At 39.5% G+C, this 123,114-nt stretch overlaps 2 protein-coding genes and 1 non-coding gene across 6 annotated transcripts; 2 read left to right on the forward strand and 1 right to left on the reverse strand.

Annotated features, from left to right (window-relative positions):
* Positions 1-10,195: 10,195 nt before the first annotated feature.
* LOC113179442 (U6 spliceosomal RNA) lies at positions 10,196-10,298 on the forward strand. The gene has a single exon (XR_003300345.1). It is a non-coding gene; the product is annotated as a U6 spliceosomal RNA (small nuclear RNA).
* A 20,546-nt stretch (positions 10,299-30,844) lies between these two features.
* Positions 30,845-46,984, forward strand: Cdv3 (CDV3 homolog). Of its 3 annotated transcripts, none has more exons than XM_026383863.2 (5): positions 30,845-31,489; positions 32,200-32,276; positions 41,202-41,344; positions 44,245-44,404; positions 45,528-46,984. In XM_026383863.2, exons 1-5 carry the CDS (start codon positions 31,223-31,225, stop codon positions 45,676-45,678), a joined length of 798 nt encoding a protein of 265 aa, XP_026239648.1. In that variant the 5' UTR covers positions 30,845-31,222; the 3' UTR covers positions 45,679-46,984. The 3 variants fall into 3 exon arrangements, with proteins under 3 accessions (XP_026239648.1, XP_026239650.1, XP_026239649.1); XM_026383865.2 differs by having other exon boundaries at positions 45,983-46,984; XM_026383864.2 differs by lacking the exon at positions 45,528-46,984 and adding an exon at positions 44,815-45,510.
* Positions 46,985-57,829: 10,845 nt separating this feature from the next.
* Topbp1 (DNA topoisomerase II binding protein 1) lies at positions 57,830-113,425 on the reverse strand. 2 transcript variants are annotated; one of them, XM_077793605.1, is made up of 28 exons: positions 113,237-113,425; positions 112,546-112,636; positions 110,567-110,701; positions 108,813-108,956; positions 107,804-107,985; positions 106,073-106,269; positions 103,902-104,081; positions 103,002-103,171; positions 100,589-100,752; positions 100,048-100,298; positions 91,842-92,200; positions 91,102-91,274; positions 86,576-86,787; positions 85,564-85,850; positions 78,306-78,479; positions 78,106-78,215; positions 74,388-74,511; positions 72,471-72,617; positions 72,255-72,357; positions 69,896-70,088; positions 67,784-68,004; positions 66,646-66,812; positions 66,306-66,414; positions 64,876-65,039; positions 63,289-63,426; positions 62,258-62,347; positions 61,922-62,083; positions 57,830-58,585 (listed from the first exon to the last, which is right to left on the reverse strand). In XM_077793605.1, the coding sequence occupies exons 2-28, from the start codon at positions 112,627-112,629 to the stop codon at positions 58,442-58,444; spliced, it is 4,584 nt and encodes a 1,527-aa protein (XP_077649731.1). In that variant the 5' UTR covers positions 112,630-112,636; positions 113,237-113,425; the 3' UTR covers positions 57,830-58,441. The 2 variants fall into 2 exon arrangements, with proteins under 2 accessions (XP_077649731.1, XP_077649734.1); XM_077793608.1 differs by lacking the exons at positions 112,546-112,636; positions 113,237-113,425 and adding an exon at positions 109,923-110,001 and having other exon boundaries at positions 110,567-110,618.
* Between the last annotated feature and the right edge of the window lie 9,689 nt (positions 113,426-123,114).

Raw genomic sequence — 123,114 nt, forward strand, 5'->3', positions numbered from 1 at the left:
CAGTCCAAAAGCCATAGTTTTCCCCACTATTTCAAACTATCCCTGGACACTTCCTGGAGAAGTGGACCTAGAATATTATGTGAGCTGTTAGATAATGTTATTGTTAGCCTCTCCAGGCCTGGGAGTAGACAAGCATGGTACAACCACTCAGGGCCTCATGCTACTGAAATAATAGGATGGTTAATAATAGGATGGTTTGGAAGGGATCCAGAATGTAGGAGTCAATGACCCTGACCAGAATGTTCTGATTCCTGAAGCTAACCAAAAATGCAAACAAAAGGGGGGAAAAAAAATAAAAACACATGTAAACACCACTTCTGCTTTCTCTTTTCATAATGATAGAGACATGTTACAAATCAGACTTTCATCTGACTGTATCCCTTCACCTTTCCATGTGCCTCCTGCTACATTAACTCAGTATAAGAAACAGTTCTATAAAGACGTGTACAAGCAAAGCCTTCATGCTGGGCATGGTGGCGAATGCTTGTGATTCCAGCGACTCCAGAGGCTGAGGCAGGAGCATCACAGTTTTGAGGCCAACCTCAGCAATTTTGTGAGGCCCTGTCTCAAAAGAAAATACAGAAAGCATGCTGGGAATGTAACTCAGTGGTATAGTGCCTCTGGATTCAATCCCTGGTACTGAAAAAAATAAAAAATAAAAAAAGCATATCCCCAGCCCTTTTGTTATTTTATTTTATTTTTATTTTTTCAGTTTTGAGACAGGATTTTGCTAAATTGCTTAGGGCCTTGCTAAATTGCTGAGGCTGGTTTTGAACTCACTATTCTCCTGCCTCAGCCTCCGGAGTTGCTGGGATTACAGGCATGCGTCACTGTGCCCAGCCGCATGCGTCACTGTGCCCAGCAGCCAAGGCTTTTTAAGTAAATTTTCTTCTTATTATTATTTATTGGTTGGTTGGTTTGTTTGTTTACTTTTTGGTACTGGAGATTGAACCCAGGGGTGCTTAATCACTGAACCACATTCCCAAGCCACTGGGGTTACAGATGTGCACCACCACGCCTGGTTAAAGTAGATTTTCTTATGTGAACAAAGGAATCTTATCTTTCTTTTGTCATCTAAAAGACATTAACTTAGACATAAATTACCATATAAGAAATGAGAAAAGAGATACCACTATCGATTCTACAAAGATTAATAAAAGGATAATAAGGAAAAATCCATGAGCAACTTTATGCCAATATATTCTATAACTCAGATGAAAATAAAAATGTCCTGGGAACACACAAACTACCATAGCTTTTCCTGGGAACATGCAAAGTACCATAATAGCTCACTAAAGAACAAACAGAAACTGGGTGAGGGGGTGCACACACATAATTCTAGTGAATCAGGAGGGTCACAAGTTCAAGGTCAGCCTGGGTAACTGAGCAAGTTCTTGTCTCAAAATAAAAAATAAAAAGCTCTGGGGACGTAGCTTAGTGATAGAGCACCCCTGGGTTCAATTCCAAGTGTCAAAAAAAGAAGAAGAATGAAACTGAAGCCTTTGTAGAAAGCAATAAAATGACTTGGTGTGGCTTAGGGACATTGGTGGATGTGATTAAGTCATCAGGCTCAGAATCAAAGAGGAGGGTTTTTTTTGCCAATTTTGTTTTTAATAATTTCCAGTGTTGATAACATGCAAGGAAATGGGCATTTTCAAATAGTGTGTTCCCAGGAAATTTGTGAGAGCCTGAGATGACCCAAGATTCATAACCACAACTTTGAAAGTCTGCTTACCCTTTGACCTAGAAATCCTACTGCCAGAAGTTTACTCCAGGAATGTGCAGAGAGACTTATGTAAGATTGTTCACTATAAGGTATGTAATAATAGAACACTGGAAACAGGCAAAGGGTTTCTACTGCAGGGGAGTAGCTAAACACAGTACACTCCATTGATGCTAACCTCAAAGGGCTTGGCTCCTAACGAATCTGTGAGGACACAGAAAGATGTCCAGAACATACTGTTGAGTGAAGGAAAGCAAGTCCGAAATCTCATTTTTAATTTTCTTTATTTTATTTCATTTTCTATCTTGAAAGGGGAATGTATGCACACAATTATATGCATGAAAAGAAGGTCACAATGGATATCCAAAATATTAACAGAGGTTGTTGTCGCCTTGTAAAATTAAGGATAATTTTTAGTTCTTTATTTTGTCTGTCTAGCTTTCCAAATTTTTATATAAGGAATCTTTTTTGTTTGGGTTTTTTTTGTTTGTTTGTTTGTTTTGTAGTGCAATGATGAAACCTGGGGTCTTGCCCATGCTAGGGAAGAATTCAACTACAACTACAATAATTCAATTCAACTACAATGATCCCAATGATTCCCCACTTTTTTTTTTTTTTTTGATCCTAGGGCTTGAACTCGGATCATCACACATGCTGTATTATTTTTTTAAATATATTTTTTAATTGTAGGTGAACACAATACCTTTATTTATTTATTTTTATGTGGTGCTGAGGATCGAACCCAGTGTCTCACACATGCAAGGCAAGTGCTCTGCCACTGAGCCACAATCCCAACCCGCCATATTATTTTTTAAGGAAAAAAAAATTCTAACATCTAGTTAGGGTTATCATATAAAATACACCATTGTCAAATAAATACATACTTATTGTAAAACTTATTCATTTTTATCTGAAATTCAAATGTAACTGGGCATCTGATATTTTTATTTGCTAAATCACACAAACCCACTGATTTGTTTTGTTTTGTTTTGTTTTGTTGTACCAGGGATTGAGCCAAATTTACCACTGAGCCATATCCTCAGCCCAATTTATATTTTATTTAGAGACAGGGTCTCACTGAGTGGCTTAGGACCTTACTGAGTTGCTGAAGCTGGCCTTGAACTCACGATCTTCTTGCCTCAACCTCCAGAAACGTAGGATTATAGGCTTGCCCAATCTCACCTGGCACAAATCCCTTTTTTTTTTTTTAGTTGTAGATGAACACCTTTATTTAATTTATTTATTTTTATGTGGTGCTGAGGATTGAACCCAGTGCCTCACACATGCTAGGCAAGCACTCTACCACTGAGCCACAATCCCAGCCCAACAAACCTATTTTAATGTAAAGTAATAAAGAAAAGTTTAGGGTGCTAGATCCTGAAGGACTGTCCCCAGCAAGGGCAGGTGAGGAATTGATTATTCCAAGTCTTTTAAACTAGGTAATTAGGATTTAGGTAGAATAAGAAAGGAAGATCCGCTTGCCTGAAGCCTACTTCCAGCACAGCCACCACCACCTCTGCCGCCATCCTCCCGTCCCACCCCCTTCCCCACACTCCCAATCTGGATGTCTTAGAGGAAATTACTTGTCTCCCCCAAATCTCAGTAATGTTGCCTGTCTTGCAAGGATCAAACGAGAACATATGTGCAAAGCCACTTTGTAAATCGCAAACAGCACATTATTATCATGTGAGTAAATTATACACACAAGGACACGTTACACGGGAACAAAACATCTGCTACAGAGCATTGCAGAATTCGTTCCATTGCAGCAGATTTTTGATGGCTCTCTGAGGTCAAAACAACTCAAGGTTTAGTCACTTCAGGACCAAACCCATTTATTAACATCTATCCAAATTGTTCTATGAACCTATTCATAGGCACACTGATCATTAAGCGTTGTGGGAACAGTTTGCTGCAAGCCGGTTGTTAAATTGCTAGGCCAGTTGTGTGCATCGCGTGGCTCAAAGGAAGCTTGCGTGGTTTACGAGTTCGGCAGCTCGTAATTTCGGGGCCTCACCTTATCCTCACACACTAGCCGTGGTCACCTTGGAAACTGCCCTATTCTAGATGCAGAGCACAGAGCACCCTGAAGGACACAGAATTAATCAGCAGCCGCCTTCCTGACTGGTCTCTGTGACAGAGAAAAAGTCAGTACCCCTCAAGTCACCTTAAGGAGGACTCATGGTGAAGTTTTAAGGATCTTCCAGGTGAGAATTAATAGAAGACGGTGGGGTTTAGGACAAAATGGAAAAGTGAGAGAGAATGTGGAGAAGAGTGGTGCACATCTGTAATCCCAGCAACTCGGGAGGATGAGGTAGGAGAATTGCAGGTTCCAGGCCAGCCTAGGCAACTTAGCAAGACCCTAGCTCAAAATAAAATGAAAAAGTCTTGGTGGAGTATCTCAGTGGTAGAGTTCTCTTAGCAAGCCCAAAGTCCTGGGTTCAAATCCTCAGTACTAAAAACGAGAGAGAGAAAGAAGAAAAGCAAAGAAGGGAAGAGGAAAGAAGGAAAAAGAAAGAGCAGGATAAAAAGATTCAGAGGGAGAAAATTAGAAGATTATTATTCTAATGAGGAATAGAATAATAATGATGAACAGATGAGGAAACCAAAACCCAGTGTCCCAAGATTACTTAACAGCATCAGAGATGTGTTCCAAGTCCAAGAGAAATAAAATCCCATCAGGAGAAAAAAAAAATCCCCCAAGAAGATTGAATTTTCCAAATGTCCACAGATGTAAGAATCACCTGTGTCCATGTCCTTGACCCAGATGAAGTCTATGGAAAGGTATGAAGAAATAGCTAGCACTGGATGGACACTTCTAAAGTGAAAATACTCAAAGTCAGCAAAATGTGTCACTGAAACGGGTAAGCTGGGGACATTGCTAGTGACCTTGGAAAACAATTCGCAATCATATCAAGAGTCAAGAAAATATTATTGAAATTATGGCATTTGCCAGTAAATGGATGGAAGGGGAGACTATCATGCTAAGTGAATTAAGCCAATCCGAAAAAAACAAAGGCTGAATGTTCTCTCTGATTTGTGGATGCTAACCCACAATAAGCGGTGGGGGTGGGGGATAGATGTTCATTGGATTAGAAAAGGAGGAATAAAAGGAAGGGAGGAGGGTTGGAAATAGGAAAGCCAGTAGAATGAATCAGACATAAGTTTCCTATGTTCATATATGAATACACAACCAGTGTAACTTCACATAGTGTACAACCACAAGAATGGGATTCTGATTAAAATGTTATACTCCATTTATGTATAATATGTCAAAATATACTCTACTGTCATGTATACATAAAAGAAAAATATTATAAGATACAGTATTATATACCTGCAATCCTAGCTATTCTAGAGGCTGAGGCAGGAAAATTCCAAATTCGAGGTCAGCCTGGGAAGCCTAGTGAGAACCTATCTCAAAAAAAAAAAAAAAAAAAAAATATATATATATATATATATATATATATATATATATAAAATATTTAAATATATATATTATATATATTTTTTAAGAGGAGGCCTGGGGGCATAGCTCAGTGGTAGAACATTTGCCTAGCATGTGCAAAGCCCTGGGTATAATCCCTCCCACCCCCTGGCCAGTACTTTTAAAAAATTATGTTTATTCCAGTTATTATTGCATAATAAATTACCTCAAAGGCTAGTAGCTTGAAACAACAATTTTATGATGTTCCTGAATTATGTCAGGAATTGAGACAAGGTGCAGTGGGGTGGCTCCTTTCTCTCTCTCTCTCTCCCTCTCTCTCTCTCTCTCTCTTTTAATACAAATATAATTTTTCAGGCCAAGGCCTCTCATCCGCTATAACAGGAGATACTTTCTAAGCTGGGTGAGATTTTAGAGGTCAAGAGGAACTCTCTGTACATTCTTCTTCCTTTTTTAAAAAAAATATTTTTAGTTGTAGATGGACACAACACCTTTATTTTATTTATTTATTTTTATGGGGGGCTGAGGATCAAACTCAGTGCCTCACACATGCTAAGCAAGCGCTGTTCCACTGCGCCACAGCCACAGCCCCTCCTTCCTGTTTCTCAATAACTAGGGAAGGTTTTAGCTGAAAGACTTTATGGCTAGGGAGTCTCCATGGCTGGCTTTGGGACAACCTGAAGGTTCAACTGTGGCTGGGAGAATAGCTCGTGTAGCTCACCTGCCTAGCATGCATGAGGTTCTGGGTTCCATCAACTGGGGGGGGGGGAGTATGGGAGAAATTAACTCTCTCTGGGCAGCAAGTCCATGATAGTCCACTGATATGCCAACCAGTGGTGGTGGCTGATGGTTGGGAGTTCGACTGGGCTAATGCTGTATAACAAATCTCCCCAAATTCAACGATCATTCCCAACTTTAAGCTCACTTGTGTGGGTCAGACTGTGACCCGTCTATGCTGAGCTCATTTGCGCCTGCGTGAGTTGGTGCTCTAGGCTGAGCTTGTCTGGAGCGCTGGATGGGTGCAACTGTGTCCCTCATCCTCTGCCTGGGACTAGTGGGCCGAGAGGGGCCACATTCTTTTCATATTGATGGCAGATGTGTAAAAAGGAAAGCGGAAATGTTTGAGACTTGAGCTCAGAGCTTTCATATTTTCACTGCTGCATTATTGACACAACCAAACCCAAAGTAGAGAGGTTGTTCTTGTTCACAGAGGGTTAAAAGCACTGTGAAGTCACATGACAAAGGATGTGGCTACAGGGGGGGGGGAGTGATAGGAAGGGATCAAAAACATAATCTTTCACAGGGAGGGACAAGAAAATGAAGAAGTAGGTTGAGAAGCAGCTCCGGGGAGGGGGTTCAAGGGCACACTGGATAACAGCTACAGATACTGTCTTGGCCCAACCCCCACCCCCACCCCATATAGAAGCATCTGGTCAACTACCCAATATCCCAAGGTCCCAATATCCATTGCCTTCCTCCTTTACAAGAAAAAAAAAAAAAATGACCCAATCCCAGCCAGAGGGGACTCTGTCCTGAATGGTGTAAGCCAATGAGAAGCAGGAAGATATCTGGACACAGGGAGAAGGGGTTGGGTCTTAGAAGACAAACCAAAAGAGGCGGCTCTGCTCTGATTATCCTGTGAGATCTGGATCTGCCGCCCCTCTCCTGCTTGGCCAGGTGCAGAAAAAAAGCCTCAGATTCTGTGATATGGAGAGCATCTGCCGGGCTGCCCTGCCTCTGAGCTTTCTTGACATCCAAGATGAACTTTATTTTCTACAGTCTTACCTGCCCCAGACTTCAGATACTTGTAACTGTCTGTTTGGCTTCTGAGTTCAGATGTCTCACTTAAGTGCACATCAGCTCCTCGTGGGATTTGGTGAGATTCTCCAAGAACAGAACGGGAATTGGACACGATGCCATAAAAATGCAGCGTATTAGCGAAAGGGTGTGATACAGAGAAGAGAATACCAGGGTGGTGTGTCACGACCAGAATCTCAGTTCGATCGAACCCTGATGTGAGAGACCTCCTTTTTCTACCTCTCTGGGTCTCAATTTCTTTATTTGCAAAATGGGGATAATAAGATGGGGGAGAATTACAAAGAGGGCATAGGAAAACTAGTGCTAGTGCACACCTGTAATCCCAGCTACTCGGGAGGCTGAGGCAGGAAGATCACAAGCTCAAGGGCAGCTTCAGCAATTTAATGAGACTCTGTCCAAAATAAAATAAAAAGGACTGGGACATAGCTTAATGGTAGAAGGTCTCTGGATTCAATCCCCAGTACCACACACACACACACAAAAAAAAAAAAAAAAAAAAAAGAGAGAGAGAGAGAGAGAGAGAGAGAATGAAAAACTCCTAGCACAGGAAGATTAGCAAATGCCATGACAGGTATAATAAACATATTCTACTTTCTGGATGATTGTAGCAGGGTTTCATATTACGTGAACTGCCCAAATGACTCATCATGGTTTACTGTAGGGGGCAGTGGGCAGAACCAACACCCCCTGGACATTAGGGTGGCATGTCCCAAGTGAATTCTTAAACATATGATTGAGTGTTATGAAAGGGAAAAGGAATTCTGAGGTCAAGTAACTTTGGGAAGTCCTGTATTAAATAATTCCAAAGGAGGTTTCTTTTCTGCAAGACTTCTCTTGAGCATAGTGGTGCATTTCGAAATCTCCAATGAGGGGTGTGTCTGCAGCATTTCCTAAACCTCCTTATCTTGGGAGAGCTTTCCCAGTTGAGCAAGGAAGCCTCAGGAAATGAGGCCTCTGTCCATACGTTGGTGAAACCGCATGCAGCCCACCAGGTTCAGCCTAAAGCTTGAGTTCTAAGTCTTCACCCCCAATCCCTGCTCTGTAGAAATCCTCTCCTGCTTTATCCCAAATGGGAACTTTTTTCGGTCCTGCAGTCCCCATTCATCCCTGCTGTGTGAAGCCAGTCTCCAGAGTTGAGATGTTAGAAAATTTTTTGAGGCTGAGACAAGTGGGTGACCTTGTCAGGAATTTGCTTTCTTTCTCTCCTAAAGCAAGAAACCCTGAACATAAGGGCCGGGCTGCCTTTCCCTTCTCAACTGATCTCTCAGTTGCTGAATTCAGTAAGTTTCCAGAGAACTGGCTTTCCAGGGTTTTACAATTGCCCTGTTGTATGTTAATGAACTTCCAAAAAAAAGCCTCTAATAAGTTTTGAGACTATAGGAGATGTAAGAACAGGTCCGAATCTGGGACCTTAGCAAAATCTTGAGATGCTGGGGAAAGGGTATAGCTCCCCCAGAAAATGCAAACATAAATGAGCTATTTGCTTCTGTTACCACTTCCCAGAATGGTGAATGATTCTACTTTGGAAATCGACCAGACGAGGTGACTCTCATTTCTCATTTCTGGAGCACTGAGAAAACTGGAGGCTTTCCCTAAACTCTTTAGGGTGAGGAAGACTTTCCCAGGATGATCCTCAAGGCAGGAACCCTTGGCACCAATGAATCTTTATTAAGCACCTGCTATGCGACAGGTGCATGTGGTCTCACAGCCGGAGAGACAAGAACCAACTGTGCACAAATAGCACACGGTTGGGATTCATCCTGGCCAAACCACCGGCAGCACCTCCAGGCTGTCTGCCCAGTTGCAGTTTGGGAAACTCAATAATGTCTGCAATGTAAGGAATCCCATCCACCTAGTCCTTATCAGCCGCTCAGGCAGCTGCAGCTGCCATTGAAGCCCTTGGGAAGATTTACTTAAGTATGAAGTTAAAAGCGGGTTTATCTTTCATTCATCATACTTGAAGGGAGCAGATTCTGGCGATAGCAGAAGAGAGTCTAGTGGAGTGTGGGTGGGCAAGGCAGGCATGCAGCTCTGGCCTTTGCATGCCCCTGAAACTTTGCTTTTGGGGCAGGAGATGGTGGGTAGAGGGGATTTGAGGAAGAGAGCCTGCTGTGGTGGACTGGAGATCAGTGGTCCTGGTCTTACTTTTGACAAAGCTGGGCCATCTCAACTTCCTTGTGGGTAAAAAGTAAAATGGCTGTTCTAGTTCTGTCTATTGGGAATCATTTTAACTGTGGTCATATACAATTAAATGTATCATTACCAATATTTAGTGTATCACAATGTTGTACAACCATTATCACTGTTTAGTCCCAGGAAATTTCATCAAACCAAAAGGAAATAGTAATGACTTAATCACCATGCTAGTTGGGCATGGTGATCCATGCCTGAAATTCCAACTACTTGGGAAGCTGAGGCAGGAGGATTGCAAATTTGAGAGCAGCCTCAACAACTTAGTGAGACCCTGTCTCAATATAAAATAAAAAGGGATGGGGATGTAGCTCAGTGGTTAAGCACCCTTGGGTTCAATCCCTAGTACCAAAGAAAGAGAAAAAGAAATCCCATATCTATTAAGGGTCACTCCTTATTACTCCCTCCCGCAACCTCTGGCAACAACTAGTTGGCCTTCTGTCTCTGAATTTGCCTGTTTGGGAAATCTCATATAAATGGACAATATGTGGTCTTTCGTATCTGACTTCTTTCAATGTTTTCAGTATTCAATATTTCAAAATTAGGGGGGGAAAAGACCATCAGTTGTGATTCCAAGAGATGAACTCAACTGGTAAGAAAATATTTGTTTTCTGGTTTTCAGAAATAATTAAAAATACCATATTGTAAAAATTGTCAAAAAAAAAAATCAACCACATCCCAGTACAGTGGCCCCAGGCCACTGGGAGGCTGAGGCAGGAGAATCCAAGTTCAAAGCCAGCCTCAGCAAAAGCGAGGTGCTAAACAACTCAGTGAGACCCTGTCTCTAAATAAAATTCAAAATAGGGCTGGGGATGTGGCTCAGTGGTCCAGTACCCCTAAATTCAATCCCTAGTACCTCCCCTAAAAGATTCAACATCTTATGTGTGTGGTTCTGGGGATTAGACCTTAGCCTCTTGCCTGCTAGGCAAGTGATCTACCGCCGAGCTAGGCCTCCAGCCTGTACATCTCTGCTTCTAATAAAATCTTTCTTAGAAATCCACTACAATAAAATGGAGCGTTTGCTGCAGCAGCACACATACTAAAATTGGAACCATACCGAGAAGATTAGCATGGCCCCTGCACAAAGATGACTGGAAAATTTGTGAAGCATTTCATTTACAATAAAATAATAAAGTAAAGCCAATTAAAAGAAACTGCTGAGATGGTAGTGATGGAACTTCTGAAGACCCCTTTGGGGCTAAAAACCCCGTGCTCCAAATGCCTTTGTTAGATCCTTCGCTGCTTAGAATCTGCAGGCCTCAACTCCCTCCAAGGTTTTCCCCATCCTGATTTCTTGCTTTTAGGGATTAATTGAGGTTACAGTGCATCTCAAGCTATGCACCTGGCTTTCAAGATGTGCTATAAAGGGATCACCTGGTTCTTATTAAAATGAGAATTCTGGGGCACACCCTAGACTTGTACAACGGGAATCTTCTTGGGAGAACCCTGGAATTTGCGTTTTTAAAACGTACTTCCAGGTGATAGTGATATTTTAAAATTTGAGAACCACTGAACCGGAAAACACTGGGAGGTGAAAGTGGGAGTAAATGACTGGGGCTGGCGAATGTTGAAAAACCATCATCTTCCAAAGCCATTGTGAGCATCCTTCTTGGTTAACTGAGTGGAAGGGAGGAGGCGGATTTTCCCTGGGGATCCAGATGCCAACTGGGACTGCCTCAAGGTCATCTTGGAACCACTCCCTGTCCACGGGACTACAAAGACCAGTCCCCAAGGACAAGGGCCTTCTTATGCCCTGGGAACTGTGCACAACAGTGTTTAGGCTTCTCCAAGTGTGTTGCTTTTTTTTTTTTTTTTTAATGATGCTTATAATGGTTACTTTTCTGAAATTGGAAAATTTCAAAAATAGGAAGTCAGTCATGAAGCAAAGACTGTTTATGTGAGTTTAAGAAGCATTAGGCAATGCCTCTTTTGTGCTGAAAAAAAATCAACATTATTTACTTTGGGAATCTTGCCCGGATTTTTGTTAATTCGCTCATACAGTTTCTCCTCTCAGTTTATGACTCAGAGAAGTTTTTCCCAGCCTGGGCAGGGAACAAGAAAAGCCATCATATTATACAGACCCCACTGCGTGCACTGAACTCATTAGATATGATTGAAGGTCCCCACTCCAGCCACATCCTAGAATAGAAATCCCCTCTTCAGACTCTACTGGGGCTCATCTAAGAATGAGGCTGCCTGGTTTGGGTTACTCATTGCTGTGTGACAATCTTGCCAAAACATAATGACTTAACCACCATTTCCCCTTCTTTTGAGTTAGGGTTTTGCTAAATTGCCCAGGATGGGAGCTCATACTTCTGCTTCAGGCTCCTGAGTAAATGGGATTGCAGGCTTATGCCACTGTGCCCTACATAGACTTTTTTTTTTTTCCTTTTCTCCCTGTGGAGTTGGGATTGAACACCAGGGCCTTGCACGTGCTCAGCAAACACTACACTGAGCTTCATCCCCAGCCTTTAACCACACACCATTTTATTAGCTCTCTGGATTGATGGCTCAGCTTGAGCCAACTGTTCCATGTGATCTCAGTTGGGGCTGTAACCATCTGGGGACTTAACTAGGCTGAAAAGCCCAAGGTGGCTCATTCACATGGCTAGTAATTGATGCTGGCTGTCAGCTGGGAGCTCAACTAGTGATAAAAACATCCACACCTGGCCTCCTCCTGGGTCTTGGGTTTCCCATGATGTAGCAGCTGGGATTGAGAGGAGGGTATCCTATGAGAGCAAGTGTTCCAAAGGGGAGGAAGTGCTTCAAAGCACTGGTTTAGGATTCAATTAATTAATCTGTTGGAGGCTCAGTCTCCCCATTCATCAGATTGATATGAAAATTGAATGAGGAGTTGGGCACAGTGGCTCATCCCAGAGGTTCTGGAGGCTGAGGCAGGAGGATCGCAAGTTTGAGGCCAGCCTCAGGAACTTAGTGAGGCCCTAAGCAACTTTGCAAGACCTTGTCTCTAAATAAAAAATAAAAAGGGCTGGGGATGTGGCTCAGTGGTTAAGGGCCCCTGAGCTCAATCCCTGGTACCAAAAACTATAAATAAATATATTGATCAAAATATGCTATGTACATATAAGTTTATATTATAGTGAATTTCACCTTTATGATACCTATAAAGTACTAATGTAAAACTATAAATAAATAGAAGGAAGACCAATACAGTAGAGGAAGGGGAATATGAGAAGAAGGGAGGAAAAGAGGAAGTACTGGGGACTGAAGTGGAACAAATTATATTTCATGCATGTATGATGATGTTAAAATGAATCCCCATATAATTTATAACTCTGATGCACTTAGTAAAATGAAAAAATGGGAAATAGGTGGTAAAGTGCTTGCTTAGTATATTCAAAACCCTGGGTTCAATCCCCAGTACCCAAAACAAAACAAAAAGAATGTCAGAAATTAATTGAGATAATATATGTGAAGCTCTTCACACAGTGCACCATAAACAGGAATGGATTATGATTGTGGAGACACATAATTTTAAGAGTTCTTGGTACCCCTGAGCCTCTGTGGAATTTTTACATTTACCAGTAAAAGACCAGAAAGCATGATCTTTAAGGAGTATGATAATCCCATATAATTCTAATTCCTCCTCCTCCTCCCCCCCCTCCTCCTCCTCCTCCTCCTCCTCCTCCTCCTTCTTCTTCTTCTTCTTCTTCTCTCTCTCTCTCTCTCTCTCTCTCTCTCTCTCTCTCTATATATATATATATATATATATACACACACACACACACACACACACACACACACATACATATATATGATATAGAGATAGATATAGAAATAGAAAACGATATAGATAGATAGATTCTCACATCATAATACTTCTCTCTCCTCGCCTAAATCTGGCCCGGCTTATACTTGCTTTGGTAACAGAATGCATCATAAGATGTTCAAGGACTTCTGATATTAGTTCTTTTTTATTTTTGATTTTGAGACAGGGTCTCACTAAATTGCTGAGTGCCTTGCTAAGTGGCTGAAGCTGGCCTCCAACTTGTGATCCTCCTGCCCCAACCTCCCAAATCATGGGGATTACAGGTGGGTGCCACTGCACCTGGCTATAAAAGACCTTAAGACTACTGTTTTGGTCACTATCTCAGTTCACTCTTCATGTTGTGAGCAGCCCCCAGGAGAGGTACACAGGAGAGGTAACTCGTCCCAGAGTTACCTAGGACGATGTTGGCTTTAGCACAAAAAGTCTTGCACTCTGTGAAACCCCCTCAGTCTTGGACACACCAGGACGAATGGTCACCATAGGCCCATGTGGCAAGAAACCGAGGCATCTGTACAGCAATGATTGAGAAACTGAGGCCTCCCAACAAGAGCCATGAGGGGAAGCCATCTTGGAAGCAAGTCCTCCAGCCCAAATCTTGGGTTGATTGAACCTCCTCTGAAACTTCACAGCATCCTGTGTGAGACCCTAAGCCAGAACCACTCTCTAAGCTGATCCCAGAAACCCAACCCTCACAAAATGTGGGACAACAAATATCTGTTGTTTTAAGCCACTAAATTGGGGGTCATTTGTTAAATGACATTAGATATTTTATATAGACGACCCAACACAATAGAAATAGAGGACAGATCCCCTCTATTTGGGCATGTCCCCCACCCTGTTTTAAGCAGCTGGGATGATCTTTTCACTTGGGGGCCTTCTTTTGCTTTCCTAAAAACCACCTTGAGGGGATTTGACTCCTTGCGTTCCTAGAGAGCAGTGCCAAGCAGGCCCTGGCTGCAGCTGAGTGAGCTCACTGCAGTGTAATTGTTTTCTAAACTTTTAGCATAAATCCCAAGGGCTCCTGAGGCTCGGTTTCCAGACTGGCTCTGAGCGGTCCAATTTCCCTGGAGGCCTCAGGTGCCTACCTGGGCGGCTTAAACAGCCAGGAAATCTCCCTGACGTGCAGCAGGACAGGTGGCTGCGTGCAGACAAATAACAATCAGCACCATGGAGGCCCCATAGGGCATGCAGGTGGTTTGACAGGGCCTGGGCGGGCCCCTCCTTGACCTCAAATTTCTTCCAACCAGGTACCTTGGCCTCTGAAATTTTACCTTTCCACGGTGAGACATTCACTCGGGTATTTGTTCATGTATTCGCCCACATGTTCTTCTGAATGAGTTATTTGAAGACCTCCCCTGCCCCAGGTCACATGAAAGCAATAGAAGGGAGCACAGAAGATAGGAGGGACCCCAAAAGGCTGATCTTGGCTCCAACCCATAGTGTCAGGTTAGACCATAGTATCAGGTTAGACCAATCCTGTCTATTGCATTGCGCTGCAGTCATGTAGAGCATCCCAGAAAGCTCAGGGTAGGGACCCAGAGACCCAGAGAGTAGGTCAAGATACAATTAACATGTGCTGAGCATATTTGTTTCCTAGCACAGTGTCACAAGCTGGGTGGTTTAAAACAACAGAAATGTATTCTGCCGGCAGGTGTCAGAATGGTTGGTTCAACTGAGGCTATGAGAGAATCTGTTGGAGGCCTCTCTCAGCTTTAGGGATTTGCTGGCCATCTTTGGTTTTTCCTGGTCTGTTGATGCATCAGCCCAAATCCTTCCTGCACCTCCATGTGACATTCTCCTCGTGGGCACATCTGTCTCCAAATCCAAATTTCCCACTCTGGTGACTTCATCCTTACTTAATCATCTCCAGAAACCTCATTTCCAAATAAGGTCGCATTCACAGGCGAGGGCGCTTAGAATTTCAACATCTTCAGGGGGACATAAACCCATGACACAGAGCATTCAGTTAATATCCATGAAATGCCAGGCACTGCTATGATAATTATTTTATATACATTTATTTTCCTAATCCTCACAAAGATTTCTACCTTATAGCTGTAGGTGCCAAGCATTAGAAAGATTATGGGACTGATCCTAGATTACATGGTTAGAAAGTGTGGGCTCTGGAATCAGATAGGCCGGGCTTCCTTACCTGGGAAACCACACAGAAGCTATCTGAACTCTCAATGCCTCCGTTTCTCTGTTTGGAATATGTGGATAATAATAATCATACCTTCACCCATGCTGAGTTGGTGTAAGGATTTTTAAAAGACAATGCACAGAGCTGGAACACAGTAATCACTGAACTTGTGGTGGCTGTTTTTATAAGTAGCAGAATCCAATCTTTTTGTTTTGTTTTGTAATGCTGAGGTTCAAACCCAGGGCCTTCACATGCTAGGCGAGTGCTCTACCACTGAGCTACATTTCTCCAACCTGTGATCAAAATTCAAGTCCACATTTCCTTAGCTCCAATGCCTTCCTTACTTCCTCTCTAATCCAACACATATTATATATATATATATTACATAATATACATATATATGTGTGTACATATATAGCCCTTAGAAAATGACTTTTGGAAGCCAGCCTCAGCAACAGAGAGATGCTAAGCAGCTCAGTGAGACCCTGTCTCTAGATAAAATACAAAAGAAGAACTGGGATGTGGCTCAGAAGTTGAGTGTCTCTGAGTTCAATCCCTGGTAACCCTTCTTCCCCGCAAAAAAAAAAAAAAAAAAAAAAGGTTTTTGGAGACAGAAAACCTTGGGTTCGAATCCTGGCTCCAACAGGGAGCAGTGAAGCATGCCTGTAATCCCAGCAACTCGAGAGGCTGAGACAGGAGGACTGCACATTCAAGGCCAGCCTCAGCAATTTAGCAAGGCCCTCAGCAACTTAGTGAGACCCTGTCTCAAATAAATAAATAAATAAACAAACAAACAAATAAATAAAAGATAGATAGATAGATAGATAGATAGATAGATAGATAGATAAAAAGTAAAAAGAACTATGGATACGACTCAATGGTAAAGCACCCCTGGGTTGAATTTCCAGTACTAAGGGCAAAAAAAAAAAAAAAAAAAAAAAATCCCAGCTCCACCATTTACAAGGTGCTTGATTGTAAGTGAATTAATTGTCTGAGTCTCATTTGCTTCCATATATAAATGGCTATGCTCATGATAAAATCTATAACAAAGGGTTCTCGTGAAGATGAGTTGCAACACAGCTAAATTATCAGTAAAGGTTGCCAAGTGCTTCTCTCTATCTCTGCATTGGCACTACTTTTGTATAATTATTTGTGGGAATCTGTTTCCCAACCAGTCTGTGGGCTTCAGGGTAAGGACTATGTCTTGTTTATCTTTCAAGTCCTCAATAAATAAGAAATGAATGAACAAACCAACCCATAAATGACGTATATGTTGGTTACACGACCTTTCCTCCAGGATTCATTCCATAAGGTTGTCAGTTGTTTTTTTGATGGGGGTGAACACAGTACACAGGGGTGCTCTACCACTGAGCTACATCTCTGGCCTTTTTTTTTTTTTTTTAAATTTTATTTTTTTAGTTTGAGACAGAATCTTGCTAAATTGTGGAGACTGGCCTCAAATTTATAATCCTCCTGCCTCAGCCTCCCCAATTGCTGGGATTACAGCAGTGGGCCACTGTGTTGGTTAATTGGAGTTATCTTTTCATGATATAATTTCCATGTTCCTGCAAGGCCCAGCACAGAATCGATATCCCCTTGTCTAATCCAACTTTCCAAACATGGCTGCCAATAATTCCTCATGTCCCTACATGTACTCGCCGCTCCTCTTAACTAGCAGTGGAATTTATTTGTCCTACCCTTGAATCTGGACTTGCCCCAGGACATTGCCAACGGAATGCAGCCTAAGTCTGGGTTTGATCCCCATCACCTCAACAAAACAAAGAACACCATCTAAATAATACTGTGCCATTTCCAGGCCTGGGCCACAAGAGGCCTCCAGTTTCACTGTTGCCTCTTGAGATCCAGTTGTCTCCTTAGAATACACGGCTCACCCTGCTCAATGAGGAGAAACCACATGGAGACAGAGGGAGCTAGCCATCTAGCTATTCCTAGCCCCCCACTGAAGTCTCCAAACATTCTAGAACATTCTCTGCTGGACATTCTCTCCCTGGCCAGACTCTCACCTGAATGTGGTCACTTGAGTGACCCCAGCCAACACCATACAGACCAGAAGAACCACCCTGCTGAGCACAACTAACTCACAGAATCGTGAGAAATAGTAAATAACTATTGTTGAGTGGCTAACCTTTAGGGTAGTTTGTTACCTAACAATAGACAATCAAATTCCCAGCCCCAAGTCCTCTCCCAGCTTTACCCTCCAGGTTATCAATGTAATCTCTACAGGGGACCCAGGTAAGAAGAGAACTGTGAAGAAGAAGTTTATTTGCCTCCGATGGCACAGTTGGCCTAGCAACAGCAGCCTTGACAACCAGATTCATGATATAATTTCCAAGATTCGGAGACCCTTGAGAGGTGATTCCAGGCTTGGGAGATGGTCACAGTGGCAAAGAGATAGCTTCTCGGTGGGATTCAGGAGATGGAATGGCCCGGCTGACCTTGTCTCCTACCTCAGCCACCCTCCTCTATCTTAGAATGGTGAGAACAGAGACTGGGCTTAAAGGCTTTAGCCAGCTTCCCTCAGTCACTGGTGGCCATCTGTTCCTTCCACATTTGGTGCGGACCAGGATTAGAGCCCCACACCATTGTCTTTTACCAAACCAGGCTCTCTTTTCCATCATGGAGGTGACAAGCTCTGCAAAAGGGATTGTTCATGTGGCTACCAAGCATGTGGAAATGGGAGAATTGGTCTCAAATCCACCTCCCCAGGCATAGAGTTTAGGGGCATTTGTGGGTGATCTAAGACATGAGGAAAGGTGGTAAGGAAAAGGGAAGTAATCAGTGGTCAGAGCATGTGTGGTCAAGCTTCTTGGTTCTTCCTAGGACTCGTGTTGAGAAAATGGCATGTTGGCATGAGCTGCAGGTAGAGTTTTTGGTCCCCTGATGTCAAAGGGTCACCCATTGGACACTTGCACAGACCCAGGTGAAGGATCAGTGGGTGATTGCAACTGGTTTGAGCTAGGCCACGTCTGAAAAACAACCTGAACAACGGTTATCATGGTGACCGTATGTCACGGGTCTTATCTGTAGCAAAGGTAGTAGGGATCTATGATTACTTTATTGTTTAGCTAAGCTAAAAGCAAGTGAAGCTGGATGGCTTATTTTGGTTTTTCCCTCAGTTTCATGTTCAGAAATAAGGAACCAGAATAGTTCTATATATATCAAACTGAATTTGTAGTTTAAAATTCCAGGCCCTAATGGTATCTCTGGTGAATTCAACCAAAATGGTGGGAGGATCTAGGTTATATATTGAAAATCACTAAAGATTGAAATAAAATCTGGGCATGGTGGCACATACCTGTAATCCCAACCACTTGGGAGGTTAAGAAAAGAGGATCACAAGTTCAAGGCCAACCTGGGCAACTTAGACTCTGTCTCAAAAAAAAAAAAAAATTAAAAGGGCTGGGGATGTAGTTCAGTAGTAGAGTGCTCCTGGGTTCTATCCCCAATACTGCAAAACAAAAGATAATAAAATTCGCCCTCACATTAGCTAAGAGGCACAGGTCTGAGCTATTGGCCTGGTCTTCTTCTAATTTGACAAGTGACTCTCAGTAAATCTCTTTATTTTTCTGTCCTCAGGATTTTTAGCAGGAAAATGTTAAGATTCTGAAAGTGCTTTCCTATTTATCATTCATAGGGAAAACAAATGCCTGCCTGATGCCTAATATTTAATGAACTTCTTTATTTTCCCTTTCCACTTTTTTTTTTTTTTTTTTTTTGGTACCAGGGATTGAGCTCAGGGGCACTCTACCACTGAGCCAATGCCCTCAGCCCCTTTTTGTATTTTATTTAGAGACAGGGTCTCACTGAGTTGCTTAGTACCTCACAGTTGCTGAGGCTGACTTTGAACTTGAGATCCTCCTGTCCCAGCCTCCCAAGCCACTGGGATTACAGGCGTGTGCCACCGCACCTGTCTCTTTCCACATCTTTTACTGGTGCATTATAGTTGTACATAATGATGGGATTTGTTGTTACATACTTGTACATGCACATAATGTAACAATATAATTTGGCCAATATGGCTCGCCAGCACTTTCCCCCTTCTTCCAATCCTTTCCTCTACTGATCTCCCTTTGATTTTCCTAAGATCTGCCCCCACCTTTCTTTTCCCTTTTCCTCTCTAGCTTCCACATATGAGAAGAAACATATGACCCTTGACCTTCTGAACTTGGCTTATTTCACTTAACATAATGATCTCATGTTTCAGCCATTTTCCCACAAATGACGTGATTTCATTTTCCTTTCTAGCTGAATACAACTCCATTGTATATATATACCACATTTTCTTTATCCATTCATCCATTAATGGACACCTAGGCTGGTTCCTTAGTTTGGCTATTGTGAATCGTGCTGCTATATGTGGGTATGCATGGGTAACTGTAGTATGATGATTTTATTCCTTTTTTATATATTTATTTTTTGTTTTAAGTGGACACAATATCTTTATTTATTTTTATATGGTGCTGAGGATCGAACCCAGTGCCTCTCGCATGCCAGGCCAGTGCACTAACACTTGAGCCACATCCCCAGCCCCGATTTTATTCTTTAGAATAAATACTAAGGAGAGGTATGGCTGGGTCTACGGTGGTTCCATGCCTAGTCTTTTGAGGACCCTCCATACTGATTTCCATAGTGGTTATAGTCATTTACAATTCCAACCAGAGTAGATGTGTTCCTTTTTCTCCTCACCCTCTCTGACATTTATTATTGTTTGTATTCTTAATGACTGCCATTCTGACTGGTGTAAGATAAAATCTCAATGTAGTTAGTTTTTTTAATATATTTTTAAACTTTATTGTTATTTATTTATTTACTTTTTGTTGGTGCTGGGAATTGAACCCAAGGCCTCACACATGCCAGGCAAGTGCTCTGCTATTGAGCCACATCCCCAGCCCTCAATGTAGTTTTGATTTGCATTTCCCTCATTGCTAATGATGTTAAATATTTTTTCATATTGCCTATTTGTATTTCTTCTTTTGAAAAGTTCCAGTTTAATTTATTTGCCCATTTATTAACTGGGTTACTTGGTCTTTTAAATCCATTGTATATATTCTATATATTGATCCTGTCTGAAGACAACTAGTAAAGATTTTCTCCCATTCTGTAGGTTTTCTGATGGGAAGACATCCCTAATTATTTCCTTTGCTGTGAAGAAACTTTTAAATTTGATACTGTCCCATTTATTAACTCTTGGCATTATTGCCTAAGCTTTAGGGTCCTGTTAAGAAAGTTGTTGCTTATGCCTACATGCTTATTTATTGAACTTCTAATTTGGTTTCTGCTTGGCATTTTTACATGCATTATCTTATAATACTCAACACAATCCAGCTCAGATTATTATCCACATTGTAACAAGGAAAAAAACAAAACCCATAGAAGTTAAGGAACTTGCAGATGGTCACCCAGCTTGTGAGTTGGGAATGGATACTGAAGTCCCAGTCTGGTCTATGCAGCTGGAAAAGTCAAGTTTATTTGCCATCACACACCCTTCCTGCATCTGTGCAGGATCCCAAGGTGATGGTAGTTTACAGTCACTGAATATGGAATCATATGTGCTTTTTAATTTTATTACAAAGACTTTAAACTTCTTCCTTTAATTGGTTGCCTATTATTCTAACTACAGTTTACATCTATTCCCCCATTGAGTATTGACATTCCTCCCAAATGTTTTGCCATTAAAAAGAATTTTGAAATGAACAAGTTGTGTTATGTCAATACAAAGCAGAAATTCTAGATGGAGGGGAGGCCCATTCTTTGGCATTATCAGGAATCTCATCTACATCACTTCCCCCCACACACATCTGCTCCTTCTCCGCCCCCACTGCCTTAATGCACCTGGGTCCCCCATCACCCAAGGAGTGTCCTGACCTCAAGTTGCAGGGTGGAGAAAGGAAGGCGGAGAGAACAGTTCTTTTGGAATTCACACACCATTCAGACCCAATGAATTAATCACCTTTTAACAATTTAGCGCTGACCTCGTCAATCTTAAATAGTTTTGACAGCCAGAAAAATTAAGATTGTCTCAGGATGCTTACTGGTTTTGAAAAAATTATAAATCCTCTTATCTCAAAAGGACCAGGTGAAGGATTTGAAAATCCCATTAAGAATTTGAGCCTTTATCCTAAGGGCAATGGGTAGCCACTGAATGATTTTAAACAGAGGAGTAATGGCCTGATCAGATTTTTTTGATCTAGAAAGAATACCGTGCTTGGAGGGAGGTTGTAGGATTTAGTGATTAATAGGATAGAGGTGGAGGAAGTTGGGGAGACAGCAGGACCCCAGGACTCTGCCCAGGACAGCTGAATGGGAAGCGGGGAGGAGAGGGAAGGGAATGACAGCAAAGTAGCTCCCTCTGGGCCAGATGAGTTGAGGTCCCCAGGGGAGGCCACTAATAAACATGATGCATGCTTCCAGGAGCTCCCTACCCAAGGCTCTGTGAGCTGCCTGCTTGGTCACATAGACCCAGGCCACAGGCCAGTCCAGCCCAGGGAACTGAGGCTTTGGGGAAGCCACAGCTGGCCCAGCCAAAGTGGGACATCAGGTAGATTCTAACACCCTGAAGGTGATAAATCAGGAAGACTGCTAATCTTTTCCCAGTAGGGAATCTGAGCTACCCCATTTAGGGGCTGAGTTTTAGGTTTTCAAGTCCCTGGAGCTTTTCAATTCAAGGATTCGGAGAGATTCTTTTCTTTTTCAGTGCTGGCTGAGCTAAATCCCCAGTCCTATTTTCCCCCCAGTACTGGAAATAGAACCCAGGTGTACTCTTCCACTGAGCTACATCACCAGCCCTTTTTATTTTGAGACACAGAGTCTCACTAAATTGTCCAAACTGCCCTTGAATTTGTGATCCTCCTGCCTTGGTCTCCCCAGTTGCTGGGATTACAGGCTCACACCTCTGCCCCTGGTTCTAGCCCTATTTTAAAATTTTTTATTTGTTTTTCTTAAATTCTTTATACTTGAGCAAAACACCCCCCCCCAACCAGTACAGTCTACTGCTAGCAGGAGGCAGGTGTCCACGTGAAAACATGGAGCAGATCTGGGTCAGTGCTTTACAAGAAGTGCAGAGAGAAGGGAACGGTGGCACACACCTGTAATCCCAGGCACTCACCTGTAATCCTTGAGGCAAGAGGATCACAAGTTCAAGGCCACCCTTGGGTAACCTAGTGAGACCTTCAGCAATTGAGAGAATCTTGTCTCAAAATAAAACCTAAAAGGGGCTAGGGGTGTAGCTCAGTGGTAGAGCACTCCTGGGTTCAATGCCTAGTACCTCAAAAAAAAAAAAAAAGAAAAGAAAAAGAGTGTGTGTGGTTAAGGCCTAGGCAAGCCTGGGAGACCTAGAGTTTAATCTGGAAAGTTGTGGAAGGCTTCCTCTAGCCCTTAAAGATCCAGCTTCCTCAGATGGACAGGAGGAGAGCGGGACATTCTTGGAAGAGGGAATACCTAAGGATCCAGAGATAGAAGAATATAAGGCAAATCGGAGCCCAAGGAGCTTTGAAAGGCACTAGATGTAAGGAGATAGAATTGTTTGTATTGCCCAGATTTGCAAGATTGTGAGGATCTGGCACAATAGTCTAGCTTTATCTCTGAAGACAATATCATATTCAGTGGCAAGATAGAAATTCCTAGTGACATCATCTAGGGAAAATGCTAGGAAGCTCAGTCCCTAATTTGCCCTGTCCCCACCCCCCAAGAAGCCAGTTTCCAGAACATAAAGACATGCAATTTTTTGTAGTCACCTCATGTCTTTTTGCACCTTTCATTTCCTTCCTATATTTTTCCATTTGTCTTCTATCTAAGCCTTTAGAGGAGGAGATAAGTACATAAATAACCCTATATAACATTAGATGTATTATATTATCAGCCTAAGCACTGCGGCACATGCCTGTAATTCCAGTATTTTAGGAAGCTGAGTCAGGAAGATTGCAAATTTGAGGTCAGCCTCAGTAATTTAGTAAGACCCTTTCTCAAAATTAAAAAAAAAAAAAAAAGGAATGTATCTCAGTGTTAAAGTGCCCCTGGGTTCAATCCACAGTACCTAAGAAAAGTATCACATTATCTTTCAAAACAAATCTAGTATCCACCAAATTTTCAGAGACACCAAGGGCATCCCATGATCTCATGGATGAAAACAGATGGGACAGAACAGGCAGGGTCCAGCAGAGAGCCTAATAGGTAAGTCCACAACTCTAACTGAAATGCAGGACAGAGGAAGCCTGGGCAAGCCTGTGACTCTGAGGACAGTGTTTCCAGTGAATTGAATAGAGCACAGAAAGTCCTTGGGGACCTCAGCAGGTTAAAATCTCCTTGCACTCATTGAGGGTTGTCTTCTACTGAGGCTGGTCAGGTAAGACCAGATGCAAGGTAATTTTCAACCAGATACTATAGTCAACAGTAAGAGAGGAGATTTTTAGGTTTCACATTTTCTACACTCAGAAAATGGAGCTCCAGACACCCTGGGAAATATGAGGGCCTGGGATTGGGTTAGGATACAGTGATACCCAGTCCTGCAGCAATTGCAGGTTTGCTATAGTCAGGCAGTGAGGGGAAGGGGAGGTTGAGATCTGTGCTGCTCTGCCATGGACATGAGGGTAGAGGGCAGGGAGAGACACCACCATGCAGAACCTTTGATTGACATGGTCATTTTACGGAGACTTACAAGTTGAGCTATTCTTCATTGACCTGTGTTTGGAAGCAGGTTCAATATGGAATATCATTCTATCCTATTGATTTATATAAACTCACAATGGTTTACAAGAACAAAGCATGTACTTTGTTCCTCTGGGGCCTAGAACGGCAGATGCCCATAAGAATGAGATTTCACCAGTGACAAGAGAGAAAGCCCCCGAAATTCTGCAAAAAACCCAAAATGTCCAATTTCTATCCTTTTTTTGCATTCCCTTGTCTGGGCTTCCCATCAGACAGGAGAAGCCTGTCTGAGACCAGGCATGGATTTAGGGGCAGAGTCCAGACCCTACCATCTATGACTGAATTCATGCAGGGCATTTGGGCCACAATCATCAAAATGCTATGTAATCATTGGACAGGAGGATCATCAATGATTACCTGAGGCTGTCTCACCCTCTCTCTCAAACCATGACTTGGGAGCAGACCAGTAAACCCAGGTCTATTGAGGCTGAGAGGTAGAGTGACTCCCAAGTCTCAGAAAGGGTGAGTGAGAAAGCAGGTGCAGTGTGGTACTAAGAAGGAGCCACAGTGTCACAGACACACAGAGAACTTTGCACAGGTCATCACCCCATGGTCAAGTGCATGCTTTCTGGAATCAGACCTAGGTTTAAATTAGCTCTGTCTCTTCCTAACACTTGATCTTGCTGCATCTCAGGTGTTTTCATATGTAAATTGGGGATGATAAACATCTTCCTTGTGAGATGTGAGGATTAAATGAGAGGAAGAGGGCTGGGGATATGGCTCAAGCGGTAGCGCGCTCGCCTAGCATGCTTGAGGCCCGGGTTCGATCCTCAGCACCACATACCAACAAAGATGTGTCCGCCGAGAACTAAAAAATAAATATTAAAAAATAATTCTCTCTCTCTCTCTCTCTCTCTCTCTCCCCTCTCCCACTCTCTCTAAAAAAAAAAAAAATGAGAGGAAGAATTTATGAACTCTCAGCTTGACAAATGGGAAATCCAATGAATGTTAGTTACACCTAATGGTGGGGAGGGTTATGACGGTGATGATGGTGTGTGTTCTTATTTATGTGAGGGGTTTTGATGAGCATCCTTTTATCTGTCCTCTTTCTGATCCTCATTCATCACTGGATCCTCAGTACCTGCTGAGTAACTGTCACATGGTGGGCCATCCATAAACACTGGTTGACAATTAAGGAAAAAACAAAACCAAGAAATAATTAAAAATTCATGCTCTGTATTTGCAATTACTAAATATGAAATCGCTTATTATTCGGGGCTCTTAAATGTTCTGACTATATATAGTTTATTAGCCTTCATACAAAAACTGACTATGACCTCAAAAATGGCTGAATCTAAATGGTCCAAGGGAACCACTCAGACATGGTGGCACATGCCTGTAATTTTAGCTATTCAGGAGGCTGAGGCAGGAGGATAGCAATTTGAGGCCAGCTTCAGCAATTTGATGATACCCTGTCTAGAATTAAAAAAAAAAAAAAAAAGCAGGGGAGGAGCAGGGTTGCTGAAGATGATGTTCAGTGGTAAAGTGCCCCTGGGTTCAATTCCCAGTACAAAAAAAGACAACAACAAAAGAATGCCAAAAAGCCAGGTATGGTGGTGCACGCCTATAGGAGGCTGAGGCAGGAGGACTGCGAGTTCAAAGCCAGCCTCAGCAAAAAAGCAAGGCACTAAGCAACTCAGTGAGACCCTGTCTCTACATAAAATACAAAATAGGGTGGGGGATGTAGCTCAGTGGTCCAGGGTCCCTGAGTTCAATCCCCAGTGTCTCGAGCCATCCATGGGCTGTGTGTGTGAGCTATGTGCATTGGAACTATATGAGGGGACAATGCTGGCATTGCACACTGAATGGGCGTGTGATGCAAGTGTGCTTTCCTCTTGCTCCATCTGTGATCCTACACTGCACCTGAGATGGGTGTGACTTGCCAAGATGTCAATCAATCAGCTGACCACAAGACATCACAAAGTAAGACTCCACCTTTGAAGCATCATCGCCTCCCTTATTTGGTGAAGAACATTCCATCGAATCTCCCTTGTAGGTCCCCCTTATAAAATAGATTTCTGGTGCATGCTTTCTTTCCCAGGTCACAGAGCAGTCCCACCCTCAACCTTAGAAACTCATGTCCGCGTGTTGTGCGATTTCTTCGCCGTTTTCATAGTTTAATGTTGCAGCCAGCTCTTTTGAACCCAGCTCATCTCGTCAGGGTGGGCAGCTGCTAAGACCCTGGTACCCACCCACCCCCCAAAAAGCCAAAATGACAAAATGGACCTAGGGAAATTAAAGAAATTGCCTTCAACTGGGTATAGGGAGATGTCCCCGCACTCTGCCCTCCTGTCCTCTCTGCTCTTCTTCCCAAGAGGATGACAAGATCATTGGCCTACTGACCTGGTAACCAGGACTTGGGGAGCTGAGTCAGAAGCAGAAAATGCTAGAAAATTTTCACACCTACTTGTTGGGTCATGAAGTAGGATCAGGAATGGAGTTGGGGTCAGGGACAGGATAATCGTGCCTTGCCAACATAATTATATCCCTTGCACTCTATGATCAAAGTGCTTGAGTCAGAAGATCTTGCTGTGCCAGAATCATTTGACTGGCTTCCAAAGAGGCCACTCAGGGTAGCTTTTCCTCAGTGAATTTACAGCACAGTTAAACTTGATTCATGGCCAAATCATCATCTTGGTGGAGGGTAGGGGCTCATCTACCTGCAGAAGCCTGACTCCCAGCTATCCAAATCAGAGAAGCCTGAAGTTATAGCCACACACCAATGTTTTCATTGACAATGGGTGTTACGCCTTCAGTAACTGGAATTCTCTTGTTGGCTGGGTTACCCTTTTCCCAACATTAGCAATCCCAGAGAGCTAAATGAGTCATCAGTGGGCTGGATGGTGAGTATATCCCAAGAGTTTAGGGAGGCAGACATTTTGAGGGCTGTTTTATCCAAGTCGGGGTGGGGCCGGGTGACTCATCTCCACCTCACAGCACGCCACATCTGTGTGAGCACATCTGTTGCTCTTTCCTGGAGAGAGGTGGGAAGTGCCAATTTCCATCTTCTTTGCTTTCATCATCTTCTTTTTCCTTCCTCTCTATTCTCCAGCCTCATTCCTCAACCTTCAGTTCACCCTCTCCATATCATAAAGGCAAGTAGGCTGCTCTTCCTTCAGTTGTCAGATTCCAGCCCCACCTCCCCTCTCTCCAGACACAGAGACAGACACCCCGTGGCTTAGTTGTTCCCCAGCTCTTCATTCGTTTACGGAACATTTTAGTTTACTTGCCAATGTATTAGCTTGAACTTTACAAAATGTTTTGGTCAAAAATGGTCCAACAGCTGGGCGTGCCTCTAGTCCCAGCTACTCTGGCTGAGGCGGGAGGATTGCTTGAACCCAGGAGTTCAAGGCCGGCCTGGGCAACATGGTGAGATCCTGTTAAAACAAACAAACAAACAACAACAACAACAAAAACAATCGAGTAAGTACAACTTCATGTGGCTCAACTAAGGGTAAACCAGACCCCTTTGGAGTGGATTTACTGTGCTGGACTCCCTTTCCCAAGCTTTGCTGGTAGGAGTGGATGTGTCTGTATGGGGGTGGGGCATGCATGCCTTGTTCTTCTGCTCCCCTGCCTACTTTGACCAGGGACTTAGTGCCAGGGAGGAGCTTAGGAGGGACAGGAGGTTGAGGGAGAAGGTTGAATTCTTTGTTGTATGTGAGAGCATGTGTTCAGAAGCCAACAAGGGAACCTGTCAGATAGCCCATGATTTGCACATTTCTCTGTTAATATAGAAAACTGGGGATTAATGGAGATATCTTTCATTTTACAAACATCAGTCAAAAGCTTGTGTGATGTGAGCTGTATGCCCAATACTATTCCTACCTTCAAGAGTTTTAATGTGTTATAATTATATGTATACTGTGTATCTGCTTCTACTTACCAGCTTATTGTAGAATAAACTGAAAGGATACAGCCTGTATTCTTATTCTTTTTTCTTTTTTCTTTTTTCTTTTTTTGTACTGGGGATTGTACCTAGGGCCTTACAAATGCAAGCAAGTACCTACTTCTGAGCTATACCCCCAACCCAACCTACTGATTCTTAACTCATAAGGCCTGGTAACATAGTAGGTGCTCATTAAACAAAGATTTTATGTGAATGAATAAGTGAATGAATGAAAGTGACTGAACAATAAACAAACCAGGGGAATACCAGGAAGGCATCAAATATATCAAACGAAAGAGCTCTGGGCCTCTAAAGTTCAGGAAACCACAACACTGACAGAAAAGTCAGGAGAGAGAGGTCCCGCCCCCAGGAGGTGATCTGTAAGTAGTTGCTGGCCAGTTGGAAAATAAAAGAATAGCTCAGGCAGCAGCACAGTCTGTCTCACAGATGTTAGAGAGGAAGCCACAAATGAAAAGGCGGATTCTGGCCATCACTTCTTAGTGTGCTCTCTGGACAGCATGGGCTGCATTCCTTTGAGCTGAGAGAGAGTGGGATTTCTAGCCTAGGTAGCAGAATGGAACTTGGAACATACAGCTCAGCAGAAAAGAACCCAGGGACAATGGGATTGGGCCCAGCTGCCCTTTACCAGCTCTTGAGTTCACAGAATATTGAGCTCAGCAAGACTTTTCAAGGGAGATAACTTTTGTCCACTGAATTTTACCACTTCAGAGGACCCACAGAGAAATCCCCATGTTAGGACAGCATTAAGAACCCCCAAAGACATGCTGAAGTGTCTGGGAATGGTTGAGGTCCTTGTCAGGGTTCAACTTTTTCACCTAGCAAGGACAAGTGAAGGCCTGTTTGCTTTAAGGATGGGAAGGTCCAAACCCTTTGGAAGGTAGAAGGGAAGACATCTTCATCAGGAGAAAGCTGGAGGATGCTTTGGACATTGGGGCCAGGTGGTGAAAACAGGTTTCAGAGCCCAGTGTAACCAATCAAGAGGAGTGTGGGCAGGGGAGACTTCTGAACAACCAATAGGAATAGATAGATGTTGTTGGTTTCAGGGCAGGAGAGTCAACGTGGAAGGGACCAGCTACACAGAGGACAGAATAACTACAGACAATGACCCTACCACAAATACACTGGTCTCTCTGCTGGCCTGACCTGAACTTCTTACACATGATCAAGTTCTGCAAGCATACCATGAATCATGCTGAAAAAATGTGGGAAAGTTTGCTGTAAGCCCTTGACTGCTCTTCCTTCTTCACATTTTCTCATTAATTCCTTCAAGACAATGATGTATTTTTTATTAGTTTGTACTGAGGATTGAACCCAGGGGCACTTTACCACTGAAATACATCCCAACCCTTTCTACTTTTAATTTTGAGAAAAGATTTCCCTAAGTTGCTTGAGGTTTTACTAAATTGCCGAGGCTGGCCTTGAACATGCAATCCCCCTGCCTTAGCCTCCAGAGTCCCTGGGATTACAGGTTTGTGCCCTCATGTTAGGTTTGGTAATGATGTGTTATTGATGGGACTTAAGAAAGGGACTGCATGCCAGTTATTGGTATCTATCTCTTCTAGATTTTAAGGGAATTGAAGGCAGGAATCACAAATTATTCAACTTTAAATAAGATGCTGTCTTAAATATAGGTAAATAAAGGCTTCATAGACAAAGAAGGGGGAGGGAGACAGAAGGAGGAAGGCAAGAGACACAGAAGGAAGGGAGGAAGAAAGGAAAAAAGGAAGAAAGAAAATTAATCTGATTAGAGATGTTCAGGGAGGGTGGTGGTAATGGGCAGTACTGAATTTGGCCAGCATCATAGGAAGATATGTGGTGTCACAGAGGAAGTGACCTAAGGACCTATCCTGGTGGTTGGGGCAGTTTATATTTGAGGAATGATATGAAGCTTCTAGGCTAAGGCTAGGCCCTTAATTTACTTCATGGACATATTCAGAATTTAGATCTTCAATAGCAGGTGGTGGTGGAGGGTAGGAAAAATACCTTCAGTGAAAAAAATTGTAAAGGAAAAGACAAGTCGCTCCATTTTCTGGCTGGATTCTATCGGTCCCATAGGGTCCTAAGATACATCTGAGTCATTTCCTCAGTGGTTGTAACAGTTCTGTCCTCTGCTCTTGGAAGGAGGAAGTAGACAGTTTAGTTGAACGGACCACCTTTTTCATAAACAAGGACATATGTCGTTCTCAAGGCCCCAAGAGTCCTTAATCTGGTAAAGCCAGGTATAGCATGGGAATTTGGTTCCCACCCCTATGATATGCCATTCCCCTCCATTTAGCAGGGATAGGAGCAGAGGATGAACTGAGATCATTATCTAGACTGAGATCATTATCCAGGGCAGGAGGCACTCTAACTGTATTTTTAGACTCACTTATTTCGCCTCCAATGCATGTTAAGCACTAAGAGGTACTCCCCCCATAAGTTGCAAGAGGTAGTGACCTTGATCAACATATCTAGTAGTGGATGGAGTTCAGTCATTTTCCTTTCATATGCCTACTGGCTTATTTTAAGAGTAAACTGGACTTAAAAGAAAATATTATTATCTCAAGTTGATAATAATCATCCAGATCAAAAGTAATGGTTACCAGCCCAGAGAAGGTGAAAGTACACAGGTGAGCAGAGGGGGAGGAGCAAGCTCTAACGCAGCTGGCTTAACACAGCGCCTCTCCATGTCGTGAAAGTTCAAAAGACTGACTACAAGGCCACAGTTCGCTCTCACCGAGCAGACACACGTGTATCCCACGCATGCGCCCAGTCGAGACATACCGCCCCTCCCGCGGGTCCCCTTTAGCCATGTCACCAACCAGCCCTCTAAATACCCGCCCTCAAGGCCAAACCCTCGGCCAATCCGGAGAGAGTCGATAGCCGCGTCAGTTAATTTGCATATCCCCGCCCTCACGCCGGCACCGCCCCATCGGAAGCACGGATTGTCACCTAAGTGCTTCGTCCTGGCCTCTGATTGGCTCTTTGTCCCGCCCTGCCTCCGTCTCCTCCCGCCGCCGGCCCCTCGGCTTGCCCACAACGGCGGGCGGAGCTAAGTACGCAGGCGCGGGCGCTGCCTCTCTCGGCTGGAGGCCCGCCCTCCCTCCTCCCCCCCCTTCCCCTCCCCGTCCCCTCCCCTCCTCTCCGGGCCTGCGCGCGCGTCTTCCTCCAGCACGCGCCGCCGCTAGCTTAGCACTCTTGCTGGAGCCTCTGGCCCGCGCGTTCCTTTTCCCCCCGGCTGTGGAGCAGGCGGGATCTTGCACCGCCGTCGGGGCAGCCAGGGCTAGTTAAGGCAGCGGCACGCGAGCCCCAGGGCGGAGCGTACCACCGCTCGACAGCACGCGGGGGGAGCCGCCCGCCCCGCCTCACACGCCTCGGCGACCCCGCGGGGCTGAGGCGTCTGCGCGCCCGGCAGCGTGAGCGCAGAGCCGGCCTCGACCCCGAGCTCCGAGCGGCCGCGCCCGCCGCCGGCCCCACCCATCCGGGCCGAGGAGGCCGCGGCCATGGCCGAGACGGAGGAACGGAGCCTGGACAACTTCTTTGCCAAGAGGGATAAGAAGAAGAAGAAGGAGCGGAGCAGTCGGGCGGCGAGCGCCGCAGGCGCGGCGGGCAACGCGGGCGGGAGCAGCGGAACGGCGGGCGGCGGGCCGGGCGCGGGGACCAGGCCGGGCGACGGCGGGACGGCAGGCACAGGGTCCCGGCCGGGCGATGGAGGGACCGCAGGCACGGGGGCCACGGGCCCCGGGGCCGCCACCAAGGCCGTGACCAAGGTGAGGGGCCGGGAGGCGGGCACTGGGGCGCGGGCCGCGCGCTCGGCCCCATGTGCTCGCCCCCGGCTGCCCGGGGAGGCGTCCGGGAGGGGCCGCGGGGCCCCGCGCAGGCGGGCGGGCGGGCGGACGGGCGCGGAGCCGGCCACGTGACGTGGGCTTCCCACGTCGGGCAGGGCTCGCCAGAACCCGGACCCCCCAGGTGCCGCGCCGCGTCGCCCTGACCCAGGTCGCGGCACTCTCCTGGGGCACTTGGTTTGGGACCGCAGTGCCCAGCACGGCAGCATTTATCGAGTGACGTCTGCTCTGAGTAATTTGGTGTCTGACTTCAGCCCAGTAGTTGTGGCTGAATTTTGTCTTTTAACGTGTTAAGCCGTATTTGTAGCAGCTCTGTTGGCATGAATTGGTCCCTAAGCTGGTTAAAAAAAAAAAAAAAGCTACGGCAACATTGAGTTAAAATTTAGTTGTGGAATTACTATTGATTTTTTTTTTCTCCCCCTGCTCGGCTTTCCCTGGTTACTCTAATAGTTCCTGCAGAACCCTGCAGCAGTTAGTATGTTAGGCGACTAGGCATATCACGGAATCTAGCAAGGACTTGGGCCATAAAATGAGTCCATAATTACTTGGGGTTCCAGCGCTTTTCGAGGTCTGATATTTGCATAGTTGTATATTTCCAAAGAGCTTTAATTGATCTGATGTTATTTCTTTCACAGGATGAAGATGAATGGAAAGAATTTGAGCAGAAAGAGGTTGATTACAGCGGACTCAGAGTTCAGGCAATGCAGATAAGGTACGGTGTGATTACAAATGGGTTTAGATAACCTTATTTAGGATAGGAATTGGACACAGGTTTGGTTTTTCTTTAGCCCCAAAGCCACATCATAGTTTGTGCTTTGGGTGTGCTGATTAGAACTGTAATGTATTATGTCTGTTCTTCCTCTCTGAAGGCAGTCCTGTCTATATGTTCATCAAATTAGTTGCCAGTTCTAAAATCCTGTGAGAGTTTGGTTTCTCCAGTTCTGGTTAGGTCTTTTTAATTTGAGGCAACCAGAATGAATTTTGTCCTTTCAAAATTCCAACTTTTAATATTAGTGATTGAACTTCGTTTTTCTTTCTGTTTCAAAAATAACGTTGGTGTTTTTCAGTTCCTCTTACTTAGTAAGCAAGTTGAAATATAGGATACTTAGAGAAAGTACAGATTTTGTATTCACACAGTGAATATATTGGCCTCAAGGACAAGAAATTGAACAAAGTGTACTTTTTTGGAGGGTGGGTACCAGGGGTGCTTAACCACTGAGCAATATCCCCAGTCCTTTCTTTGAAACAGGGTCTATGTTGCTTAGGGCCTTGCTAAGTTGCTGAGACATCTTTGAACTTGTGATCCTCCTACCTCAGCTTTCAGAACTACAGGGGTTTGCCACCTGTCCAATAGGTGTGCTATTTTTAAAGTTCAAGAAAACAGTAATTTATAAAATTGGTTGGTTGAAGGATTTGAAATTAATAACATTTTATCAAGTTTGGTCTCTGGTAGTTAGTTTTGGATTTATATTAAATAAATGTCATGGGGTTGGGGTTGTGGCTCAGTGGTAGTGCACTTGCCTAGCATGTGTGAAGCACTGGGTTCTATCAGCACCACATAAAAAATAAATAAAAGGTATTGTGTCCATTTAAAAAAAGTTAAAAAGATAAATAAATGTCATATTTTGAGGGATTTGTAAAGTAGGGGGAAAGGTGAATATGTGGTTCTATAGCTTCTCTCCCACTTGGTTATGGGGATTGAACATAGGCGCTTTGCCACTGAGGTATACCTTACCTTTATTTTTTTCCTTTTTTTGGAAACAGAGTTTCACTAAGTTGCTGAAGCTGATCTTGAACTGTGATCCTCCTGCCTCAGCTTCCCTTGATTAACTTTTTTTTTTTTTTAAAGCTAGAGCTAAATTTTTTTGTTGTTGTTGTTTTAATAGCTGCCACAGCCACACTTTAATTTCCTTGGGTGTTATTCCATCATTTTGTGAGATTAACCAAAGCAAAACCTGATTGATAGAAATTTTGAGGAAATATGTCTTTTCCACTCTTTGAGATTGTTGTGAGCAGTGATAAGCAGAAATGATTCGACTGGAGTTTTTATTCCCATTTTTTTCATGTTTTTGAAGAGGTATGATTTGGAAATTATCCCTGTTCCATTTTTCTTTCTCCTGGGGCTTGACCTTTAGAAAATGGGGGAAAGGGTTGTGAGGCTCCTATCCTTTAAGGTTGTGGAACTGCCTGCCTCTGTGTGGCTCCTGTTCTATAGTAAAGTTATCTCTTGTTGGTCTGCTTTTCCTGACTGCAGGTTCTGAAAGACTTGTATGACGAGAAGGATAGCATTTGGTATGTTGACTTACCGGGCAGGAGTAGCACTCTGAAGGGCAAAGTTTCAGGTTCACGAAATAATTAGAAACTGATTTTGTTAAAGTAAGGAGAATATTTAAACTGAACCGAAGTTTGTCACTGAATAAAGTTCCAAATCTTCTATTTTGGCTACTTTTTGTGTGTGTGTATGTGTGTGGTGGTGGTGTGCTGCTTTTAGATTAAACCCAGGACCTTGCACATGCTAGGACAATGCTCTACTACTGAGCTTCACCCCAACCCTACTTTTAACTTTTTCTTTTACGATAGAGCCTTGCTATGTTGCCTAGGCTGAACCCTTAACTCCTGGCTTCAAGTGATTCTCCTATGTCTATTTGTCTGTGTGTGTATCTGTATGTATGTATATCTGTCTTTCTCTCTCTCTCTCTCTCACCAGGGATTGAATTCAGGTCACTCAACCACTGAGCCATGTCCCCAGCCCTATTTTGTATTTTATTTAGAGACAGGGTCTCACTGAATTGCTTAATGCCTCACTTTTGCTGAGGCTAGCTTTGAACTTGGTATCCTCCTGTGTCAGCCTCCCAAGCTGCTGAGATTACAGGCATGTGCTACCATGGTCCAGCCTCTTGACTATTCTTGATGGTAAAATATTAAATATTTCTTAGGCATACATAGGTCTCAGCTAGTGTGAGTGTTTTGAGTTCTGTTTGACCTGAAGTAGACATTTTTATATTTTTGTTTTTGTTTTTCATTCTCCTTAGCATCTAATCATTGCCTAGTGTCCCAAACTTCTGTTAATCTAACATTGAAAAATCACTCCGTTTTCAGGGTGTTGCTTTTGAGTCCTTAGAAACTGAAGTTTGGGGTCTGTTTATTTCCATTCCCCTCATAAATCTTGCAATAAAGTGGAATATAATGGCTTCCAGAAAAAGTTTGAGGGTGAAAATCATCTGAGGTTTAATGATAATGACTAAAATGTGTGCCTTATATACATATAGAGTATTCCTGTAAACTTTGTAATAAATATTCTTGATAGTTGGATTAGGGTGTAGCTCAGCGGTGGAGTGCTTGCCTATTATGTGCGTGGCCCTGGGTTCAATATAGTGGGGATTCTAATGAAAGAAACATTGGCTCATAGGTAAGTGGGAAGTAGGTTACTCCCAAAAAGGATGGAGATGATTATGAGGGAAAAAAGGACTTTTTGGCCTGAGATTTAATACTTGTATGATCTTGGTCACATTTTTTTATTTTCGTTTTACAGTACTGAGTATTGAACCCAGGGGTACAAGCTACATCCCCAGTTCTTCTTTTTTTTTTTTTTTAATGTTTCACATTGAGACAGGATCCCACTAAGTTGCTGAGGGTCTTGCTAAATTGCTAAGGTTGACCTTAAGTTTGGGATCCTCCTGCTTCAGCTGCCTCCTGCCTCAGCTTCCTGAGTACCTGTGGTTACAGGCATGTGACACTACACTCATCTCATACTTTTTGGTGTTGGTCCTTATCTGCAAAGCTGAGACTGCTAGTACTATTAGGATTTCATTAACAGGACATTTATAAAATAACCTGACACTAGTAGATTAGTATGCTTTCCTTTATTTAAGATAAGTATATATTTTAAAGGAAAATTTTCAGTATCAGCAAACAGGTTTACCTACCAGCTTAAGATTTAAGTACCAAGAATATTTAATATATCAAAATTAGTCCTATTTAAGGTCAAGTCATTTAGACAAGTTCTTAGGTGAGAAGCCATTGGATGGTTATGAAAGTGACCTCATTGAGATGGAATGATTGGTTGATTGTAGACTTCTAAAAATAGATTTGGGGGATAAAGAAAGATCTCATTAATTCTCAAGGTTACAAAAATATTGCCCATTTGTCAAGTGTCAATACAGAGTTGAGTCCTGGAGTGGTTCTCTAGGAACCTTCTTGAGAAATCAACATTTTTAAACCTATTGGTTAAAATGGTCAAGTTGTACTTTGAAGAGAAGAAATTGTTCCTGAATCCATGTTCGAGTCATTGTAGCAAATATGTGTGTGACTGGCTTCACACATACATACATGTATGGCCAGGCATACAAAGTGTTAGCTTTGTTTGGGGGTTATAAAAATGTACTCTAATAGACACCGGTAGGTAATTTCAAAGAGATATGCCACCAAGTAAAATTTTAGAAAAGCGGTTGGGGCTGTAGCTTATGGTGTGACATTTGCTTAGCATGCATGAGCCCCTGAGTTCAATCCCCAGTATTTAAAAAAAAAAAAAGGCTTCAAAGAGATGTGAGATGTGCAAGGTGCTGTGGGGCATAGAGGAGAGACACTTTGTGTACCAGGAAGGAGTCAGGCAAAAAATCTTTGGATGAAGTACAGTGATATTTCAAGGCTCAAGGCCAGGAATCAATCATGAGGCATTTTTAGCCTCCCCATTTTTACTGTGTAACAGTGAAGACAAGCCTATGGAGATGCCCAGTTTTCCAGCAGCTTGGTCAGGTCTTTGTTTCAGCTGCTTCCCCCTAGTGTTTGGGAATGGGACTTGGATTGAATTGTATGTTATCTCCTGTGAATTGGAGGTAAAATGTTCTGTCCTGGTCATCCATACTAAGGAAATAGAATTTCTCAAATCTCAAAATAAAGAAAATTTCTGTGTTGTAACTTAAGAGATGTGAAGGTGAAAGAATGGGCTCTGGAGTCCTTTTGAGGTCTGCTGCTTTGTAGCCCAGGAGAAGGTACTTACTGAGTGTCAGCTTCTGGGTTTGGCCACTGTCTGGGTGTCACTGTGAAGCTGGTAGAATTCTGCCTGCACAGGATCTGGTCAATAGTGTTTCTTTTCTAGCATGGTTATTCCCTTTAGCTCACCAACTGACATGTATTTAACAGGATCATGAAGTTGAATTTACACTTCAGTGTTTAAAAACAAAACATGGCTAATGAGAAACTATCTTGATTTGGGTCAAAAACTGCATTTTAGTCTAATTATTTTCTGTGGAAAAAATGCAACTTGTTCCTTGTTCTGACTTTGGCATTCGGAGAGTTGACTGACACTTTCTGAAATATGCAAATAGGAAAATGTAATAGGCTATGTAAATTACTTCTACTTTGCCTTTAGTACAATGGCATTTAGAACAGTCTTTTAGACTTTTGGGCATTAGTTTCTTCATCTGATAGATAGAGGATCCTTTTGGTGAGGAGGGATTGGTTATTAAACCAAGGGGTGTTTTACCACTGAGTGACATCTCTAGTCCTGTTTTGTTTTATTTGGTTGTTTGTGTGTGTGTGTGTGTATGTGTGTTTTACTGGGGATTGAACTCAAGGATACTCTACCACTGAGCCACATCCCCAGCCCTATTTTGTATTTTTATTTAGAGACAGGGTCTCACAGAGTTGCTTGCGCCTCACTTTTGCTGAGGCTAGCTTTGAACTTGGGATTCTCCTGTATCAGCCTACCCAGCCGCCGGGATTACAGGCGTGCACCACCATGCCTGGTTAGTCCTGTATTTTTATTTTGATAGAGATTCTTACTAACATCCTGAGGCTGTTTCAAACTTGTGATCCTCCTGCCTCAGCCTCCCCAGTTGCTGGTAAGCATGTGCTACATGCTAGCTCAAAATAAAGGTTCTTGATTAGACTATTTCCAGTTTTAGTTTAGCTAATATCTCATAATCTTAAAAATATTATTTTATCTGTAGGTGCCTTTTATTAAAGATAGACTTACCCAGTAATTAAACAGATCGTACTTTTTATTTACTAATAGTTTGTAACCTAGATGTGTTTTTAAATTTATGATTATTTTATTCATTTCTTTGCTTCTGAGGGCAAGGAGGTGGTAGAAAGGATAGCACTGAGTAAACAACTTTTACTTGAAATGCTATTCATCTGTCAAACAAATTTTTTCTTTAACATTTTAATTAGAAAAATAATATACTTATTTTTAGACCATTTGAGAAAATATAAAAGCATAGAGAAATGTATAAGAGTTATTCATGGGGCTGGGGTTGTGGCTCAAGTGGTAGAGTGCTTGCCTAGCACCTGTGAGGCACTGGGTTTGATCCTCAGCACCACATAAAAATAAAGATATTGTATCCACCTAAAACTAAAAAATAAACGTTAAAAAAAAGAATTATTCATAATCTCTTCTCAAAGACAAATCATTGTTAAAAGTTTTTGCTTTTCAGTTGAAGGTTTATTGCAAACTAATAATTTTAATAATAGTTACCAAATATTAAAGGGGAAGCATAATTTAGAATAACATGTATACATACATTTGAATAATGGCAATTTAGTGCATTGGTAAGTTAACTGCCGTTTCAAGATTTAAATGAGCAACTGAAAGCTGTGACAGCTCAGGTATAGAAAAGTTGTCATGAACATCTGTGGATTCTTCACCAGTCTCTGATTTGGTTGTTAGGACATTGTTATTATTATTAGTTGTTTATAGCTAGATGAATAGCAGCTATACTTTTACCCTTTAAATGAAGCAAATGAAATTACTCAAAAATGATTTAAAAAAATCCTTTCGGGATAATTTTGATGTTTGGATGCCACTAGTTAGACTCCTGGATAAATCATTACCTTCTTGTCCTTACTTGGTGTCATTCATCAGATTTAATAAGCTACCTTTAGAAAATGGGACATGCTGTCTGGCATTTGATTTTTAAAATCCTTTTTAAAAGTATACATGTTCAGCTGTGCATGATGGCACATGCCTATACTTGGCTACTTAGGAGGCTGAGGCAACAGTATCACAAGTTTGAGGCCAGGCTGGGCAACTTAGCAAGATGCTGTCTCAAAATTAGGCTCAAAATGTTTTTTATTTATGTTAGGTATATAGATGATGATTTAGTAAATTACTGGTTTATATGACATGAAGATTACTCCCACGTAAGTTTAGGCCTAGCATCATTTTAAGTGGCTGCATATGATTCCATTGTGCGTTAATAAACAAGAGAAAACTGAAGAGTGGCTTGGCTATACCATCGTCTTCCTCAGAAACAGTCTTTTAAGTAAATGTAGGCTTGAAGATAGAGCTGTTTCTCTCTACCTTCTTAATTGCCAGCCTTGGCTTCTAAATACTGGCGTCACCTCTGGTTGTTAGGTACTTCACTTGATGCTCCCACTATCTTTGAAGTTTTATTCAAAGTATCTTTAAAGGGGCCTGTTAAGCTGGTCAAGAAATTTGTTTTATAGCCAGATGTATCTCATTTTAATAGAAGTAGAGGGAATGTATTCTAAATATCCTTAGGTAGAAGCCAGGAATGATTGTCATGTTCTCAAATTCACACAGAGGGTCAGGGTGGAGGTCACCTCTACCATGTTATGGCCATAATAATTGTGGATTAGATATTAGATACCAGAAGGAGAAAATGTCTAAGGAATAGATAGCCTCAGGGAACAGCTGAAGTTTTTCATCGGAGGGGAGAAAGATAGGATGGCAAATGAGACTGAGGAGCTGAGGACCTGAGAAGGACCACCAATGTCATGATCAGGAAAGTCTAGTACTCTGCCAGGTATATTATTCACAAGGTCAGAATTGCAGTAGGAAGATTGTTCTGTTTTGTTTCTGAGATAGGGGGTGACTAAGTTGCTCAGGCTGACCACGAATTCAGGATCCTCCTGCCTTGGCCTCCCAATTAGCTAAGATTACAGGCATGCATTGCCTCCCCTGGCCTGCAAAAGGAAGTTTGAACAGTTACTGTACTGAGTATTGTTGCTGTCTAGCCACTGTAGGGAGACAAGATATGTGTACTTGATAATTTAGAACATTCAGCTTTACATAAAATGACAGTAATTCAGCAAAAGGAAAGATAAGGGTACCTTGAAAAAATGGTAGATTCTGATTCAAGTCAGTTCAAGAATAAAGTAATAAAAATTGACATTAAAAAAACATTGTAGGGCTGGGTTGGGGCTCATCGGTAGAGGGCTCGCCTAGCACGTGCGAGGCCCTGGGTTTGATCCTCAGCCCCACATAAAAATAAATAAAGGTATTGTATCCATCTACAACTAAAAAATATTTTAAAACAACAACAACAACAACAAGACATTGTAATCAGGAGCCCTGACACAGGTGCCTTTTATTCCAACGTTCAGGGGGCTGAGGCAGGAGGGGGAGGATCCTTTGAGTCCAGGAGTTTATGGCCGTCATGGGCAACACATTGAGACCCAGTCACCAAAAATGAACATTATAGACAGTCTTAAGATGATTAGATAACACTGAGGATATCCTTATAATATAACTGAAGAACCAAAGATGTAGTTTTTATATTTTCCTTCTATAACAGTGACAGATACATGTTTGATGTTAGGGGACTAATTCTATTGGATTCTTTGTGTCCGACTTTGAGGCTGGTACTAAGGAGATACTTTAACTCTGATATGAACCATGGACGTAGTCTTGCTTTCCTCTGTGGGAATGAAAATTTTCATTTTGAGAGCATTTTTGTAGTGTGCTAAAGAATTAGCAAATAAGCCGGGCATGTGGTCCCTGCCTGTAATCCCAGTGGCTTGGAAGGCGGAGGCAGGAGGATCACAAGTTCAGAGCCAGCCTCAGTAACTTAATAAAATCCTGTCTCAACATTTAAAAAAATACAAGGACTGGGGATGTGGCTCCATGGTCAAGTGCTCCTGGGTTCAGTCCCTGGTACCAAGATAAACAATAAGCAAAATCACATTTTCCAAAATCCTTTATTTGCTTACCAAAGGTACACTTGGCATAAATGCTAATTTGTATACTTTGGTCCCAGAAAAATCTTAATTGTGCATTCAGCCCTTCAGGTCACCCTTTTCTCTGCATTTCAGGTTATGTCAGCTTCTCTTCCTCTTGTCAGTTGAGGTTCTGCACTAGAGGCTGAACACCTACAAATAATCTTGCTGTTGTCACATAGCCTACCAGTGTATTAGATTTTTTTGAATTTTCTTTTTGATGTCCTGAGGATTGAATCCAGGGCCTTGTGCTTGCTAAGCAAGAGCTTTACCACTGAGCTCCATCCCAACCCTTTAGTTGACTAATTAATTATTTAAGGTACTGGGATTTAACTTGGGTTTGTTTGTTTAAAATACCACTGAGCTGTACCCCCATTCCTTAAATTTTTCATTTTGAGGTGGTGTCTTGCCACGTTATCGGTAGTCTTGAACTTCAACGTTTTAAGGAATGAAATCCTTTTTTCACATGAAGTCAAGTAGTAGTATTTATCTATAAAACAGATAAAAATCTTCTAATCTCTTCACACGCCTTTCTTTAAACATTGAGCATTTCTTTAAGCATTGAGGCTTCAAAGAAGTTAAGTGACATAGATAAGCATTGTTACAACTAAGGATTTGGACTGATATTTTTCTTGGTAGTTCTTTAATTGAATTCACTTGTCTGCTTTTCCAATAGTGAAAAAGAAGAAGATGACAATGAAAAGAGAGAAGATCCAGGTGATAACTGGGAAGAAGGAGGAGGTGGTGGAGGTATAGAAAAATCTTCAGGTCCCTGGAATAAAACAGCTCCCGTACAAGCGCCTCCTGCTCCAGTAGTTGGTAATCTTCCTGTTTCTGTTTTAGGAGATGTCTTATTTGTGTATAATTTTACATGTGGTCTCTGCTCAACTAAATATATGTGAGATAGGGTTAACAGCAGTGGTGTTTCTTTTCCTGGCAGAGGGGATTTGTACATGTGTCTTAAAGATTTTTAAATCCTTAACAGAAGAATTTGGAAATTAAGAGGCATTTCTGTGGACTGCTAAATTTTATTTATTTTGCTTATTTTTGTGTTTTCACAATGAACCTAGAGCCTTGTACATGCTTAGCAGATGCTCTGCAGTGAGCTGCACACTTAACCCTATCATCATTTTTTTATGTGGATTACTGAAGTAGCACTTCTTGTCTGCTTGCTTCTCCCTGCAATCCTCCCACGCCCATGTACACACACACAGACTCCCAGCACAGCATCCAGTTCCTTTTAAAATACATCAGAGCCTATCACTATGATTCATAGTAGAAGCTAAAAGTTATCAGTGACTTATAAGGCCTTGTGCGTCTGCCTTCTCTTCTTTTTTAAAACTTGATCCTCATTGATGCTGTTCTATAGATGCACTGAACACATTGCTACTGCACACCCTTTGTGCTGTGTGTTCAGTCTGGAATTTTCTTTCCTTTGTGTCAGGAATCTGCAAGCTTTTTCTGTAAAGGGCCAGACAGTAGTAAATAACATGGGGTAGAGGGCCATGCAGGCTCTGATGTGATTTCTTGGCTCTGCTGTTGGAGCTATATTTTTGTAGAACTTTACAGAATCACTTGGGTTGGCTTTGCTGGTTTGCCAATGCTGGCTTTTTGTGTGTGTTTTGCACTTGCTCTCAAGTCTTAGCTTAATTTTCATCTTACCACCCTCCCCCATTCTTATTTAAAATCATAGTTCCTCCCGCCACTATCACCTTACCCATCCTCTACTCCCTCACTAATCCTTCCTTGCTATAATTTTTGATACAGTACCTATCTCTTCATAGTTGTTTCCTTCCTTTACAAAACCATGTTCAATAGAATTTTTGCAGTGATAGAATAGCACTGTGTGGTGCAGTGATTATTTGCTACATGTGGCTTGTTGAGTACTTAAAGTGTGGCTGATGTGGTCGAGGAACTGAATTTATTTTATTTGACTTAAATAGTCACATGTGGCTAATGGTTAAAATAAGAAGGTTTGTGATTTTTTTTTTTTTTTTTTATGGTGCTGGGTATTGAATCCAGGGCCTTGTGCATGTGAGGCAGTCGTTCTACCAACTGAACTATATCCCCAGGCTCTTATTGTGTTAATGTTTGTATCTGAGTGCAGCTTAGGTACTCAGAAATAATGTATGTATGAGCTTTCACCCACAGAGTCAAAAGACTACAAAACAATAATCCTATTATACTAGTACTCAAATGGCAACCTGGCATGGTGGCATGCCATCACATCTGTAATCCCAGTGAGGGAGGCTGAGGCAGGAGATTTTCAAGATATTCAAAGCTAGCCTCAGCAACCTAAGTGAGGCTCTAAGCAATTTAGTGAGACCCTGTCTCAATTAAAAAAAAAAAACTAGGGAAATGTTTCAATGGTTAAGTGCCCCTTGGTTCAATCCCCAGCATGCTCCCCCCACCAAAAAAAAAAAAAATCTATGTTAAATGGCTATATTATTTTTCAGCTAGAGAATGATAATAGACCTTTATTTGAAATTAAGAGTCAAGGTTTGTAGTGCCAGGGATCTAACCCAGGGTCTTGTACATAGTAGGTCAATGCTCTGCCACTAAACTACACTGCCAGCACAAAATTAAAATTTTAAAAGGTGGCAAACATGAAGATCCACTCTATATACATATTGAGGATGGAGTAGGGGTTATAGGGAAAACCTATGTCCCTATAATGTTAGCCATAGTGGAAAATTTGGGGCTACTCAGCTGCTTAATTTTTTCCTGTTTTTTAAGAGGGGAAAAAAGGCAAGAACCTTAAAAGTCATTGTGGAAGAGGATTAAATAAATAAGGATATCTAGTTCATTATTTTTAATATAACTTTAAGATTTTTAACAAACTTTGCAAGCATTTTAAGTCTTTTACACCTGGCATCTTGTTTAGCCTGTCATCCAGGTAAGGAAGTGACCTTTCACTTTTACTAATAGGAAATTGAGGACGACAATAGTCATTCTGAAAGGTAATCCCAGGACCAGAAAATTCTTTCTCATATTCCATAAAGAGGCTTATAGAATTTGTTTATATATAAAGAATTAAAATTGTACATGGAGGCTGTCTTTCCTCCAGAGATGGCCTGAGTTCTCCCTTGAGTTTATATCTACTTTTCCCACATAAGCCTGTTTATGTGTTTGAGAGAAAAAAAAAATGTACAGGAAAAGTTAAAACAGTACCCCATGTATACCTGTAATCCCAGTTTACTCAGGAGGCTGAGGCAGGAGAACTGCGAATTCAAGGACAAACCTGAGCAATTTAGGGAGACCCTATCAAAACCAAAAGGACTGGGTTAAGTTCCCAGTTAGGAAAGAAAGAAAGAAAACTACCCTAAAAAGATAACCATTCTTTTTACTTTAAAACATTTCCTCAGGCTGGGTGCAGTGGCATGCACTGCACTTGTATTCCCAGCGGCTTGGGAGGCTCAGGCAGGAGGATTGCATGTTTGAATTTAGTCTCAGCAACTTAGCAAGATCCTATCTCAAAATTTTTAAAAATTAAAGGACTGGGGATGTTGCTCAGTGGTTAAGGGCCCCTGGGTTTAATCCCTGGTACCAAAAAAAAAAAAAATTTTTTTTTCCAGATAACTTTTGTTGTCTAATCCAGAGACCTTTTCCATATCAGGGGTTGCTTTTTTCCATAACTGTTAAATGGTTGAGGATGCAGGAATAGATTATTAAAACACTATCCATTTAAATGATTTCTCTAAGCTCTTACAAAATATTAGTTACAGAAACCCCAGAACCAGCAATGACTAGTGGTGTGTATAGGCCTCCTGGGGCCAGGCTAACCACAACAAGGAAAACACCACAAGGACCACCAGAAATATACAGCGACACACAGTTCCCATCCCTGCAGTCCACTGCCAAGCATGTAGAAAGCCGAAAGTAAGTACTGTAATTATTGCATTTCACGTGGGATCTCGGGCTCTTGTCAGGGAGTGGGGTGTAGGGGAAATGAAAACCCACTTGAGGGAGACTACTCCCTGTTGGTAAGGCCCAGGCTACCACTGACAAGCAGCTGAGAACCAGCTGGAACTAGAGGCCCAGGAGGGAGGGCAAGGGGGAAGAGCATAGAAGACACTTTGCTGTCACAGATTCTCCGATGCTTGGTATGTTTTGTGGCGGTGACAAGTCTCATTTAAAATTTTTTATAAATACATTGTTACTAGCTTATGTTCCTTATAATATGGAAACTAGAAATGTAAGAGCAGTATTTCATTGTATTTCCCAGTAAATGTGAATAGATGAAAGATGTTGACATTTATAAATCTAATATTAAAATAATCTTATTTCAGCAGGTACTTAAAATGAATGCTACCTGGAGTTAATGACCACATATGGCACATCTACATCTTATTTAGGGACATGAATTTTAAAAAATAAATAAAATGGGAAGAAATGTAAATGACATCAGATGGAAATTTTTTTTGGGTGGCTTTTAAAGTAAATCCCAGCCTTTCGCCTCTTTGAGAGCACAGCTGGCTTGAATTTAAACCTCCACTTGGACTTTGCTCCTCTGCTCTCCTACAGAATGCGTAAGGGACTCTGGGAGGGGAGTGACTCACCACACTCAGCTTTCTTTGCCTGATCTAGTCCGACCCCCACAAACAAAAGTGGGAGAAATCATTGAATGATGAGAACTTTACTTGAATGAGAAAATTGTTACCCTTACCTTATGCATAAAGAAAGAGATCTATTGTCTACTAATTGCTAAATCTAGAAGTGAGTCCTAGGAGGAATCTCATTGCACAGCTTCTTTCCAGCTGTCTTCAAATGGTCCCCAAACAGGTTTGCAGTTAATGCTATTCAGTAGATGGTACAGTATTACCTTTTCTGTTCAATTGAAGCCTTAAAATGATTTGATAAGAATTTTATATACCAGTTCTCCTTTTCTGTCCCTCCCCAAGATATTTAGGGGTGGCCTTTCCCCCCACCCCACCCCCAAGGAAGAATATTTTCAAAAAACCCTAGTGAAGAATATTTACTGATTACATTTCTTTTCCCTTAGGGATAAAGAAATGGAGAAGAACTTTGAAGTAGTAAGACACAAAAATAGAGGTAGGGATGAGGTTTCAAAAAACCAGGCCCTTAAACTTCAGCTAGACAACCAGTATGCTGTGCTTGAAAATCAGAAAAGCAGCCACACACAGTACAATTGAGGAATGGTCTTTGCTAACCCTTCTGAGGTAACTAGACCACTGCTAATCACCATGAACCTTTCATCCGATCTCTGTTGGACCTACAGCAGCTGATGCAGACCCCTCGGTTTAAGTGACTGGCTCTGTTGCACTGTGGAAGTTTAAAGTGTCACAACTGCTCTTTATGTATACTGGATTTAGGAGAGCTTCCATTGTTATATAAATGTGTGGACTAGATTCAGCAGTGTTATTTCATAATTGCTCTGCAAATACAAAAAACCAAAACCTGCAGCAGTGGTCATTTCAAAAATCTTTTTATGTTCAGATACTGAGCCTTCGTAAGGGTTGACTACCTCAGATTTGCTGCACTCATTGTGGACTTCATGTGGATCACAACTTCTGGATAAGAAGGTTACAGCTATTAAGGTGTCGATATGAACCTTGAAACCAGCTCTACTGGATTCCTATCAGAAATCCTGCAGAAAGTCAGCCATCTGGGTTCTGATCTGCTGTAAAAGATGAAGATTTAAGTGACCTTAATTAACCTGTCCTGTCCCCCACCCTAAGGAATACTCTGTAGTAGGCTGTGGCTATATTATACTTCCTGGAACATGCCGCTCAAAAGAACTGTGTTCAGATCATCTATGTAGGGCTGTGAATTATAATTTAAGTTTTTAGTTATAGTCTGAGGTAAACTACAAATTGAATTCAACCAAACTTGGGTCCACCAAGTGGGAAAAGGGGTGGGGGAGGGAATAATCTCGTTTCTCTTAGTCAATTTTTATTTGGATAGTGCTTTTTCTGTGTTCCACATTAAGGCCTTTTTTGCTTTGACTTGGAATAAGTTCGTTGACAGCATATTGCTTGGTTAGGTAAGTAACCTGAAATATGCATTAGAATTGTGAAATATCTCCTGAATTTGCCAATCCCTGGAGTGGAACCAAATAGCCTTTGACATAAGGGGCAGCAAATGCTGGACACTCTACTTCAGGTGCTGCTAAAGCCTCCAATCAGGTCTAAATTTACAGTACACTGCTGTGGAGACAGCGGTTTCTACTCAAACTGAGGGATTCAAGCAATGTGAGCAAAACCACCCACAATCCATTTAAGTGTCCTGGATCTTGTATGGGTGCAAGAGTTCCTTACATACCTGTGTCCAAATGTTTAAGGTATTAAAAACATTCTAAAGATACAGTGATTGTCCCCACTAGCTCTGTTACCAGCCTTTTAGAGTGTCTCTAATAGTGTTCATTTGGAAAGGCAGGGCAAAAGACAGTGATATAGCCCTGTTGTTTTTAATAATTACAGCTTAAGCTATCCACTAGTACTTAGTCCTTAAAAGGGACCTGTGGAAGTGCCCCAGGATTACTGAGACATTTCTTTCTACCTAATGAGACAGTCTAGCAATTTCCTAGTTTTATATCTGTGATTCAGTAGAAATATTTGTAGTGGTGTGTGACCACTTGGTGCAGAGCCTGGGTTTCTCTGTAATAAATCCATTCACCAAAGGCAGGAGTTGTGGGCTTGCTGCTGGCAGGTGTGAAGTACATGAGTGAAGGCAGCTGTCCTGGTATGGGGCCATTCTCTGTAGGAGTTTGGTCTTGGTGAATATGTTGGTGCAGGAATTGGACTTCTAGGAGGCTATAGTATCTCCTGACAGGACCTGCCTACGACTTCTGGGCAATAATGTTGGTATTTGAGGTGGCAGGTAGGACAGCCTGCCTTCTGATTTATTTGGATGAGTAGCTGAGCCAGTTGCGGGGAGGTAGGATGATTAAAGGAGAATTTTTAAATTCTTGGTTATACTGAAGACATGATTTGGGAGCCAAAAACCTTAACAAGTAATCTCTTGGACCCTGAGCCACATATTTTCCTTAAAGTATGCGTTTTTCCCACAAACTTTTGTTGGGTTATATTGTTGAGGAATGAACTGAGATGAATATGAGGTGGTTTTATTTAATGGCATACTGTACTGGAAATTTTGAAGACCTGCAGCAGACTTAAATTCCAACTCTTGTTATAATTTTATAAAAGACTGTGAAATTCTCAAAATGCATATGAATCAAGTTTTAATATACTGTATGATGGGTTGATGAGGCTGTCCATTATACCATTTCCTTCTTTGGATTCTCAGGCATGGTTTGGCAGTGCAAGAACTCTGTAACATTAACAAATTCAATAAAAAGTAAATATATGGATCATGGAGTGTGACAGTATTTATTCTAAACTGTCTTGGGAAACGGTGAATTAATGTCATGCCTCCTTGCTATGGGAGAGTGACCCTTGTGTTGGAAGAATGCTTGCAGAATACTCGATGTTTAAAAGATGGGGAACGAAAATGGCTGCAAAACCATGATAAATGTTCTTTATCTTTGGAGAAGTATTGGAATCTACTTGTCTCTTGAAATATTAAATGTTAGGTTACAGCAAGGAAATTCATTCTAGACACTGCAGGTTTGACGCTTTACTTGAAACCTACATATTTCTCTAGAGCAGCAGAGTTTGAATTATAGTGCCTGAATTTCTAAATCAGCATATTTTCAGTCATTTTTGGTAATAAATATTTAAATATTTGTTAACTTTACTGTTAAGCACTTGAGTTTAAGGTAGGGTCTTGCTAAGTCTCTGATGGTGACCTTGAACTTGATCCTCCTATCAGGCTTTGTTGATTATTATTTGATTGTACTCAGTTGAGGCTTTTTTCTTGGCCACCTTATTTAAAACAATATATAGAAACTCAAACTTACTGATTTTTTTCCCCCCATAAGTATAGTTATTGATGGACCTTTATTTTTATGTGGTACAGAGAATCGAACCCAGTGCCTCTCATGTGCTAGGCAAGTGCTCTACCACTGAGACACAACCCCAGCCCAGTTTTTTTAACCCCGCTTTTTAAAAGTAAAAAAAAAAAAAAATACAGTTCATGTAGTTTTTAGCATATTCTGAAGGACATCCAGTCACCTTCACTCTTCATTCCTGAGTGTTTTCATCACCCAAGAAAGAAATTCCCCACCTCTGAACTGCTACTTGTCACCCCAATCCCAAATCCTCCACCTTAGGCAACAGAGGATTTTTCAATTTCCCTATTCTGGATATTGACATCAATTTTAACTGACTTAGCACATTTTTCAGGTTTGCCCATATTGTGTTGTAGCATGTATCAGATCAGTGGTTTTAAGTCAATTTTATAAATATACCATGTTTATACATTCCTGGGTTGATGGACATTTGGGTGGTTTTTGTTTTGTTATGATCAATGTTAAACTAAATTTTCAAGGTTTTTTTTTTTTTTTTTTTTGGTATTTGAGAAAGAGAACTTGTTTTTAATTCTCTTGGATATGTACCTAGATATAAAATTGCTGGGTCATATGATACTTTGGGGAACTACCAAATTCCCAAAGTGGCTGCACCCTATTAAATTCCCAACAACCTAGTCTGAGGAATCCTACTTCTCCGTATCCTCTTCAGTTGTCCGAGAATCTTTGATTCTAGCCTCCCTAGAGGGTGTAAATTGGAATCTCATTGTGGTTTTGGTTTATGTTTCTGTAATGAATAATTATGTTGAACATCTTTTCAAGTGCTTACCAACCATTTGTCTTTGGAAAAGTATTGAGATCTTTTGCCAGTTTTTAAATGGGTTATTTGTCTTTATTGACTTGCCAAGAATTATATATTCTAGGTTCCTCCCTTATCAGATACACAGTTTGCAAATGCTTTCTCCCATGTGTCTGAAGCATGGAATTCTCCATTTTGAGTCCAGTCTGTTTCAGCTTTTTTGTTTAGATCTTTGAATCATTCTGGTGTGTGAATTTTGTTGGTCCAGGTTCATTCTGCAAGTGGATATCCAGTTGCCCAGCACCTTTATTGATTTAGTTTCTTATGTGGTACTGGAGATTGAATCTGGTCTCCTAGGTCTCCAGACCTTTTTATTATTTGAAGAATGGCCTCACAAATTTGTTCCGGCTGCTGCCCTCCTGTCTCAGCTTCCCAAGTACATGGGATTGCAGGTGCACATGACCACATTCTTCCTTTTAATCTGCAGTTGAAAACAGCATATTCTGCCCTAAGAAGCCAATCTCTAAAGGTTTTTACCTGTGTGAGCAGTTTTCTTCATGAGAAGTGGTACAATTCTGCAAGATCATGTTCATGATCTCAAACCTGCATTTTGGAATAACTTGAAGATCCTTAAAATGCTGTTCGAGGCTCAGGGTTCACCTGTTGGGCTGTCTTGGTCTTGTGCTTCTCCTTCTTCTCTTTGCCCTCCTTTGATGGTGCCCCTGTCTCCTTATGTCCGTCAGCTGACTGCTCCAGGGCAGGAACATAGGTTCGCCTCTCCCCATCCCAGTATAGGTATTGCTGGCTCTGAGCGACTCCCACCTGACTCCCACCTCCAGACATGGTTTAATTAGCATGGGTATGGCCTGAATTTAGAGACTTTCAAGTTCTGAGGTTTATCCTAAATTACAGCAAAGTTTAGAAATTACTATGTCAATAAATTATCTTCCTTAGAAGGCATCAGAAAAGTGTCACGGGACTAATTTGAGAACATAAGAAATCACTTGAATTGCATCAGTAGCCCAGAAAGGGTTGTTTCTAAATGCATTTTTGAATACTGCTAAATATGTGGAAATGGATAATAAAGCCGATGGGGGAGACCTGTAACTAATACAAATTCTTTTGACAGGTACACATGTCTCTAGTTAGTAAATATCACTATAAAGACCATTGGCAAAAATTTGTCTTAATTTCTTAGATCACTTCTTAATTTCTGTAGCTGCTCATTTCCTCTAACAATACTTTTATTCTGTTTGGCTTCTGTCTTGACAGTAGATCTGACCATTGCAGACTTCACTTACTACAAATGTTTATCTATCTTACACTACTCCTGGCTACTTGTAATTCTGCACTTCTCCCTGGTGACTGTGAAGTGACCCTTATTAACTATCAGAGACAAGCATGAGAGCAGCAGAACCCTGTGACCATCTAATTCCTCAGCCGCTTGCACCACCACAACTGGGCATGCAGGTCACTTTCTACCAGTCTCTGCCTTTTTAAAAGTCATGTGGGGCTAGATGCAGTTACTCAAGCCTGTGATCCCAGCAATTTTGGAAGGTGAGGCAGAAGGGATGGCAAGTTCAAGGCCAGCCTCAGCAATTTAGCAAGACCCTTTCTCAAAAGGGCTGAGGATATATAGTTTAGTAGTAAAGCACCTCTGGGTTCAATCCCCAGTACATTTTTTATATTATTATTAAAAATCTGAAACTGAATAGAACTTTGGAGGTCAAGGACTCCCAACCTCAGTGGTACCATAATAGTGTGGGTGAAGAGCAGGTTGCAAAGTTCTATTCCTTCATTCTCCCCTAACATCTTTTTTTAAATACCTTGACTCCAGCCTGACAAGAATGTTGTATCAGACCTTGGGGTTTTGTTGATACTGGAATTGAACCCAGGGGCACTTAACCACTAAGCTGCATACTTTTTTTTTTTTTTTTTTTTTAATTTTGAGACAGTGTTTCACTAAGTTGCTGAGGAATTTGCTAAATTGCAGAAGCAGCCTCGAACTTGGGATCCTCCTGTCTCAGCCTCCCAAGTTGCTGAGATTATACAGGTGTGTACCACCATGCTTGGCAGTCATTGGAATTTTTAAAAATCACTGCTGCCATAATGATGCACACTAGTAATCCCAGCAGCTTGGGAGGCTGAGGTAGGAGGATCACAAGTTTAAAGCCAGCCTTGGCAACTTAGCAAGGATGGCCCTGTCTCAAAAAAAGAAAGGGCTTGGCATGTGGCTCATGGCTCAGTACAAAATAAATAAATAGAGTATTTTATCTTGGGCCAGGTACTGTTCTAATCAAGTGAACAGGTAACGAATGTTGACTGGTTTATCCCTGACCTCCTGACTGCCCCGTAAAATCGGGGAAATAAGTCCTGAAAGGTTAAGTAGTTTGCCGAAATTCAAGCTAGTAAGGAAGGAGTGAGGCTTGCCACACAGGTATTTTGACTCAGTATATTCTGAACCATAAGGCTTTGTTCCTTGCCTCCCACCAGATTTAAAGCTAGTGAAGGAAAAAACTCAATCTGAGTCTGGCTTGAAGGAGCCCTCTGCCCTGTTCACCCAAGGTCAGTATGGATGTTTGGGAGTCTGCCCTCTTAGTCTCTCAAAGTAGCATAAAGTCCCTAATGTTGGGGCGAATTATACTACTCTGTTTTTAAATGGCCAACGGTGAAATTTTAGTGTCTATAATGTTTTACGATGAAAAATTACAAATACAGGGGAACAGAGAATGGTATTGTTGAGAGCCTGGAGCCGCGGGGCGCTAAGAGAGGCTACTGGGTTCAGCTGCAGCGGCGACCCGGGAGAGGAAGGGACAGGATCGAGGCGGAGGAGGCGAGCCCTGCGCCTGTCTTCCTTGAGCCTTCACGGAATCGGTCCCTGGGCGCGCTGCCTGGCCTCTCCTGCCGCAGGCCGGGAGCCGGGGCGCCTCTGCTTCGCGGCGCGGCGCGGCGCGGCGCTGCTGCGGGGCGGGGCGTTGGCGGCCACCGCTACGCCCCGGTGCCCGCGTCCGAGCAGCGTTGGGTCTCGCACCCTGCAAGAGGGGGCTGCGAGCCTGCAGCTACTCAGACGCAGCCCTCGGCAAGAACTGGGGCCAAGAGTTGGCACTTCCTCTCCCCTGCCTGTTGAGAGCCGAGTCAGGATGGCGCCTGGCGTTTTGCCAGGGTGGAGTTCGCGGAGTTCTGGCTCCAGGCTCTCAACATGGTATATAGTAAACGCCTGTGCTCCCTAAGCCAATTTACCAGTTTGTGGCAACTCAGCCTAGGACACCTTCCCTGCCTCCCAGATTATTCTGTTTCATCCATATTTCACCAAATCAGCATTTTCATACCTTAAAAAATTTCCATAGTGTCACATATCCCATTGGTGTTGCTATTCTCTTTTTTCTCCTGGTGCTGTTTTGAATGAATTTGGTTTGTTGGCAGTGGACTGCAGTTCTTCCACTCTTCCCTTTAATTTCTCCACTTTTTCTTCCACTGAAGTAATTGAGGAAACCTGGTCATTCTGGAATATTATAGTTACAGCAAGGTGCTACTGTGCCTTCTTTTTGGTGTGTGTTTGGGGGGTGGTCATGTGGATTGATCAGGAGTGCTCTACCACTGAGCTGGGCCCGCAGCATTTTTTCTTTTCAGATGGGAGCTCATTAAAAGTTCATCCAGGGGCTGGGGGCGTGGCTCAGTGGTAGAGCACTTGCCTAGCCTGTGTGAGGCACTGGTTTTGATTTTCAGCACCACATACAAATAAATGAATAAAATAAAGGTCCATCAACAACTAAAAAAATATTTTAAGAGTTCACCCAGGCTGGACTCAAACTGTGCTTCTTCTACCTCAGCCTCCTGAGGTGCTGGGATTACAGACGTGCACAACCACGCCTAGCTAGCTACCGGTGCCAATGAGATAGGCTCTGTTTGCAGTGAGGAGGTGGGATTTCAGAGCAGCCCTTACCTGGAGCCATCATCAGTACATTGTCAGTAGAGGGCACTATAGAGACACCAGACGCCAGGGCTGGACGAAGGACTGTTTCCAGGCGTGCTGTATTCCACAGTGGCTCACCTTCATGATTCGGAAACAGCACACACCACCCCTCCCCTGCAAGGTCCCCCATTCCTAGAGCAGCATGTTTGGTCAGCTGTGACCCCCTAGAAGTTTTTCTGCCTCCATTGTCAGGATGTTACTGCTGCCAGTTGAGGCCTGAAGCCTTAATTTTCTGGACTCCACCCCTCCAGTCCCTTCTCAGGGTTAGGGAAGTAGTTGCTTTCTGCACTTTTGTGTGTGTGTGTGCTGGGGATTGAAACCAGGGGTGCTTTGCACTGAGCCACATCTCCAGTCCTTTTAATTTTTGAGACAGGGTCTTGCCAAATTGCATAGGACCTTAGTAAATTTCTGAGGCTGGTCTTGAACTTTTTTCCATCACTCCTGCCTCAGCCTCCTGAGTTGCTGGGATTACAGGTGTGTACCACTGGCCAGCAGTTAAATCTCCTTGTAGCAGTTGCCTTTTACTAATTGAATAACTTCTTTTAGTGTTAAAAAAGTTTCTCTCTTTATTTTTTTGTCTCCTCAGTGTTGACTGATCGTGGGTCGTAATATTTGGAGGCTTGATCAAATTCGAGCCTGATTCACAGGTGTAGGTGAAAGAATATTTCACAGGTATTGTTCTTCCTGTTGTATCACTTCAGGGCCACACACCTGGTTGTCCTGAGTAAGCAATGAGCTCAGGAGTCATCAGCTTCATCTAACATGAAATTCCCCACTTGCCTTGTGTGCAGCAGTTTGGGCAGTTATTGGTGATCCCTGGAATTGTGAAATCATATGCTGCTATCATTTGTTGTCTGGAATTATTCTGTAAAGAGAACTTTTTCCTCAGCTGTCATCTTGAAAGGAGGTTCATTCTGACATAGGAAGGTAATTGCTAGATTTTATTAGTTTTTTTTTTTTTTTTTTTGGTGGTGCTAGGGATTGAACCGATGGCCTGTGCATGCAAAGCAAGCACTCTATTAACTGAGCTATATCCCCAGCCCTTAGTTTCTTTCTTTATTTTATTATTATCATTATTTTATTTTTGGTACCGGGGATTGAATCCAGGGGCACTTAACCACTGAACCACATCCCCAGCCCTTTTATTTTCAGACAGGGCCTCGCTAAGTTACTTAGGGCCTCATTAATTTTCTGAGGCTGGCCTCAAACTTGGGATCCTTCTGCATCAGTCTCCTGAGTTGCTGGGATTACAGATGTGCCCCAGGATTTTCTTTTTAAGGTTGAATATTCAATATTCTTTTATTATTAGAATTTGTGTTTTTTGGGTTGGGGTTGAGGCTCAGTAGTAGAGTGTTTGCCTAGCACGCATAAGGCACCAGGTTTGATCCTCAGCATCACATAAAAATAAAAATATTGTGTCCACCTAAAACTAATATACACACACATGTATATGTATGTATATAAATTATATATATACATACACACACATACATATACGTGTGTGTGTATGTAAAAGAATTTATGCTCTTCCCTGGAAATTTTGAGTTTCAAATAATTTTGTGTATTACTTGACATAGTAAAACAGAACACATTTTGTTCATTTATTTATTTATTTGATGGATATTTGTGTTTCTTCTACTTCTTGGCTGTTTCATTTTTTGGTATTAGGGTTTGAATCCAGGGATGCTTTACCACTGAGCTACATCCCCAGACCTTTCTATTTTGAGACAGGGTTATTTAGTAACTTGGTAAATTGCTGTGGCTGGCCTCAAACTTGTGATCCTCCTGCCTCAGCCTCCCAAGTTGCTGGGATTCAGGTGTGTGTCACTGCGATTGGCTCCTTCTATTGCTTTTAAATTTGAACATTTTGACTTGAAAATGCTTAAATAGATACCTGTACCAAGGTTCCTTCCTCCAGTAGATACCTCAAATAAAGCAATTTTCATTACACATCCTCAAATGCTAAGCTTGAAATTGTTCTGCCAAGTGGTTAATACTAATCATAGTGTGGCAGCAAAACAGTTGGGCCAGGCACAGTAGCATATGCCTATAATACCAGTGGCTCAGGAGGCTGAGGTAGGAGGATTGAAAGTTCAAAGCCAGCCTCAGCAATTTAGCAAGATCCTAAGCAACTGAGTGAGATCCTGTTGCAAAATTAAAAAAAAAAAAAAAAAGATGTGGTTCAGTATCTCTGGGTTCAATTCCTAGTATAAAAAAACAAAAACACTGTGTGCCTTGCTTGTTGACCCATCTAAATTTAAGAACATTCTTAGGGAGAAAGAAAAGGTTGACTAAATGTGGCCCAATGCCTATTTTTGCAAAGCCTCAAGCTAAGAATGGCTTTTACATGTTTAAAAAAATTTTTTTTAATTGTAGATGGACACAATACCTTTATTTACCTAATGTGGTGCTGAGGATTGAATCCAGTGCCTTATGCATGCTCGACAAGCACTCCACCATTGGTCCACAACCCCAGCCGGGTTTTTATAGTTTTGAAAGATTTGGGGAATAAATGATACAAAGACCCAGTCCACAAAACAAGATATTTGTTCTCTTTGTAACATCAGCAAACTGTGTATTTTAAAACCTCCAGGCGAGAGGCCTGTGAAATAATAGGCATGGATTTGTGGCATATTGGGGTGGGGAGTCACTTGTCTAGAATCTAGCTTTATGACAGCTCTAACCACAAAAGGAACATACAAACCTGTGCCTGCATCCACCCCAGGATGTCGTGCGCTGTAATGTAGTTTGCTGGGCCTGCCATAATGCAAGTCCACAGGGTAGTTGGCTTAAAAAGCAATTTACTTTCAGGAGTTGACAAGGCTGGTATCTGGGCAGGCCTTTTTTCTAACATATGGATGTCTGCCTGTGCCTGTCCTCAGTTTCCTGTGTACATGCAGGTGGGAGTTGGGGTGATGGTGGCAGGAGAGTTCTAAACTCTCATGCCCTTAGTATCAGGGCACTTTACCACCAAGCTATATTCCCAACCCTTTAAAATTTTAACACAGGGTCTAGCTAAATTGCTCAAGGTGGCCTTGATATTATGATCCTCTTGTGTCAGCCTCCCGAGTAGCTGGGATTATGGGCATGTGCCACCATGTCCCCCTCTCTTCTTACGAGGACACTAATCCTGCTGGACTAGGGTCCCACCCTCTGACCTCATTTAACTTTAATTATTTCCTTCAAGGCTTTAGCTATACACAAGGTTGGGCTGACTTCAACCTATTAACATTGGAGGGACACAATTCAGTCCATTACTATAAATGCTGAATCTGGGCATAATTAAGTAGGGTCTGCATTCAGGGTTCCCACCTCCAAGTGCTGAGAGCATGTTTCTAGGTGGTTTACTCCTGAATCCCAGGCTCTACCTTGTGGGCTAATGAGTACTAGTTATTGAATTAATGAATGCTGAGGAGATCAGACTAATGCATGAAAAAATTCAGAGGACTATAAGGTGCTAATTTAAACATCACATTAAAATTCTGTAGCAATTCTGAAGGTAAATTAAGAATAAATATTTTTTATTTTAAAAACAGACAACTACCTATGCTTGGACTCCTTGCACGTGAGAGGATATTTTTGGTGGCATTAGGACATTTACAGATAAAGAAACACAGCCAGAGCTGAAGTGGTTCATGAGGGAGGATATGGGCAGATGCTAGGGAGGAGACACCACGTCTGGAGCCTCAGCTGTCAGATGTAAACAAGAGAACAGTACACTGTTTTTGCAGAAAGAGTAGATTAGGTAATTTTATCTAGAATGGAAAGAAACAGTGTGATCATCAAGAAGTTCAGGTTTGGGATGTAGCTTAGTGGTAGAGCATGTGAGTACCACAACCAAGATGGCAGCAGCAGGGGCGGGGGTGGGAGGGAGGCTCAGCTGCCCCCTCAAGAAGTAATATCGATTCCAAACCTAGTGCAGGGGTTGGGGCTGTAGCTCAGTGGTAGAGTGCTTACCTAGTGCGTGAGGCACTGGGTTCGATCCTCAGCACCACATAAAAATAAATAAATAAAGGTATTGTGTCCAACTGCAACTAAAACCAAACCAAACCAAAAACACACACACAAAAAACCCCTACAATCTACAAAGTGATTTAGCTAACTTAAAAATGGTTCTGATAAAACTAGGCCCATGTGGTTCTGGAGCAAGGCAGGAGTATAGTTTACATTAAGATGCTACCTCCTTGTGTAGAATTTACATTGTCAACTGTGATGAAACTCAAAACTTAAGGGGCAGGGACACAACTCCTTCCTCCTCTGATAAACACAAAAGGGTTCATGTCCAAGTTGAGACTCTTCCCCTTTGCTGTTTGAGTTTCCCTTTCAAAGACTCATTAGGAAACAAATAGTTAACATCAAAATTACAGTCCTAACTTTCTCATTTGTTCTATGACAAGATGAGGTGTTTTTATAGTTAGAAGGTGGTGCTAATGCATATAGTATGTGGTGTTCCGGTCTAGCATCATAACAGCTAATGCAGTTTTACAGTTTCAGCAGAAGGTTTTTTTTTTTTTTTTCAATCTAATAGAACAAAATTCTGCATAAATAACAAATATCAGAAATGTAATTAGCAATTTAATTTTTAAGCTAAGTTTTACAACTCTTTTAGTGCCTTAACAGAGCTAACAGAACACATCTTAATACTAATTTGAGTCACTATTTTTATTCTTTATTGTCACATTTTCCAAGTTTTGGTGCCCAAACTTGGCAAACATCATGGAGATCTGTACACACATACATATACATATACATATATATATATATACACACACAGAAGTTTAAAGCCCCAGTTTCCTCGTTAAACCTTATGCTCAGGCTCCTGTTAAAAAGAGGTAAAATGATAAGATAAAAATCAGGGAAAACATGAAAAGGCCCAATTGATAACTCTTTTTACAAATCAAGGGAGACATTATGAAGCAAAATCCATCACCTTGCTAAAATTCCCACTGAGCTACAGCCTCATATATTTACAAGAAAGATAAACAAAAGCCTTTTGCACACATCCACGAGGTTTAACAAGCCAGCTGAGGAGTTGTATTTTCTTGCTGTTATTTCAGGAACTTTTCATTAAAAAACAATATTTCAGTGATTAAAATTTCAGATGTTAAAAACTTCAGGCGGGATCATCTTTACATTCCGAAGCAAAATTCTTCAGGTAGGTACATATCTTCAAATTGCTACACAATCCATCACAGCAACATTCAGGCTTTTCAATTAATATACATTTCCTGTTTGGTAACTAAGGGGCAGACTCGACTAGTGTATTCGAGGTCGTTTGACCTTGCTCTTCTCCGCAGCAGCTCTCCTCTTCTGTGGTGACAGTGGTGCAGGCTCCTTATTAGTCTGAAGAAATGCAACAGCTCCTGGTAGACAGTAATTTTCCACAGGAGGAGGAGATTCCTATAAGAGCAAAGGAAATGTTTTTCTTTTTTTCTCCCCAAGATTTCAAACTTTTAGGCAATCAAGTCATAGACTCCTTCACTCTGCCTTTTGAGGAGAAAAGCTTAAAAAGGAAAATGCATATTCTTTCCTAGGTTCTTGCAAAAACCTGTCTCTCATGGTATGCGGGATCAGCATACACCTTTTATCAGAAAAATGAGAGTACAGCTCAGGTAGAGGAAGAATCCCTGTTCAGATCTTCATGGGGATTACATGCTCAATAGCTATCATAACACAAGTTGTTAAGCTTAGCATAACATCCTCTCTATATTCCCATTTTACAAACCAATTTAAAAAGTTAAATAAGACAACCAATGTTACTTAACAAGCAAGTGGCAAAGCTACAGAGTTCCTTCCCTTCTCAAACCCACACATTCTTCTCCTTCACAGCCATTTTACAATACTGAAGAAAAGATTTCTTCCTTTATTCTAAGTGTAATAACATCAATTTTTTTCTGGCAAATATGGTAGACTGGGTAACCTGAAAATAAAGCTCCATAAAATTGGTGGTCATTCCATATATAACAACTATAAATTCTGAATAAAATATATTAAAGGCAACTACCAGAAAACTGGAGAATAAACAAATCAAGAAGAGCTGACATTCAGAAGAATAAATAGTATGGAGCATTTTTCTCTTTTTTTATGACTTTGAGGAGAGGGCCCCAGACTGTTGTGTAGCCTGGCTAAAATTAAAAAAAAAAAAAAAAAAAAAGCTTGAAGAAAGACATAATGAGAACCACACCCCCTGGAAAGTAAGGTGGGGAAATCCCTGAAAAAAACAGCAAGCGGGGGACCCAGTTCAGGGAGGAACCCTGCCCAAATCTTCCCTTGACCTCTAAATCATGTGTGTGCTAAGACCAAAGACACTGAACTGAGATCTAAGCTGCGGCTGCTTTATGTCAGTCTAGTAAACTGCCTGCTAAATAAAAACAGTAGTTTTCAGAGGGCTACAGCAGAATGCAGAGTTTCTAAACTTATTCATAATGTGCAGGACAGATTCAGAGTTATTCTACATATGTAGAAGCAGAACATAATTCATTCTCAAGAAAAAAAATAACAAAAATGAAATACTTATATATAAATTTAACAAAGTGTTCATGAAAAATCAAGGAACTAAATTAATAGACAGGCCATGTTCACGGATGGAAGACTCAAAACACTAAACTTAAAGAGATCAATACTAATGAATGCAATTCCCATCAAAATTAAGATTTTTTTATGAGTATAAAAAAGCTTATTTTAAAACTTTATGGAAAAAAGGTACAACTGAAAGAAAAATGTAAAGACACCTAAAGTAGCTAAAACAATCTTTAAAAAGAGGAGTAAGTAGAAGCTATCACTGGCTGATATCAGGGCTAACAAAATAAGAGTTGTAGGATCACAACAGCAGACCACCACAGAGGGTGGTGACACAGATCAGTGAAACCAGAAACAGACATACACAAGTATGCCCAACAGACTATGACAAAGGTACAAAAGGAACTCAACAGAGGAGAGAAGGTTCTTTGAACAAATGACAAATGGAGCCACTGCACAGTCTTAGAAGAAAGAAATCCCAGAACAAACTTTGACCTAAACTTTACATCTTATGTAGCAATTAGCTTAAAATGGATCATAGACACGAAACTTTAAAGACTTTTAGGAAGAAACAAAATAATCTTTTAAGACCTAAAGCTAGGTAAAGGCTTGATATGAAAATCACAATCCATAAAATATTGACAAATCAGACCTCATCAAAATATAAACTCTTTGGCAGAGGAAGGAGCTCAGTGGCCAATAAATTTACTTCACATGCGTAAGGCCCTGGGATCCATTCCATACCACAAAGCCAAAGAAAACCTCTCTGTCTCTGCAAAAGTCTCTTCTAAGAAGATAAATAAGCTGGGAGAAAATATTCACAAACCACACATGCAATTAAAGACTATCATCTAAAACAAGAAACCCTTAGGGCTCAATAATAAAAAAAATTCAATTAGAAAACGGGCAAAGGAGGGCTGGGGATGTAACAGCTTAGTGGTAGTGTTTGCCCAGTATGCACAAGGCCCTGGGTTCAGTCCCCAATACTAGAAACAAACGAAAAACAGAAAATGGGCAAAAGATATGAACAGATATTTTAATGAAGACTATGTAAACATGCAAATAAGTACGCCAAAAGATGTTGGACTTCATTAGTCATGTGAGATACACAAATTAAAACCATAGTAAGATACTTACTGAAATGGCTAAGAGAAAAAAATAGCGACAACACTAAACCTTGAAGACAGAAACTGGATCACTTACATTGCTGATGAGAATATAAACCAATATGGATCTTCTGGAAACATCTTGGGCATGTGTCACAGTCAAATGAAAACATATTCACATAAAAACAGCAGCTCTATTCATGGTAGTCCAAAACAAAACAACCCAGATGTCCTTCTCCAGGTTAATAACTCAAATAAGACCCTATCTTCAGCTCTCTATATCTTCCTAACCCCCGTCATTTTCCCTCATTATATAAATTTTTATAACCTCACGTCTCAGTAAATTGACCTTTTTAAATACAGCGTCTCACATTGCCCAGGATGGTCTCAAACTCTGGGGCTTGTTACACTAAGAATCTTTAAAAGTCTCTTTACAAGTTGCTCCAGGAGTGTTATTAATGGTTACTAATTCCTAATCAGTATATCCACTTTATAACAAAGGCTTCAAGCATTCCTGCTGTTAAACCCTGAGCAACCCCCATACCCAAGCAGCAAGATCACGAAGCAGGCTGTTTTGGTTCCCCTTATTTCTATGCCAATCTATTCTAAAGACTTTGTAATGAAGACATTTAGGATTTTATCCGTCCTTGTTGTTTCCTGACGGGCTTACAGGCACTCTACTGTCAGGAAGATTTTTCTTTGTCCATTTAAATCTTACACAGTATAAGCTGATTCTGAACACAAAATCTGCCCTCCAGATAACAAATGACTAATTATTACCATATCTAACATAGGTATTTACTGAAAATCAACACAAAGGTCAAGAAAACTAAGAAGGACCTTGGATAAACGATTTTCCTTGGATTCCTAAATCAATTTCTACTTTCTTTATATCCCAGTATTTGAAAACACGCTAGATTTGTATGACCTTGTCATATTTAACTCTCATGCTAAATGTTTATGTGTCATTATAAAAAACAGAACAAAACTGGAGGAGGCTAAATCAAGAAGAGCAGAAGATTGATCTTCCATTAATAACAAGCCAAAGGTTCTGAGGTACAGATATGTATATCTTTGCTAATGAGAAAATCAAGGACACAATGTCACCAACCTGCATAAGATAATCAGCAATGTATTCTGTTCTTAAGCAGTACACATTCTGGGCAGCAGCTTCTGCTATATTAATTCCTGAGTCATCCGGTTTCTGTTTATTTAAGTCAGAAAAGAGATGTGTGGCCTCTTTAAATAAAGGAACAGAATGACCAGGTAGCACCTAATGAAAAAAACAAAAAGAAACAATCTGCCAGTGTTCCCAAGCAATTCAAATAGATAATATATACTTAAGCATTACCAATCTGAAAAGTAGAGGAAATGAAGAATTGATCACAGCAAGCATGGATGGATAATAATTCATGTAAGACACTTAATAAATTGATGTGAAACAAACCTTTGCTCCTCCAGACTGAAGAAGACGCTTAAATCCTGCTTCTCGGGATTGGTCAACATGTAAGATAACCTTCCAACCACTGAATGCTCCCTGTAAACAAAAACTATTCATCAGTGTTGAAATGATTTAGAAAATAACAAAATAATACTGATAATGTATGATTTTATCTGTACACTGTTTTAAGTCAGCAAATAAAATTTTGGGGGTGGGGCACCTTAGGGATTAAACCATGGGCACTTTACCACTGAGCCACTTCCTCAGTCCTTTTTATTTTGAAACAGGGTCTCACTAAAGTTGATTAGGGCCTTGCTAATTTGCTAGGTGGCCTTGAACTTGTGGATCCTGTCTCAGCCTGTGAAGTCACTGGGATTATAGGCATATGCCACTGAGCCCAGCTAGTAAGTAATTTCATGACCTTTACTTTTGCCACAACGTGATAATCTCTGGCACATTCCTCAGTAGATATTTGAGCTGAGCCCAGGTCTTTGTGCATGCTAAGCAAGTGCTCAATCACTGATTTTATCTCCAGTCCTTTCTAAATTTTATTTTCATTCTGGTCTTTCTATGCTGCCCAGGCTGGCCTCCAACTTGGGATCCTCCCTCCTAAGCTTCCTGGGCATCTAGGATTACAGGTAGATGCCTCCATGCCCAGTATAAATTACTTTTAAAAGAGTTTTCAAGATATGTATCTTACTGTCAAACATAATTAGAAACACTAGAAATATACATTAAGTGCAATTTAGAATGTCCAAACCAAACAAACATATCAAGGGATAAAAGAAGTAGAATTATTATTTAGTTAAGCATATATCCTTAAAAAAAGAAGCCACATGATTGAATGCCCTTTACATTACTTATATAATTATATACATACATGGGATTGAACCCAGTGGTGCTCTACCACTGAACCACAATCCAAGTCCTTTTTTCACTTTTTGAGACAGGATCTCACTAAATTGCTAAGGCTGGCCAAGACCTTGTCATCCCTCTGCCTCAGCCTCCCAAGCCACTGGTATCATATATGCTAATACCTCCATGATGCCCGATTCTTGTCTTTGCTGGATTTTTTTCCTCCATCTCATTGCTGCGAGTGCTAGTCTCCGTTGCTGTACACTGATGCCAGTCAAAACATCAAGTATGGAACTACTTCCCCATTCATAGTCTTCTTCCTAGAGAATGAATCCAATATACTTTTGAGCTCCTAAGCCCAGGGAGTCTGTGCTGCAGACAGGACATGTGTTTCTGACCCCAAGAAGCCTTCAATCAGCGAAGATTAAAGCTAAACACTGAATTGTTATAATCTGTTTATTTTTTTTCCCTCCTTCTTCTTTTGGTGGTACTAGGGATTGAACCCAGGATCTTCCACATGCTAAGAAAGTGTTCTACCACTGAGTTACATTCCCAGCCAATCTGAATTGTTATAAATACAGAGAGCAGTTAAGTAAATATTTTGTGAGCAGGGGGTAGGTAAATACTCTAGAGTCAAATGTATCCTAGCTTTTAATAAAATCAGAAAAGATATTGCACTCATTTCTAAGAAACATAACTATACCTTGGCAATTGGCAATATTTAGGTTATTGGGCTTCACCTGATGTAAGAGTTACTTTATACAAGGATAGTCTCAGAGGAGCATGTAATGAGAACTTGATTATCTGTAGAAAAGATCCCTAAGAGGCTCTTATTGAAAACTTCAAAAACTACATAGTAGATGCTATGGTAATGGCCAGTTTTCAATAATTAATTTAATGGGCAAGTAATAAAGATAAAAGCTTACAATGAGATAATTTTGAAACTTTCTCATTTTATTTCAAAGAAAAAAAATGGCATTCAAATTAAATAATTCAAAAAGTGAATAAAGCTAGATGTGGTGTTGCATGCTTGTAATTCTAGCAACTCAGGAGGCTAAGGCAGGAAGATCATGAGTTCAAAGGTAGCTTCAGCAACTTAGCAAGGCCATGTCTCAAAAAATAAATAGGGCTGGGAACGTGGCTCAGTGGTACTACAGTGCCCCTGGGTTCAAACCCCAGTATCAAACAAACAAAATAAACTGAATATGGCTGTATAGTATCTTTTTTCTTTTTTTGCTTTGTTACCAAGAACCTCATACAGCTGATACAATCTAACTGGCCATGCATGGTGTTCTTTCTCTCTTCTGGTACTGAACCAAGAGGCACTCTAACTCTGAGCTACATCACTAGGCCTTTTTATTTTTTGATAAGGTCTTGCTGAGTTGCTTAATTAAACTGGCCTTGAACTTGTGGTCATCCTACCTCAGTTTCCCAAATTGCTGAGATTACAGGTATGTGCCAGCACGCCTGGCTCACATGTAGTTATTTCAATTACGTGTATGGTTGATGTATATACTGGGATCTCTACTCCTGACCCTGGCCTGAGGACTGAACCCAGGGCTGCTCTACCACTTAGCCACATCCTCACCTCTTTTTATTTTTAAAAAGGGTATTGCTAAATTGCTGAGGCTGGCCTCTAATTTGAGACCCTCCTGTCTCAGCCTCCAAGTCACTGGAATTACAGGCACATATCATAGCACCCAACTGAAACCTTAAGATATTTACTTTTCAAGAAAAATAAATCTTCACAAGAATGTGAATACACACACCTGCACGAAGTGTCCTGCAGTCCTGCATGCTTCCAGGTAGGAGCGATGAAGCACCCACTTCCCAGCTGCCACGGAGGCCAAATACTTCTCATTTCGAAGTGGCTGCCCCACAACAATGTGTGTACAGCTGGGATCAAAGCACTGCTTCTCTATCACCAGCCCACCTTTGTGAAGAGAAATTGTTTGCATTTTTATTCTTAACTTCTTTCTAGGAAAAAATGTAATCTCAACTATACATAAAATTTTTTTATAAATAAAATGCACTGAACTATTTAAATCACACAACTCTGACATTAATATATATATATATATATATTGAAATTCATTATAAAAATTTGAATGCAAAAGCAGTTAAAATAGTAAAATTAATACACACACATTAGCCACCTAGGTTCTAAAATTATCAAAACCTCACCATCCTTACTTCAATCTTCTTTCTGCAGTGCTGGGGAATCTAGCTGGGCATGTGCTCTACCACACTGAACTATTTTCCTATCCCCAGTATTTCTTTCTTTCTTTCTTTTAACTCTGTGAGTTGGCAGAGTTTTATTATGATGCCATGTGAGTTGGCAGAGTTTCAGAAAGTGAAGGCACAGAGAAGAGTATTTCTCTCTCTTTTTAAAGAGAGAGAGAGAGAGAGAATTTTAATATTATTTTTTTTAGTTTTGGGTGGACACAACATCTTTATTTTATTTTTATGTGGTGCTGAGGATCGAACCCAGCGCCCCACGCATGCCAGGCGAGCGCGCTACCAACTGAGCCACATCCCACTTAATGTTCTCTTTCCATGTCAAGCTGTCAGACTAAGTTCTCTTATTAAAATGTAAAATGTACAAAGCTTTAATATAAAAAATGTAAAACATTTCATTACATGCTAAATGACACTATTTCACATATACTAGTGCAAATAAAATTACATTTAATCTCTCCTGTTTCATTTTATTTTTTAAGTGTGGCTACTAGAAAATATAAAATGACATGTGGGGTTCATGCTGTATTCCCAGTGTGCTGCTACAACACACCAGGTTCCTCTCCTGGACTGCTTCCAGATGTCAGACGGGCAGCCCAATGACCAGGGGGGAAACTCAGGGCAAGAAGTCTTCACTGGATGTTACACTTTCAACTTCACCTCAGTGTGGTTTTATTTATACTGTAGGCCTGTAATTTAATTGATTTTGTCCAAGTTTTCATCAACAAATGCTCTAGTGCAGATTCTTAAGTGTTGGTTTCAATTTAAACCTTTAGGCCCATGATCTAGTGACTTTAGATTCAGATCAGTTAATAAAATCAAAGCTCTAATGCTCACGTATAGCCTCCGACAGACTACCCATACTTTTTCTCAACTTCTACATCATGATATCAATATTGACAACATCTGACTTCCAACTAAGGTAATTATAATGGGACAGTTTTAATTTAAATATTGGTACCTAGTTTTTCAATGAGATGACAATAATCAATACGTTCCTGAGGGTTCAGAGACGACAGCTGAAATATGTATTTTTTTAATTCTTCACGACTCTCCTCTGTCGTTACAATCTGGAATATAAGAATTTTATTTTAGAAAAAATTAACAAAAATTATCAGATACAGTTATTTTTACATTGACATTGTTCTTAGTCTTCCAAGTTATCAAATACACAAACAGTACAATGCAATAAAATGCAGTTTTCACCATTTGATGAACCTTTGATATTGATATCAATAAATTTCTACTATAACACAACAGCAAAATCCAAAAGCCATGTCACTACAATAGGATCAACCCACCTTTTCTCCAGGGTGTGGAGCCACAGGTGGATTGGCTAGAGGGAAGGCGATGCTTGGGGCTTGAGGAGTAGGGATCAGGTGACTGTCTTTTGTTGGAGTTTCCAGTTCTTCAGAGTTGGGGTGTTTGGGGGCTTCAGTCCCACGTCCATTTCCAGGATCACTGACAGCTGAGGGCAATAAAATGCTGTAATGTGATACTGCCCAACACACTTTTCCTCTGCCTTGGCTGAAATCAGATTAAACACAAACTCTGCAATGTAAAAAGTACATGCAAAAGAAAATATCCTATTTCTAGATCTTATAAATAAATGCAATTAATGCTTTAAAGGGCATATGTATTATCTGGGTTTCTCCAACCCTTTCTTTAAATACTAAACTTACATCAGTAAAATGTAACCCAAATTCATAAAATGAAAGCAATTTTACATTTGGAGAAAATCACAGGCAGAGACAAATCTACATGTCTAGTTTAGGGACATGGTCATAGTGTGTGAAAAAGAAAAGGGAAAGATGACAGGAAGCGTTTCATTTTCAAGGTAAAGCTCAAGGAAGAAAAACATAGGATATGTTGGAAAGGAACTCATATAATCCAAAGAACAAAGACAGATATATGCTGGGTATGATTTAGATTAATTAAATAAAAATGAGACAATATGGACCAAAGAACAATGATAAGCCGGGTGTGGTGGCGCACACCTGTAATCTCAGCAGCTTGGGAGGCTGAGGAAGGAGGATCATAAGTTCAAAGCCAGCCTCAGCAAAAGTGAGACTAAGTAACTCAGTGACACCCCATTTCTAAATAAAATACAAAATAGGGCTAGGAATATGGCTCAGTGGTCGAGAACCCGAGTTTAATCCCCCATACCAAAAAAAAAAAAAAACAATCCCCCCCACCAAAAAAAACCAACCAAACAAAAAAGCCCCTGAAAGCCATGCCTGGAAAAAAGTGCCTACTCCCACATTTCCAAATTTAAAGAAAATATATTTTCAACTTATTGGACAACAGTATCTCAATTAAAAATTCCTTCTGACTCAAGTTTAGGCCCAAATCAGAAATGTCAGAACGACGATGTACTTATATTTAACAAGTTCAACATGCACCTAATACAAACAAGTAAACAGATTATTTTCTCATTACCCTGTTCAGCAATTTCTGAACAACGTAAAGGCTCTTGAAAAGAAGAATCCTCCAAATTTTTAATGTCAACCTGAAGCTCAGAGTACTGTGTGGGACAACTAGGCCATTGCAAATTGCTGGCAAGCCTTGCTCTCTCCTCTCTTGCCGTAGGGTCATCCCAAATGATCTGTTCATTTTGGGAGGGCTCTGTGTTGACATCAGGTACTATCTGTCGAGACTGCCTACAAAATAAAAGTGACAATTTTAAATAATGAATAGTCAAAACAAAATCCAAAACACAAACTCCCTGAGATTATAACACTGAGGTTCACATTATGTGACCACCCTCAAGCATCAGACAGGCACTTGATAATAGTTATTGAAAAAATGAGCCTAGGGAAATTCTTTTTTCTTTTTAAATGTTTCTGCCAGAAATTTAAACACATATTTTGACCAAATACTTACAGATATAAAATGTCAAAGGTAAACTTCAATAGTAAGAATTTTTTTTAATTAAAAAATAATTACTATATTTGAACATGGGATTTCTCTTAATTATATAGGTTAAGGAAACATGGTCATGTATAGAAAGCTGGTTACTCTGCTTAACAGTTTTGCAGTGCAGGAAACCAAACCCCAGGCCTCATGCGTGCCAGGCAAGCACTCTATCTCTAAGCTATAGCCTTAGTCTAACAGTTGTATTTTTAAAAATTGAAATTATAGGAACTATAATTAAATGGGAAGCTTTCTGTAAAGGTTGCCTCCTAAGAAGGTATTCTGATCAAACTTCCAGAGTAGAAGGCAGACCAACCATTTACTAAATTATAAAGCACATTTTATGGTAAAATCATAATCATTCCATCTGAGAGTAAACAGAACCCTAGCTACGTTTTTTCATACATATGCATTCTCAGCAAAAATAGTTTATCCAAACATAGTATCCCCAAAGTCCCTTTGCCTCAAAAACAAAGAAGACGGTTTTTTATTCTGAGTATATTTATTTACTCTGACTTGGCATAGGATTTGGGTTCGCTGTAATGACAAAACATGATCTGCAGTATATTAAAAAGCCATTTATTCATTATTTACAGACTTGGCCTCATGAAATAAATAGTATAGGATAAATGAATAGTTCCATTAATCAATTAGATAATATAATCCCATAACATTCATCCTACAGTTACAGATTTTTCTTCTATCTGGAAAAGGTTAGCTATGCTACTGAACTTAAATCGAACTGCCCTAAGAACTACAATCACCTTTCTAGAAAACAAATTCATAAGGAGTAGAAGTTGCAAGCAAAGCTCTGATAAAGAGCTGGGCATGGTGGCTCACACCTGTAAGCCCAGCAGCTCAGGAGGCTAAGGCAGGAGGATTGCAAGTTCAAAGCCAGCCTCAGCAAATTAGCAAAGACTAAGCAACTTCGGAAGACCCAAATAAAAAATCCAAAAAAAATTTTTAAAAGGGAGCAGGGATGTGGCTTAGTGGTTAAGCATCCCTGGGTTCAATGCACTGGTACCCATTCCCCACGGCACACACAAAGCTCTAATAAGAAATAACTATTTAGGGCTAGAGGTGTAGATCAATGGTAGAATGATTGTGTGACATAAATGATGAAGCCCTGGATTTGATCCCAGGACTACCACCAAAAAGCAAAACGAAACAAAACAAAAACCCCAAATCAAAACCAACCAACAGAAAACATTTAATACTGTTTAATACTAAAGAGGAGACTGACTGCCTAGTGATTCCACTTTCAAACTGAATTTAAAATCATTTCTGTCTTAGGGGAGGCAATAAAAAGCATTAATCGTGGTCTCCCTGAAGCCAGTGCTTGCTGGGACTAACCTCTGTGCTGGCTTCCTGCCTTCAAGAATTCTCAATTCTTGCTTCGAGTGAGGAAGGGAAAGAGGGGAACACTAGGAAGGAAGGAGAAAAACCTAGGCAGCAGAAGCCAAAGCCAACAGATAACAGAATATGACACATTTGTGATAAACAGGCCTAGAAATACAATTCTTTTATTGGTCTTGATATTCTAAACTTTTGCTTTATCACTAATTTTAAAACAAAAAGGCAAAATTAGCTTAACTCATTTCCATGAGTCACCAGGTACCCTCAATGACAGGCACACACCTCAGCGCCTCTAGGACTCTACTTCGTCCACTTCGAGCAGAGCGCGTGCTGTCAGGGGTTGAGGAGGCACTGTTACAGCCACTTCTTGAAAGGGAAGTTCTCTGTCCCTGGGGTTTCACGATGGAGGTGGCAGACATGATCTCCTGCAGTTGCTTTTGGAAATTTTCTCTCATCTCCAAGGTCTGTGTGAGAACTTGAAACAAACAAGTACACCAGTCAAGGTCAATTTCCCTATCTATCACATCCCACAATATTCTGTCTAGATCCAGAAAGAACCAGAATTAGAAGTGGAGACTAAAGATGGGTCTGAATTGCTATGATCTTATTATAAAACTTTAATGGATGAGGAGTTGCTTCTCATGAATGATCAAAGAAGTAGCTTCCTGAGATGAAATCTACTCTGGTGATGTGAACATTGGGAAGACTGGCTCCAGTTCTGAAGAAGTTCTACTCTGGGTAAAAAGGAATCAAAAGCATCATGTTACAGAGAGATATTTCATGAAACAAAACAAAAAACAAAAACAAACAAAAAAATCATTATGGCAAACTTCACTGCTGTGTTATTTTAAGAGATTGCCAGAGCCAACCAGAGCTTTAGCAACCACCATCCAGAGCAGTCAGCAGCCATCATCAGAGGGAAGACCTTCTCTCAACAAGATTATATCTTGCCAAAGATTCAGATGATCAGTAGCATTTTTTGCAATAATGTATTTTTAAATTATAGAGTATACACTGTTTTTGTTTTTTAATTTTTTTTGCAGTTGTGGATGGACAGAATGCCTTTAATTTTATTTGCTTATTTTTATGTGGTGCTGAGGATCAAACCTAGTGCCTCACACATGCTAGGCAAGTGCTCTGCTGCTGAGCTACAGCCCCAGCCCCAACACATTGTTTTTTAAAAGACATAATGCTTTTGCACAGTTTACAGATTTCAATATAATGTAAACATAACTTTCATAAGCACTGAGAAACAAAAAAGTCCATTTGGCTCACTTTATTGTAACATTTGGTTATTGCAGGAGTCTGGAGCCAAGCCTGCAATATCTCCAAGATATACCTGTACTAAGATAACAAGGCCCTAAGGTGAACCATTAAACAAAAAAAAAAAGCATGTGGAATAGTCCAAACTTACGCATTTTAAAAAGTGAGAGAAAGAAAACACACACACACACACATACATATATATATTTATAATTGTATATGCATGCAGAAAACAGCACTAGAAGAATACATAAGAAACTAGTACCAAGCCGTGCATGGGGCACACGCCTATAATCGCAGTGGCGAGGGGCTAAGCAACTCAATGAGACCTTGTCTCTAAATAAAATACAAACTAGGGCTGGGGATATGACTCAGTGTTTGAGTGAGTTTAAATCCCAGTATCAAAAAACAAACAGACCAAAACTGGTAACAAAGGGAAACAAGGGCAGGATAAACTCTTCCAGACCTTTAAAATCATACGTCAAGTATACTGTACATGTAATAAAACTGTTCGGAAATCACTGAAAAAACTTGAACCAAAGAGCATTTTTGGGGGGTTACTGGGGACTGAACTTGAGATGCTTTACCACTGAACTATATTCCCACTACTTTTTATTTTTATTTTTTTTTAAAGAGAGAGGAGGAGAGAGAGAGAGTGAGAGAGAGAGAGTTTTTTAAATATTTATTTCTTTCAGTTTTCGGCAGACACAACATCTTTGTTTGTATGTGGTGCTGAGGATCGAACCCGGGTTGCACGCATGCCCGGCGAGCGCGCTACCGCTTGAGCCACATCCCCAGCCCATACTACTTTTTATTTTTTAAAGATAAGGTCTAAGTTGCTTAGGGCCTTGCTAAATTGTTGAAGCTAGCCTCAAATTTGTGATCCTCCTGCCTCAGTCTCCTGAGTCACTGGGATTATACGTATATGACACTGCTTCTGATAAAGCACAAATTTTTAAAAAACCATCAATTGCCTGTAATCCCAGCAACTGTGGAAGCTGAGATGAGAGGATTCCAAATTTAAGGCCAGCCTTGGCAACTTAGTGAGACCCTGTCGCCAACTAAATAACAAGAAGGGCTGGGGATGTAGTTCAGTGGTAGTGTCCCTGTGTTCAATCCCCAGGACAAGAAAGGAAAACAAACAACTCTTCCTATCTTTAATGGAACAATTATATCACAGTGACTCTGTAAAATAGCTGGTTCCATTCCACAAGTCTCACTCTTAAATCACTTAAACTTCATCAAATGGCACAGAATCTTGACTTAATCTTCAAACACACTCACACACACACATGGTTTGCCAGTATTCAGTAACAGAAAACAACTGTGTCAAACATGTATTTTTAACCTTTTCTTTTTGTAATTTAAAAAGCTTTACCTCCTTTAGAATCATTCTTTTCATTTCCATCTGACAGTGCTGATTCTTTATTACTGGTGGTCATGTTTTCTGTACCATTTTCTTCTACAGGCAAATGATCTGGCTGTTCAAAGAGAGAAATTATAATTGCTCAAATGAAGCCACTGGATAAGGTTCCATAGCAATCTATGATTACATATACAGCTTGGGGTGGGATGTACTGTGCACATTGCCTACCTCTTCATCCTCTGCTGCAGAGACAGCTGAGGGCACTCGGCTGTTACAGAGTCTGCCATCTTGCACGGTACTGATATCCAGGCTCATTTTGGGATTATAAGTATATGGATAAAGAGATTCAGGAAGACGCTTATATTCCTGGGCACACTGCAATACAATAGTGTTTTGAAACAGAATTGACTGAAAGATGTTAAGGAGGAAAAGAACAACCAATACAGCCTGTGGTAAGATGTTAAGGAGGAAAAGAACAACCAATACAGCCTGTAAAAGTTCACAATATTACAGTTAAAAAGAAAGCAGTTTATGGCTGGGCACAGTGGTACATGCCTGTAATCTCAGCAATTTAGGAGGTTGAGGCAGGAGGATCACAAGTTCAAGGCCAGTCTCAGCAACTTAGTAAGACCCTGTTTCAAAATAAAAAAATAAAAAGGACTGGGGATGTAGCTCAGTGGTTAAGTGCCCCTTAAGAAGGGGTGGGAGGGAAGAGTTTACAGTGAAAAAGAAAAACCCTCTACCAACTGAGCTATCCCCAGCCAAACTGTCCTTTTTAAATGTCATGGCCACTAAAGTATAAAATCTAATTCTATTTTTGTGCTTTTGCTGAGGTATCAATTACTTCAGGGAATACAAAGAAAGGAAAGGAAAAAGAGGGTTCTAAATTGTATTACTCTGTTAAATTAGTTGCTCTCAAATTATTATAAAATTTTCATTCACCCACGAGTGTGCACTCGCGCGCGCACACACACACACACACACACACATATACACATTTGGAGTAGGGGCAATCCTAGGAACAGAATCCATGCAGAGTGATTCTGTTCTATCCTTGCCTTGCACATGGAAGTTAAGTGCTCCACCACTGAGTTATACCTCAACCCCTTTGATCTTTTGAGATGGGGACTCCTAAGTTGCCCAGGCTTGCCTAGAATCTGTGAACCTCCTGCCTCAGCCTCCCAGGTAGCTGGGATTACATGTGTGTACCACCAGGTTCAATTTATTCATACTGTTTTTAACTAGTGAAAAGAATCAGAATAGAAAGAGTACCCATCGAAGATTTGTTAAATAATAAGGCAATAAAAATCAAATAAAAATAAAAAAGTTTTTGATGTCAAAGAGATGAAATATGTATTGTGGTCTGGACTTCAGTGTCCCCAAAAGGTGGGTGTGTTAAGAGGCTTGGTCCCCAGCTTAGATCTATTGAGAAGTGATGAAAACTTTAAGAGCTGGGGCCTAATGGGAGGTCTTTGGTGGGGAGTAAGGGATATGCCCTCAAAAGGGAGAGTGGGACTCCAACTCCTTCCTTTTTCTTCTACTTTCTCTTTTTTTGGCTACTGGGGATAGAACTCAGGGACATTCAACCACTGAGCCACATCCCCAGCCCTATTTTGTATTTTATTTAGAGACCGGGTCTCACTTGAGTTGCTCAGCCCCTCATTTTTGCTGAGGCTGGCTTTGAACTCGCCATCCTCCTGTCTCAGCCTCTCGAACCGCTGGGATTACAGGTCTGGACCTCTCGGCCTGGCTTCTCTTTCACTTTCTGGCTACGAGGTGAGTGGTTCTGCTCTAACACATGCTCGTGCCATGACATGCTGCCACACACAGCTTACCAAGATTACCAAACTTGTTTACAGACATGGAAACTGTTTTGTGCTCTGAAATGTTTGTAAATACATTTTTTTTTGGGGGGGGGGAGTAGTTATTGAACCCACAGATGCTTTACCAGGAGCTATATCCTCAGCACTTTTTATTATGAGACAGAGTCTTGCTAAGTTGCTCAGACTTCCCTAGAACTTGCAATCCTCCTTAGAATTTGCAATCCCAAACTTCCAAGTTGTTGGGATCATAGGCATGAGCCACAGTGCCAGGCTATAAACATTTTCAATTAACAGAGAAGGGATACAATAAAGCATTGCTTACTTCTAAAAGCCAGTGCTCAGAAACAATGTGTATTCCTCTTTCTTTTATAGACTTATACTCTCGATTACTGTCATTTGGTCGGCCTTGATAGATGAAATGAGTTACCGTGTCATCAAAACTCCACCTGAAACAATCAAATGCAACAAAGCAAATAACTAAAAGAAATATCCCATTAGTTTGAGGTGATCATTATTCACTATGAACAGAATATTCTATCCAGCAGAAAATTTTCGGAACTAGAGTAAGCAATAACATTAAAACTTTAATTTTTAACAAATTTTATATATCTCTAGCTATATAAATATGGAGAGATGTTTAGAAGAACATCCTTTAAAATTTTACTGTATGCTGGGTGTGGTGGTACACACCTATAACCCCAGCAACACAGGAGGTTGAGGCAGGAAGATCCCAAGTTTGAGGGCAGCCTTAACAACTTAGGGAGACCCATCTCAAAATAAAAAATGAGGACTAGGGATGTAGCACAGTGGTAAAGTGCTTCAGGTTCAATCCCTAGTACTAGAAATAAAATATATTAGTCTATACTTTTCTAATTGTTTCAATTTTGTTGTCATAATATGTATCACTTTATAGTAGCCATAAAGGTATTTTCAAATTCATAAAATGTTGCAAAACACCCAAGTCTGTCTTCCAGTTGTTCGACTTCACTCTTCACTGTGTATTTGCTTTATGCCTCACAACAGATGATATACTCTTCCTACTTCTCAAAAATCCTAAAACACTGGAGGAACACAGTAAAATAACTTGTCCAAGAACATTCAATAAGTGGTAGAGTCAGGTTTGACTTCAAAATCCTTGTTCTTAACTCTTGTGCCACACTAAAATCTCCTGATTCTCTTAATCTGGGAAAATCTACAAAACAGTCATCTTTCAAAAGCTTAAGTAAAAACCAAAGAGAAGAAAATACAAATTGGGTTTCTAAATACAATCACCAAAATAAATCCTTTTCATGGATGCTTGATATTTTCCATTTCCTAAATAAGAAATCTCTGAATCTTTTAAAATAGCCAAGTTAAGCAAATTAAGTAGTATTTCTCTCTAAATGATAAGTATCTCTCTTTCCTACCGATCACAGACACACATCTTCCCTAATTCAACTGTAAGTGCTCCTAGCAACAACCTCTAATTCTGCTGTAGTGGTAATTAATTATATATATTTAAAAATATTTAGCTGGGCATAATGGCATACAATTGTAATCTCAGCTACTTGGGAGGCTGAGGCAGAAGGATCACAAGCTGGAGGCCAGCCTGGAAATTTAGCAAATTGTGTCTCAAAATAAAATTTTAAAAAGGGTTGGGGGGGTGTAGCTTAGGTATAATGCTTGCCTAGCATGGATAAGGACCACTATTTAATCACTAGTATGTCAGCAGAGGGAGAAACAGTAAAATAAAAATATTTAAATAAACTATCAAGATAATTCAGAAAAAACACAATCAATCATCTTGGGTTTACCATTCAACTCCACTGTGATAATATAGAAACTACGAGTTTTAGTCCTCAGAGGCCCTTTAAGAAAAAACAAGTAGCTATAGATAGTTCCTATCATTTTTTTTTTTAACAGGCCAGATGGTAAACACTTTACGCTCTACAGGCAAATGTCTTTTGCAACTACTCCAACTCTTGCCTTGTTATGTGAAAGCAGTCAATGACCACTTACAAATGAACAGGCATTGCTATGCTTCAATGAAGCTTTACTACAAAAACCCAGATGATGGGTCACTGACCCTTGGTCTAGACCAGTATTTCCACTGACACTCATGCTATTTGTACTTGGGACCTGTCAGCAGGTGCTACTTTAAGAGGTATGAAGAAAAACTTTGGTTGTAACAACAATAATATATTCATATGCTGGAGGGTGCTAGTATTTTATGGGGGATAAGGAACAGGTGCAGGGATACTAGAATTCTGATGAACAGTTGCGTACACAATTATTCCATATTCTGTATGATTTGTAATGTCTCCACAAAATCATATAGGCAAAATTGGTTGTTTATAATTAGATGAAATCTAGAATGTTTTATATATAAAAAGTTATGCTCTCTATATAAATAAGTTATTTTCTGCTGTTTTAACTAAAATTAATACAACTGAACAGTTAAAGTCTGTTTAGGAATTTCAGCAATAAATTTTATCATTTTTTTAATACTGAGAGGGCCTAACATCTCAAATCTTATAAAATAAAAATATATCAACAGGTGAACAACATAATAGATAATACAAATAATAAACAAGAAAGTTCTATTTCACAAGATGTATTAAATACTAAGAAGCTTATAACTATTACAGATAAATTTTAAAAAAAATTTTTAGTTGTAGGTGGACACAATACTTTTATTTATTTATTTATTTTTACATGGTGCTGAGAATTGAACTCAGTGCCTCACACGTACTAGGCAAGTGCTCTACCATTGAGCTACAACCCCAGGCCCCTATTACAGGTAAATTTTATTTTTATATTCTCCTGACTTAATTCTTTATCAAATGGGAAACTAATTAAAAGAAGAAGATAAAACTAATAATCATATTCCTCAAATTATTTGTCATTTATAAAACCAACCACTACCCATGAGTGGATGAACAGAAATGATCAACAAAGCCAGCACAACAGTAGCTGGGACAGTTAAGAGTCTCTTAGTCCCTGACACTCAGGTTATTTGTACTTGGGACCTATCTCTAGCCTAAGACTTTTAGGTTGAAGGCACATCTGACAGCTTAGTCTCCAAATTCCTAAAAATGACACCAATTAGCCAGGCCTCAGCCCCAGCTACAGGGGTGACTGACACAGGAGGATCACTTGAGCCCAGAGTTTGAGGCAAGCCAGGACAACATAATAAGTCTCTCTCTGTGTTTTTTTGCATTGCTGGGTTTGAACCCAAGCCTCCTCCATGGTGGGCAAGCACTCCACAACTGAGGTACATGCCAGCCCAAGAACCTATCTCTTAAGAAGGAAAAAAAGATACAAAGCGGGGGGCGGGGGTACCAGGGATTGAACTCAGGGGCTCTTGACCACTGAGCCAACCCTAACCCTATTTTGTATTTTATTTAGAGACAGGGTCTCACTGAGTTGCTGAGCGCCCAATTGCTGAGGCTGGCTTTAAATTTGCAATCCTATTGCCTCATCCTCTGGAGCCGCTAGGATTACAGGTGTGCGCTATGTAGCCTGGCTTGAAAGTAGGAATTCTTTTAAACTGTATTGATCATTCATGTATCCCGAGTTTCTATTACTATTATAAGTGACACAAAACAGGTTCTGAAAAATTTATCTAATATCTCTAAAAAACATACATGGATGCTATAGTTTTTTCTACCCCTATACCCCTCCTTCCCCTCCCTCCCTTTTCCCCTTTGCCCTATCTGGAGTTCATATCATTACCCTAAGTACATGTATGAAGACCTGAAGGATGTGACTCTATTTTGTGTACAACCAGAGATATGAGAAATTGTGCTCTATATGTATAATATGAATCATGATGCATCCTGTTGTCATATATAACAAATCAAAATTTAAAAATATATATACATGGAAGAATGAATTGATATGTGAGATGATATTTTCAAAAGATGTGGAAATTTGAAAGTCATTTTGCAAATGTGACTGAAAGGTGAAATAAACATTTTCTTGTAAATACTCATGATAACTTTTAGAATCCCTCATAAACACAGTCCATGTCATCACCAAAAACAAAGATGGGCAACTACCTGTAATCTGCTCCTAGGGAGGCAGCAATTCCATTTAGTTCATTCTGCTTCTTATTGAGCTTTTTACTAACATACACCACAACTTTGTGAAGGGGTTTTGGAGTGTCTTCCTATATGTAAAAGATAAAAGAAAATATCAGCCACTATTATTCTAAACATTTTAGTTTAAAACTTCTAGTTGATAAGAAAACTAAGTCTACCTTCTTTGATTGGGCATCCTTCAGTTGAGGGCTGGCAGAAAGAGCAACTGAATTGCGAGAACTATTTGCCAAAGCGAGTTTCAAGTTTCTGACAATGACTTCTGAGAGTGGTGTACTCAGTTTCCTTTTCTGTTGGCTGGGACCTCCTGGAGTTTCCAAGGCTGCAAGTGCATCCTACATATATACAGAAAAGGGAGAGTTAAAGAAGAAGAGAGAAGAGAGAAAGGAAGAAAGAGCAAAGACAAAGAGAAAAAGGAGGATAGAAGAATAAAAAGAAAAACTAAGAAAAAAGGGACTTTTTCAAGTAAAATTAATTCACCAACACTGACATGCTCATGACCAAAGTGTGAAAATGTTTCCAAACATGCCTGACAGTACAGAACATAATCACATTTTTCTCTTTTTTCAGTAAGATGCAATCTTATGTGTGGCCCAGTCTGGCCTCAAACTCCTGGACTCATGAGATCCTCCTGCTTCAGCCTTACATGTAGCTGGGTCTACAAGCACATGCCACCCACACCTGGCTTAGATTTTTCTTTTTTTGCCAGTCTAATAGGTTACATAATTTTATCTGTACACTTTAATTTTCACTCTTTATACTTACTAAGGTTAAATATATTTATATATGCATAATTTAATTTTTTGTGAGAACTATGTGCCCCATCTTAGCCCATTTTTCTATTGGGTTGTTAGTCTTTTTAATATTCACATATATGAATACATTGTCACATTCCTTCATGTTCATTTATAAGTGTATATATCTACTGTGATATACTTCCCACATATTCAGTCCCAATTCATCATTTATCAAATTTTGCCAACTGCAAAATTTTTTAATGCTGTCAAATTCATGTGAATCTTTTATTTCCTTTAGGGCATATGTTAATTATTTTTAAAAAACTAACTCATGGTTCATTTTAGAATTATTATTATTATTATTTTTTTAGTTGTAGTCGGACACAATGCCTTTTATTTATTTTTTTTATGTGGTGCTTAGGATTGAACCCAGTGCCTCACACACGCTAGGCAAGCACTCTACCACTGGGCCACAACCCCAGCCCTCATTTTAGAATTTTTATGGCTTCATTTCTTGCATTTAAATATCTGACCATCTAAAATTTATTCTGATGTAAAGTTTGGGCTTTAATCTCAATTGTGTTTTCAGATGGCTGCTCTCTGTCTGATTTGAGCACCATCTTTATCACATAATAAATTTTCTAATCAACAGGGCATAATCTTGTATATTTGTTTGAGTATTCATGTGACAGTAACATGCTGCTTTAGTTACTACAATTTTATAGGTTTATAACCAGCAGGACCAATGGCTACCCTCAATCGTTCCTTTCAGATTTTTTTACACTATTTCTGCCTATGTTTTTAATAGGATCTACATTATTTCTATATAGTTTTAAAATATTTAATCTATGTTCCAAAAACAATGATAAATCTTTCTAGATGGTAATTATAAAAATTTTTTCAGGAAATTTTAGAGGACTCTTTATACATAAAAGAAATTAGAGGCTCCCATACCATAAACACCTGGCTTCAGTACCTATGCCACCAACACTACTGCCCTCCTGGTATTGTCCTTGACCAAAGCACCAGATTTTGACCCCTCTCACCAACTCAAAGATGTGGCTCCACCAATTCCACCTTCACTCATTTGCACCATCACCTGGCTCTCTACTAGATCAGTCACACTGGCATACGTAAGTTTCTTCTATATTAAACACAAAACAGTCTTTTGACAGTTCTTTGCCCTAGTAAATATAACCTCATTTCCTGGCCTCCCTTACAATGAAGACTCCTTAATGGCACAATTTATAGTCCATAACTCCATTTTTTTTCTTTGGAGACAGGATCTCCCAATCATATTGTTCAGGCTGGTCTTGAACTCCTAGGCTCCAGCATCCTCCCAACTAAGCCTCCAGAGTGGGTGGGACTACTGGCATATTATATTACATCCCACTTCAATGTCTCCAGTTCTTAGAAACCCTTGAGAGATTTCATACCTATCTACCATACCACCAAAATCTTTACTGTTGAGCTCATCATTGACCTTCATAATGCAAAAATCCAGTGATAAACTTTCTGTTCTTACCTTTCTTATTCTCTCAGTAGCATCAGATATAGTTAGTACTCTATTCTTCTCTGAAATACTTTTCTTTATTGATTCCCCACCAAACCCTGCCCACTGTGTGCCTTCTCAGCTTTCTTTGCTGGTTTCTCTTCTAAGTTGAACACTTTGAGGTGTTCTTTCTTTCTTTGTCTTCTCCTAGTATATGTATATGTTTCTCTAGGCATATACTATTTTCATAGAGTTTGAAATATTATCTATGAATTCATCTTCCCAAATTTCTATCAAGTCCAGACCAACCTCAGGCTCTATATGGAATTGCCCTGAAAACAGTTCTTGGATATCTACAAGTATCTCAAATTTCGGGTGTCTAAATGTGAACTCAGAATGTTTAGATGCCAGTTTCAACCTATTTTACTCACTCAGTTGATAGGTAGCTCCATTCTTCTAAACTCTCAGACCAAAAATTTGAAGGAACCAAGTTCTAAACATTTGAAAACCTACCACATCCCGGGAAGAACTGATTGAAATTAATTAATATGGAGACATATTCTTATAACCAATAGACTTTGAAGATAAAAGAAAAATTCATATGGCTTCTAGGCAAAAAGATACATAGTCACTATTATAAGTGACACAAAACAGGTTCTGAAAATTTTGTCTAATATCTCTAAAGACACGATACGTAGTTTTTTCATGATACGTAGTTTTTTCAAAATGGATTTTGTTGACACATACAAAGCAGGACAGTAGTAGAGGAACATGTACAGGAAACTCCAGAAAAAGTTGCAAACCAAGAATGGTACATCCAAAGCAAGCAATCTGTTGAAGAATTAAGGCCATAGCAGAACCTGTAAACATGCCGAACATAAGGAATATTGTGCACATGTGCCAATCTTGAGAGATCTACTAGAGAATGAACTTCATCCTACCAAAAGATGATGGAAGACTTCATAAAGGACAGTAAGCATTTCATATATTTGAATGTAGAATTAGGACCCAACAACCATGAGGTCCATGGGTTGAAGAACACATAAACACTTTATTTTCTGACAGAGTAGAAAAATGCAACAAAAAAGAACAGAGCTAGGGGAAAAGAAGAATAAGATCACTGCTAGAGGCAACAAGTGGGAGTCAAGACACAATTGAAAACTGACAAATAAGACAGCGCACGCCTAAGATCCCAGTAGCTTGGGAGGCTGAGGCATAAGGATAGTGAGTTCAAAGCCAGCCTCAGTAAAAGAGTGAGGCAGTAAGCAACTCAGTGAGATCCTGTCTCTAAATAAATTACAAAATAGGGCTGGGGATGGGGATGTGGCTTAGTGGTTGAGTGCCCAAATTCAATCCCCAGTACTCATCCCCCCCAAAACTGACAAATAATTAAAGAAAAGGGTGACTTAAGGGTACTTTATAAGGTATTAATATAAAAATAACCAGGAGAAGAAGAAAAAAATCTACCCTAAATACCAAAAGGAAAAATAGAGAGGTCATGCTAAGCAAAGACACATAATATGTATGCATAATCATAAATTACATCGAATTATGACAACTAAGATCAAGTTAGTCATCTTGAACATGAATAGGCTTAACTTACCTAATTAGAAGATTTTTAAATTGGCCATAAAGCAAAACCCAACTAAGTCAGAGAGGATATACTTAAAATGCAAGCAATCCAAAAAGGCTAAAAATTTTAAAATGCATATTTATTTATGAGGCAAATGTAAAAAGGGAACAGGGAATGAAATCCTAATATCAAAGTTGATTTCTATAATATTGAAAGGCACATTCCACATTCCAACTAACATAATTTATGAATTCTATGTATCAAAAAATACAGCAACTATTTATTTAAAACAAAACCAGGGGCCGGGATTGTGGCTCATTGGTAGAGTTCTCGTCTAGCACATGGGAGGCCCTGGGTCAATCCTCAGCACCACATAAAAATAAAAACAAAATAAAGGTATTGTGTCCAACTACTTCTAAAAAATATTTTTTTAAAATAAAAAAATTAAACAAAAACCAGATGAGATTCCAAAAGAAACAAAAATATAAGAAACTTGAAAACATTTCTGTGTATGAAATGAACAAATAGGAAAGGAAATAAAAGATTTAAACAATATAATCAATAATTTAGATCTCTGGATATATATGATATGTATCAAACACCGTATCTTTACATAGAGAATGTACCATCTTCTCAAAAATCTATCAAACATCAGAGCACAAATACCAGAGTAAGTTCTGTGAAATAAAATATTACAAACACTACTCTGAACACAATGTAAAAGAACTAGCAATTAAGTAGGGGACAGTGACACAAGCCTGTAACCCCAGTGACTAGGGAGGCTAAGGCAAGAGGATCGTAAGTTCAAGGAAAGCCTCAGCAACTTAGAGCTTGTCTCAAAAGAAAAATATAAAAGGGCTAGGGACATAGCTCAGTGATAAAGTATCCCTTAGTTCAATCCCCAGCACCACCCCCTCTCCCCCAAAAAAGATCAAGCAAAGTAAGTCCTTTCATCTGGAAATTAAAAGACTTTATATACATTCAAAATACTACATGTTAGTAGAATACATGTACTTTTTGTGCTATTTTAACTTCTGTAAAATTAGAAATTATTTCCAAGTAAAAAGCTGGAAAACAAAACAATTGATGATATTAGGTATTTGCAAGAATGAGCTATACTGAATACTGGCAATACCCCACTGGTGAAAGGATTATCTGGTAAAACCACTTTGGCAGTTTGTCATTTTCTACTAAAACTGAAATGTAGCCCAGCAACTTTACTTCTAGGTATATACCAAATAACACACACACACAAATGTTCACAATAACATCATTTTGCAAGATATTACAAATTATTATTTTGGAAAAACCTAGTAATCACCTACTCTTCATTAGCAGTATGCTGGAAATGTAAATTGTGCATGGTCACACAATGGACTAAATAAACAAACTACAGCTACACCAACAGCATGGACAAATCTCCTAAATGGAGGATGAACAAAAACAATAAAACAGACTGAAAAGAATACATGCTACCATGCCACTTATTTAAAAGTGAAAACAAGCATAATACAACTATAGTGTGAAAAGCCAGGAATGCTACCTCTGGCAAGGAAGCAGCAGTGGGAAGGGAGCATGAGGAATGTTCTGTGGTGTTGTCAAGGGTATGTATTTGAACATGGATGGAAACTTCCCCATTGTTAGCACTGGTATTTCACTTAGCAATAGATTACTATGTATTTTGGATGTATATCAACTCAACAATTAAGTTTAAATAAGAGGTGGGTCTTTTGTTTTGCTGTCTGTGAGGACTGATAAATGTCCGTTTTCTTGTTTGTGATCATTCCATAGGCCCTTTTTGTGTTTTGAGTCAAGAATTCAATATATGTATTACATCAGTTTGGCAAAGCAATGCATGTAATCCATTTCTTTAGTTTATGTATCACCAAAAAAGGAAAAGAGAAGAGGAAATACTGCTAAATAAACTATGGGTCTAAACAATGAAAACTCTTGTGTTTTGTACCATTTTAAGTCTATTTCAGAACTACAAAGCTTTTACTACAAGGAACCTATAAAAGAATTTTGATTATTTTCTTGCCTTCTAATATTATTTCATTTAGTCTTCAAAAGGTCTGTGAGCTGAGAGACTGTGGAGATTACCTGGATTCACTCCATTATTTTACAGGCAGGAATAATGAAGCCCAAAGAGATTAACGTGCTGTAAAGGCAACAAGAGGCAAAGAAGAGACCTAACCTAGACCTCACAGTTCCCGACAGTAATTTCCCTCCATTTCTTAAGGTACAAGAAGAGTATAATCATAATTTATAACTTACAAAATATTACTTTAGAGGAGATTTCACATGAAAGCTTAAGATTTTAAGTCTGCTGTTAGACTTTTTTTTCCCATGTGGATCATTGAAACTGATCCAAGATAAAGATATAAATTAGCTTGGAGAATATTATAAAATTTATTTATTTATTTATTTATTTATTTTTAAAGAGAGAGTGAGAGAGGAGAGAGAGAGAATTTTTAATATTTATTTTTTAGTTCTCGGCAGACACAACATCTTTGTTGGTATGTGGTGCTGAGGATCGAACCCGGGCCGCACGCATGCCAGGCGAGCGTGCTACCGCTTGAGCCACATCCCCAGCCCTATCATAAAATTTAAACTGTTCATGTTTGAAAAATAAATTCTCAAACATGAACGATCTACTTTGAAACACACTAAGCAAAAAATTATTAAAATGTAGCTTATTCATTCCTTTTGAGCAAAACAGCAAGAGATGAATGAGTATAATATTTTGCAAAACTTCCTGGATAAAAAAACCATAAGGCCAGGCACGATGTTGCACACCTATAATCCCAGCGGCTCAGGAGGCTGAGTCAGGAGCATTTCAAGTTCAAAGCAGCCTCAGCAAAAAGTAAGGTACTACGCAACTCACTGAGACCCTGTCTCTAAATAAAACACAAAATAGGGCTGGGGATGTGGCTCACTGCAGAGTCCCTGGGTTCAATTTCTGGTACCTCCCCCACCCCACCCCCAAAAGAAACCATAGGCAATACTTTGAACAGCCACTTGAAAGGCCAAAACTACTAAAGGAAAAATGAAGAAAATTATCTTTGGAAAATAAAAAGAAACTATTCGAAAAGGTTATATTAGCCTTTGATTTCCAAATGAAGTTCTTAAAAAGAGAACCAGACTACCCTGTTCAGATCAAAGAAACAGACTTAGTTTATCTCCTCTAAAGAAACCAGCTAAAAGGTGATACTGCAGACATTTGGAAAATCCAAGCTTTGGGTGCACTAGTGCACAATACACAAAGTAGCATATATTTACATTATTGTAGTTTATAAAAATCATTTCATCATACTATTTCAATTGATCCTTAAAATAAACCTGTGGATTTTCAGAGCAAGTGCTATTATCCTCTTTGTATGAAAAGAAAAAATGAAACTCAGATAGGCTCAATGATCTGCCTGGAGCGAGAGATCTGAGACTTGAACCTGATGTCCTAGTTTCACCTCATGGCTCTATACCTGCCACCTAGGTATATATTAGGATTCAATACTATGTTCTGGAAAACTTACTACTGCAAACTTCAGAAGTGATATAGAATTTGGACCTTCACGAACTATAATACTGGTAACTTGGAGACCACTTCCTTTACACCTTACCTTTACATCAAAAGAAGGCTTGAAGAGTTTGTCTTTGGACAAAAATTTTGATGGTGTGTCCAGGTGCAATGAGGGCTCCTTCTGCAGTGGCTGTTCTACTGCTGGTGAGGCCGAGAGCTGCCCAGCATGTTGTGAGATCACAGCATGGAAAGCTTTGCTCTGAAAGCGGTTCATATCCAGCGGTGTAATGGCAGTTCTTCTGTGAGTTTCCACATGTGTACAAGGATGTGTAGGAGTATGTGGATTTGGATTCTCCCCATTTGTTATTTTAGTTTCCAATCTTTGTTCTAGAAAAGATACAAATATGAGCTACCCAATATCCCCCTTTTTCCTCTAAAGAGGTACACCAGAAGTGATTCCTTTTTTCATGTTAAGACTCAGGTAGTTTACTTTCCAAAAAGCAAACCAGATGATGTAGTAAACCACATGAGTTAGACAGGCACACTAGTTGAAAACAAATAATTAATGAAAACAGATTTCTTATTTCATCTTGTTAGATATTAAAATGGTTTCAATAGCCCACTTGCCAAGAATATCAATGAGTTATCAAACCAGTGAGTGGTAGAATAAAAAGAAAATCCAAGTTACATGTACTCAAGTTTTTAGAAAGTCCTTAATGAAATTTTCATATGACCTAAACTCATTTTTGCCTCAGCTGTAAGTTTCCTGTATGTCTGGGTAAATAAACAATGGGTCTGAGAGGTACCCAAGTTGCCAATTTGTTCCTGAAGTTCGTCCAGGGATGCCGCCATGAAGAGGCTGTGTCCTCCCACCCCTGCCTCACTGCATCATTCTTCAACATGAAAAGTAGAAATGGTCTTCCTTAAAAGCAGCTTTGGAACATTCATATCCTAGAAACCATCAAGTTGTAAAATACACATATGTGTGTACATATACACACATGTATATATACACACACACATACAAACACATATGTGCATATATATGTACATACAGAGAAAAAAATAAAAGCATATATATGTATACATATAGAGAGAATAAAAGTATTAACCTTCTTCAGGTGAATTTTCAATCAGAAAGTGGCTTTCATCTGCTCTCTTTCCCATTCTAGCAGTCTCCAAAAGCCAAGCTATAGTGACTGCTGGCAAATTCCACTTCTTTGCAGCTTCATATTTAGAACCAACAGGCTCTTTTAATATAAGATGTGTACTGGCAAACATGCCTTTCTTTGCATTGGATTTGCGAACAAAGAATTCTTGAACACTGAAATTTATATTTAAAGAAAAGCAAATGGTCATACTCATAATAAGTCAACAAACTAAGAACAAATCTCTAATACAACAGTATTGTTGGCGTTCATGTAGGTTTAAGAAAATACACACTGACTAAAGTTAGCCTTTTCTATTTTAAATTAAGCTAATTCCCTCACAAGTGCTAATTCTAGGATAAAAATGTACTATTACAATAATTAAAAACTTTTAAAAAATCATAAGCAAATTAGACTTTCAAAGGATAGAAAAATTACCTCCTTAGTCATTACCCACCCGTCCTTTCATTCTAAAAGGATACACAGAACAAATAACAGGAGTAAACTATTAATAACACTATTTCTTTTTCTTTTAAATATTTATTTTTTAGGTGTAGATGGACACAACACAATGCCTTTATTTTTATGTGTTGCTGAGGAACGAACCCGGGTCCCGCCCGTGCCAGGCGAGCACTCCACCACTAAGCCACAATCCTAGCCCCAATAACACTATTTCTTTATATCCACTATAACTTCCCAAAGCATTTTTATACATAATCTCAATTGATTTTCTCCATATTTATCAATTAGCAATATTTTAGAGACATGGAAAAAAATAAGAATCTGAGCGAGTAGATCAAGATAATAAAATATTAAACAGGGAACAAGGGGAAGAAACAGAGGTCTATCATTTGAAATAGAAATGATTCGGTTTTTTTCTGACCTGAATCTTTATGCTCTATTTATTGACTTTTAAGATTTTTTAATCTCCCAAATTTTTCCTAGTACTTTTATGGTTCTATTTTTTACTTTAACTCAGTGATCCATTATTTTTATGTGAAATATGGCTCCAAATTTATTGAATCCCATTTACTAAAGAAGTCATCTCTTCCTTAATAATTTGAATTTCACTTTTATCATAAATTGCTAGTTATGTTAGATCTATTGCTAGTCTTGTTAATTCACTGAGATTTTTGCTACTTAGAACTATGCTGTTATTTAGTGAGATATTACAAAATATAGTTTAATAACTGTTAGGGCTAGCCCCAATTTTTCTATTTCAGAATTTTTTACTTTCTTGCTTATTCATCTTTTCATAAGATTTTTAGAATTAGTTTGCTTAGTGCCCTAGTGCCCTAGTCAACAGCAACCTGAACATATTACATGGAAAACTCCAGAAATTAACAATCCATACATTTTAAATTGTATACCATTTTGAAAGCATGATAAAATCTCATACTACCTCACTCTGTCCCACCCAGAGCATGAATCATCCCTTTGTCCAGCATCTGACCATTAGTCACTTAGCAGTCACATCAGTTACCAGATGAACTTCGGTGGAATTGCAATTATGTTCACATGTGAGAAACCACACTGACGTAATCTTAATTATGATATGTTGTTATGTTTGTTCTATTTTCTTATTATTGTTCATCTCTTCCCTAAATCATACATTAACCTTAATCACAGATATTCTGTATAGGAAATAACATAGGTTTTTGTACTATCATAGTTTCAGGCATTCACTGGGGATCCTGGAATGTTTCCCTCAAGGACAAGAGAGAATTACTGTACTTTTATTGGGATCATGTTAAATTTACACATTAGCATAGAAGATAACAGAAATCTTATGAATATTAGTCTTCCTTTCCAAGGACATGTAGATCTTTCCTTACTATTCCAGACTATTTTGTTTCCCTCAAGGGCATCTTATAAGCTCTTTCAAGTTTTATGTTAATCTTGCCTTTTTTCCATTAGCTCTTCTAACTGTTTGTTTATTTAAATAAAGGTCACTGATTTCTGTATACTAATTTTCTGCATAGCCATTTACTGAACTTTTCTCTGAGCACTGCTTTAGCTGTATCCAATGGAGTCTGTTGTCATGTTTGTTATTGTTATTTTCTGTAATCTGTTTTTAAAAAACACTTTTTATTGCTTAATTCAAATAGATCATAGAAAAATACATATACATATATATACATACACAGCTCAATGAAATATTTTAAAGTACAAACCCTTATATCCACCATCCATGTCAGAAGACAGAATCCTGCAGTCTATCCCTGAATTTCTCCAGTGTGCCATACAACCCTCTTTCCTCACCTCTTAATAGTAGCCACTATTTGGACATTTATGATCATCACCTCTTTACCTTTCTTTAATCATATAAGAATCCTGAAACTGTATATTTAGTTTTTTATGTCTTAGCTTACAGGATCCTCCCTTCTTTCTTCACCCCTTAGTATGTATTAGTTGAAGACACTGGAATCTTTATACTGTAAAGATTAGATTTTGCTGATTTTTACTGTGGTACAATGTAACATGTTACTCTCCTGTATTTCCTATAAATCAGCAGTTCAAGTGAGCAGCATTATTGGATTGAGGTTTGATTATTTTGGCAAGACTACTTCAAGTTGCTTGTGCTTTCTTGACACATCAGGAGGCACATGTCTGGCTATCTCTTTGCTGTGTAACTCTGGATGTCCAACGCATAGATTCTTTCATTCACTTGGGGTCATAATTCCATCATTCCTTCTCCATTTGTTGAGTATTTCTAAAAAAAGGAAACTTTGCCTTATCCACTCACATGTTCCCAATGTTGACTATATAGGAAAAGCAGGATAAATAGCTGATTCTTTCCCCTTGCCAGTTTTCGGAACAAGGGGCTGCTTCCCTAGCATTTTAAAGAGGTCAATTACCTTAGATTCTTTAGTACCATTATGAAGCCACGCATGCATTCTCTGCATGCTATTATCTTTAATGATACTTACATAATCCTATTTTGGTCAATGGAGGTACTCTGAATATTATCCTTCTTGTTATCTTTAATAATGTTTTTGCTATCTGAATGAAAAAATGTTCTAGATTTATACACACATTTTTTTCTCCCAGATCTGGAGTTAACCATTTCTCCAAGCTTTCTTTTAGTGGGGAAATAGCACTTTAAGATTACAATCAAGTAAGGTGCGGTGGGACATGCCTGTAATCACCACGGGGACACACACACACACACACACGTAACCACCAAGCCATATCACTAGCCCTTTATTTTTGTATTTTATTTAGAGTAGGGGTCTCACTGAGTTGATAACTGCCTCACTAATTTGCTAAAACTGGCTTTGAACTCAGCATCCTGAGTTGCTGGGATTACAGGTGTGTCCCACTGCACCCAGCTCAATTTTCTATTTTTGCTATTCACTTCTAGTTTTTCTTTGCACTGTGATAAGAAAATGCAGTCTGTAGTCTTCCTACTTTAGGGAATTTACTGAGGCAATGAAGTGGTAAATTTGTCTTACAAGCAATATTGACAAGTGCTCCACGGGACTTACAGGTATGTTCAATACTCAAAGCAATGGACAGAAAAGTTTCAATTAACATAATTAAGATCAATAATCAAAATGTCAATTTTGTTCTTACATGCTATGTTCATGGTAGATATATAATTAACTACGCTATTTAAGTCTATGTCTTTCCTCATATTGTCTATTTGACATGTCATGAAGTAAAACATGAGAATTAAAGACTACAAATGTTTCTGTTAATTCCACCTCAAGCTTCCTGTTGGTTCTGTCTTATGATTAATGATGCTCCAGACATTTTATCTTTAGTGTCAATAGCACTGTTCTTGTTTAATGCATTCTGATTTGAATTTGAACCTGATTGTAAAATTGCCACTCCCTTCTCCTCCTTTTGTTTGAATTTCTGTACCTTTGCTTGTCATCTCCCCCCAACCAAAGTCTGAACCAGTTTGCTTTAGATGTCTTTAGAAGTATAGTTGCCTTATGATCTAATAAAATAGTGTTCTTTTAACATAAAGTTTAGTTAATTTACATTTACTGATAAAATGGTTTGATATTTCTATTTTAAACAATCATCATCTAATGATCAATTAGGGATTGGGCTAATATGGATTTTGGAAGTAACTTAAATTCATTTCTTGTCCCTCTAAGTACTCATTACTCCTGCTTACCATTTGCATTTCTGGCTGAAAAGACAAATGTACTGAAAAAAATAATAAATCACCCATATGACACACGGAAAGGTGTATAATGCTTAGACAAGGACTACTCAATAATGGCCCATGAATCAGTCTTAAATACTCCCTTTCTTGGTGGCTAAGTAAGGAAAGCATTAATGCCTATAGTCTTCAAACGGGTTTGCCAAACACCCATCAAGTACCATCTCCACCTTGAGCCATCACAAAGATACACCACCCACCCCACAAATGCAAGTAAAATGCGTGGCCAAATTTTAATTAGAATGCCTTCCAGTAAGTCAAAACAAATGACAAGATATACCACGATAGCAGTTACACTGAAAATGTTACATACCTTGCTCCAAGGTGATTTGCTAAGAATATCAAAGAATCTTTTTCTGCTCCAACACACTGGCTGAATGAAATAACACAATCCTCTAAAGGAGTCACTCCTGACATTACTGGGACTGGTGTGAAGAGAGGATTTGACCTTGGATCAATTAAAGTCTGATAGTCTATACAAGTAACCTTTTAAGACAAGAGAAACAAGAAAACCAACCTGAAATAAGAAACCAGTGGTTAACACTGGTTCAGTTATAGCAGCAGTAATTTTAGTTTAAACACAAAAAATTTTACTTTAATACAAACCTGGATATGTTCATTCTCAATTCATTTCAAATACCATTTAAAGAAATTTAGACATCAATTAATCATATTCAAATATCTAAAATCAGTAAGATTTATTATTGGAGTTACTGAAAGTTGCCTTAAATAGCCTTCCTTCACATTAGAATTCTCTTAATTCTAGAGAAGTTTAGAAAGTGCATGTCAGGCTCTGGTTGTTAAGAGAAGATAAACTGTATGAGAGAGCTAACCAGGAGTGTCCTCCTGTGAAGCAATGTTGCTACTGAGGCCCTAGAACAGTAACCTCTACTCTACCAGAATTAGAACCAAGACACTTGCATATTTTCCTATTTTACAATTTCCCCTGGCTAAAAGCAACATTCAGACAGTAGTCAAAACTAAGTGCTTTAAGAATAAATAGCATTCAAATATCCTTCAATATCATGTTTCAGTTGTGAAGTGTTTTCTTACCAGCCATGTATTTGTGACCACTTCTCCCACAGTTGCTTCTACTTTACATCCCAGCAGAGGAACCACAGCATAATCAGCCACAATTCTGCTCGGAAGGGATATAATCTTTCCAGCATGTTCTCTTATGATATTTCCAATATTACATTCATTTTCACTACTAAAACCCAAAACAAGGAAACTTTTTTGGCTAAATAAGCCTTCTTCAGTAATCGTAGAATTGTCAGGGAGGCAATGAGTGACAGAAGACTGGTTTTCTTCTTGCAGAGAAATGTGAGTAGAATCATTAAAGGGTTCAACATGAGTAGAACCATTACAGGGCCCAACTGCAGACTCTGCAGCTTCCGTCATTTTAGCTTCAACTAGAAGAGAAAAAGATAATTTATCTTATAGTCACAGCTTACTTCCTAGCAAGGATATTAATGTTACATGGAGTCTGATAATTCTGACACATAGAAAATTCAGGCTTAAATGTACATAATGAAGAAGGGATATGTACCCACCCCATCTTCCAGGTTACCAAGAATGTTACCAGCACCATTATCTTCCATCAGGAAGGACAAAAGCAATCACATTTATTTTAAGTATTCCTATAGCACTAGAATTGCGAATTAACTGAAAATTATGACACTCCAATAGGCCTGCCTTGGTTCCCAAACTGGTTTAGGTAATTTACAACGGAACTGAGAAAATATTTAGAGAAAAGCAAAATTCACAAATCTTAGAGGTTCTGTCAAGCACTTAACATGGTTACAATTTTTTTAAAAAAATTCTTAAAATGTTACCTATTGAACTTGAAGCACATGTACAAATTTCTTAAAGAGAATAAGTAATCAAGGACTAAAGTAAATGACCTCAACTATTTCATTTTAAGATAAAGTTGACTGATGAGTAGTAGAAAAAAAATACACCTATATAAAAACATATCAGGCTGGGGTTGTGGTTCAATGGTAGAGCACTTGCCAAGGACATGTGAGGCACTGTGTTCGATCCTCAGAACCACATAAAAATAAATAAATAAAATAGAGTTACTGCGTTCATCTACATATAAAAGACAATTAAAAAAACCCCATAAATGTCACTAATTAAAATATATAGTCCCTAATATGTAAAAAACATGGTCAAATTCAGGCTCAAACTACAAGAAATAATAATTTGGTATGTTTTGGAAATCTCTAACTTGTGCCACATTGGAAAGTAATACTCTTCAGAGAGGTTTGCTCTGACAAGCTGGAAGTTTGTCAAGGACTCATTCTGTATTTATACAGGTGCTGTATTGCCTGTTGTACATGCTCACACAATGCTAACTGTACAGGTAATACTTTCAGTAGATGCAGTTTCTTCTAACAGAATCTCAGGGTTCAAAGAGGTTATATGGCTTTCAGTTATACAGTGGCATATGAACCAAATATGACTCTAGAGTCCTAACATTATTAATAACACCTCCTTCCTTTACCTCTACTTTTTCTTTCTTTCTTTCTTTCTTTCTTTTTTTTTTTTTTTTTGTGGTACTGGGGATTAAACCCAGGGCCTCACACATTCTAAGCAAGTGCTCTACCATCAAGTTATATCCTCAGTCCAAGGTCTGTTTTTTTAAGAGTTAAAAGGTAAACAGCTTATTTTTTTTTATTTTTAATTTTTTTTTAGTTGTAGTTGGACACAATACCTTTATTTTTTATTTATTTTTGTGTGGTGCTGAGGATTGAACCCAGGACCCTGCATGTGTTAGGCAAGCCCGCTACTGCTGAGCCACAGACCCAGCCCAAAACAGCTTCTTTTTTTTTGAGAGTTTTTGTTTTGTTTTAAAGAGAGATATTTTTTTATTGTTCAAAACATTACAATGCTCTTGACATATCATATTTCATACATTTGATTCAAGTGGATTAGGAACTCCCATTTTTACCACATGTACAGATTGCAGGATCACATTGGTTACACATTCACATTTATACATACTGCCATACTAGTGTCTGTTATATTTTGCTGCCTTTCCTATCCCCTACTATCCCCCTCTCCTCCCTTCGAGAGTTTTTAAATATTTATTTCTTAGTTTTCGGTGGACACAACATTGTTATTTTTATTTTTATGTGGTACTGAGGATAGAACCCAGCTCCCTACGCATGCCAGGAGAGCTCGTTACCACTTGAGCCACACCCCCAGCCCCCAACAGCTTGTTTTAAATGTAAAATCAATTATTTTTGCAATCACAACAAATTTTGCAATCACATATAGGAAAAAATAACAGCTTTCTTTGATGTCTATATATAGCTGATGATATGGGATAAAGGAAGAAAACTAATGGAGTTTTAATCTACTACTAAAAATATAAACCATAAAAATTAAGTTCTTAAAAATTACAGGTAAAACCTAAAAAGACTCAATAAGTTAAAATGCTCTTCAGCGGTTCGAGATTTCCATTTACTTTAGCAGTAGAAATCCTAAATAGATCTCATCCTAAAGCCCAACAGACAATACTTGATAAGCCTATTATTGAAAAAAAGCTCTCTTAAAAGCAATTTTGCTTTAAGAATTAATTGTGCACTATCACATCATTTCAAAGGTGCTTGAGGATGGATCTACAAAGATTTATTGTCACGAATCCTCATAAAATCAGTAAACCAGCAGCTGCCTTGCAGGAAGCTCTGAGAAGCTCATCACCTCCTCTCTACAAGGTAACTGAAAATGGTTTAACAGTCAGGCATGGTGGTGCATGCCTATAATCCCAGCAGCTCAGGAGACTGTGGCAGGAAGAAAAAAATTCAAGGCAAGCCTCACCAACTAAGGGGGGCCCTAAGCAACTTAGTGAGATGAAAGGAAAAAAAGAAAGGAAAGAAAGAAAGGAAAGAAAGTAAGAAGGAAGGAAGGACGAAAGGAAAGAAAGAACGAGCGAGCTATGTATGTATTTGCAAAGGGCGATGATAAGTACACTCAGCTTTGGTTCAAGGGCAAAAGCATCACTCCTGAGAATTTATTATCACAGGCTAGTCCTCAACTAGGTTAGGGGACAAATTTACACTTGCCTGATGGTCCAAGAAATCTCCAGCCAATAAAATTTAGAGACGTAAAAAGCTGGAAAACTCCTGAGGACTCAGGAGACCTATCCATGAACCTTTTCTAAAAGAACAAACCTTTAACTGAGGTTTGTTATTGTTACTAAAATGAGATTCACAATTTAAAAAATCTAAAATCCATGAGAAAAATAGCCACCATGAATAAAAAATAACACAACTAACCCCCTACCTACTCAGATGTTGGAACAGGTTTAATGATTCAAGAAATAAAGAACAGGGATGGGCATATAGCTCAGTTGGTAGAGTGCTTGCCTTACATGCACAAGGCCCTGGGTTCAATCCCCAGCACCACAAAAACAAAAACAAAAAAAAGAAATAAAGAACAAAAACAAACATGAATACAACAGGGCATGGTGGTGCACACGTGTAATCCCAGCAGCTAAGGAGGCTGAGGCAGGAGGATTACAAATTCAAAGCCATCCTCAGCAAAAGCAAGGTGCTAAGCAACTCAGTGAGATTCTGCCTCTAAATAAAATACAAGTTAGGCTGGGAATGTGGCTCAGTGATCTGGAGTTCAATCCCAGGTACAAAAAAATAAAAAAACATGAATACAGAATACAAGACTATGAAAAGAGAGGCTGGGGCTGTAGCTCAGTGGTACAGCACTTGCCTCGCATGTGTGAGGCACTGGATTCGATCCTCAGCACCACCACCTAAAAATAAACAAAGACATTGTGTCCATCTACAACTAAAAAAATTAATTTAAAAAAAGACTATGAAAACAACTATATAGAATTGAAAATTTTATCATTAAAACTGAAAACGTGGGCGAGGATGTGGCTCAGTGGTAGAGTGCTTGCATAGCAAACGTGATGCCCTGGGTTTGATCCTCACACCACATAAAAATAAAATAACGATATTGCATCCAACTACAACTAAAAAATAAACGTTTTTTAAAAACTGAAAATTTAATGAGCAGTTTAAACAGATTACATAATAGCTGAACAAAGAATTAGTGACCATGAAGAAAAATCTGATGGAATTACATATAATGAACCAAAGGAAGATAAATACAGAAAATAAGGATGGTTAAGTGACCATGCACAGAGCAAGTAAGAGAATGGAGGTGAAATGATATTCAAAAAGATAATAGAAGAAAAATTTCTAGAACAAAGGAAAAAAACAAAACCCCCACTCATTCTCAGATTCAAAAACAGTAAATTACAAGTAGGAAAAATAAATAGTAAAACTCTAGACATTAAAAACAAAAGGAAGGTATTAAACTGAGGGGGAAAAAATGGAATGGCAGAGCCGGGTACGGTGGCGCATGCCTGTAATTCCAGCGGCTTGGGAGACTGAGGCAGGAGAATCCTAAGTTCAAAGCCAGCTTCAGCAACTTAGTGAGGCACTTAGCAACTCAGCAAGACACTGTCTCTTAAAAAAAAGAAAAAAAAAAAAAAGGCTGGGAATGTAGCTCTCCTGAGTTCAATCTTTAGTAGCAAAAAAGAAAAAAAAGAGGGAATGACAGGAATACAGACATCTGATTCATATTGCTAAAGTGTTTAAACAAAGTCAATTGTCTAGAACTACATAACTAGCAGAATTGTCTTTTAAGAACAAAGGCAAAACAAAGGCATTATCAGGTGAATAGAAACTAGTGGAATTTCTAAAGAATATTTCAAGAAGAAAGAAAATTGTTTCAGAAGAGAGATGTCAGATGCAAAAATAAATGGGGAACAAAAAAATAAGCAATTCAGTGAGACCCTGTCTCTAAATAAAGCACAAAATAGGGCTGATGTGGCTCTGTGGTCTGAATGGCCCTGAGTTCAATCCCCGGTACCCCTACCCCCAAAACAGGCAGAGGAGCATACAATATGGGGAGAATAACACAAAATGAGATGGTACAAAATAACCTAAATACATAAAAAATAATCATAAATATAAAATGAATAATTACTAACTCTTTCTGAGGTTAAGGGAAAGACTTACCAATCAATTTTACGAATAACAGACAACAGAAAAGGAAAATATATAGCCAGTTTCACACTGAATAGATAAAAACTTACATAATGAGTAAACTAACTACAGTAATGTATCAAAGATGAATACACCACATCTAGAAGAATTTAAAGTTAATTTTGTGGTATAAAATCTATGAGTATAATGTATCACATTAAAGGACAAAAGAGATGATCATTCTGTCAAGTGCAGGGAAGAGTACTTAATAGAATTCAACACTCAGCTCAAAGACCTAAACACGAAAACTCTAATACTTGAAATGGGACATATTCTTTAAAATCCAATACTTAAAGCAATCTTCAGAAAAGTTTACACAAACATAATTAAGATCAATATTCAAAATGTCAATTTTGGTTTTGAACAACTAATAATAAAAATAAATAAATGTAAATTTTGTTCTTATATACCTATTGTTAAAAAATGTAATTTGAAAAGACATAAATTAAGACTACTAAAACAATGAAAAACACAAGAAATTATAAATAAATCTCACATAGCATGTCTTGGATTTTATGAATATATTATAGTTATTGGAAGATATTGAAAAAGACAAAACTACATAGCATATTTGTGGATAAGGAGGTATTCTGTTTTTTTTTTAATTGTAAAGATCTCAATTTTCCAGATTACAAATTCATAATTGTAGTCTAAATACAGATCCCACTCTACAGCATATGACAGAGATGGCATTGCAACATAGTGGAGAAAAAATGAACTTCTCAATAAAAATTGTAGGAGAATTGATTGTACATCCACAGAGATTAAAAAAATAAAATTAGAACATTTCATATCAAACATCAACAATGAACTCCAGGTGGATAGATTAATGTGAAAAAGCAAAAGTTTAATAAGATTCTAAAAAATACAGCCAGGTATGTTGGGGCATGTCTGTAATCCCAGCGATTCCAGAGGCTGAGCCAAAAGGATTGCAAGTTCAAGGCCAGCATCAGAAACTTAGCAAGGTCCTAAGTAACATAGTGAGACCCTGTCTCAAAATAAAAAATAAAAACGGCTGGGGATGTGGTTCAGTGGTTAAGTGCCCCTAGGTTCAATCCCCAGTACCAAAATCAAATTAAATAAAAAATATACAAGATAACTTTTGACCATGGAGTAGAGAAACTTCTTGTATAAAATAGAAAAGCAAAAACCACAAATGAATACACTGAAAAACTATATATACAACTACAACTAACATTATAATCAAATAACACTAAAAAAATGCTCTACTGGGGATGGGGTTGTGGCTCAACAGTAGAGCACTCACCTAGCATGTGCGAGGCCCTGGGTTCAATCCTCAGCACGCATAGAAATAGATGAATAAACAAAGGTATTGTGCCTAACTACAATTAAAATAAATAAATAAATAAATAAAAATGTTCTACTGTATTACTAACAATAAAATGAAATTAAAACCATGACAGGATCCTACTTTACATCTACCAATTGGGCAAAAATTACAAGCATTATAATACCATACCCTGGAAGGATGTGGAACAACAGGAACCTTTTCTCACTGTTAATGAAGTATAAATTAGTAAAATAGGCCAAACACTTCTGAAAACAATCTGCATTACCTAAGAAGGTTAAAGATGTATATATCCCATGAATTAACCATCTTATTTTTTGGTTCATATAATAGAAAAATAAAACTTCAGCAATACTGATTATAATGGCAAAAAAGAGTCATGACAAAAATGTCTATCAGTGAAAAAAAGAATAAAATACTATAGGACAAGAGTATATTATTCTCTGTATATAGTATTCTATACCATAGTATATTTGTATCACTGTGTTATATTCATAACTAGATACTTGGATTACATGATGTTTCATATTGGGTATGGGGCTCAGCATAAAAGTACATATCATTCAAACACATTAAAATAGTTATAAAATAATACAAATATTGTTTACAGATAGACACACTTAATACAAATTACAAAGAAAATGAAGAGGAGTCACAGAAGGCTTTTGGTATAATGGTAATGTTCTCTCTCTTTTTTGTACTGGGGAATTGAACCCAGAGGTGCTCTACCAATGAGATATAAAGCCCTTTTTATTTTGAGACAAGGTCCCACTAGGTTGTCTAGGCTGGCCTCAAACTTGTGATCCTCCTGCCTTAGCCTACCAAGTTGCTGGGATTACAGGTATGTGCCACTGTGCCCAAATCATGTTCTATTTTCTAAAACCAGATACATGATTATTCATTGCATTTTTCTTTATGTCTTTTTGGATACATAAAATATTTCACGTGATTAAAAAAAGAAAGGGGGTTCATTAACTCTTCACTCGTAGTTTACCTTACCATACTCCAGATGAACAAAACTACAAAGCAGTGGTGATTCACAGTACAGCACAGCATGCATTAATTAAAGACTTCAATGACCCAATAAGAGGTATTTGTTAAAGCCCATGCCAAGTCACGCATGGCAGTGCATGCCTGTAATACCAGCGGCTCAGAAGACTGAGGCAGGAGGATTCTGAGTTCAAAGGCAGCTCAGCAAAAAGTGAGGCGCTAAGCAACTCAGTGAGACCCTGTCTCTAAATATAAAATAGGGCAGGGGAGTGCCCGAGTTCAATCCCCAGTGCCCCCACTACCCAAGCCCATGCCATTACTAACTCACAAAGCTAGCAATGCCAGCATATGTAACACATCAAAATGGAGCCTGTTAGGGCTGGGGTTGTGACTCAGTGGTAGAGCACTTGCCTAGCGTGTATGAGGCACTGGGTTCGATCCTCAGCACCACATAAAACTAAATCAATAAAATAAAAGTATCGTGTCCATCTACAACTAAGAAAGAAAAAAAGAAAAAAATGTAGCCAGTTAGTTGAAAAGAGAAGATTAAAGGACTCATGGTACTGGGGTTGTGGTTCAGCAGTAGAGCGCTCACCTCACATGTATGAGACCCTGGGTTCAATCCTCAGCACCACATAAAAATAAATAAGTGAAATAAAGGTATTGTGCCCAATTACAACTAAAAAATAAACATTAAAAAAAAAATGAACAAAGATTCAAAGAATGATGATCTCATTTGCTCAGAAAAGTTACAAAAAAAATTTTAAGTGAATAAAAAATTATAAAAAAACTTAAAATCTATAAAATTTGACAGAAATCATTTATGTATATATTCAGCTACTAAATATTTACTAACTGCAAGCACTAATCAAGAAGTTCTTACCTATTGAGGAGTTATTATTTACATATTGAGAGAGCAGATCTTCATCAGCTTGTTCATGCTTTTCATTAGGAGCAGAGTCTTTCTTGGAAAAGCTACTGTTGTTCTTTTTTGAAAGAGCTGTTTTACTTTCAGGCTGATCTGAAACTGGAATTTCTACTGGCTGGTAGTTAGCATGAATATATGGTTCTTCAGGAAGCATATAACCTTTACTAAAACACTCTAGCAACCATTTTGCTCCCACTACATGCGGCCTACAAAAACAGCACATAGTTATATATTAGTTTAAGCCACGAAGACCATCATCCCACTTGCCACGTAGTTCCCATAGTTGCATGGACATGCATTTTTTTTTCCCCTAATTTTATTTTGAGACAGAGTCTCGCTAAGTTGCCCAGGCTGGCCTGGAACTTGCAATCCTCCTGCCTCAGCTTCCTGAGTTGCTGGGATTATAGGTATGCACCACCATGCCCAGTTTAGACATGCAATTTTAACAAAAATCATTACACAGTAGAAATTGTTTTGAATTAAAAATTGGCAAAACCTGTGGGCTGATTTATTCCAAAACTGCTTCAATTCATCATCATAATCTCCCACAATAACATGAGTTACATCTTCATTAAGTTGATTAAAACGAACTCCACCTCCACTGTTAATAAGTCTTCTCAGTTTATCTAGCTTTCTTCCACTAAAACCACAAAGATATATCTGTAAAGAAAGAAAATATTTGTTTTAATGTACTCAAGATGCTTTATTTCTTAAGAGGAAAAAACTTCTCAAAAACATCTAAATTCATAGTGTATAATTAAGACAACTTGTGTACATTTTAGGATCCATTAAAAAATGAAGTATATTATAAAACTGATTTTTAAAATAAATTCTTTATAATCCCACAGTATTATTATATTAGTGCATAAAAATTTCTATATTCAGGTAGCTTCTTAAATTGTGAAGGTCTCACTACATGTAGGTTTTAAAGTAATTATAGAAACAATCTGTAACTGCTTGTAAATTCAGAAAATCTAGATTTAAATTCTTATTTTCAGATGCCACTGATTATAGACTTGCGGAAAGTTCCTTAAGCTGTTTTGCCAGTTTACTTACATAAAAGTTGAGGTCCTCCCTCCCCACATAGAATTGATTAAACAAAAAATAAGTGTCAAAGAGCAGAATATAATGCTTTGAAGATACTATGTATGCGATAATTGATTCTAATTTATTTTTAGGATATTCATATATTTAAGCCTATTTAATCAATATAAAAATCTTTTCTACCTCTATTTTATAAGAGATGTCTTTCTTAATTTAAATTTTTAAGGGACTGAAGTCAGGAGCATTTTACCACTGAGCTCTAACCCCAGATTTTTAATTTTGTGACAGGGTCTCACTAAGTTGCTGAAGCTGGTCTTGAATTTGCAATTCTCCTGCCTAAGCCTCCTGGGTTGCTGAGATTATTGGTGTGTGCCAGCAAGCCTGGATAAAATATCTTCTTAAGAAATTAAAAATGACAAATCTATTCCTAACTGTGTTTATATGCAAACTAAATCATCTGCATTACAAGAATCTATTTTAACAAAAATCAGGAAATATATACTTCCTATCTGTAAATCATATCTAAACTTAGTATAACACAGGCTAAAAGAATACCTAAAAAACTTCTGTTCACCAATAAGCTGGTAAGTTTTAAAAGTATAGAAGGGTAAGGTAATTTGCCCAATTTCCCTTCTTAACAATAAAATATGGCAAAATTTTGCCACTCCGTGAGAAATAACACACAGCCAAGTCATTCTACAAATAGAAATACATTAAGTAAGCATTCAGATCAAGAAAATCTGAAAAAGTAAAACATGATATAATGCTTCCCTCAAGGAACTTACAAGATAGTTATTCATACACTAAAACATTAAATAACCTAAGAAGTACTAAACAAAGTAGTGGCTTTAATGATCCATGTATGTGACTCTGAACAAGAATTTTAAGACTCTAAGTATTAACCTCGACATAATATACACCTTAAGAGTTATTTATGAGAATTAAGTCAGAATATAAACAGCATATTAACATATATAAAATGATTAGCAGTATTAATACACTGTAAACACTTAACAAATGAGTTACAAATGAAAAGTAAATAGTTCAGATAAAGCCTCAAAATACAGTAAACACAAAGATAAATGTAACTGGAAGGGTTCAGAGACAAAAAATGAAATAAACTTCAAAAAGTGAAATGAGGGTAGTTAAAAAAGAAAAAAAAAAGTGAAATGAGGGTTGGGATTGTAACTCAGTGGTAGAGCACTTGCCTAGCATGTGTAAGGCACTGGTTCAATTCTTAGCATAGCATATAAATAAAGGTCCATTCACAACTAAAAACAGATTTAAAAAAGAAAATAGTGAAATGAACTTCAAAAGATAAAGAACGAAGGTACAGGGCTGGGGATATGGCTCAGCTGGTAGAGTGCTTGCCTCGCATGTACAAGGCCTGAGTTCAATCCCCAGAACCACAAAAAACAAAAACAAAAGCAAAAAGGTACATCCCAGACAAGGGGATGAGGGGATGTTCACAACCAAGGAATGGGCATGGCAAGTGTATCTTCTGGGTTTACTAGACCATTTATACAGATAAAGAGCAAGCCCAACTATGAGGGATCTTCAAAGTTGAGCTAGGGCCAGGCACAGTGGTGCATGCCTATAATCCCTGAAAATTCAGGAGGCTAAGGCAGGAGGATCACAATTTCAAGACCAGCTTCACCCACTTACAGAGGCCCTAAGCAACTTAGCGAGACCCTGTCTCAAAAAATAAAATGAGCTGGGAATGTGGCTCAGTGGTTAAGTGCCCTGGTTTTAATCCCTGGTACCAAAAAAACAAAACAAAACAAAACAAAACAAAAAATCAAAGTCAGGCTAGGGAATGCAGAAGTATGTTATCACTTTGCATTTATTATATACTAAAGACGTACCCGGCAACCATCTAATAAATCTTCAGGTGCTTGAAATGCACTGACATCCAGATTTTCTAGACTGTCAAGCGAAGACTCCAATTTGCTATTAAGAACGGAACTGCATATTGATTCATTTATGCAACTTCCATTTATGTTTGAAATATGGCTAACATCTGAAAGAGTACGACCTACATATTAAAAAAAAAAACAACAAAAAAAAAGATAAGTTCCTGGAGATAAAATAATTGATTAAATATTTTCTTATAAACTAATTTTTCCTCTAATCAAAGGATTATTAACAATTCCTAAAGAATCAGGTTTTTACTGAAATCTTGTGTCAAAATATGAAGAGAAAAAAATGAAATTAAGTCTCCTACTTTATTTAAATGAAAAAATATTTAATATGTGTTCATAATCATGGTTTCTTTCCCACGAAAATGTGAACCTGCTGGCCTTAAGGTCCAAACAGCTTACATCTGAAAAAACTTTATAACAATATTTTGCCAATATGGAGCTTACAAAATAAGAGTTGTTTTAAGGTTTAGATAGATAGATAATCTATAACAATCACAGTAAAAAAAAAAAAATTAATTCTCTTATTTTAAGTCTCCATCCATTGTGTTTTTAATGTTTTTGCATTATATTAGACTATGGAAGAAAGCAATCATTCATTCTAAAAAGAAATAGGAGTGGTTCTGAACTCATTTTTTATATAATTTGGCTATTTTATTATACCATTTTTGCCTAGGTGCATAGAGGAAAATATAAAAATTTCCTACCATATTTCAGGGATCCTATTAACAAATCTTTGCTGGGGACTGAACCCAGGTCTCCTGCATACTACATAAGCAACCTACCCCTGACCAACATCCCCAGCATGACATATCAATTCACACATGGAAAAATGATCAGACTTACTATCAATTGTATGGACTTGGCCAGTGGGAGTTGAAGTGTCAGGCATACTCTTTGTTTCTGGTCTAGGTTCCATCTTGTATATAGATTCGTCCTGACAAAAACCTTTCTCAATGCTGTCAAAAAACCATTGTGTGGTGACACAATGTACATTCCATCTCTTGGCACATTCATATTTCTGACCTGTTGTGTAGGGAAATGGAAACCATTAAAATCCGTTTTTGCAGAAATTTTCGAATTATAATAGGTAATTCAAAAATGTACCTGAAACAAAATTAAGGGTTACCAGTAATTACTCTTACTTTTCAGTATGCCAATAATGTGTTAAAAAGCAGTATTTCAGCTGGGCACTGTGGTGCATGCCTGTAATCCCAGCAACTCAGGAGGCTGAAGAAGGAGGATCATGAATTCAAAGCCAGTCTCAGCAACTTAGCAAGGCACTTAGCAACTCAGCAAGACCCTGTCTCTAAATAGGTCTGGGGTTGTGGCTCAATGGTCCAAGTGCCCTGGAGTTCAATCCCTGGTAACCCCCCCCCCAAAAAAAGGGCAGTATTTTAGGTTATTACCTAAACATATTCTTTAGGTGTTACATAAATAGAAGTGTTACATGAGGGACTTTATCTTTTAAACAAATTGCATGAAAACAATTATAACTGTGGGGCAAATGATAATACTAAATTGTTTGCACAGAGACTCCCTCAATTTCTTTCTTTTTTTTTTTTTTGTAGTTGTAGATGGACATAACACCTTTATTTTATTTAGTTATCTTTATGTGGTGCTGAGGATCGAATCCAGGGTCTCACATGTGCTAGGCAAGCACTCTACCATTGAGCTACAACTCCAGCTCCAGACTCCCTCAATTTTCTTAAACCGGTTTCTTAATCTATAAAATGGGAATACTAAGAATTACTATGTGGCTTTTTAACAAGAATGTATCAGACAACTGGGAAAATTATAAATGTATGCAAATTAATAAATACCAACTTTGAATTGAATAGACTATTCCAGTACTGACAGGATTTTACTTAAAGTCAAGGAGAAGCAGATACATGTTACGTATATACCTTTTTATTACCTTAAAAAACTTTAACACAATATATTTTAAAACAGCATCCCAGAAAAACAAAGGTCAATACCTAACATTAGAGTCACCACATGAACTTCCTTCTAATTCATGAGGAGGCAGCAGTATCAACTCTCCTCACAAGCGCTCCACAGCTGCCATACCCAAAGTTCTGAAAACTACCAATTAATCTTAATGCTTTTTCTCAAATTTTTTTCCTATCTATTTAGCCTAAACAGAGTACAAATATAGAGAGATAAAGCTGAGTACAGTGGTGCACACCTGTAATTCCAGCCATCTCAAGAGACTGAGGCAGGAAGAGCACACGTTTGAGGTTAGCCTGGGCAACTTAGTGAGATTCTCAAAATAAAAAATAAAAACAGGCTGGGGATGTAGCTCAGTGGCAGATCACTCCTGGGTTAAATCCCTTGTGCCACAAAAAAATAAACGAACAAAAAACACATTAACAAAACTCTTCTCCATTCATTTGTACATATTTTTAAAGTACTAGTAAAAAATGTTCTCCAGAATAGAATGGGGGAGGTAGGAGGGTAAGAGGGTTAAAAAAAATTCTCCAGGATAAATATAAAGGTTACAGAATATAAAAATTAATGTAAGTTTAAAAATTTCTTCCTATAAGTAATTAAGTAATGTTTTTTATTCTTTAAACTGCCTCATCATCTGCAAGATATATCTTTTTTTTTACCCCCCCCAATACTGGGACTTGAACCCATAGTCACTCTGCCACTAAGCTACATTCTCAGATTTTTGTTTATTTTTTATTTTGAGATGGCGTCTTGTCATTCAAACTTGAGATCCTCCTGTCTTAGTTTCCCGAATAGCCAGAAATATAGGTGTACATTACCATACTCAGCCACCAGGTATTTAAGATACCTGGGGCTGTACCTCAATGGCAAAGGACTTGCCTAGCACAAGTGAGGCACTAGGTTCGATCCTCAGGACCACATAAAAATAAATTTAAAAAAATAAATAAAAGTATGAGGGGGAGCAAACTAGATCAGTGACATCAGAAGCAAAGCCTGTTTTAAAAGATTGTAAAACATGAGATATTAGAGAAAATTGTGAATTTGTCCATTTATAAAAGTTTTACCTTTCGGTTCTTGCACAATGAGGTGTGTACACTCATTCATTTTCAACTGTCCCATGTATTGGCCTCCATGCTTAATGGTGAGTTGCTGGACTGCCCTCCTGTCTAAGCCACACAAGCCTGTCACACAGATTATGCAACCAAGAAAAATAGGGCACTTGAAATCTTCCATGTTCACATCAGTATATCTAGTTATTTTTCTGGAGAAATTAAATGGTAAAAAGTAATAAAAATGAATATATTAAATATACCAGGTAGTTTTATATTTACTAGGAGCACAACGACAAACAGAAATATCACCTTTCCTCATTTTAGAATTTATAATCATTTTAAGAAAGGGAGAACTGACAAATACTTTAGAATTATACTAACTGCTCATCTAGCTCCATACATATTACTGATTAAAAAGTGATGTTTTTAGCTACTGTCTGTATTAAGAGAAAAATATGTATTTCAGTACTCTTAAACCCTTGCTAGTCAAAGTGGTACATTTTCCAAAATTAAATGCCAAAAACACTACTTAAAAACCCTAAAGTTTGGATGGGGATATAGCTCAGCTGGTTGAGTGCTTGCCTCACATGCACAAGGCCCTGGGTATTCAATCCCCAGCACCATACACACATACAAAAAAAGCCAGGTATGAGATGTGAGGAAAAAAAAAAAAATAGTGTTACCTTAGATTAGGTAGAGAGAAGCGATGGGAGGGGAGGGGAGGGGGGATAGGAAAGATAGAATGAAATAGACATTATTATTACCGTGTGTATATATGTGAATGCATGACCAATATGATTCTGCAACCTGTACACTCAGAAAAATGAGAAATTATATCCCATTTGATTCAAATGAATGATATATCAAAGTCATTGTACTGTCATGTATAACTAATTAAACAAATTAAAAAATTTTAAAAAAAAAGCCAAAACAAACCTAAAGTTATTTGGCTGTCTATGATAAAATGGACTTTTAAATTCTATTATTCAATATAAGTAAAACAATTATTTTTGGCAGAATAGCAACAAAAACATCATTATTATTCTGTTGTCACGCCAGGCAAATGGACTGGGAATGCAGGAACTGACATGGAGACATATTTAGATGTGCTGGATGATGTTGAAAACAATCCCAGAAAAATGCCAATATAATTCTGTGGTGCCTGGGCTTACAGTTGTTAATTTAATTTCAGGAAAAACTTGCATGCTTCCTGAAACTGGCTCTAAGCTCCCAAGGGAAGGGACACATCCTGCTCCCGAAATCTAATGTCTCACGCAGGCCAGATGTGCAAAGGATCAATTTACCTTTACTGAGTGATCACACCTTCTGATGGCTTACACATACCTCCTCTAGGAGGGACTAAAACTACCTAAATATTTCATTTATTCTCAGTCTTAACATATGGGCACAGTAATGAAGGAAAATGCAACAAAAAAGCTACAAAGTTACCAAACTGATTTTCTCAGTTTAGAAATATTTGCTGCGGAAAACAACTTTAGTATCAAAGCATTTACATTCTACTAGTGTTAAACTCACAGCCCATTTTACTCAACTTATACCCTGATAACAATCCCCTGTAGATTCTCCTAGTTTCCACTGGAGAAAAGAGTAATGACCCCATTTCCCTGAATAACAAATCTAAAGAGGATGCCATAAAGCTCCCCTTTAAAAATACAGAGTACCCCAAAATAATTGAATGCATCAGTTTTTCAAAATCTTGAAAATACATAGTGTTTGTCTTACTTCTCTTGTGACTTTTCCCAAAGTGTTTTTATCCAAGAAGGAAGCAAAATAGGTTTCTTCAGATTTGCAGCAACTAAATATTTTTTGCTACCAACTTCTCCTGCAATAAGGTGAGTTACTGATATATTAAGGTCTCTGTATACTCGTCCACCCATCATTTGTACATACTTATGAACTTCATCCTGCAGCCCCAAAAGAAAATATGTTAATATAAGAGCGAATATTAGCTCTTCCATTTTTATACAATATACCATAAATACCTTTGTTATTGATAACCTGAATACATAAGTGTTTCTTACTTTATAAAGTCAAATAATTAACTTACATTTAGAAGATGAATACAAATTATAAATTTAAAATAATCATTTTCACTAGGTGTGGTAATGTACACCTATACTTCTAGCTACTTGGGAGACCAAGGCAAAATCACAAGTTCAAGGCCAGTCTCAGCAACTCAGCGAGACCCTGTCTCAGAAAGGGTTAATGGTAGAGCATCCCTGGGTTCAACGTCTAGTACAAAAACAATAAAATTCTATTTCCGTGAACAGTCACACACTGTATGATGATGTTTTGGTCAACAACAGACACATATTCAATAGTGTGGGCTTATAAGATTGTACTGCCTCATGACATTATAGCCATTAAGTTTGTATAAGTATTCCCAATGATATAATTACCTAAGGACACATTTCGGACTATATTCCCACTGTTAAGCAACAAATGATTGTATTTACTCTTTTCAACTCCATGAATTTATTAAACTATGTTGCTCCTATAATAAACATTACATTCTACATGCTTATACACATCATTTTAAAAGTATAAATTATATCCATGTAAAAAAATAAAAAATATTTTACACAGTTCTTAGAATCCTGCCTTAAAGATTATCCATCTATGATGAAAAAATATTAAGTAAACATTAGTTTCCTTAGTAAAGAAATTCACTAAGGAAAAAAATGAGATTTGTTTTAGTTGCTACAAATCTGTGAACATTATGGACACCTACCCTTTTTTCTTTATCCAGGCTTGTACAAGATACAGTTACATCAGACATTACCATATTATAAACAGGATGTTCAGCTCTTGGGACACATCGTTGGTGATGCATGCAAAATATGACTACTTGAGGACCAACAATTCTGCAGCCAAGCTATAAAAAAAGAGAAGGTTTTGTGAGCTGAGAAGGAAAAGACCACCCATCTTACAAAATTACATTTGGTAATATTTACCAATTATTTACAAAAGTTGATGACTATTGCAGAAAAACCACCAAATTTTAGAAAAAAATCATGACCATTATATAATTTCTGAGACACACTATACACTAAGTAAATAGGCAGATATAAAACCCAAATAAACAATACAAGTCAAAAGAAAAAGCCTCCAGGAGACCTTCACTCAAAACTGCTATCAAAATTTTAATCTCTGAAATATAATCTTAATACAATAATCTTATAACAACTAGGAAACGTCTACATATGCTTTTCAAATGAAGCACTAAGCCAATGAAGCAATTTCAGAGTGTAAGAGCCTATAATAATCCTAAGAAATCCACTATCACAAAAAATGAACAACACTAGGCAATTTCTACATTGGGTTTTATATACTTTGTACCTCAACATCCTTTCAAGGAAGAACCACAAAGATTTACACTTAAAAAAAAAAAAAAAAAAAAAAAAACTGCATTTTTCAAAGATATTGAGTTCATAGAGTTGACAAGTCTTGCTCAACAACATACTCAAGTCACATTAAAAAAGCCTACTGTTGCCAAAGTCATCACTGCATGACTGATTTAAATATCTACAGAAAAAGCATTAGCACTATCTTTTTTCTTTGGGTACTAGAGATTGAACCCAGAGGTGCTTAACCATTGAGCCACATCCCCAGCCCTTTTTAAAATAATTTTTTTGAGAAGATCTCGTTAAGTTGCTCAGAGCCTTGCCAAGTTGACAAAGCTGGCTTTGAATTTATGATCCTCCTGCCTTAGCCTCCTGAGTTGCTGCAATTAGGTGTGTGCCATGGCACCTGGCTGATGTTACTAATTTCTACCTGATGAATAGTGGTTTTTCCAAAGGAGACTAACAGCAACAGTGCTCTGGGCGAGATGTGCACTGACCTTCCATAAATGGCACAGATACTGCATCGACCTACTCTTCTATGTTTTCTTCTTCAAACAAAAATCATATCGTTGTAATCTGGATGAAATCACAGCCAGTTTAATTTTATTTCAATGCTTGTCTCTTGTCCAGACACCAAAAGGTAATGAGTCAGTAGACTTTAGAATAACAATGAAAAAAAATAAGATGGCTCATTGGTATGTTAGCAGTAGTAATACCCAAAATGCTCCCTTCTAAGATAATTTATCAAACTCAGTACAGGGTAGAGGTACTAAAATTCTATGTGCACGAGCGCACAGAGAAGATAGGAAGTTACCACACATTCTATTGGGATCTTTTCCTACTCTACTATTTTCCCCTAAATGTTTTGCAACCTAAATTTTTAGCACAATAAGCTCTATCACTGAAATTCTTCATTACTTTAGATTTGCTTATACTAACTGAAGCTATATTCCCCTTAAAAACAAAAACTACATATAATAAAAGCCTACAATAACAAAATTAGCCTTTAAAAAACATTATTCTGGTCTCCCAAACCAAAATAATACCAATGTATTTATGATTTGCATAATACTTCATAATCAGTAAAGAATTTATGAAGCAAAAACAAACCAAAAACCATCTACCATATAAGTCAGCAAACCTTTTTAAGGTGATCGAAAACAGCACCACTAAAAGGGTCACAAATATAAAGTGATCTGTCATTCTCCTTTATCTTCAATGCCTCTTCTTCTGTAATAATCTGAAGATATTCTTCTGATTGGAATTCTTTTATAGACTAAAAGAAAAAAGTAAAAAAGAATAAACCCCAAGTCAGCCCCCTGTATTTAAGTCCTACCAAGTCTTTGAAATCCACCTCAAACTACCTTTTCTTTATAGACAGCAACTATCATCTCTCACCTAGACCACTGCAGAAGCCTCCCAAGTGGTTTTTCTCTCCTTCCTTCAGTATAAATCTACTCTGCACACAGCAATTAGTAATCTTTTAAAAAAGACAAATTAGATCATATTACGTTCTGCTCAAAACCCTCTAATAACTTCCCATCACACTCAGGATAAAATCCTCGTTCCTTACCACAGCCTACAGGACCACCTGATCCTGCCCTAGCCTATCTCCCCACACTCATCTCCTACCTCCAATCTCCCTGGCTTGCTCTTGGCACACCCACTTCCTTGCTAAGCTAAAAAAGGCTAAGCATGACCCCATTTAGACTTAGCTTATACCTGCAGCAGAGAATATTCTTCTGCCAGGTCTTCACCTGACATGATTCCTCACTTCAGTCAGGTCTGCTTAAACGCCACCTCCTTATAGATGCTTTCCTAATCATACTTTTTCTTTTTGGTGCTGAGTATTGAACCCAGGACCTTGCACATGTTAGGCAAAAACACTCTACCCATTGAGTTACATTCCCAGCCTCCTGATCATACTTTTTAAAATATCCTTCCTCCATCTCTTTAGTCTATTTTATGAAGAAAAATAACATTGATATTTTATGAATGCATGTATTTCTTGTCTTGCTTTTAAGAATGTAAGTTTCATGACGTATCTTGTTGCCACCATATTCTGAGCTCTCTTTCCCATTTTCATTTCCTTCTCCTCCCCAAAATATCCTCTAGAACTCCTTAACCTGTTTTGCTTTTCTTCTCTTCCCATATCTTATAATATATTATGTAGTTTTCTCATTTATCATCTGATTCATATTTATTTCCTGCTGCTAGAATGTAAGCTCTGAGAGAGGAGAAATCTTTCCTTACTCTTGACCACTGATGTATTCCAACTCCTAGATCAGATCATAGACACTTGATAAATATTTGCTGAATCAATGTACTTTATGGAAAACCCTGGTACAACTGCCTATCAAACTTTAATGTGTACTGAAGGATGTTGTTTAAAATGTGAATTCTAATTTCAAGTCCTGGTTGGGGGCCCCTATTTTTTGCAGTATGGGGAATTGGACCCAGGACCTCACACATGCTAGGTAAGTAGTCTTAACTATATCCATATCCAAGCTATATCCATAACTCTTTTTGGTTTTTAATTTTGAGATTTTAATTTTAATTATGGGATGGCACTAAGTTGCTTAGGCTAGCCTTGAACTTGTGATCCTGCTGACTCAGCCTTTAAAGTGGCTGGGATTATAGGTGTGCATTACCACATCTATTTTAAGATTCTACATTTCTAAAGAGTCCTAGGCCAATGCCAATGCTGCTAGGATCTGTGAGCAGCAAGGCTCTGTACCATCCTATTTTATACAGTGCACAAAGAAACATACTTTTAACAACCAAAACTACTGAAGTGTGAACAGTATAGGACTCAATTTTTTTTTCAACTCGCAAGAGACCACTCTGATTAGTAGACAAAAGAAATCTTATTAACTTTTAAGAACTTCGGTTAACCATATCCAACCAAAATGTCATAATATATTTCAAGCTCACCAAAATGCACAGATAATACTTACATCGATTCAAAATTACACAGCAATGATTTGTCTATAGTAGCACAGACTGTAGCAAAACTATGCAGAAATTATTTCTAAGACATAAAGCCTAACAGATCAAAAATACTTAAAAACAAGCAAATGAATTCACAGCATCAGACAAATCTTTTTCAACTATTCTTACCTCAAGAGCTTTAAAAAAACATTCGGAATTTTCTGAAGACTTTAAAAACTTCACAAAAAACGGTTCTTTGTCATTTCTGGACATTTTTGAACTGTCAAAATAAAGGAACCATTAACAAGAACAAAAATGCACTGTGTAGAAGTTAAAATGTTCAACGCACCTATTATTTTTTTTTCTGTGCAGACAAGAATGCCTAAGGATAGACATTCAGGCCTTGCTCATGAATTCGTCCATAATGTTTGCAAGAAACCCTGGAATGTGGGCGAAGTCAAGGAAAAAGATGACACACTAATCTTGCAAATCCGAGAAGGAAATTAATGTCCCTCAACTGAATACAGTCAGGGCCAATGGACATTCAAATGCACTTGGCTTAAGGATACACAGATCGCATCTGTGGCTGCTGATACCCACGGCCCGCGAGGTTTGTTCATCCCTAAGTAAATAGATTTTTAAATATAAACCTGGCAGCCAGCTGACAGGTCGTGCCTCCCAAAAGGTTGGATGCTCCTGCTCCCCAGCTCCCAGACAAAGGCCTTGCTAGAACACCGTAGCCTCGTTCTTTCTGGCGTCAAAGGCCCACCCGCGGGTCCCAGGGCCGGTTACAAGGGCGGGAAACCACGGTCCCCCACGAAGGCCGCAGGAGAGGTCGCGACCCCCGGCTGCGGCGGGGAGGAGCTGGGTCCTCACTCACCTCGATGGAGCCTGGGGGTCTTCGGGAAGTGAGTTGGGGGGCGCACAGCCCGCAGGACAGCGGCTGGGGTCGGGCGCCAGCCCGGCGCACAGCCCCCACCGCCACCGGGCGGCGCCCCCAGGCCCAAGCAAAAGCTGGAGAACCCGGAAATTGCAGAGACTAGGAACCGACTTTCGCGCCAACCGCGCGGACGCGCTACCTCTTCCGGCGGAAGTGACGCCATCGGCGTCTGGACCGGAGGGCGGGATCTTTGAGGTGGGAGTAGGCGGTCCACAGACCGAGCGGCTCGCGGGAAGGTTGGGCCTGTTTCGCGGTTTATTAAGGCTTAGAAGGGCTACCTGGCTCCGGGGCTGGAGTCGCAGGCCAGGAAAGGTCCTGCACGTTCAAAATAATCCAGGGGCACAGGGAGTTCCTCTTCCTGGTGCAGGCAGTGTAGCAGAAACCCTATATTAACCAAAACATGTTTTTGGTGTGATTTGATAATTCAATTTACCAAAGCAAGTCGTCCCATCTCCACTTTAGAGAGGTACGAAAGCGAGGCCTAAGAGAAGTTGAGTGCCAACCCTTTTTATTATTACTATTATTTATTATTTTGAGACAGGGTGTCACTAAGTTGCCCAGGCTGGCCTTGAATTTGCAAATCTGCGTCAGCCTCCACAGGGTCTGGGATCCCAGGTGTAAGCCATGGTGCCTGGCTCTGCTAATCTGCTTTCAACCCCTTCCTAGAAAAACCTGTCAGTTGCCTCCTATCTGTTCAAGGTCACACAGCTAGTAAATGGTAGAATTAAGTTTGCATCCAGGGCTTCCAGACTCCACCGCCTGGGTGGTGGGCTGGGGCTGGGGCTCAAGTGGTAGCGCCCTCGCCTGGCATGTGTGAGGCACTGGGTTTGATTCTCAGCACCACATAAAAATAAAATAAAGATATTGGGTCCACCTAAAAATACATACATATATATGATATATATTATATAGATTATATATAATATATATGTTATATATATACACACACACATAGATTATATATATATATGAATCTTATCACTGGCTATCATAGCCAGCAGGTCTGAAGGAAAGAAAGTCAGCGGGATGTCCTGAATGGCTGGGCTAATACCTAGGGATCTGCTGGTTTCTGCCTCTTGACCCATTCAGTGGATATCCCCATTCTCTTTATCTGCATCTGCCTGTGTATTGGGGGATTTGGGGATGGAACCTAATGTTCAAATGGCAAAGAGCAGGCAGAAAGAGGTTAAAATGGGCCTGTAAAACCTCATCCCATTGAAAGCCAAAGATAAACGGCTTAATGTGTCTTCTCATTTTATTCTTGAATTTTGAAACAGAAAATGACTTTAGATTGAATAATGCATTCAATGCTATGTACCTTGATTGTTTTTCTTTTTAAAGCCTAAAGATGGTAATAAGCAGGCTGGGTGTGAGTGTGCACATACACCCATGGGAGGTGACAGATTCTTTGCTTGGCCAAAGTTTAGTCAGGCTACTGAAACTTCTCCTGGGTTTGTCAGTGAACTTCCTTGTAAAATCAGGTCAGACTTCTCTGTCCTTGATATATGATCAAATTCCCCATCCTCCGACATCCCCAGGTGATGTTTGGTCTCTCTGGCCTGTCTTCAGCAAGAATCCTGTTGGGTTGGTTTAGCCAGAGTCCCCCTTACTCTTGATGTCACCTCTTAGAAGATTACTAAGACTTAATTACTAAATTATTAGCCAAAGACCCCCTATTCTGATCTTTGGCTAAAATTACCACTTGTCACACTGTGTTCAGTTGAACCCAGAGTCTTCTCCAATGCAAAATCCCATTGCCATGGTTGCTGGTGACTGTACTTATCCTGTTGATCCTGAATAAAGTCTGCTGTGCTGTGCTTTAATAAGTATCATTGATTTTTTTTTTCCTTTAACAAAGGTGAGTAAGAATCAGTAACACCGTAGCTCAAAGGTAGATACCTGTTGTTGGGGGAGTGGAGAAGGAAAGCCTTAAGAACAAACCTACTAGAGCTGGGTGCAGTGGCTCATGCCTATAATCCCAGCAGTAGGGGAGGCTGAGGCAGGAGGATCACAAGTTCAAGGCCAGCCTCAGCAACTTAGGCCCTGAGCAACTTAAGACTTTGTCTGAAAGGGCTGAGGATATGGCTCAGTGGTAAAAGCACCTCTGGGTTCAATCCTCAGTGCCAAAAAACAAAAAACCACTAGAATTACATGAAAAAAAACACAATTCATTGTCAACATGCAAATCTGCCCTGAAGCTGTCATAATAATACCTCTGGGTACTTCATAGTTGACAAAGGACTCCTGTTTGCATTACTCCCATTCACTCTTCTCAGCAACCCTACAGTATGGTGACATAGATGAGGTGAGTGAAGCCCTCCTGACACAGCACGTGGCCCCTGTCACATGTGGCCTGCCCATCTCTACATGAAGGTCAGCACTGGGACAGGAGCCTTCCTGGCACTCCTGGGGCCAACTAGAGACCTCAAGGGATGATATTCACAGGTGCTGCTAATGAAGGGGAGGAAACTAAACCCCGCCCCTTGGCTTGTAGTCAACATGAGCTTCCTAACAGGGGAGTTAAGCTGATCTTTGGAACAGAGCACCAGCAGGGGACAGGTTCTCCCTTTTTATGTCTGCAGATAGAGTGGGAATCTGCCTCCTGAGTAAAAGAGCAGTGGTCCTCAGGAGTGGTCTCTAGACCAGCAGCATCAACACCACCTGAGGATCTGTGCAAGTGCAAATTCCTGAGCCTGAGCTCAGACCTGCGGGCCCCAGCATTGTGTCCTAACAAACCCTCCAGTTGGTTCTGATGCACCATGAAGTTGACTTAAATAGCAGTCCTTTGGGGAAAGGTGAAAAGTGGTTATATAAGTTTGTGATCCATAAAGATTTTGGTGAAAATACAAAATGGTTATAATGTGCCCCGGGAAGCTGGAGCTTTTTCTCTCACCTCCTTGAAACTTAGGGTCACGTCCTTGTTCCTCTGACATTTCTGTTCTTTTATATATATATATATTAGTTGTTGCTAGAGCTTATTTTATTTATTTACATGCACTGCTGAGAATCGAACCCAGTGCCACACTCATGCCAGACAAGGGCACTATCACTGAGCCCCAGCCCCAACATTTCTGTTATTTAGAGCCAAGTACTCCAGACTCAGCTTGAGGTGCAATTAAAGGAATTTTATATTCATCTACCTATAAAAGGATACAAACACAGGGAACAAATATGACAAAATAGTTATTTTAAAAATATGAGTGAAGTGAGCCAGCTGCAATGGCACATCCCCATAATCTCTGTGACTGGCAAAGCTGAGGCAGGAGGAACACAGGTTCAAGGCCAGCCTCAGCAAGACCCTGTCTCAAAATGCCCTCTATCACCACTTCTATTCTTTATAGTTCTTGAAACACTGGCCAGAGCAATTAGACAGACAAAAGAAATTAAAGGCATAAAAATAGGAAAAGAAGAACTTAAATTATCACTATTTGTGGATGACATGATTCTATATCTAGAAGACCCAAAAGGGTCTACAAAGAAACTACTAGAACTAATAAATGAATTCAGCAGAGTGGCAGGATATAAAATCAACACGCATAAATCAAAGGCATTTCTATATATTAGCGACAAAACTTCTGAAATGGAAATGAGGAAAAACACCCCATTCACAATATCCTCAAAAAAAAAAAATAAAATACTTGGGAATCAACCTAACAAAAGAGGTGAAAGATTTATACAATGAAAACTACAGAACCCTAAAGAGAGAAATAGAAGATCTTAGAAGATGGAAAAATATACCCTGTTCATGGATAGGCAGAACTAACATCATCAAAATGGCAATATTACCAAAAGTTCTCTATAGGTTTAATGCAATGCCAATCAAAATCCCAATGGCATTTCTTGTAGAAATAGATAAAGCAATCATGAAATTCATATGGAAAAATAAAAGACGCAGAATAGCAAAAGCAACTCTAAGCAGGAAGTGTGAATCAGGCGGCATAGCAATACCAGATTTCAAACTATACTACAGAGCAATAGTAACAAAAACAGCATGGTACTGGTACCAGAACAGGTGGGTGGACCAATGGTACAGAATAGAGGACACAGTAACCAATCCACAAAACTACAACTATCTTATATTTGATAAAGGGGCTAAAAGCATGCAATGGAGGAAGGATAGCATCTTCAACAAATGGTGCTGGGAAAACTGGAAATCCATATGCAACAAAATGAAACTGAATCCCCTTCTCTCGCCATGCACAAAAGTTAACTCAAAATGGATCAAGGAGCTTGATATCAAATCAGAGACTCTGTGTCTGATAGAAGAAAAAGTTGGCTCCGATCTACATACTGTGGGGTCGGGCTCCAAATTCCTTAATAGGACACCCATAGCACAAGAGTTAATAACAAGAATCAACAAATGGGACTTACTTAAACTAAAAAGTTCTTTCTCAGCAAGAGAAACAATAAGAGAGGTAAATAGGGAGCCTACATCATGGGAACAAATATTTACTCCTCACACTTCAGATAGAGCCCTAATATCCAGAGTATACAAAGACCTCAAAAAATTAAACAATAAGATAACAAATAACCCAATCAACAAATGGGCCAAGGACCTGAACAGACACTTCTCAGAGGAGGACATACAATCAATCAACAAGTACATGAAAAAATGCTCAACATCTCTAGCAGTCAGAGAAATGCAAATCAAAACCACCCTAAGATACCATCTCACTCCAGTAAGATTGGCAGCCATTATGAAGTCAAACAACAACAAGTGCTGGCGAGGATGTGGGGAAAAGGGTACACTTGTACATTGCTGGTGGGACTGCAAATTGGTGCGGCCAATTTGGAAAGCAGTATGGAGATTCCTGGGAAAGCTGGGAATGGAACCATCATTTGACCCAGCTATTGCCCTTCTCGGACTATTCCCTGAAGACCTTAAAAGAGCGTACTATAGGGATACTGCTACATCGATGTTCATAGCAGCACAATTCACAATAGCTAGACTGTGGAACCAACCTAGATGCCCTTCAATAGATGAATGGATAAAAAAAATGTGGCATTTATACACAATGGAGTATTACTCTGCACTAAAAAATGACAAAATCATGGAATTTGCAGGGAAATGGATGGCATTAGAGCAGATTATGCTAAGTGAAGCTAGCCAATCCCTAAAAAACAAATGCCAGATGTCATCTTTGATATAAGGAGAGCAACTAAGAACAGAATAGGGAGGAAGAGCATGAGAAGAAGATCACCATTAAATAGGGTCGAGAGGGGGGAGAGAAAGAGAGAGAGAAGGGAAATTGCATGGTAAAGGAAGGAGACCCTCATGGTTATACAAAATTACATGTAAGAAGAAGTGAGGGGAAAGGGGGAAAAAAACAAGAGAGAGAAATGAATTACAGTAGATGGGGTAGAGAGAGAAGATGGGAGGGGAGGGGAGGGAAGGGGAGGGGGGATAGTAGAGGATAGGAAAGGCAACAAAATACAACAGACACTAGTATGGCAGTATGTAAAAAAGTGGATGCGGAACCGATGTGAATCTGCAATATGTATACAGGGTTAAAATGGGAGTTCATAATCTGCTTGAATCAAATGTATGAAATATGATATGTCAAGAACTATGTAATGTTTTGAACAACTAATAAAAAAACAGAAAGGTTTTCCATGCAGCCTAAAGCACCTAAAATAATAAAAATAAAGAATATCTGAAAAAAAATAGGCCTGAGATGTGGCTCAGTGGTTGAGTGCCCCTGAGTTCAATTCAATCCATGGTACCGAGACAGAGAGACAGAGAGAGAGAGAGACAGAGAGAGAGACAGAGAGAGAGAGAGATACCTGAATGAGGTTTTGCATTATAATCCATCAATGTGGGAAAGATCTGATTGAAGAGTATGGTCCTCTCACCCAGGCTGAGTCGCCACTATCAAACATGTTAGAGAGAGGTATGGGGCCAAGAGAAGGACGTGATGGTTCAGGCCAGTAATCCCAGCAATAGGGGAGGCTGACGCAGAAGGATCACAAGTTCAAGGCCAGCCTCAGCAACTTAGGTCCTGAGCAAAAAACCCACTAGAATTGGAGGTAAAAAAAATCACAGGTCTGAAAATTATGTCTAGGAAAGAACTGTGGGGGCCACCACTGTAGGGGATCTGGCTCTATGCTGGCTTCCTGGCAACATTGTTCACAGCCATATAATCAAAACTTGAATTGCAGCTTATCTGAGCCTTAGGAGAACACCCTGTGACTCCAAGAAGGTGCTAAGAGGCCTGGTCAGGAGTTGGCTTCTCATGAGAAGGTTTCTCATCACCTCCTGGGTTTCGATGAGGTAGAGGGCTTTCTGGATCCATATTTCTGGCTAGAACTTGGAATATAAAAGCACTTAGCTGCCTCTAGATTTGGCTTAGCACTGGAGTCTCCCACAACTCACACTGCAGTCATGTTTCCATGTCATCTTTTTTGTTATATGGGACAAGGACACAGGGAGCTGGCATCTTTGAACTTTTATACACTCCTCAAGACTGAAAAGCAGGAAGTGCAGCTTCAAGAAACACAAACTCCTTCACACTCCTTTCAGATGTTACAGAGAGAGAGTAATTAAAAGGCAAGACCCTTCCAGAACTGCCAGGGACCTTGAATAGCAATGAGCACCCTTCCTACATCCAGGTGGGGGTCATGTGACTGAATTTTGGCCAATAGAGATCAATAGAAGTATTGTTTATCATTCCCAGCCCTGGTTCAGGAAAAGTTGTTGCACTTCTTGCATGACTCCTGTCATGTGGATGTCAGCAAAACATCTTAGAAACTACATGTTGAAAATAGCAGAGCTTCTTTCAGCCTGGATCTCTGAAGATTGGAGCTCTGAAGATGAATGGCGGAGGTGGCCAGTTGGACTTGATGTCAGTAAGAAGTGAACTTCTGTGCTAAACCCTTGAGATGTCGGCAGCTGTTACAGCAGTTCGTGCTAACACTACCAACTCTGAATTCGTTGCTCTTGCAAAAATTGTCATTATTACTAGCAGGGTCCTTGGAAGGGGGAAATTATTCTGGGAACAAATGCCAGAGGCCACATGGAGAAGAGCATGGAATGTGGAATCAAGTACCTCATTTGAATGCCTTATTTAACCTCTCTGTATTTCACTATTTTTCCTGGATGAAAAGGGGATGACCAATAGCATCTACTTTCTGGGCTTAGGTTAATTTATATAAATAATTGAAAGCACTTAGCCCGGTTACACACTTCCGCACTTCACACTGGTACGCAGTTCATGATACGTTTACAATTCTCTAGTTTTCCAAATATCCTTCTTGACATGAAGTTTTTAAAAAGGTTTTCCACAATACAATCTTTTAACCTTCGGTTCTGCTATTTCTGCCTGACCCCTGAAGGTGACTTTAGCACTTTGGATGTCCTTTCATTGCAATATGACTTTGTCCCTGTACATAAGAAGTTTTCAGAGTTTGCTCTGCTCTGGGATACTTTGGCCCTTTTGGATTTAGGGTATGTTAGCTCTAGGTGGATCATTAACTTTAGAGGACAGGTCACCCCTGACCCTGTTGGGTTTTGTCCACAGGCCTACAGAGGAGATTGCTCAAGATACTTTTGAGAATTTTTTTTTGTCCTTTCATTCATCTATATGATAATCTACTTTCCAATTTAGGATTAGAATATTGAACAAGAAAATAGTGGCACCGATCCTCATAGACCCTGTTTTCTCAAGGGAATGAACAAGTGAAGGAAGAACCAGAAATTACATTATGAGCCACTTCTGGGCACAAGGCAGGAGGCATCAGGCTTCGCCTGAGCCCAGCTGGGGTGCAGAGAAACCAGCAGTTTATGGCAATCTTGGGGCTGGAAAAACACAAGTGGAGGCAAGATCCCAGTAAGAAGGGAGGTGCAGAGAAATGAACTTGACAAAGGGACTGGGTACAATTGAAATTTCCATGGAATGAGAGATAAAGAAGAAACACCATGATTTCCTGGTAAATGGGTGGAACCGGAGAACATCATGCTAAATGAAATAAACCAGACTGGGAAAGTCAAGGGTCAAATGTGTTTCTCTCATGTGCAGAAGTGAGACCAAAATAAGGGGTAAAGGGGGGAGGGACATGAATCCCATGAAAATAGAAATCCATGGAGTAGAAGAAGGGGATTGGGGGGAAGGAGGAGGGACTGGAAATGGGAGGAACAGTGGAATGGAATTGACCAAACTAGTCTATGTACGCAGATGAATATACCCCGGTGACTTTCACCTTTACATGTGTCTATAAAGCACTAATTAAAATAAATAAATAAATAAATAAGAAGGAAGACCAGTAGAGGAAAAGGAACGGGGGGGGGGGGGGGGAGGGAGGAGAGGAGGGAAAGTACTGGGGACTGCATTGGAGCAAATTATATTCCATGCTTGTATAATTACTTCAAAATGAACCCCAATATTATGTATAACTATAAAGTACTAATGAAAAAGGAATAATGCCATGCCCCAGAAAGGCCCCAGTAAGTACCCCAGGTCTATTCATTTCCTATAAACGGTTGTACTGAAGTAGCTCAAACTTCTCATCAGCTACAGTTTTGAAGGTCAGAAGTTTGAAATTGGCCACACTGGGTTGCCATCAAGATGTCAGCAGGGGACTGGGGTTGTGGCTCCATGGTAGAGCGCTTGCCTAGCAAGTTTGAGGCACTGGGTGTGAAATCCTGGGTTTGATCCTTTATAAAGAAATAAATAAAATAAAGGTGTAAAAATTTAAAAAAAAAGAGAGAGAAGATGTCAGCAGGGCTCTGTTCCTTTTGGGAGGTTCTGCAGGAGACTGTCTCTTGCTGTTCCATCTTTAGAGATGCACCCATTTCTTGGCTTGTGGCCCCATCCTCTTCAATCTTTGGAGCCAGCGATGAGAGAATCTTTCCAGCATTGTGCCACTGAGACACTACCCACTCAACCTTTCTCCTCCACATTTTACAAAGGACTTTGTGGTTATAGTAGGTTATCTGGTTAATCACTCAATACCTACCTACCTACCTTTCTTTCTATACTGGTGATTGAACCCAGGGGTGCTTAACTACCTTTTTATTTTGAGATAGGGTCTCACTCTAACTGCTGAGGCTGGTGTGGACTTGGGATCCTCCTGCCTCAGCCTCTGCAGTTGCTGGGATTACAGGTGTGCACCACCACACACAGCACACAGTACATTTCTAAATAAATCATGAGTTGAATAAAAAAGTCACAATGAAAATGAGAATATTTGTTTGTTTGTTTTGGAGATAGGAACTGGCTAGGCTGGCCTAGAACTCTTGGGTTCCAACCATCGATCTTCCCACCTCAGCCTCCCAAAGGGTGTGCATTACACCCAACCAGAATCTATTTTGAAGTGAATAGTCATAAGGTTATAACATATCAAGAAAAAAGAATTCTTTGGGGGAAATTTATAGCCTTCATCACCTAGAGTGGAAGAGAGGCTGAAAAATCAATGACCTTCTCAGGGCACAACTGCTTAGAGGAATCTCACAAAGGTAATCTTGAATCAAAAAAAGCCAAATACAAAACTGTACATATGGTAGGATTCCATAGCTGTGAATTAAAAAACCAACAGCCTTGGCGGACGTTGTTAGAAGCCAAAACAACCCGCAGGAGAAGAGATGGGTGGTGACAGGAAGGGCCCCCACAGGCTGGCTGTCCCAGCTCTGCTGATGTTCTGTTTCCTGATACCCGGACTGCTTGTGCGGGTGTGTTCACCCAGCGATCATTAATCACGCTGTTGTTACACTTAGGTTATGTGAAGTTTTATGCACGTGATCCACACTTTAATAGAAAGTTCTTTAAATTTTATTTAAACTTAGCTGACTGTCCTCAGACAGAAGTCACAAATCTGAGGAAGGT

Source organism: Urocitellus parryii, chromosome 2 (genome assembly GCF_045843805.1).
Source record: "Urocitellus parryii isolate mUroPar1 chromosome 2, mUroPar1.hap1, whole genome shotgun sequence".
NCBI classification, from domain to species: Eukaryota; Metazoa; Chordata; class Mammalia; order Rodentia; family Sciuridae; genus Urocitellus; species Urocitellus parryii.

Bases quoted from the DNA above. Each gene is read 5' to 3' on its own strand.
- Topbp1 (XM_077793605.1), bottom strand. From the start codon at position 112,629: ATGTCCAGAAATGACAAAGAACCGTTTTTTGTGAAGTTTTTAAAGTCT. The intron at 70,089-72,254 runs GTAAAGCTTTTT...GTTTGTTTCAAG, and splicing joins AAAGAATGATTCTAAAGGAG to TTCTCACACAGACCTTGGAG. The intron at 66,415-66,645 runs GTGGGTTGATCC...CTTATATTCCAG, and splicing joins CTCCACACCCTGGAGAAAAG to ATTGTAACGACAGAGGAGAG.
- Cdv3 (XM_026383863.2), top strand. From the start codon at position 31,223: ATGGCCGAGACGGAGGAACGGAGCCTGGACAACTTCTTTGCCAAGAGG. The intron at 31,490-32,199 runs GTGAGGGGCCGG...TTTCTTTCACAG, and splicing joins CCACCAAGGCCGTGACCAAG to GATGAAGATGAATGGAAAGA. The intron at 32,277-41,201 runs GTACGGTGTGAT...CTTTTCCAATAG, and splicing joins GTTCAGGCAATGCAGATAAG to TGAAAAAGAAGAAGATGACA.